General features: G+C 51.9%; 3 protein-coding genes, 2 long non-coding RNA genes and 1 other non-coding gene across 58 annotated transcripts; 1 reads left to right on the top strand and 5 right to left on the bottom strand.

The window, feature by feature from the left end:
• Positions 1–3887: 3887 nt before the first annotated feature.
• Positions 3888–26073, bottom strand: EIF4H (eukaryotic translation initiation factor 4H). Of its 2 annotated transcripts, XM_081557966.1 has the most exons (7): positions 25989–26073; positions 21462–21534; positions 12555–12742; positions 10371–10435; positions 10192–10288; positions 5913–6050; positions 3888–5828 (listed from the first exon to the last, which is right to left on the bottom strand). In XM_081557966.1, the coding sequence occupies exons 2-7, from the start codon at positions 21488–21490 to the stop codon at positions 5689–5691; spliced, it is 657 nt and encodes a 218-aa protein (XP_081414092.1). In that variant the 5' UTR covers positions 21491–21534; positions 25989–26073; the 3' UTR covers positions 3888–5688. The 2 variants fall into 2 exon arrangements, with proteins under 2 accessions (XP_081414092.1, XP_081414091.1); XM_081557965.1 differs by lacking the exon at positions 21462–21534.
• Positions 11571–11693, bottom strand: LOC145533610 (small nucleolar RNA SNORA32). Its single transcript, XR_014074197.1, has one exon. It is a non-coding gene; the product is annotated as a small nucleolar RNA SNORA32 (small nucleolar RNA).
• Positions 26074–44188: 18115 nt separating the features above from the next.
• Positions 44189–70092, bottom strand: LIMK1 (LIM domain kinase 1). Of its 3 annotated transcripts, XR_014073347.1 has the most exons (17): positions 69784–70012; positions 67991–68087; positions 60897–61035; positions 60477–60586; positions 58668–58874; positions 52830–52935; positions 52564–52730; positions 51306–51489; positions 50690–50776; positions 50220–50351; positions 49809–49868; positions 49414–49479; positions 48892–49048; positions 46333–46417; positions 46001–46056; positions 45606–45763; positions 44189–45502 (listed from the first exon to the last, which is right to left on the bottom strand). XR_014073347.1 is itself a non-coding variant. In XM_081557963.1 (16 exons), exons 1-16 carry the CDS (start codon positions 69836–69838, stop codon positions 45340–45342), a joined length of 1944 nt encoding a protein of 647 aa, XP_081414089.1. In that variant the 5' UTR covers positions 69839–70092; the 3' UTR covers positions 44189–45339. The 3 variants fall into 3 exon arrangements, 2 of the variants coding, with proteins under 2 accessions (XP_081414089.1, XP_081414090.1); XM_081557963.1 differs by lacking the exon at positions 46333–46417 and having other exon boundaries at positions 69784–70092; XM_081557964.1 differs by lacking the exons at positions 46333–46417; positions 67991–68087; positions 69784–70012 and adding an exon at positions 64386–64529.
• On the top strand, positions 48869–53772 carry LOC145532570 (uncharacterized). Its single transcript, XR_014073348.1, has 2 exons — positions 48869–51528; positions 52439–53772. It is a non-coding gene; the product is annotated as an uncharacterized LOC145532570 (long non-coding RNA).
• A 13029-nt stretch (positions 70093–83121) lies between the features above and the next one.
• Positions 83122–116110, bottom strand: ELN (elastin). Of its 50 annotated transcripts, none has more exons than XM_081557922.1 (36): positions 115648–116072; positions 109370–109420; positions 108289–108315; positions 107750–107782; positions 104310–104345; positions 103525–103620; positions 103229–103279; positions 103084–103146; positions 102315–102362; positions 101237–101308; positions 100975–101004; positions 100402–100473; positions 99540–99581; positions 99068–99127; positions 98748–98798; positions 97267–97362; positions 97122–97181; positions 96407–96568; positions 95343–95396; positions 94689–94769; positions 94395–94436; positions 93889–93975; positions 93107–93163; positions 91334–91465; positions 91187–91246; positions 90550–90654; positions 89889–89906; positions 88389–88460; positions 88163–88210; positions 87814–87897; positions 86912–86950; positions 86648–86701; positions 86223–86267; positions 85851–85877; positions 85197–85247; positions 83122–84141 (listed from the first exon to the last, which is right to left on the bottom strand). In XM_081557922.1, the coding sequence occupies exons 1-36, from the start codon at positions 115727–115729 to the stop codon at positions 84098–84100; spliced, it is 2232 nt and encodes a 743-aa protein (XP_081414048.1). In that variant the 5' UTR covers positions 115730–116072; the 3' UTR covers positions 83122–84097. The 50 variants fall into 50 exon arrangements, 46 of the variants coding, with proteins under 46 accessions (XP_081414048.1, XP_081414050.1, XP_081414049.1 ...); XM_081557924.1 differs by having other exon boundaries at positions 94395–94433; XR_014073343.1 differs by lacking the exon at positions 89889–89906 and having other exon boundaries at positions 90543–90654.
• A 2450-nt stretch (positions 116111–118560) lies between these two features.
• On the bottom strand, positions 118561–129299 carry LOC145533450 (uncharacterized). Its single transcript, XR_014074068.1, has 4 exons — positions 129085–129299; positions 128749–128814; positions 128353–128439; positions 118561–120160 (listed from the first exon to the last, which is right to left on the bottom strand). It is a non-coding gene; the product is annotated as an uncharacterized LOC145533450 (long non-coding RNA).
• Positions 129300–139615: the final 10316 nt, after the last annotated feature.

Genomic DNA, 139615 nt, shown 5'->3' with positions numbered 1-139615 from the left:
CCAAGTTCTATTTTATTTATAGATCGTTCAGAGGTGAGTTAGAAAATAAGCTTTAAAAAACTAGACATTTCAACCCCTCTCCACCATTAGACATTTTGTGTCCAGTTGTACAAATACTAGTGCTCCCCACTGTTTTTCAATTCAGTGGTTCCTGGTATTTTTTTAAAGTTGCGATGAAATACATGTTAACATAAAACTTACCATTTTTACCACTTCTAAGTGGGCAACTCAGAGGCATTAATTATTCAGTTTCGTACAACCATCACCACTGTCTTGTTTTCAGAGTTTTCATCCCTCGGAACAGGACTGTCTGGCTTTTCAGCTCACAGCTGAGTGTCAGTTGTGTGGACATTTGTTACAGAAGCAAGCTAAGTAGTAATACAGCAGTTCTAAGAACGTAACAGTTCTAAGGCTGAGAATCTTCTGGGGTCATACATCCTTTAAAGGCTGACGGGAAGTGATGGATTTTCTTCAGCTATATGCACACTGAGCAGCATATACAACATTCTAAAAGCCCCTGGAGTCTGTCTATAAAGCTGCCAACCTCAACCTTTACGATACAAACAAGAATTGCTCTTGCCCCCACACGCCCAGGCATTTATGGCATTTATCTTCAGTCATGAGCTCACTACCCAGCAGAATCAAGAATATTCCTTCGTTCTTCTGCCTCCCCACCAACTAAGTGATGTTTTGGTCATCTATTTTTAAGCCTTCAAAGTACTTTTTAAAAATTGGAGTATAGTTGACTTACAGTGTTGTGTAACTTTCTGGTGTACAGCAGTGATTCAGTTATACATACACATTTCTAAAACAAACAAAAAAAATCCTTTTCCATTATGGTTCATCATAGGATGCTCAATATAGTTCCCCGTGCTATATATAGTTAAAAAGACTTTGTTGTTTTCCATTCTGTATATAGGTTATTTGTAAAGTTCTTTTTTGTGTGTACAAAATTATCACAGCTGTGTGGCTGTTATTTCTCTTGGGTGCATCTCTAGGAGAGGAACCGCTGGGCTAGAGTGTGGGACCATTAGATTTTCAGGCTAATGCTCATTTCAAATTAATTCCCACAGTGGCTGTACTGACTCTCCTTTGTAACAAGTCAAGACCGACAAACTTGCCAGCAACTGGTTTGTCAGCCTTCTCCATCTCTGCTGTTTGGATGGGTGTAAAATAGTATTTTCTTTGTAGTCCTGATTTGCAGGTCCTTGACTACTAATGAGGCTGAGCACTTTTTTATTTCCTCTTCTGTGAAATGCCTGTTCATTGTTGCTTAGTTTCCCATTGAGCTCTTTTTCTCTTACCTATTTGCAGGAAATCTTCATATACTTCATGAGTTTTTCGTTTGTAACGTCTTCATTTATATTTTGAAACATTACTTTAAAAAAGCAATCTGGTCAGCATATTCTGTATTTCAAGAGTATAATGCATGTGAGAGAGATTTCTACCAATTCCGAGGAATCTTGGTGCTACTTACAAAACCCTTCAGTGACTTGGAAAGCGTCCCTAATGTCCCTGCCTCCCTATCCCGCTTAGAAAAGATAAGTTTCCAGGCCAGTAATGATTTTATTGCCTTCCATCCCATGGTGAACAGGTACAGGAAACATTTTCTCTAAGTTCCTGAACTGAAAACCAAAGAGCCCACCACTGCAAAGGAGCAAGCTTTTGTTTGTATATTTAATGTTTTACAGTTAAGAGTGTGGTTACAGATGTGGGAAGAGATTAGTAGCAGGTTATAATTAAACAGTCTTCATTATTCTGGCTTATTCTCCATGACAAAAAACTGCAAAAGGAAAACTCTTAGATACTAGATGTGTTTTTAAGCTGTCAGCCTCACTGAAATAAAAAAAGCAACTCAAACATCGCAATGGTGTTAAAGATTAGCCAAGAAAATGCGAAAGACAGAGCAAAGCTCCTCACCAGTAAGGGCAGACGTGGCCAGGCTCGGGGGCCCAGAGTAGCCTGCTGTCCACCCAACCTCCCCTCAGGGGAACCCTTTAGGGTGATTCACTGCCCTACAGGCTGAGCAAACTGTTTGGGGAGGGTGGGGGAGAACCAGGAGAGCCATCAGTGACATCAGAAAGCTCGGGACATGTTCACTCGGCCTCCCTCCCTGACGTCCCTACAAAAGCCCTGGTGAGGAGTCCCGCTTTGCAGACAGCAGCAGCAGCTGAGCAAGAAACAGCTCGCTGACTCCATCCTCCAGGGGACTGAGCAGCCCCGTGAACAGCACTGGGCCCCGTCAGGCCCTAGTGAGGTTGTCATTCCGAACAGTGAACCCTGTCACGGCGCGAGTGACCCTGCATGACTTCAACAGCCATTTGGAATTTGAGGACTGAAGGGAAGCAAAAGTGTACTTGAAGTGCAAGTTGTGAAGAGATAACAGTAGGGTTGTTTAAAAAAAACAGGCACAGTCTCTAGAGGTTGCATTGCACCGTCTCCTGACATGCCAGAGCGGCTTTACAAAACTCAAGTGAATCAGTTCTTCTTCTCGACTTAATTTCTACCAAGAAGTTTCCTTCACAGAGAGAACCAGGCTAATCCTTAGCCATCACACATTGAGAGGGAATATTAGGTAACAACTTCAACACATTCCTTCTACATACAGCCCTCCTGACCACTGCCCTCTTTCTGCTCCCAGCTCACTGTGACCTCCCTGAAGGAACATTAGAGACAGAATGGGAAACTTGGGCTTCTGGAAGCCTGCTGTGGAAACTTGTCCTCTCCTGCGACCTGGAGAAACAATCTGGCCTCTTGACAAAATGGACTCTGAGGTAAGAACATTCTTAGAAACCTGAACCCCTTATTAAAAGGGCCTCACTTGGCACTCTACTAACATCGGTTTCTCTGAAGCCAGTTCAAGAATAGCAGAGAGAAACCAGATGTCAACGATCCGTCTAAACCGACCTGTGGAACATTCACATAGTTAGTACAAATATTTGGAAAATTGACCCTATTTATTCAGGTGCTTATTTGGGGGAAAGACATACCTTCGATGCAGGTACTAAAATGCTTCCTGTCATCTCTAAAAATGGTGCTTGTGAGAGGCGACCACTGCAGTTACAGCCGCATCTAGGGGGCGGGGGCAGAGTCACCCACAGTCTCATTTCAATCACAAGAAACCTCTGAATGACTGGGAGACCTAGAGGACCCTTCCGAGGTCCTGTAGACGGAATCCTTGGGAAGGCTTCTCATCATGAGTTGGTTTTCAAGCCTCTAGCCACCAGTCCCAGAAAACCCCTCCAGGAGACCAAGTCCCACTTCCTTAACTCTGGGCAGAGGGTTTTCAGCCCCAGGCATGCTCCCGCTCCCTTCTGAATGAAAACACCAGTTAACATCAAGTCCTCTTGCTGGGGAGCAGCTGAAGTCAACAGTCGCTAAGGCACTTGCTGGAACACACCCACCCTCCCTGCTCATTTCTCCAGATTAAGTTGCAGTCAGGCTCTGAACGCAAGGTAAGCCCAGCAGTAGGGCCTCTCCCAAACGCAGCTTGTAGCCCTGCACCTTGCCCACTGGGTCACAGAAACCACCAAACTACACGGCGGCGCCTCCTCAACATACAATCCGCTTGCCGTGAAGCCGCACTCGGCACTAACATGAGGGCCACACCGAGGATCACCCAACCAAAACGTATGGCTACACCACCTAAGATCTGTTAGAAAAATAAGATTTTTAGGGGAAAAAAAAAAGAGAGAGAAACTGGCATCCCATTTCTAATCATTACAAGCTTCTAAAATAATCTCACAAATCTTACAACTTTCAAAAGCAAGAGGCTTTGCTCACTGAACAAGACATCTTACTAAATTTGGACATGACTTTGCAAATATAAAATTGTTAATTTTATGAGCAGCTAAAAAACAACTCAAAAAATAAGGACAAGCATTAAATATTACGTAAGGTTTTCTTTTATTTAAAAGATCATTCACAAAATACCATATCCATAGATTTACTTTCTGTCATATAGCTGAATGTGTTAAGTGTTTGGAATTCCATTCTTACATTTAAAAGTCAACTGGATTGCCCAGAAGTTTAGATGAATTTGTTTTGTTCTTAATCTTTTCCACATTGAAGATGTAAGTAGGTCATCTGAAAGCATCAGGTTTGATTACAACCACATAATGCATGTCTTTCTTTAGGTAAGTATTGGTGTTACACAAATGGTTCTTATCTCAGAAGCAAAGATGACAGGTGGAAGGAAGGACAGGAGGCAGAGTTCTGTAAATTGCTGAGACCTGGGGACAAAGAGAAGCCGAGGGTGGCAGCTAACGAGGAGCTGTTTCCTAAGCACGCTGCACAGGCCAGGCTGCCCCCGGCCCTCCAGTCTTGCTGGTGAGAGTCTCTCTTTTCCGGGGCTCTAGCCGAGCCCAATCTGCTGCCAGTGGGATGAACTGGGACTCTGGTGCTGAGAAATTTGTTCACACACAGGTGTCTGAGCTCAAACGCTGCTGCCTAACTGCCCGGCCCTGGGTGAGAGCTGCACACTCTATGTGGGAGTGAACGTCCTGAAGCTGAGATCTGGTGACCTTGGGCCACCTCCCTGTTACCTGACAGCTCTGCATAGTCAAATTCTCAATTCATCAAGTGAGAGAGTAAAGTGCCAGATTCTAGGCCCATTTTCATTCCAAAATTAAGGGACGGTGGGAAGCACAGTATCTCACTGTGACTTAACCCTGGGGGACAGATAAGCACAGAGAGTGAGCCAGGACACACAGTGGGGGTCCGAGAGGAAGCCGTGTCCGCAGAGTTGAGCCCAGCACAGCGCCATCCCCTGCGGTCCCCAAAGCACCTCTGTGCCCAGCGGAAAGGAAGCTAGACGGCAGTTCACTACATCCAGCCAGAGGGGCCTCTAACACGGCTGGTGACCGAGGGAGACCAGCTTGGACACAGTGCTGGAAGAGCGATAAAAGCACGTGAGCGCAGCAGGGTACTCGGTCTGTCTCCTACGTGCGTTCCCCACCGACAGTTCACATCCTTCTCTCAGGTTCTGCTGATTGAAACGTGAGCCTGTTCCGCCTGAACAGCCCATCTGGGAAGCGGGTAGTGGAGTCAGGGCTACCTATAAATAGTTATAGGAAGGAATCTGCAGAGATCAACAGATACTTTATCCTTGTTTTGAAAGCAAGGTGTCCCAAACGCTGTCTGTTGATCACAGCTGACTAAAAACAAGGGGCTATCCAACGTGGGACTTGCTTTCTTCCTTGGAAGCCACAGCAATACAGAACTCGACATGCAGGTCAGAAGAGAAGCACTGAGAAAACGCAAAGGAAAAGGCCGGTGTGGCTGAAGTAAAAGGAGAAAGCAATGGAGAGAAATGAAGCAGCACTTCAACCCAGAGAACTCCCGCACGGCGGCCACCTCTGTCCCTCTAGAGAAACTAACTCGTGTGCTGGAAGGAGACAAGGAGCGAGAAGGAAAAAGGACAGAAGGAAAAGGGGAAAGGAGTGGCAGGGGAAAAAAAAAAAAAAAGCACAAAACAGGCACTAGGTAGATACAGCAAAGCCAAGAATGTACTAAAAACCACTTGTTAACTGCTGACATGCACTCACAAGCTCTGTGTTTCCGTTGTAAGAGAGGAGGACAAAGGTCAGGCGCAGGAATGGTAACTGCAGGACTGCCGGTCCGGGGGGCTAGCCAGGCTGTGGTCTCGCTCGAACGCCCCCCACACCCCATTCCCTCCCCACCGCAAGCTCATTCTTGCTCCTTGTGAACGACTTCCTCTCTGGGCCTGGCTCCCCCGAAGATGGCAGAGTTGGGGTTGGCTACTTGATTGAGGGGTGTTGCGACTGTTCGAGGTTTAAGCTGGAGCCGTGGTCTCTGTGCTCTTTCCTCTGGGGGAAGGAAACACAGCGTGGTTTACAAAGGCGTCGTGAGAAGGCGCCCTCCTGCCTCCTGTTTACACGTTACCATCATACCTTCTGTTGGTTCTCTGAAATCCATATTGGACCCTCGAAGCGGAGGGCCATCTCTGAAACGACTTCCCATTGGGGGGCCTGTTCGCCGGTCACCTGGGCGACTCCCTCCCCGGCCTCCTAAGAAGTCATCCCTGAAACCTGTGGAAGGAAGAGAACCACAAAGGATTTTTGATACTCCCGCCTAAAAGCTGATTATACAGCTGTGTGAACTGTTTGCGCTTCATTTTAAATTCTTTAGTTTGTCCAGCGTCAGAAATTTTTCCGAAATCAAGTGCACTCAAAACGGGTTCAAACGTCAATCTGCTGGGCAATTTCAACACTAACAGACTTTTTGAATCTTAGAAGATTAAAAAAAAGAGAATCTTAGGAGAGAAAAATGAAACAAGCTGTTTAAATTCTTTAGTTTGCAGGAAAAGCCAGGAAGACTATATCCTAACATGGCTTAAAACAAAACTCCTCAAAGCATATTTTATTGTTTTTGATTATAATCTATAGTTGTTAAAAAGATAAACCTGAAATTTAGAAGTTACAATTTAGAATGCAAAATCACACACACACACATACACACACACACACACACACACAAAGCTAGATGTGAAGACAAAATAAAAACATGAAGTCACCTCTGGGTGACCACTCCCCCTTTTCCAGTTTCTGCTGCCATTCAGGTGTGATCATTCTAAAAGGAAAGCACCCCTGATCACAAAGCTGTGATCAGGCCCACTCCCTTCCCAAAGAGGGAGTCAGAGAGCAGGAACCGCATATCCAACCCACACCTCTTCCAGGTGCAAAGGGCTTTCCCCCTCAATTCTTTTGTGCATCCGCTAAAATAATTACCAACACAAGTAAACTGCATCTTATTTAAAATTAGAGTAAGCTGCAATTGCCATCAGTGTGAAAAACATTTTCTCAACCGACTTTCAAGAACCTTAAACCTTACTTAGTTTTGTATTTAACTGACAGTCATTGGGGGGGTAGGGAATTGTTTTAAGATAACCTTTTAACTGTACAACCTTTGGCTTTCAATAAAAATTTAAAACGGTAATTAAACAAATGCGCTTGCCCCCTCTGTTTAAGCTCCTGAAGGTGACTACTTTTATTCACTCCAAGGATGATGTCACTGCTCAAAGCTTTGTAGGAACTTATCCATTAAGAAGGATCCTGAGCTTGAGGAACAGTCTTCTGATACATTAGTCGGTCCCCCTTATTCACAGATTTCATGTTTGCAAATCTGTCTACTCACTAAGACTGATCTGTAATCCCGAAGTCAGTACTTGGGGCCGTCTGCTGTCATTCTGACATGCACAGAGCAGGGAAAGACTTGTCACCTGACACATATATTTTCAATCAAGTTAGGAACAAGCCAACCATACTCTGCCTCGACTTGGCTCAAACAAACGAGTGCCATTTTCACAACCTATTTAATGCTGGGCTTTCTGCTCTTCTGTGCTCTTTGTAAGTGATTCTGCTGTTTAGAACAGCACCTGAACACTGCACTGAAGTGCTGGCTAGTGCTCCGAAGAGCAAGAAGGCTGGGTAGGCCTTGTTAGAGAAACCTTTCTCGGGTAGGAGTTACAGCGCTGTCACCTGTGAGTTCACTGTTAACCAATCAACATATATATTAAACAAGGTGATGTATCAACTGGTTGACAAAAATATGACCAAAGGCTCACAAGAGTGAGCCTCACTATAGGGAGTATTTCCCCTAGGAACAATGGCTCAGGATCTGCTAACTGGGTGTTTGCAAGAACCTAACATTGTGAATACAGAGAATCAAGTACCTTGAATGGTAAGGTTTTTATCTTTTTGGTCTTTAAAAGTAGCAAGGAATCTGTAAGTTGATCAAGTTATCTGAAACTCAGTTCAGAGACTACTTGTTGGAACAATTTCATTTTTAACAAAACAAGTAATGAAAACAATTCTAAAAAGACTTAGACCAGCAGGAGTACTGCTCTGGGGGAAAACCTACTTGGACTCATATAATCAAGTGTAAGGTTCTTTATGAAATCTTTTTTAACAACCAGAGCATTCACCAGTACTCAATTAACCTGACATTTTCCCCAAACTAAACTGTGAAGTGTACCTTTCCTCACTATGTATGAAAGTAAATTCTTTAATGAGATTGATTTTTGCTTCAGGGTTCAGCTCACACGCATACTGACAGGGCACATAAACACACCTGCCATGGATACTTCCTGCAGGATCCTGAAACAAAGCACAGCACAAGGAAAGAAAACAAGGCCGCGGGCGTCAGCCGCAAGCAACGGCCTCGTCTCACCGTCTCCTCTTATGTGAGCGATGGGGATGAAGAGCGTGGTCTGACGCTAACAACCATCCTGTCATCAGGTTTGATGACTTTCTAGGAGGCGCACCATCCATGAGAAACTTCTGAGCTTTCTTTACCACGTTTAGTTTAACACACTGCCTATTTCTGGCTGACAGGGACTTCACTTGCTTTCTTCTTCGTATTTTTTGTATTGCTTGAATTTTTTTTTTCTTTTTAACAAGGAGCGTGTGTCAAAAACAGACATCATTAGTTTAAAGAGTAAGAGAGGGCTACCTATACAAATAACCTACACAGGCTGTACCCCACCACATGGGCACTGCTGGTTTTAGATTGTCACCAAAATACAGTACCGTCTATACTGGTTGGTGGCAAGGTACTTTCTCTGGCTATATTCACTCTATCTCTTGCTTCAGAGCTACAAAAACCCAAGCTAAGCGAGCAGCAGAAAGGTACTAGCTCCTCTGGTAACCTCCAGAGCTGGGAGCCCGCTGCGCTATTTCTTCAGTACCAGGGAATGCGAAACCGGCAGACGGGAGGCCCCCACTCATCCAGTCACTACCTCCCTCACCTGAGGTGGCGCTGAGATGACGTCTGCTGCATTTTTCAATCAGAGACTAGCTTATACATAAAATTACAGGTTTACTGGATTATAACTGTACTTTTATGAATAAGCTCATTTCTGATTGGCTATAGGACTTAGGGTAACTAAATTAATCAAGAGATATAAGTAGCCATTTGTTTAGCTAAAGCAGTACTGGAAATAAATTCTTTTAAAGAAAACTTTAAGAAAATTTCGACTCCCAAGACCAGTTCTTCCCACACTTACCACTTTCTACCAAGTTTTGTTTGGGGGGGATGACAGGGTTGGGGGGAGGCACTGATGCTCTCCTCTTACAAGGTGGCCAGCGCCGAGATAATCTCCAGTTTATAGGAAAGAAAACAGACCTGTTTTTCATTTTCTACCTTATGGTTACAATGGACATTTTGACCACATATAAACTACTTTCATCATTAAAAAAAAAGAGAGAGAGAGAGATGAGAAATGTTTAGGACATCAACTCTTCAAAGCCTGGCATGCAAACTGACCTCCTGAATTGACACAAGGAGGTACTCACTGGTCTGCTTTGGTGAGTTAAGAAAAGCAATGATCAAGTGGACTATGTCCACCTTTAAGAAGCAAAGAGGTCAACAGGACTACTTCTTACTATCTAGGAGGGAGCCACCAGGAACCACTAGTATTGAGGCTTTCTGTAAGCTTCTAGAAACTCCACACTACTTCTAGAAATAACACTACTCCAGTTGTGCCGTACCACTAGACCCCACCAAGGGGAAAGATTCGGCATGAGATACAGGCGTGGATAAAAGCAGTAGGCGAAGAACTGGTAACAAAACAAGCTGGATCAGTTCAACTTGGCCTCGATGTAGAAGCTTTCAAGTCCTACCCCAAAACAGTGAGGCTCTAATAGAGGCTTAATACGTGCCTGGGTACCTTTCAGGAAAGTTTCTTTTTTAAGAGGATCTAAAGCAGTAGTCCGGCCAGGCAGGCTACTCACAAGAACCATAAAACGGCAGCAAGGCCACCAAGAAGGGTAAGTGGTGACACTTTAAATACTGATACTGGAATTGATACCAGGGATCCCATCCACCACGAGATTCTCAAGAGCCGCCCATTCCTGAGAATACACAAGAGAGGTAAAGTTGAGGTTGATCATTACCTTGCTGCACAAACATGGGGCAATTCATTGGGAAGATGTACAACTCATGTGATGGGAAACTCATTGAAATTTTAAACGAGTTTTTGCTGCCAAAAGGTAGAAGAAAAAAACCTAGGCTTGCAGAAACATCATCCATTCTTTATAAGATTTTACACGTTTTTAAAAGCTCACAAACACTAATCAGACTCACGAGATAGGAGGTCTACTATAACCTACAAGATTCACAATCAGTGGGCATATAGCAACTTTTATGTTCAGTTGTAGAAGAACCAATCACCTCTGTCATCTGGTCCACCTTTCCTGAATCCAAAGCCGCCTTTATCTTGTTTTCTGCCTTCTGCAATGTCCACACGAAGTGACCGGTCACCCAAGAGCTAATAAGGGGAAAATAAGGTAAGTACTGGCAAGAAAAAAATCCAGTGACTAACACCACAGAGAAAACCTGAATTTACTTACTGCACCATCATATGTCAAGGCTTCCTTAAGGGAATCCACTTCATCAAATTCTACATAGCAGAATCCTGTAAGAGAAAACAAACCCTGACTTCTTCCAGGAATTCTAGGTTAAAGTGGGATCCTGTCTGTACCATTTCCCTACATCATAACTACCACTTTTGTTGCACCTAGATGGCCACAGACGTGTAGAACCTGAAAGCGCCTATTTTACTTTCTAATAAATAGAATTTGCCTGGAAGTCCTTCCTCTTAATTATATTCTATCAGAAAGTGCTAACCAAATAGGTATTGAAATAGTAGCTATTTTTATAAAGCTTTACCTTTTAACCATAATATTAAAACCTTGCTTGAGTCATTGAAGAGCTGTTAGTTCTGACTTCTGAATGACTTTAATACATCTAACGGGGGCTTTAAGACACAGATTTCAAACTGGATACTAAACACACTTTGAAGGAATACTACACTGAAGGTGTCTATTACTTACCGCTCAGGTAGTTGGTATAAAATCTGTTTTACAAAGCTAAAAAACACACCCTCAGGAACAAGCACATCCTCTTCAGGAGGCTAATTAATTATAAAGACGGCTAGTCTAGGTGCTTTATTGACAACCCGAGTCCTTGATGCTAGATTCTGACACAAGCCTGTAAACAGAGGACACTCCTGGCAGAGGAAACCACACACCCTCTCTCCCTCCTTGAATCACTGAATAAGCTTTTCCTTCTACTCGCCACTCTGGTCCATGCCCTTTCCTTGCCCCCTGGATTAAATCTGGGTTAAGACCCCTCCCCCCACTACCCCTTACGCTCACACTGCATCCTGTATTACCACCCTCCCCTCCCTCTCCTGTATGATTACAATTCACCCTTAAATCCCACTAGGACGGCAAGCGCTTCTAAAGCCTGGGCCCTAACTTCTCCTGTTCACCATCTGCTTACACAAAGAATGGCTGGAGAGTCCCCCATCCCCAACTTGGACCCCACCTCCGTATCCATGCCTTTCCCCCTAAGTGGATTCAATGTTTAGAGGAACTGAGAAAACCACTTCCAAATTCAAACAGGCAACAGCCACTCTAGAGCTCACACTTGCCTCACACTAGAGCTGCCGAAGATGCCCTTGTATGAGACAAACTTTTAAAATCCACTGCTACTGGCTCAGCCCTGAGGCTGGCTTCACCCACACCATTTGTATCCCCCCTCAGGTAAAATGTTCCCAAATAGGCTGAATGCTAACAAAGTAGCAGAAAGAAAACCTAGTGGGAATCATGTTTTATGGTCATGTCCACAGCAAATGAGAAACTGCATTCTAAGTGCCTTGGTAATGACCATTCACCCACATTATCTGTATCTTAAATTTGAATTCTCAATGCTTCCTGGCAGTGTGACTTCCATAAGGTTAACGGATACACTGTTTTTCATTATTTGATCACTTACAATGAAAAGGGTCCATGTTCTTAGGTGAAAGCTTTTAAAATGACAAACATACAGAAGCACTCTGCCGAGCAGCACCGCTACTTCTTGTACAGCCCCCACCCCACCACAGCGTCTCTGTGCTTTTCATGGATGCATTTCTGGGTCAATAAAGCAACCCAAATGCCCCTGTACCCAGCATCATGCACTTAAATACAGGCACACCTCCCTTCATTCGGCTAGACGCCAATGCCATTTGATTCCCTGTTCTCAGTCCTTCTCTGCTCAAGAGCTCTAAAGAGACGAATCCACAGACACTAACTTATCTGAAATCTGACCCCATCATTCCCCCAAACACAGGCACTGGGGTCACAATGTTTAGTGACAAGTGCTAGGTTACTGTTTGGACTTCATAATAAACTAGATCACAGGAAAACTACCCCCCAAATGCATGCGTCAGCCAAGGTGATGTACACCTGAAAAGTCCTGTGTTCTATCTGTTCATTTCGTTCCTGGGAACGCCTCCTCTGGCAGAGACAGAATTGCTACACAGGCTAGGCACACTCCAGATTTACTTCTGCATGTGCCAGATTTTCTACAAACTAGATTATAAATACCTCCCCTCCCTGCCATGTAGAACTGAAGGCCTATGAGTTAAAGGGCTATGTTTATTTCAACTACTGGACTAGGCAAATGTTCCAAACACTTTCATAATTAGAGCCCTCTGGGTTAGACCCTCTCCCCCTTACAATAACACAGTTAAAATCCCCTGAACTCACCTTTAAATTTGTCTGTGTCTTTGTCTCTGACTAGCCGCACACTCCTTATGCTGAGATCCTTAAAGATAGCGTCTATGTCGCCCTGAACCGTATTAAAAGGTAGGTTACCTACATATGCTGTGTAGGGGGGCTCTGTGGGTAGCTCCTTTTGGCTGCGGGAACCATGGCCACCAGCACTGCCACGGGACCTAGGAGGGGGAAAAAAGACAGGATTCAAGTCTGCCCATGCGTTCTCGCCCCAGAGGGCCACGGAAAATGTCTCCCACTCAGCCACACCACCTTGGAGAAATAAACCCATCTACACATAATAACATCATCCTGAAATGACAGAGTATTCCAAAATTTATTTATGGAAAACATGCCTATTTTTGGACGACAAAAATGTCCAGAAATACAGAATCTGTGTAAACATAGATTTCCCTGGAGAATCAAATCCAAACAGAACATCCTCCTACAGAAAAGGGGTTCTCCTTTCCCCAAATAAGAACAGGAGAACAGAACCTAAGCCAATGCCCTCCCTCACACCCAATAATGCTAACACATACAGAAATGAACTGTCGAACTTACTGTCCTGAAGCTGAAGTTTACCTCATTCACAATACAACTGTCTCTTGCTATTGTCTGATGAGGGATAATATGCCCTCATACAGATTTTTGTGCAGCAAGTACTATGTACACACATACTCTCCACTCCCCCATGCACTACCCCACTGGGTCCTCAAATATATGTGCATATGACTAATTCATTCAAGCCTCAGTGCCATTGCCTCAGCTGAGACAAGAGGTGTTTACTTGTCCATGGTGGCTCAGTCGGTAAAGAATCCGCCTGCAATGTGGGAGACCTGGGTTTGATCCCTGGGTTGGGAAGCTTCCCCAGGAGAAGGGAACGGCTACTCACTCTAGTATTCTGGCCGGGGAAATTCCATGGACAGAGGAGCCTGGCAGGCTACAGTCTATGGGATCGCAAAGAGTCGGAGCGACTTTTCCTTTCACAGAGCTTACAAGTAGCAGGACCTGGAACCCATCATATCGTTGCTAATGTGCAGAGGTAGTGGTTTAAATCCTAGCTCTACGGAGAAGGAAATGGCAACCCACTCCAGTACTCTTGCCTGGAAAATCCCATGGACAGAGGAGCGTGATAGGCTACAGTTCATGGGGTCGCAAAGAGTCTAACACGACTGAGTGACTTTACATGGTAAAATGATGGATGCCCCATAAATAAAGAGCAGTATTGATGTAACACCTTTGCAAATTTTACAATCTCATTTACTCTGCCACTTACTGAGAAAATGAAAGAAAGCTTTTCAAAAACATTTGTATATTAGACCTAGTGTAGGAGTCCTTCACTAAAGAGTGAGTGCTGAGCTGTGTCTCAGTTTATCCATGATGCCCATATTCATCAAGGAATTGAGGGGAAAATATCATAAATGATATGTACTAAGAATGAAAGGTTTGTGTTCAGAGTGTCTAAGTTCAAGCCCTGTCTCTACATATTAGAAGTGTAAACTTGAATAGCATATTTAAGTGATATGTTTATTTTCTTAAAATAATCTTGTTACAAAACTGCACCATACACAAGATCATTGTGAGAAAATAAATGCAACTAAGTGTAAAGCATGTAACTGTCTCAATAATAAATATTTTATCTATTAATTACTAAAAAAAAAAAAAAAAAAAAAAAAATCCTATCTCTACCACTACTTACCCCACCATATAACCTGGAGGAGTTACTCAATTTCTCTAAGCTTTATTTGGAAAGCTGTGTTAATACTGAAAAAGACACTGAATTACTGAGAAATTACACATGGTGCTGCATACACTGCTGGACAGTGTACATGTGTAGAGTAACAATGATCATCATCATGGCCATCTACAACCGGAGATTTACCATGTTTTATAGGTAATTTTAAAATAAATGGAGCCATTATACATTGGCTGAAACCCACAGAATGGAACGCACAACATCAGGAGTGAACCCTAATGTAAACTACGGACACTGGATGATGCCAACATTGTCAGTGTAGGCTCACTGACTAGAACAAATATACTACTGTGATGCAGATGTTAACAGTGGGAGACGCTGTGCCTTTGTAAGGGCAGGGGGGATATGCTCAATTTTACTCTGAACCTACACTGGTCTACTAAAATTAATGAAAGGGAGGGGAGCTCTTCTTTACATTAATAATGATGTCAGCTAAAAAATGCAGGAGGAATCATGTAACTAGAAAACCACACAACGCAGCAGTGACTGACTCAGGCAAGGCTCAGCTACCACCGTGAACAGGTAACTGAACTTAGAATCTCCAGTAACAGGACAAATTTAAATGACATGCCCTCTATTGGCGCACAGACTCGTCAAATGCATAAAAGTCATGAAAGACTTTTTTAAGGCAGGGAGACTAATGAAATGACAACCAGTGTTACACATGATCTTTGGATCCTGGAACAAACAGCCATAAATGAAAAAACAGACTGAGAAATTTGAAACTGGTGTGTATAAATATTATTGTCAGCATTAAATCTCTTAGGAGTGGTAATTGGTACTACAGTTAGCAGGATGCCTCTGTTCTCAGGAAGACAAATTACTTAGGAATGAAGTGTTAGGACAGCCGTTTATTTTCAAAGGGTTTTTCACAAATGTCATGTGTGTGCACGTGAATATATAAAGACAAAACAATTGTGAAACTTGTGAATCTACTGCTGTCCATTGTATCTTATTCTTTCAACTTTACTGGAGACCTGAAAGATTTCAAAATGAAATGTTTAGAGGAAAAAAATTTAAAAGAGGGAGGTGTTGCTTTTAAGAGACATTTAAAGCAAATGAGTCTCCTCACATGAGTCAAAGGTCTGCCCAAAGTTAACCTTCCCTTCTTTCTGCAGGGTATATTAATAATACCAGGTCTTGGAAAGTAACTTGACTTTTAAAATTCACACAGTGCTAGAAATATCATGAAAGAAATTCCACAACTTGCCTGACACGAATTCCAGATACCTCAAATGTTTGATAATAAATACCTTTAAGACAACACTTTTTTTTTTTAAGCAGAAGAACCAGGTTATGATACAATTCTTAGATGGTTACATTTTTAAGTTTAATTAACTCAGAACTGCTACCTCCTAATAGAAAACCCTGCATTCTGTCCTAAGAATAAGAGAAAAATAGACTTACAAGTGAATGGGACTTATTTTGCATTTCAATAACCATAAAACCTGGAATATTTTCAGGAAGATACTCCTTGGGATAGGGTACTGAATGTATAAAAACAGTACAAACACTAGGAAAACTGTCAAAACAGAGAACCAACTATAATGTCAAACACTTAAAATAACAACTGGTGGAAAACAGCCCCTTGCCCTCAAGTAGCTTATGTCTGAATAGCAAAAATAAAACAAAAATAACTGTAAATGCATACACACATACTTGTGTATGTATTTACATAGGTCCATAAAAAAGGCAAAAGGCTAAAATGATCTTAAAAAAAAAAAATCAACGAGAAGGTGAGGATGAAGGAATGGTCAACTTGGCAGGTGCACACTTAATGAACCAAGAAAACCGGAGGGAGAAAGGCTTGCTGAAAGGGCATGTGAGAACTTCTGTGGGGTGCTGGACAGAGGGCTGAAAAGCCAGGGTGAACGGACCTCTAAGTGCAGAAAGCCACCTGAGCCTTGAAAAGGATCACTGTCCGGGTGAACGCTAAGATGGTGAGGGGGCACTAGCAAGAATGCAGGGTGATCAGAAGCCAGCTCTGGCTTTGGGAAGTGAAGACTGAAGAACCCCACTTCAGGCAAGCAGTACTTTAAGAGCAGAAGCTGAGGGAAGAGCTAACCCAGAACCATGAACTCTCTCGTTTCACCCTAGCCTCACACAACTGCCAGTGGTTTAACACTGTAGATTTTTTCAAGAAATTACAGAGGCAATCCTAAGTACTGCCCCTTAGTACTGCCCTACCTGATGCCATCAGCTCTACACGACTTGAGTGGTTTTTACACCTGCAATGGGACTGGAGCCGGACAGGCAGATTTCAGTGTATTCACTCTACCAAGAGCCTACAGTGTGCCAGCAACTTGAGAGACAAACCCCAGAGCAAACGCATGCAAGCAATAAAACGATACACGCTGTCATCAACCAATCAAATAAAAAGTCAAATGTCAGAAAGCCTTTGAGCTAAAATTCTTATGAGACACTTTAAGTTTAGAGGGGACTCTTATTCTAAATAAGCTGTGTCACACAAAAGCGCTTTCTATAATAGGTTAAAACACAGAAGACTCATCTGGCACCTTAGCTTGGTGAAGGACCCCTTCCAAATCACCTCTGTACCTCAGTTTTTGCATGTTATTTTATAAATATTCAAATTTTTATGTTATAGAGGAGCTTGAGACTGACCATAAAAATACTTCACAAGACTGACTGCTTTATAAAAGTTTAATAACAATTCTGAAGTGTTATGGGTAGATTAAACACCCCGCAGGATATGCTGCTCATGCAGAAGCAGGTTGACTAGCAGCTGTGGACGTGAAACAGGCAACAGATGAGGCGAAGCTGCGATTCAGAGACAGATAAAGAGAGCTGAAGGTCTGTGCTGCACGCTCCCAGGCCACATCACCCGCCCCCATCAAGCAAGGGTCCTGCCCACTCGTGACTGCTGCAGATAGGGACAGCCTATTGATTAAATATATATATATGTGTGTGTGTGTGTGTGAAAGTTTTAAAGTAATAATTACACCCTCAGTCATTTCAGAAAGTCAACTTTCAACTCCAGGTGTGACCAAAATCCTATAGACAGATCACATTTCGTCACTCAAGTCAAGTCAACAAAGCATCTGAATGTCTATTAAATACAGAGCACCATATTAAGGGCACAAACCTAAGACTCAGTTCCTACTTGCAACGGGGCTGATAATTCAGCCAAGGGGGTCCAAGTATCTGCAAAGAAGAAATCACACCCTAAGTAAAAGATGACAGAAAATTCAGGAGACAGTAATGAGCACCATCTCTGCAGGGTGGAGCAAAAGGCACCTGAACTCTATTTTCCAGACAGCAGACAAAACACTGAACTCAACATGATAATATGAATAAGCGAAGATAAAACAGGAGTGAGAGGAGACTGGAGGAAGGGTGACGATAAGAAAAAAGAAGAGAAGAGATTATTAGGACAGGGATTACGATTAGTAAGTGGATGAAACGAAACTAAGCACTCAAGATTTGCTTCCAAAGTATGTAAGATAATAAATAACGAAGGACACATGCTGTTATTTCTGGGAAAGAACTTACAAAGACTTCTAAGTGAATTAGAAACTATACAGGACTTCCCTGGTGGGGCATGGATAGGAATCTGTGTGTCAATCAATGCAGGGGACACGGGTCTGATCCCTGGTCCGGGAAGATTCCACATGCTGTGGAGCAACTAAGCCCGTATGCCACAACTACCAAGTCCACATGCCCCAGAGCCCGTGGTCTGCAACAAGAGTAGCCACGGCAACGAGAAGCTCACCACTGCAACTAGAGAGTAGCCCCCACTCGCCACAACTAGAGAAAGCCTAGGTGCTGCAGTGAAGACCCAGCACAACCAAAAATAAACAAAAAACAACTATACAGAATTTAGGTATTGTTGCTGTCCTTTTTTTTAAGACCAGTAACAAGGTACCATGGCTTGGCGTATTAAGCTCTTGGGTAACTGGACCATCAGGCATTCTCTGCCTCAACTGAGTTAGCTCCAGTAGGGCTGATCAATAGCTTTGGTCTTTCATGTGCCATCCACAAACTCTTACTAGCATATATCACGTGGCATGAGGCACTCTTCCTAGATCCTATATAAAATCCCAGTAAGACTGCCTTTCTGAGAATAAAATGCAAGGAAGCAACAAAGACAAAATACTCTGAGCACGCAAAGAAAGGTCAAAATGTGTAATTTACTTCATTTCGAGACAATAAGCAAAAAAGGTAAGGCTGTCAAAAGCCAGCCTCTTATTTCATTAACATCTTACCAGCCCCCTTACCTATTAACATCTTACAAGACACACTGGTTACAATCACTGAACCAACATCAATCAATATATTACTAACTAAAGTTCAGTTTATTCAGGTTTCTTAGCTTTCATCTACTGTCATCTTCATGTCCCAGGATCCCATCCAAGATGTCACATTACATTTCAGTTTTAGCTTAGGTTTTAAAAAACAAGCCCATGGACCGATTGAAGACACTGCACTCCCAAGTAGATCTTTCTCTAAGTGTATGGATTTCCCAAGGCCTTCAGTTAGCACTCAAAAGCCTTTATCCTGACAACTGTCATTACTACAGGATGTGGATGAAAGCCTCTCCAAGTTTCCGGTGAACACTGGGGGTGGTGTGGGGGGCAGTGTCTGGGGTGAGTTCTTCTACTACTACTACTACTACTAAGTCGCTTCAGTCGTGTCCGACTCTGTGCGACCCCATAGACGGCAGCCCACCAGGCTCCGCCGTCCCTGGGATTCTCCAGGCAAGAACACTAGAGTGGGTTGCCATTTCCTTCTCCAATGCATGAAAGTGAAAAGTGAAAGTGAAGTCGCTCAGTCGTGTCTGACTCTTTGCGACCCCATGGACTGCAGCCTACCAGGCTCCTCCGTCCGTGGGATTGTCCAGGCAAGAGTACTGGAGTGGGGTGCCATTGAGTTCTTCAATGAGCCCTATTTCAAGGAGCTCTCTTTGCTGTGAATGGGAGCTTCGTAATTCAGTCACATCTGAAAGATACAAAAAGCAGTGCAGGGAACTGCAACCTTCTGAGGCAGGAACTCTTGTTCACTGCTTTTTCTCCAAAACTGCAACAGTATCTGCTACTTATCAGGGTAGAAGGAATGAAGCCACAAGCCCACCAACTACTTTAGGATTGCAAGTAACCTTTCCTCAAGATGGGTACTCATTTAGATTTTCAGATGGCCTCTAAAAGAACATTAAAGCATCCCTTATTTGGTTCTGGCTCTGTCTCCCCAGAGGCAAACCCTTCTTCCATTTAACAGTTCCGTGGGCTAACCAGCTGTAGTAGTCCTGTTAGGTCAAAGAGTGCAGAGACCTCCACTGATCTTGCTGTTGGCCATCACATAAATCAAGAAGGGGCACCAAACTGCACCATTACTCATGCACTTGTAGTATTTAAAAAAAGCAAAGGGTTCATCAAATACCATTTGTCTCGAGTCCATATATATGCATTAATATACTATATCTGTTTTCCTCTTTCTGACATCACTGTGTGTAACAGGCTCTAGGTTCATCCACTTCACTAGAACAGACTCAAATGTGTTCTTTTTTTAATGGCTGAATACTATTCCATTGTTATGTATGTACCACAACCTATTTGCAGGGAAGGAATAGAGACGCAGATGTAGAGAATGGAACTTGTGGACATAGGAAGGGAGAGTATGGGACCAACGGAGAAGCATCAACATATGCACTCTATCAGGTGTAGGACAGATAGGTGGTGAGAGGTTGCTGTGCAGCAGAGGGAGCCCAGTCTGGCGCTCTGTGATGGCAGAGAGAGGGGATGGGGGAGGGGAGAGGGAGGAGGGGTATGTATAAATGTGCTGATTTGCATTGTTGTATGGCGGAAACCAACACAGTATTGTAAAAGTTTTTTAAATATTTAAATTAAAAAATAGGGGGAAAAAAGGGAGGGAGGAATTCCCTGGCAGTCCAGTGGTTGGTTAGGACTCCATGCTTCCACTGCCAAGGGCCTGGGTTCAAACCCTGGTTGGGGAAGTAAGTTAAGATCCCACAAGTGAGTGGTGCAGACAAAAAATAAAAAGCCATCTTTAGCAAAGAATGTTTTTCGACAAAGTGGTCAAAATGATTAACTTTATTAAACACTGACCCACTCTTAAAATATCCTGTTACCAAATGGGAATGAAGCACTCTGCTGCTTACAGAAGTACGTGGTGAGCTTGAGGAAAAGCACTCCTGCGAGTTACAAGCTGAACCAGCTATTCATTTCATGGAACAACACTTGTACCTGAAAAGAACCGACAAACTGTGGTCCAGGTTGTGGGTGTCAGGCAGACACTTTCATGTAAGTGAAGCGACTCTTGTCCCTTTCAGGAAACCGACAGTACTATCTGCTGCCAATGACAAAATGCAGGCTTTCAAGCAAAACCCAGAATTTTAGAAAACTTTTAAAATATAAGACAAATCTATATGGATTTTAATGTAAGAGATGTTTATTGTTACAATTAACCTTTATGGAAATTACCACCTGGCAAGTTTTGGTAGTTAAAAATTAAGAGTACCTACAATTACCTAAAATGGCCAGGGCTTCCCTGGTGGTGCAGTGGCTAAGAATCTGCCTGCCAACGCAGGGGACAAAAGGTTCAATCCCTGGGCCAGGAAGATCCCACATGCCTTGGGGCAGCTAAGCCTGTGTGCCTCAGCTACTGTGCCTGGGCTCTGGAGTCTGGGAGCTGCAACCACTGAAGCCCGTGCTCCACGAGAGAAGCCTACACACTGCAGAGAAGAGCAACCGCTGCTTGCCACAACCAGAGAAAAGCCCATGCAGGCAAAAATAAATAAAATAAAAAATTAAAAAGGCCATTAAAACAGTCCTCCCACTTCCAACTGTTTATCTGTTTAAGGCTGGATTTTCTTCATGAATGTCAAGCAACCTACCTTAAGAGTGAATACAGAAACAGCTATGAAAAACCAGCTGTCTTCTACTAAGCTAGATATTCAAAAGGTTCCAGGGAATTCCCCGGTGGTCCACTGGTTATGACTCTGCGTCTTCACTGCCGAGAGCCCAGGGTCAACTTCTGGCCAGGGAACTACAATCCACAGGCTGTGGGGCTTGACCAAAAAAAATTAAGGGGCTCCCTCCAAAAATGCAACTGATTATTTCAATTATAGAAGAATAGTGTGTGGAGCAAGGGGGATCACCAGCTCCATCTACCTTATCCTGGAGTACAACGGAGGTGCCATGTTTTCAGCAGAGTATCAGTACACTGGAACACATCCAGAGGGTCCTTTCAAGAACATAAAAAAAACTATGATATGGCTGGCAAACTTAAAAAATCCAAGGATGCTCAATGAGTCACAAACACAACTTAGACATTACAGCTATTAAGTGCAATCAAAATCAGCTGGCCACTTGTGCCCTGAGTGTGCAAGTCTAACCACCTATGCAAGTGACGGGAAGGCCAAGAGGCAGGCATGGTCGTCTGTCCAACACTCTTCTATTCCCAGGGGAAGCTGGATCTGACACAGGACTGACTCCCCCATGGCCCGCCCCCCTCAGCCAAACATTCTGTTCGACGTTCCAAGTTTCTGGGAAGATGTCTTGATTCTGTGTGAAGTCTTTCTAGAACACTAAGGGTAATTTCAAATAGAAACATAAATTTTAAAAGTACGTAAGAATTTTTTTTTTAGAAATCTCAGAAGCATTTTAATAGTCCAAGCATGAACTGTTACTAACCAATAATGTACGAGAACGAATTACTTGATACTAATTTATGATACTTATTATATATGCTTATCATAAATGTTTTATGCCTATAAAATGAACAGCATTCCCTTAATTGGCTTTAGAAATATACTCAGGAAGACAATAACTCATTCCAGCTAACTCTCAATAGAAATTTCCCCATTCTTACTAACTCCAAAGGAAATATTTTAAGAATTAAAAAATTATAAATCAACAGCTACTGATTATTAAGCATTTATGTTCCAGATACTGTACTGCAGTTTAACATCTTGTTTAATATTCCAACAGCTCTACAGAGGAGTTTCTATCTTATATGTGGGGAAAATGAGGCTTAGAGAGGTTAAGGAACTTGTCTAGATCACACAGCTAATACACAGCTGAGAGAACACTTAAGTTCTTGTCTGACTCATTCTAATGCCATGGCTTCTGCCCGAACATCTCTGACATCTCAAAGACCTCTTGGTAAAACCAAGTATTTGAAGAGAACAATGATTTGGAATCAAGCATTGGGAGACTAAGGAGGGGAGAGAAGGATGACAATAAACCTAAACAATCTGCCGTTTGATAGGTTTTTACAATATACCTTTTAACACCTTTACAGATCCTGTTGTCAGTGAAACTAGTTAGCTTTCATACACTTTCTTCCGCATTTTAAGACTTAAAATAAACTTAGACATTTAGACACAGATGCCAAGCTTAAGTCCTATAAGACTCAAAGATTAGAATTCTAAGCCCCTCCACTGGAACTTAATAAAGAATATTCAACTTTGTAGTTTAATTCATTTTTAGCAGGTACCATTGCAGCAATATCAATTCTTGCTAATTCTAAGTTCCAATCTAATTCTCAGGATTGATGCTCCTTTTAGGTTCAGCACTCAAAAGGCCTTTTGTAGTTAGAAATGTAAAATTAGTGTCAATGGCACTTTATTGCCAAAGGCAAATGAAAAATCAGAACCTCAGAAACATAAGTTAGCAAAGTGCAAAACAAAAATGCACTCAAGATCTGCTACTGATAATCTGGATAATCTGGAATTTTGTTTTGACTCGATTTCTGAGCAACAATGCAGTCCCTGGTTCTTCCCTCTGCTGCTGGCAACATGCCTTTAGAGGCTGGGGAAATAAAGCAGTTGTCCAACATTGCTTCCTGACAACCGTACTGGTTATTACACACAACTACAAAATAAACTTCCAGGGAATGTATAATAATTATTAAAACCCAAGTTTTTAGATTTTGACAAACCTGCTATCCCTTTCACCTGTGACCCAAGTTGATTATAGAGTTGAGACATCCTATCTAAGGTGTTTTAGATGAGAGAGAAACAAGTGAAAGTCAAACGCTTTGTGACTCCACAGACTATACAGTCCATGGAATTCTCTAGGCCAGAATACTGGAGTGGGTAGCCTTTTCCTTCTCCAAGGGATCTTCCCAACCCAGGGATCGAACCCAGGTCTCCCGCATTGCAAGCAGATTCTTTACCAGCTGAGGGAAGCCCAAGAATACTGGAGTGGGTAGCCTATCTCTTCTCCAGCGGATCTTTCCAACCAAGGAATCGAACCAGGGTCTCCTGCATTGCAAGCAGATTCTTTACCAACTGAGCTATCAGGGAAGCCCAGACTAGAGACAAGGTGCCTTACAAAAGTGCCAAACACAGACTTCCCTGGCAGTCCAGTGGTTAAGACTCTGTGCTCCCACTGCAGGGAGCGTGGGTTTGATACCTGGTAGGGGAACTACCAAGATCCACATGACACAGGGAGAAGCCAAAAAAAAAAAAAAAAGGTGGAGCATTAAAAAAAAAAAAAAAGAAACAAGCATGAAACAACACAAGACCATTCCGTAGGTGGTAATCACCCATAACGGTTAAGCACTGTATCTGAACATAAACAGCACCAAGATATGTATTGTGCATGCATGCTCAGTCGTGTCCGACTCTTTGCGACCCCAAGGACTGTAGCTCCTCTGTCCATGGAATTTTCCAGGCAAGAATATCGGAGTGGGTTGCCATTTCCTTCACCAGGGGATCTACTGAACCTAGGGATGGAACCTGTGGCTCCTGCATTGACAGGCAGATTCTTTACCACTGAGCCACTTGGGAAGCCCTGAGACAAGTACTGATGTGAACATAACTAGATTAACAAAATTATCACTGAAGAAGATCATCTGATCGACTATCCTATCATCTTGTTAAATTTCAAAGATGCCAATAACTGATAACTTCCGACCTGAGGAAGTTGACATTAACCATCTGGAACAAGAAAGTTTTGGCACAGATCACACCACTACCTGGGTGGTCCTCTGTGAAGTTTCTGCACCCACTCCAGACACTGCCTAAAAGAACACACAAATTCACTAACAGGTTTTTTAAAACTACTTTTTAGCCACCTGAGCAGTATCTCCTATGTGTTTTATATGAAGATGAAGTCAAGTGGAAAATTCCAAGGTCATTTGTAGAAGGTGCTTAATGGGAGACTAACACGAACACCTCAAGTCACCAGAACATCTGGTAAAATTGTCAAAAGCAAGAATTAAAAAAAAAAAAAAAAAATCCCCAGGTTTTGTATAATACGACTAACGTTGTAGTCCCAAACCAACTAAAATTCCTTGGATCTGTCTAAATCTGAACTACTGTTTAAGAGTTTTCCTGGGTACTTCCAAATGTTTTTTGAAACTAGGAGAAAAAAAAATACTGGTTATTAAATTTCAAGATGACTTAACTACAAATTTGCTGTCTAGAAACCTACCCCAAAGGCAGTAATTGTACATGTAATCCAACATCTATTTCTTTTTTATTAGCAAATAAAGTATTCTTTGAAATAACAGGTGGCTCCACCTCCTCCAACTTCCCTGTTCTACAGCCATGAATGACACTTCGTGCACTCACGCACCCAAACAAGCTCTCATTTGAGCCATTCCCAAACCGAGGTATTAAAAGGTCATTCTTCACCAAAGATACTTTTGGGATTGAAACTCAGGAGACTGGAAGTCTCAGCAGGTACTACTGTGATGTTTTCCTGGGAAAGTAACCCCTTCTGCAAATCACATAAAGGCAAAGTGTGCCCTTGACAAATAGCAAGATGTTCATAGCCTAGCTTCTAAATTCTACATGAGGTTACTCGTGTATAAAAAAAACTAAAAAATGCAGAGCGGGTCCCTGGAATTAAACACCGTAAGCTTTTAATTCACTAGACAAGGATTTTTCTTTTAAAAAAAAAGGCGCACATATAGTCTGTGTATGACCAGAATCAGAACGAAACTAAATGCGATTTCTTCTCCACGTCTGGAGAAGCCAGGGAGAATAACATTTATCTGCCAGTAAGCACGTAGCACTTGTCAGTAAGGCATTCTGATCTAAGGAAGGATAAAAGGAAAATGCTACGGTGTGTGATTGTTTTGGTTGGTCTTCTTGGGCTCCAGCAGCCAAATCCCAGCCTCACCCGAAAACGGAAGGGAATCACCTCTCTCTCGGCCTTCCGACCCGACCCAGCCCTCTGGTCTCACGGCCAAACCGGCCCAGCACACTTGCAGCGCGGGCTGACAACAGGAAGCCGCGGCCGGGACTGGAGCCGGGCAGGCAGCGGGCCCCCACCCCCGCTCTGCAACAGAGCCCCGCGCCGGCCCTGCCGTCCTGGGGGATGGGGCTGGAAGCGGGAGCCCGTCCTCCCGGGCCCTCAGCGCCGCGGCAGCCCGGCCCTGCGGCCGAGAAGAGGAAAGACACGTCGCAGGCGGCAGAGGAGACACAAGGAAGGCTCTGTCCCGCGAGCAAGCCCCTGGGAGCCTAACCGCCGCCGCACCCTCCCCGAGCGCGCCATTTCCAGGCCCCGGTCCTCCAGGCGCCTCTACGAGGCCTCCGCCGGCCTAGCCGGGCCCCTACGGCTTGCCGCCCCTGGTGTGAGCGCGGGAAGGCAGCCGCCCGGGGGCCACCGCCCCACCGCCCCCCGGCCCCTCCGACTCCCGCCCGCCTCCCGCGCCCGGCCGGGGGCCGCGCACGCCCGCCTCACCCCCTGCCGCCGCCGAAGCTGCTGTAGGCCCGATCGTCGTAGGTATCGAAGTCCGCCATTTGCCGTCTCCGCTCCGAGAGGAACCAGGGTGAGCGAGGAAGGACCCCGCAATATAACTCCCCCCGCCCCGCCGCCGGGGCTGTCCGCCGCGCCGCCTGATCGCAAATCGCACGCACGCACGCGCGCGTGCGCGCACGTACGCCGCGCCGCGCCCGGCCTGGGCCGACGGGCCTCTGGTGGCCCCGGCGCGCTTTGCGGGCCACGTGGTGCGGCGGCGCTTGGCTGCGCGCCCGGCCGTGCGCTCCGGCCCATTGTGTGCTAGCCCCCCGCACCCGGGCTTCACCCGCGGCCGCCTCCGGCCCCCGCCCCGCCCCGCCAGTGGACGTGAGCCTGGCCTGACCTCCCGAACCTCTCCGGTGGTTGCTGCGGCGCGCAGCGAGGGCTCCTCTCCTGGCTGTCCTTGGAATCTGCGCCGGGCCGGCTGTGCTCTCTGTGGTCTAAGCTTTCCGAACTCCAGACCTGGCAGGGACCCCAGAGCTCTCCTCCACTTGGCCCCACTCCGACATCTACCCGGCCAGGGTGTCGCTCGCTAACACCAAAGGGCTGCCTCCCGCAGGATGGAGACCCCCCCCACACACACACACTGACTGAGCATTCCGTTGAGAACGCACAGGGGCAAAGGGCCTGGAAGGTGGAGATTGGGGTCAGGATCAGAGCGTGCGAGGCAATGGGGATGACCTTTTGAGTCCTGCCGCCGAGGGTCTAACTGCCACCTAGGTATCGGTCTTGGGGAAGGGGTGTTGTGATTGGAGTGTAAGTTGTCCTTGAACCAGAGAGTTGTTGCATCTTGCTGTTGGAAAAGAATTCTGTCCTGAGTGAATTCCCTCTAGCAATAGCACAGAATGGAACGGCAATGAAAATTCATTATACTGGTAATTTCTCAGGTTTGTGATTGAGATTGTGGTAATAGCGGATGCTCTTAAACCCTTCCGTGTCTAGGAAAAATTGAAAACCTCATAGAATTTTTGCAACGATGGCTCAGATGGTAAAGAATTTGCCTGCAATGCAGGAGACCTGGGTTGGATCCCTGGGCTGGGAAGATCCCCTGGAGAAGGGAATGGCTACCCACGCCAGTATTTTTGTCTGGAGAATTCCATGCACAGAGGAACCTGGTGGACTACAGTCCCCAGGGGTCGCAAAGAGAGGGGACAAGACTGAGCAATTAACACTTTCACTTTTTTCGCTTTCATGTCCGTTATTGGTATGTTTAAGCGTTTTCTGCTACTTTTCCCCAGTGCTAGCGTTGACAGAGCAGCTTTTAACTCAAGTAACCCGGGCTCTGCCTCTTACTAGCTGTGTGATCTCAAGCAAGTCACTTAGCTTCTTTAAGGTCTCGGTTTTATCATCATTTTTTCCTAAGGTGGAAGATACCAGCCACCTCCTCAGATTGGAAAGATTAAATGAAAAGTTTTTTATACCAAAGTCTCCCAGCCCACAACCACCTCAGGGTGAGATTCTGAAGGCCGGGAGCCTTTGTTGAGAGAGTTGTCATCTCCCACAGGGCCCTGTGTGAGGAAGAGTGTGATATATCATGAATGAAGTAAAAGGAGGGAGGACTTCTAGGAAGGCCTATGGCTGCGGCTCTCCAGGACCATCCATGGGCCACCCACTCCTACCAGGCTTAATCTTCCTTTCCCTTCTTAGCCAACACCCACTGCCAATCTCGGGCCACACTCCTGATCCTCACTATCTTCCAAGACCTTACTGTCTCTAAGCCGTTTCCCCTCCGTTGATCTCCAGCCATACAGCTTCCACCCCACACAGGATCCGGAGGATTGAGACCAACCCTAGAAATTTCCATAAATGCACTGACTGCCTCCATGGTAAAACAAGATGCCGAGCCTCTCCTGAGGTTGTCCTCATGAGCTGGGATCCTCATTTGTTCCCTAACTCCTTCCCCAGAATGGATATCCCAGCCTTTGCCAGTTCTCTTTAATCCTGGGAGTGGGGAGGTGCAAGCTGCTAGAAGGCCCAACTCAGATGCCTCTTTCTGGGAGATGCCTTTAGTGTAGTGGTGAAGTTTATGGGTTGCATTTTACTTATTTATTTTTTGGCTGCACAGCGTGTGTAGGATCTTAGTTTCCCGACCAGGGATTGAACCATGCTCCCTGCATTGGAAGCTCGGAGTCTTAACCACTGGGCCACCAGGGAAGACCCTTGTGGGTTGCATTTTAAACTGCCTGTGTTTAAATCCTGGCCACACCACTTAAACTACTAGCTATGTGATCTCCAGAAGTGGTTTTAATCTGTCAATTCTTTGCCTGTAAAAGAATGATAGTCTTAATATTCAGCTATTTTTAAGTTCTGAAATGTTGGTGTTTGCTTGGTGAAATGCTGTTAACTTATCTAAAATAATCTTAAATGTGAATCATTTTTATGTTTAGACCAAGATCAATGACTTAGCCAATTGATGTGAAAAGACATATTGATACTGTATAAATCTATGCAGATCCGCCCATGTGAATCTCAATAAGCATCTGTATTGAGCTACTTACTGCCAAACTTCTGTTAGAAGCCTGAGTGTTACTCTTAGGTCAAAGACTTTCCAAACAAGTGAATCTGAATGTGAGAAAAAATGATACCACCATCTATTGCTACTGCTGCTACTGCTAAGTCGGTTCAGTCGTGTCCGACTCTGTGCGACCCCATAGACAGCAGCCCACCAGGCTCCGCCGTCCCTGGGATTCTCCAGGCAAGAATACTGGAGTGGGTTGCCATTTCCTTCTCCAGTGCATGAAAGGGAAAAGTGAAAGTGAAGTCGCCCAGTCATGTCCGACTCCTAGCGACCCCATGGGTCTGCAGCTTACCAGGCTCCTCCACCCATGGGATTTTCCAGGCAAGAGTACTGGAGTGGACCACCATCTATACATGATGAAAATAAAAAATACTGAATATGTTTTCTTTTTAACCAAAACCATAGCTTATTGGCACTAAAAGTGTGCAGACTTTGCAAAGAAGCAAAAAACCTGTTCAGAAAGATCTCAAATCTATTGAATAAGAGGTGCTTATTGGAGAAGAAGGATGCTTCAACTCTGGCCCTTTGGTCCATTTTCCACAAAGTGGTCATAGTGTTTCTTCTAAAACCTAAGTCAGGGCGCTCTGGACCCTGCCATCTTCTTGGGAAGGAGCCAGAGGCCCTTCTGTCTGCTCACCCTCCCAACCCCTCCTCCCTGTCTCTCCCATCACTCATCCACCCAACCACCCTGTTCTCTTTCTTGTTCCTCTAACACCCCGATCACCTTCCCACCTCAAGACTTTGCTTTTCCTGTCCCCTGATACCCACACAGCACCCACCACTGCTTCCTTCAGGCCTCTGCTCAAAGGAGCCTTCCTAACTTGTATGCAAAATATTGGTTGGCCAAAATGTTCATTTGAGTTTTTCCATAAGATGGTACAGAAAAGCTTGAACCAACTTTCTGGCCAGCCCAATACCAGTTATCTCTTTACTGGTTCTTTTTCCCAGCTAACCTGACTTCTTACCTGTTTTATCATTTTATTATCTAAAGTCCATCTTCCCTGAGGGTGGGGAGTTTTGTTTTGCTGGCAGATGAAGTCTTGGCACCTGAAAGCAGGGCCTGACTCACAGAGCAAGTTCAATAAATACTGGTTGCTTCTATGAAAACTGGGTGTCAGGTGAAAATATTTGGAGTTTGACTAAGACCCTTTCTTCATCATCCCATTTCCTCCCATCCCTCCACTGGGGTAGCCTTGCAGAGAGCTTCCGCAGTCACTGCTGGTGCTCTGTAGACAAAAAGACCCTGTAATTCAATAGCACCATTCATGTGCTTTATTAGTAGTATTTTTAATAGTTTTATTGAGATATCATTTATATACCATGCGTTCACCCATTTAAAGTGTGTAATTCAGTGGTTTGTAGTATAATCATGGAGTTGTGCAACCATCAACACAATCAATTTCAGAACATTTTCAGCACCCAGAAGAAACTCTGCTCTCCTTACTTAGCCTTAACTCCCCATATCTTACCCCAGAGTCAGAGACCAGCTAATCTACTGTCTATATATTTGTCCATTCTGGATGTTCCATTTATTATTACTGGGTTTTTTTTTATTTGTCTTTTAATTGGAGGAGAATTGCTTTACAGGGTTGTGTTGGTTTCTGCCATACAATAAAGCAATTATTATACACGTATCACCTCCCTCTTCAGCCTCCCTCCCTTGGACGCTCCATTTAAATGGAATCAAATGTGGTCCTTTGTGACTGGCTTCTGTCATTTAGCATAATATTTTCAAGCTTCATCCATGCTATACCATGTCGTACATCCATGTGTCGTACTTCATTCCTTCTTACTGTGAAATAAAATTCCATCGTGTGGGCGTGCTGCATGTTACTTATCCATTCATCAGTCAGTGGACATTTGGGTTGTTTCCATTTGGGGCCATTATGAATAAGGTTGCATGAACATTTGTGTACAAGTTTTGGTGTAGAAGCATGTTTTCCCTTCTCTTGGGTGTGGTTAACTCTGTTCCACGATTTGAGGAGCTTTCTTTGGACTGTTTTCCAAAGTGACTGCACCATTTCACATTCCCACCAGCAGTACTTAAGGGTCCCAGTGTCTGTCTATCCTCCTCAGCACTTGTTATCTGTCTTTTTTTTTTAATTTGTCTTTTTGATTATAGCCATCTCATAGTTGTATGGGTCTTTTTTCACTTTCTTTATAGTGCTGTTTGAAGCACAAAAAATGTTTTAATTTTGGAAATTCGCTGGCGGTCCAGTGGTTAGGACTTGGTGCTTTCATTGCCAGGGCTTAGGCTGAATCCTGGTCGGGGAACTAAGACCCACCTGCTGCACAGGAGGCTAATAAGTAAACAAATGTGGACTTACTGTTTTGAGCAGGAGTAGGGTTTCTGCTTCTTGAATCTTTAACATCGTGTCTTTTGCCAATTCTGAAAAATTAGTGATTGTTCTCTCTTTAAATATTGTCTTTCCCCCATTCTTTGTTTCTCCTTATAGAACTTCTTAGACTTGTGCAAATTTGTTATTCTTTCTTCTATGTCTCCTAACTTCTGTTTCATGTTTTCCACCATTTTACCTTTCTATGCATGCTGAGCACAATCTATTGTCTCCCAGGTCAGTCATTTTCATTTCGGATTCATTTAACTTGTTACATTACTAATTTCCCTTTTAAAATTTTGTATCATTGAGTGCATTTTTATCTTTCAAAGTTCTGTTTGTTTCTTCTTAAAACCTGTCTCCCTGGCCCAATGGTTAGGACTCCACGCTTTCACTGCCAAGGACATGGGTTCAATCCCTTGTTGAGAAGCTAAGGTCCGTAAGTCGCAAGGTGCAGCCAAAAAAACCCACAAAACCACTCTGCCTCTGTTTTTACCCCGATAATGCCTTATTCTTTAGCTTTCTAATTCCTAACATTTTTCCTTTAATCATTTGTTAAACTATTGTACTGAATTACAACATCAGCTCAGTTCAGTCGCTCAGTCGCGTCCGACTCTTGCCGACCCCATGGACTGCAGCACGCCAGGTTTCCCTGTCTGTCACCAACTCCCTGAGCTTGGTCAAACTCATGTCCGTTGAGTTGGTGATGCCATCGAATTATACATCTGAAAAAGTACAGAGATCCTACTTATGCATGTCACTAAATCTTCAAAAATCAAACAAACACAGGTAACTGGCACTTGGACCAGGACCCAGAATATTCCAGTACCCCTAGAAGCCCCCCTCATGTCCACTCCTCACCCCTAAAGGCAGCCACTCTTTTTTTTCCCCCTTTTTTGGGATCTTAGTTCTCTGACCTGGGATCAAACCCGTGCCCCCTGCAGTGGAAGTGCAGAGTCTTAGCCATTGGACCTCCAGGGAAGTCCGGCCACCGCTCTGAAGTCACCTTTAACAGACTTACTTTGTGTTCTCTTTCAGACTGTTGTGTATTCTGGAGACCTGAGGCCTCTGGTCTTCTGTTTATTGTGCCTTCTGAGTTTCCACCCCAGTGAATCATGCCCCCGGGGATTTTGACATTTCCTACTGTGAGCTCATCCTTAGGGTGGCTGATTCTTGTTTTTTCCCTCCAATAGAATCTGTTGCAGCCTGGATCTTAGGAGCATAACTTCCAAGTTTTTTTTTTTTCCTCTTTTCGCTTTTCCCCCAGAAGTATCCTCAGGCTTTGTTCAGTACTTATGTCTTTGTTTCCGAGTTGGGAGTTTTTTGGACCATTCCTGTCCAGTCAGTGCAATGCTGGGTCGGGAGTTCTGATTCTCAGGCTGCAACAGACAAGCTTGCTTGTCATCTCCTTGTAGGTGACCATTTTTAAAAATAATTTTAGTCATTTATTTATTTGGGGGCGTGCTGGGTCTTCGTTGCTGCATGGGCTTTTTCTCAAATTTTTGGCGAGCGGAAGGCAAGTTGTGGTGTGTGGGCTTCTTACTGTGGTGGCGTCTCTCTTGTTGCTGAGCACGGGCTCTGAAGCACAGGCTCAGCAATTGTAGTGCACGAGCTTAGCTGTTCCGTGGCATGTGGGATCTTCCCAGACCAGGGATCGAACCCATGTCTCCTGCATTGGTAGGCAGATTCTTTACCACTGAGCCACCGGGGAAGCCCCCTAGATGGGCATTTTTTTTTTTTCTCAAGTTCACCCTTTCTAAAGGTCCAGCTTTAGACAGAGATCTCAGGACCTGCCCTGAGGTTAGGCATGCCCCCAGGGCTGTCTCCTGTCCCCACATGCAGTTAAGCACAAGCCCCTGCTGTTCCCCCCCCATCCTCACCCTAGAAGCAGGGCAAGCTCATTAGCTGTCCTCTGCAGGGGTCAGTCCCCTCTTGTTTCTGGCATCTGGGATTTCTCTCTTTCCTGGGAACCTCAGCTGATCATGTCAAATAATTTCTGTTCTGTCCACTTTGAGGAGGTACTGAGCGTTTGAAAGGTGGTTAGTGCAACTGTGGAACTCATTTTTAAATTCTGTTTAAATTTTAAGCAAACGACATTGAAACTTAAATAGCACATGTGGCTGGTGGCTCCCTTACTGGACAGTGCAGCCTTTGAAAGGAGGGAGGAGCTTAGGTCAGACTAACCCCAGGGCATGGATAACCCACATTCCAGCCTCTGTGCAGGCCTGTGAGGACCTTGATAAAGGTCACCTGGGAAGTGGGTGGGTTGGCCTGGATTCCATCCTGTGGATTTGGACCCCCGGTGTGCTGGAGGACAGGCCCTAGGCAGTGCCTCAGGAGTTCGTATTAGGCCCCACCTATTTATGTCTATTTGGAGTGTGACAGAGTTGAAGGAACAGGACACCTTCTCAAGGCAGTAAAGAATCCGCCTGTAATGCGGGAGACCTGGGTTCAATCCCTGGGTCGGAAGATCCCCTGGAGAAGGGAAAGACTACCCACTTCAGTATTCTGGCCTGGAGAATTCCATGGACTGTATAGTCCATGGGGTCGCAGAGTTGGACATGACTGAGTGACTTTCACTTTCATGGCAACTTAGGTGACAGTCAAGAGCCTGGATGACCTCTTTTGCCCCTTAAAGCCTCAGCATTCCTTCTCTCTCCCCTCCCACTCCTCTATTCTGTCTTCAGCCCTTTCCTGACCCCAGACTCTCCCTGGAAAGTTCTTCCTCCAGGGGCTCCAGCTTCCCTGGATGCTTCAATAACAGCCTCATACATCTCAGAGTTCCCCAAACTGGTCCCACTTTCCAAAGCCTGCAGGCCTCTGCCCATACTGACCAACTTATGGTTGCCAGCAGGGGTGGGCAGGGGGAGGAATGGATGGGGGAAGGGACAGTTAGGGAGTTTGCGATGGACATGTACACAGTGTTATATTTAAAGTGGCACTAACGGTAAAGAACCCACCTACCAGTGCAGGAGACATAAGAAGCATGTGTTTGATCCCCTCCAGTGTTCTTGCCTGGAGATCCCATGGACAGAGGAGCCAGGTGGGCTACAGTCCATGGGGTTGCAAAGAGTCGGACAGGACTGAAGCGACTTAGCACGCACGTAGCACGAAACCAACAAGAACCTACTGTACAGCCCAGGGAATTCTGTCTAATATTATATGGCAGCCTGGATGGGAGGGGAGTTTGGAAGAGAACGGATACATGTATATGTATGGCTGAGTCCCTTCACTGTTCACCTGAAACTATCACAACATTGTTAATCAGTTATACCCCAATACAAAATAAAGTTTTTTTTTTAAAAAGCCAGTCTCAAATGTCACCTCCCCAAAAAGCCCAACTTCTCTACTCCCCAGATATTCTAATACACATCCGTGTTCTAATACAGTTGTGTACATATACACATGGATAACATTTGTTTTTAAAATTAAGCTTTATAGCATAAAATTCAGAATCCACCCAGGAGTGTAAGGTAAAAAGTTTGTTTCCCCCACGCCCTGGGCTCCAGGCCACCCAATTCCTCTTCCCAAAGACAACTGCTTCCCTGGTGGCTCACATGGTAAAGAATCCGCCCACAATGCGGGAGACCTGGGTTCTGGGTTCGATCCCTGGGTTGGGAAGATCCCCTGGAGGAGGGCATGGCTATCCACTCCAGTATTCTTGCCCGGAGAATCCCCATTAACAGAGGAGCCTGGCAGGCTACAGTCCTTGGGGTTGCAAAGAGTCCCACTGAGGGGTTGCACTGTGCTTAGTTGTACAGCACAAAGACAACCGCTGTGCCTCAAGGCTGTGAACACCCTTCCTTGAGGGCCATGTGGATTTCACACAGCAGTTGCCTGGAAAACAGGATAGTCTTATTCTCTGTAGGCTCTCTGAGAACTAAGGAAGGGCTTGATGCTTGAGCAAGCCACCGCTACCTGAGGACAGGGATAGTAAGAGGGAATATATAGCTGCAATGAGGGGTCTGGACCAAAACTCAAACTCATAGACCCCTGCCACAAGAATGAAAGATAGTGCAACTGGGACATGCACCCACCGGCTTCCCCAGGGCCCCAGCGTGGGAGCTGGATTTGTTCCTGATCCATAAACCACTCTATTAGGTAGAACGAGGAGCTTCCCGGGTGGTGCTAGTGGTAAAGAATCTGCCTGCAGTGTAGGAGATGTAACAGACGCAGGTTCGATCCCTGGGTCAGGAAGATCCCCTGGAGGAGGTAATGACAACCCACTCCAGTACTCTTATCTGGAGAATTCCATGGACAGAGGAGCCTGATGGGCTGTAGTCCAAAGGGTTGCAAAGAAGCAGACAGGACTGTGAGCACACACACATATGGGTATAACAAAACCTTGGAACACACTTGGAAGCCCATCAGTGGTAGAATAGATGAATAAGTAGTCATGGCATTCAGTGGAGTAGCTCACCAGAGTGAGAATGAATCAGCTACAACTACACACAATGTGGATGAATGAAAGAAGCCAGACACAGGGACTCCCCTGGTGGTCCAGCGGTTAAGACTCGGCATGTCCACTGCAGGGGGGCGCGCGTGGTGGGTTCCATCCCTGGTGGGGGAACTAAGATCCCACATGTCTCATGGTGCAGACAAAAAAAAAAAAAAATACCAGACATAAGAAAGAACATACTAAGTCTATTTATATAATAAACGTCCAAAAAACAGGCAAAACTCAACTCCAGTGTTAGAAGTCAGGAGAGCAGTTAACTTTTGGGGTAGCATACGCTGGCATTGGGAGGCTGGAACCTGCCACTTCATCTGGATGCTGGTCACTTGGGTGTGTGAAAATTCATTGAGCTTTTCCTATACATACATATACACTTTTATATATGTATATTATACTACACTTTAAAAAAAGAAGTTATAAAAAAGAAATGAGAATCCTTTCCATATACTGCAATCAGGGATCTCTAAGGCTGAGATGGAAGGAAAAAAAGAGTACACGCCCATTAGAAACAAGTTGTTTTCTGGGAAGAGCATGAATCTCTTATCTGCTGGCAAAGCCACAGTGTAATTGCGTGTGCCTCCTGAACTTCTGCCACGTGAATGTATTTCTTATTGGAGAAAATGAATGTTTCAGATTGGCCTTTAAGAAACATCTTGGGGCCCCTGCCAGGCACTGGCTGGACCGCACTTCCTGCTCCTCACCTGAGCCTGAGAGGACCAGCACCTGCCTGCAGGTACCCGCAGCGTGAGCGGTGGTGCCAGTGACGCCTGGAATGAACCACCCCACTCCTGTGATGGAGAATTTCAGAAGCATATGGATCTCAGGTTCCCCAGCTCTGTGGCTTTCACAGGTGTGCTTTGGTGCCTTAGGAGCCTGGATAAGGGCCCCTGCGGCCGTGACCCCAGCTGTAAGCACTGTGAATCTATTCTGTGTACTCAGTTCTATGAAGCTATTGTTTGAAAAATAACTCCGTTGCTAAAAAGAGTCCAAAAGCCCCTTTTCTAATGAAATGCTTGCCCAGAAGTTCTCAGTAGCCTGTTGGGTACATGGCTCTTTTTATGGGACTGTCTCGCAAGTTGCAAGGATCTCAGCGTTCATCAGGCATCAACAACATTTGCAGTCACCGTGACTACCAAAAGCACCCCTTAAATTATCCAGCGGGCGAGAGGGGGCTGTGGCGCTCTAACCAAAGCAAGAGACTCTTCACCAGTGTACTTGATGGTCCACAAACTTTCTGGGATCCCCCGCCAGTGATGAGGAGCTAACCACCTCCCCAGACAGCCCATGCTGCATTCAGCAGCTCTGTCTCCACATACAGCTTCCTTTCCCCTAGTAATGTCCACCAGTTAGTTCCAGGTATCAGTCAAAACATGGAGAGTAAATCCAACTCCTTTCCCCTATTTACATCACACCACCCATGAGATGGGGACTTTCCTGGTGGCTCAGCGGTAAAGAATCTGCCTGCGATGCAGGAGCCTTAAGAGATCTGGGTTCGATCCCTGAGTCGGTAAGATCCCTTGGAGCAGGGCATGGCAACCCACTCCAGTATCCTTGCCTGGAGAATCCCATGGACAGAGGAGCCTGGTGGGCTGCAGTCCCTGGGGTCGCACAGAGTCAGACACGACTGAGCGACAGAGCACTGCACAGCACCTGTGAGATGTTTTTTTTCTTTTTTCTTTTCTAAGTTTTCAGTTTGTTTGTTTATTTACTTGACTATGCTGGGTCTCAGTTGCGGCATGCAGGACTTCTAGTTGTTGTTTTTTAGTCGTTATGACTGACTCTTTGCAATCCCATGGACTGCAGCATGCCAGGCATCCCGTCCTTCACTATCTCCCGGCGTTTGCTCAGACTCATGTCCATTGTGTTGGTGATGCCATCCAACCATCTCATCCTCTGTCCTCCCCTTCTCCTCCTGCCCTCAGTCTTTCCCAGCATCAGGGAGGATCTCTAGTTGCAGAATGTAAACTCTCAGATGCAACATGTGGGATCTAGTTCCCTGACCAGAGATCGAACCCAGGCCCCCTTACATTGGAAGCACAGAGTCTTAACCCCTGGACCACTAGGGAACTCCAGCCATGAGATGTTTCTGTCAAAACGATTACTTGAGCCCAGTCAAGTCTCTATATTTAACTTGTCTTCCCATTTACAGAAAATAAAGGGGACGGAGGAATGAAGTAAGTGCCACTTTGAGGAAAATGACAGATCCAGAAGATGGAACTTTGTATAAGACGATTGGCCTGGGACAAAAAAAATACCAGGGATGAAAGGATTGGTGGGGGCACAGGAAGAGAGAGGACGACAGGCAAAGGTGCCCTGAGCCTTGACTGGGTCCTGATGTGACCAGCAAAAGTATAACAACTCAGCTATAAAATGCTTAGCTGAGAAAACTGGGGAAACTGGCTTTGGACGAGTTAGTAGTAATATTGGAAATTATTGTTAATTTTCTTTCCTTTTTAAAAATATTTATTTGGCTGTTCTGGGTCTTAGTTGCAGCATGAGGGATCTAATTCCCTGACCAGGGATTGAACCTGGGCCCCCTGCGTTTGGGAGAGCGGAGTCTTAGCCGCTGGACCACCAGAGAAGTCCCTGTTGTTAATTTTCTTGAGTCTGATTATGGTTTTGTGGTTTTGAAGATAATGTATTTTTAGGAGGTGTCTGCATGCCGAAGTATTCGCTATGTTCAGGAAGTGAAATGTCATGATGTTTGCAAAGTGATTTCAAATAGCTCAGCAAAACCAACCAAACAACTAACCTTGTACACACACCGGCAGATGTTAACAATTGTTGGATGTAGGTGGTGGGCGTAAGGGACTCATTAATTTATTATTTCAAGTTTTCTTAACGTTTGAAATTCCTCATAATGAAAAGTTTGCAGAAACATCTTTCCATAAAGACAGCCCATTGGGGGAACTTCCACTGTGGTCCAGTGGCTAAGACTCCAGTGCTCCCAATGCAGGGGGCAGGTTCGATCCCTGGTCGGAAAACTAGATCCCACATGCGAAATTATGAGTTCCCATGCCGCCACTAAGACCCGATGCAGCTAAATAAATAAATAAAATATTTTAAGCAGAACTCTATAATGATGTCTCAAAAAAAAAAGCAGATTGAGATTATGGTTTATACTCAGTGTGCCCACGTTTGTGTCTGTGGTTCTGTACACTCAGCTTATGTAAACTAAGCAGACCAAAAGCTCAACTCTATGGAGACAGATTTGGGAAAGCAGGTGGTATCTGGGAATTGTGAGGCCAGTAAGCTGTGTTTCTCAGGGAAGAAGGTGAAGCTGGAGGGTGGCCTGGGTGGCTTGGGGAAGGGCCTCAAATGCCGGGTTAAAGAGGCTATTTCCTCTGCAGGGACTTGGACCAGCTGCTGGATGGGTCAATTCTGGGCTGTAGTTGGGAGCGGAGAGGGTGATGATGGACAGCGGAAGAGCTTTAATTTGAGGTGCCCTGAAGGACAAGGCTTGTCCTTGGGGGTCTGTGATTATCAAGGTATGGCTACCACTTGGGGACACCTGATAGTTTTTCCAAGGGAAGAACATGCATGTGGGCCCAATAAATTACTCAAGAGCAGCCAGAGTTCTTTCCTTGTATGTGAAATCTCGAGTATAGTGTTAGCTCATTTAAAAGCAAAAGCAGGGACTTCCCTGGTGGTCCCATGGCTGAGACTCTGAGCTCCCAATGCAGGGGTTCCGGATCCCATGCCTGGTCAGGGAACTGGATCCCGCATGCCACAACTAAAGACTTCACATGCCACAACTAAGACTTGGCACAACCAGATAAACAAATATTTTTAAAATTAAGAAAAAATAGAAAGCAAACCACCGTTGGAGGCAGACAGAGTCTGAGGCCCTGAGCAGGGGACCACCAACCCTGGACTAGAGGCTGCAGGTGAATTAGGAGGTGTGATGACCCAGAGGGCCATGCTGGGGGCTGACCTCAGATGCTGGTGCAGTGGGAAGGTGGCATGCAGAGGCCTGATTGCAGAGATGCCCAGAAATAGATTCCGTCCTGGAGACTTTCAGAAAGAGGAGGGTGGAGTCCAGGGTGACTCCCAGGTGTCTGCGCGAGTTGGATGGGTAAGGATGACACTTTGGAGTTGGGATCCCAGAAGGAGGGCAAGATGCTCGGGGGAAAGGGAAGTCTGTGTCTGGGCACTTGGCCTTTGAAGAGTCTTTGGGTCTTCCTGCAACCAGCTGGAGACCTGGGAGAGATGAGTTGGAGGCTCTAGGGTGGACAGCCCTGCTGCAGGTGGAGTTCTCTGCAGAGTCAGGAAAGGGTTGAGGAAAGGATGAGTGGGGAAGGGATAGAGAAGGAAAGCTGAGGCTTTAAGGGGCAAAAGGAGGCCATACAGGGTCCTGACTGTCACCTAAGGTGTCCTTTGTTGTTGTTGTTGTTCAGTCACTAAGTTGTATCTGACCCTTTGCAACCCTATGGACTGCAGCACGCCAGGCTTCCTGGTCCTTCACCATCTCCCAGAGCTTGTTCAAACCAGTGTCCATTGAGTCAGGGATGCCATCCAACTATCTCATCCTCTGTCGCTCCCTTCTCCTGCCGATCCTTCTCCACTCTGTGTCACACCCAGAACGGACAAATAGGTGGGGCCTAATGCAGACCTCTGAGACACCCCTAGGGCCTGTCCTCCAGCCTGACTGGCCCACTCCTCAAGCACACGTGGGTGTAAATCCACAGAATGGAATCCAGGCCAACCTGCATGCTTCCCCCATGACCTCCATCTAAGTCCTCAGAGACCCGGACAGAGGCTGGAATGCAGGTTGTCCACCCCGAGGGTAGTCTGACCTGGGCCTGCCGAGCCCGTGGGGGTGGTGGTAAGCTTCTCCTTCCTGTTTTAGGGGAAGGGAAAATGATCTTTACTGAGCAGTTACTCTCTGGTTTAATCACATTTCAGACCTGCACCGTGGGTATTATGCTGACTACAGGCGTCAGCCAGTCATCTTTCACGCATTCACATACTCATTGTACATTTACCCAGCATCTGCTGTGGGTGCCTTAGGCACAGAAGTCTAAGACACCAGGAACTGAATCAGAACACTGGGGAAGTGAGCTGTGTTTTTTCCCACATTGTGCTTGGGTGCTCAGTCGCTTCAGTTGTGTCCGACTCTTTGCGACTCTAAGGAAGGTAGCCCCCCAGGCTCCTCTGTCCATGGGATTCTCCAGGCAAGAATCTTCGAGTGGGTTGTCACGCCCTCCTCCAGGGGATCTTCTCAACCCAGGGATGGAACCCACATCTTTTATGTCTCCTGCACTGGCAGGCGGGTTCTTTACCACTAGCGCCAGTTCTCAAGCTACAGAGGAACAATCCCCACTGTCGCTCCATTTCTGGCCCCAGATGCACCCAGATTTTGGCAGACACTCTAGGAGGCAGTGTCAGAATTTTGGCAGGGGAAGAAGGCCTAGGAAACATGTTCTGAGAAACCTCCCCATGTGCTTCTGATTTGGCAGCTAGGATAACCAGAAAACTCGAAAAGTAAAACTCTTTGAAATGTTTGATCAAATCAAAGTTATTTTAGATGCACAGCTGAGCTCCCAGGGAAGAAAGAGAAAACCCAGGGGTCCAGAAACAGGGGACTAAACACCACACATGACTGACAATGAGTCGATAATGTGTCTTCCCTTAGGTGTTAGTGAGGGTCTGTACCCAGGGTGACAGATGACATTTACAAGAAAAAAAAAATACAGACTAATTCAGGATGTATTATGTATATATAAAGTTTTGGGCCAAGTATGGCAGTTGGACTCACAATGAAAATTGTACCCATTATTGTACCCATTATTAACAAATGTCGTATACATATAAGAAATATATGTATACTATGGCTGATTCATGTTGAGGTTTGACAAAAAACAAAATTCTGTAAAGCAATTATCCTTCAGTTAAAAAATAAATAAATAAATAAAAAAAAGAAGTGCCGAGGACCTCTATCATGGTGCAGTGTTAAGAATCTGCCTTGCAATGCCAGGGACATTGGTTTGACCTCTGGTCCGGGAAGATCCCAGATGCTGCAGAACAACTAAGCCTGGAAATTTCCATGGACAGAGGAGCCTAGTGGGCTACAGTTCATGGGGTGGCAAAGAGTCAGATATGACTGAGCACACACACACACACACACACACACATCCCATCCACCCTCCCCATAACTAATCTACTTTCTGTCTCTGAATTTGCCTATTCCAGACATTTCATGTACACAGAATCATCAACATGTGACCTTCTATGTTTGGCTTCTTTCAGCATTATGTTTTCTGAGTTCATCCACATTGCCGCAGGTATCACTATTTCATTCCTTTTCCTGGCCGAATAATATTCCATGGTATGGATATACTACTTTTGTTTGTCCATTAGCAGGTGATGGACATTTGGTTGTCCCCACTTTTTGACTATTACAAATAATGTTGCTATGCACCTTCATGTACAAGTTTTTATGTGTACATTTCCACTTCTTCTGTTTGTAAACCTGAGAGTGGAATTGCTGGGTCATAACTCTGTTTAAAAAAAAATTTTTTTTTTATATTTATTTTTGGCCGTTCTGGGTCTTTGTTGCTGCCCACAGGGCTTTCTCTAGTTGCGGTGAGTAGGGACTGCTTTTCATAACGGTGTGGGGGCTTCGCATTGTGGTGGTTTGTCTTCTTGCTGAGCACAGGCTCTAGGGCAGGCCAGCTTCAGTAGTTGCAGCCCTTGGGCTCAACAGTTGTGACTCATGGGTTCCAGAGTATAAGCTCAGTAGTTGTGGCACACAGGCTTAGTTGCCCCATGGCATGTGGGAGCTTCCTGGACCAGGGGTTGAACCCATGTCCCCTGAATTAGCAGGCAATTTCTTAACCACAGGACCACCAGGGAAGCCCCGTAACGCTGTTTAACATATTGAGAATCTGCCAAAGTGTCCTGCACAGCAGTGGCACCATTTTATATTCCCATTAACAGAGAATGAAGTTTCTAATTTATCCACGTCCTTAGCAACATATTTTTCCTTTCTTTTTAAAAATTATGGCCATCCTGTGGGTGCACAGTGGTATCTCACTGTGGTTTTCCACAGATTTACGTTCGAAATACTGAACCACTATTACATTCCTGGGGTAAATCCTACTTGGTCATAGTATATTATTCTTTTTAGATATTTCTAGAATGACAATGGTGCATAATTTTCCTCTTCCTGTACTGTTTCTAATTTTTGGCATTAGAGAATGACACATCTGTGTACAAAAGATATTTGTGTCTTGTTATGTGGGGGCATTAAGTTGTTAAGAGTTGTATGGAAATCAAATATGGTAGAAAGGTATGTGTGGGTGATGAGTAGCCAAAGGGATGGATTGTGCTGGTTGCTTATGGTACCTCAGCCCCAAGCCCACTTCCTATTCTGTGATGCTGTTGCTGGACTGCTGAAAACTACATTTCCCAGATTTCCTTGCAACTGGCTTCCTGTTGAGGTGGGCCTGCTAACAGGGGCCAGCTGAGGGAGGCTGGAACATGGAGCAGGTGAAGAGGCTTTCTTCTGCCCTTGTCCAGCAAGAGCAGATGTTTAGCTCTAGCACTATTTTTGCATCTATCTTTTTTTAAAAAAAACATTATTTTTGGCTGCATCTGGTCTTAGTTGTGGCACGTGGGCTCCAGAGTGTGTAGGCACACAGGTTTAGTTGCCCCACAGCAAGCGGAATCTTAGTTCCCTGATCAGGGATGGAACCTGTGTCCCCTGCATTGGAAGGTGGGTCCTTAACCACTGAACCACTGGGGAAGTCCCGCATCTTTCTTAGAAGTTCCAGCACCAATTGGAATCCAATCCTTCCCCCTAACACACATCAAAAATCTAAGCACTGTTCTGGGGCTCCGCCCTCCACATCTCTAGCCTGCTTCCAAGATGACTCCAGTGATTTCTCCTGGGCTGTATTTGTGGCCTTGTGTAGACAGCTCCCACGTTGGATTGGGGTTGGTGTGTGACCGGTGGAATATGGTGGAAGCGAGCCTGTGTGACTTCTGAGATTAGGTCCTAAAAGGCAGTGGAGCCCCTGCTTTGCTCTCTTGGGATGCTTGCACCCTTGAGGATGCTGTGAGGACACTCAAGGGGCCCTGTGGAGAGGCCTCTGAGAGGGACCGAGGCTTCTAGTCAACAGCCAGCTCAGTTTGCAGCCATGAGCGTGAGCCACGTACAGAAGGTCCTTGGAAATGGACCCTCTGGCCCCAGTGAAGCCCTCAAAGGATTGCAGCCCTGGGCAGTATCTGACCACAAACACAGGAGAGACCCCAGGCCAAAACCACTCACCAAGCTGTTCCCAATTCTTAACAGAGAAGTTCTGAGCCATGAGTGACCACTGGTAATTCAAGCCACCAAATTTAAGGGGTGAATTGTTAACCTTGACACCAGATAACTAAATTAACTTCTTTCCTTAAGTGCCCCAGCCAAGGGGTGGCCACTACTTCCTACAGTTCAACAGAAATGGTTATCGCAATATCCACTTTTTGTCCTTCCACTGGATTAAACGATTCCCTGGATTAAAGGACCTACATTTGAAATAACTAGGGTGGTTTCCAGTTTCCTGATGGGACCCTTTACATTTTAGAAAAAAAAGAAAGCAAGCATGAAATAAGAGCAGCCCATTCCCTAGTCTCTCCTGGCTCTTCCCCTACTCCTCCCCCCACCCTCAAACTCAATTTTGGAAAAGCTGGGCCAACACCTCCATCCCCGCCCTCTTATCTGTCCACACCCACACCTCCATTCCTGTCTTCCCAGACGAGGCTTCCTTAGACCAGGCTTCTAAATCAAAAGGTTCCTCTCTCCTCCTGTTTCTTTGGCGCCCCCAGACACACGTCACAACGCAGGATCTGGGGGGGGGGGTACAGAATTTATTTTATTATTCTGAGTCTGGGTTTTGTTCCTTGGTGTCCCCATTCCTGGATGGAGGTGACTCTTGTCACCTCCCTGAGTCATAGTCCCATGGGCCTGTTTTCGATTGTTTTCCAGGTTCAAAGTGCACTGAGAAGGCTTCACAGTTTTAATACTTCCTAGATGCTCAACTGAGGCAAAGTGACAAAATGGCCCCCCTACCCCCGCCCGCCGGAAAAAAAAATAAAACCCCAAGCCCCCAGCAGCTGCTGTTGCAGCCGTTATGAAAAAATAATACAAACTCTTCTTAAAAAATAGATTACACAGAAAGAACCCAGAGGACAGAGGGGCATGGGGAGGGGCAGGGGCTGCTTCAGCCACTGGCGAGGAGCCTGGGGAGAGGCCCGGAGAGGGTGCTGAGATGAACTTCAGGGGGCTGGGAGGCTGGGGGACTCTGCCCAACCACCCACTGTGGTGCCCCCCAGCAGCTCTGGCCCCCGGACCACGGCTCCCCTCCCCCTCCGGGGACCCTCCCTTCACCCTGAGGCCTGGTACCTGCTTCCCACTAAAGTGGCTTCAATAAAGAAAGGAAAAGACCCAAAGCGAGGGCAGGCTGCTGTCTGGCCCCTGGGACTTCCGCCCCATTGGAGCAGACCTCTCTCCCTTTGGGGGTTTGGATAATTATCTATACCTGCTGCTACCGAGACAATCCCCTGGGGGGCTGACGGGCCCCAGACTCTCTGTCTGCTCCTGGGAACACGCGTGATGGGCCATGGTCTGGGGGCGGCCTGTCCTCCAGCCCAGCCTCGGAGGAGCTGCAAACAGCACAGTGTGCATGAGGGTGGGCCGGGGGGGCAGGTGCGGGACGGGGCGCAGCTCACACGGGCCCTCCAGCTCATGCAAGGAGAGGCGGGAGGGGGCGGCCCCACCAAGACAGAGGTAAGGCAGGGTGAGGTGATGGTGTGTGTGTGGCCAGACCAGCTCTGGGGCTGGGGTGGGGCAGAGACAGGGCAAGGCAGAGCCTGGCGCGGGGGAGGGTCTGGGTGTCCACCGCCTCCATGAGGGCGCCACACCCGGGCCACCTCCTGTAGAGGAATCAGGTGCCGGGCAGATTCTCCAGAGGCGGATGGGGGCAGCCGGGGCTGCTGGGCTCAGTCAGGGACCTCAGGGTGGGCGGTCAGTCCGCTCTCGCCACGCCGGTAGGTCTCCCAGAAGCCCCTGTCCAGCTGCTCCAGCTGTGAGCCCAGTGGCAGGTGGCCGGCCAAGTGCATGCGGAGGGTCTCCAGCCACTGCTCCAGCTTCACGAAGGAGGGCCTGGGGGGGTGAGGGGAGACAGGAGGTGGGGGCATGGTGGGTTCTGGCTCTGCTGGGGAATCCCCCCACCCACACCCTGCCCTAAGCCCTTCATCCCGCTCACCTCTTCTCGGGGTCCAGGTCACAGCAGCGCACGGTAATGGGGAAGAAGCTCGGGGGGCAGTTTGGGGGGCAGTAGCGGTCCAGGAAGCCTCGCACGTTGAGGCCAAAATCCATGGTGCGTGGCAGGTAGTCCGGGTCAGCGTTCACTCGCCCGATGATCTGTCCAGACGAGGCCCAGCAGTTAACAGGGGGGCCCTGGGGCTGGGTGCCACCCAGGGCGGGTTTGAGGGTGGGTCACACCAGGCCTGGCACCCGTCTGACCATGGGAATGCAGGTGGTGGCAGCAGCCCGTCCCCACAGCCTCCCTGGGCTGGGGCCCCGGCAGGCCTCCAGCCTGCAGCTCAGGAGCGCGTGAGGAGGGGACTGCAGCCGGCTGCCGCCTGCCCCTGGGCCTACCTCACACAGGACGATCCCAAAGGAGAACACATCCACCTTCTCGTCGTAGCTGCGGCCTGGATGGAGAGACCACGGTCGGCAGGTGCACAGGCCAGGGGTGCCAGCCTGCAAGGGGGCCGGGCCGGGGACCGCCCGCCTGGGGATGCACTGACCAGCAGGTGGGGACCAGGGGGCAGATGCTTGCAACCTCCGCGGGATCAGGCCCTCGGCTCTGACCCTACCTGAGCCCACCCAGGCTGAGCCAGCCTGCTGAGGGGGGGCGGTGGCTGGTGGCAGGGGAGTCAGGATGAAAGCCTTGGACAAGGGGTTCCAGGCCCAGCTCGGTCACTAACCAACTCTGTGACTCCGGGCATGTCGTGGACCCTGTGGTGACCCCGAAAGATAACTGTGTCAGACCCTCAGAGCCTGTGCGTGCCACTGTTTTTGGAAAGATAAAGAACTGATTTGAAGATACGATTCAAGATCCTGAGATGAGACCACCCTAGATTATCCGGGCAGGTTCTAAATGCCATCCTGCACGTGTACTCACTGAGTCATGTCCAACTTTTGTGACCCTTTGGACTACAGCCCGCCAGGCTCCTCTGTCCATGGGATTTCCCAGGCTAGAATACTGGAGTAGGGTGCCATTTCCTCCTCCAGGGGATCTTCCCGAACCAGGGACTGAACCCGAGTCTTTTGCATTGTCCTGCACTGCAGGCAGATTCTTTACCACTGAGCCATAGCGGAAGCCCCCAAATGCCATCCTAACTGTCCTTATAAGAGACTGAAAAGGAGAAGATACACAGGAGGAGGCAGCCACGTGGAGACAGAGGCTGATGTGGCCACAGACCCGGAATGCCAGGGTCAGAGCTTAGACAGAGCAAGGAATGGACTCTCCCTTGAAACCCCTGGAGGGAGCAAGGCTCTGCTGGATTTCAGACTTCTGGTGTAAGTACTCAGTTTGTGCTTATCTGTTACAGCAGCCTCAGGGACAGATACAGACTCTCTGAGCCTCAGCCTGCCTTAGCTGTAAAATGGGAACGATATCATCTACCTAATGATGTTAACGGAGAAGGCAATGGCACCCCACTCCAGTACTCTTGCCTGGAAAATCCCATGGACGGAGGAGCCTGGTAGGCTACAGTCCATGGGGTCGCTAAGAGTCGGACACGACTGAGCGACTTCACTTTCACTTTTCCCTTTCATGCACTGGAGAAGGAAATGGCAATCCACTCCAGTATTCTTGCCTGGAGAATCCCAGGGACGGCGGAGCCTGATGGGCTGCCGTCTATGGGGTCGCACAGAGTCGGACACGACTGAAGCGACTTAGCAGCAGCAATGATGTTAAAGATAATCAGGACAACCACTCTCACTGAATCCTGACTGGTTTACAAATCTGACCCAATCTTCATACTACTCCTTAAAGATAGGGACTCTTTTTGTTTATTTATTTTATTCTTTCTCTTTTCTTCAAGATAGGGACTATTAACCCCACTTTACAAGGGCTTCCCTGGTGGCTCAGACGGTAAAGAATCCGCCCACAATGCAGAAGACCTGGGTTCGATTCTTGGGTCGGGAAGATAACCTGGAGAAGGAAATGGCTACCCACTCCAGTATTCCTGCCTGGGAAATTCCATAGACAGAGGAGCCTGGTGGGCTACAGTCCATGGGGTTGCAAAGAGTTGGACACGACTGAGCAACTAATGCTAACATTTTCACTTTCTCTCACTTTACCAGTTACGTTATTAGGGGGTGGGTTATATTAACTTTGATCAGAGTTGGCATTAAGATGACCCCGAGTCTGCTTGACCTGACCCCGTGTTTGCATGTCCCCTGCCTGTGGACGGACTTTATCACTCCCAGTCTGGGCACATGTGGGATCACTGTGTGACAGGCCTGAAAAAAAAGAAATGGAGTGGGAGAAGGAGGCTCTGTGGGAGGCGTAATAATGGCCCTAGAGATGGCCTGGACGACTGCTTCTCAGACCCTCAGACCCTGAATGTGCTGCCTTATGTGGGACTTCACAGTGTGACTCAGTTAAGGATCTCGAGATGGGGAGATGATCTTGGGTTAGCTGGCTGAGCACTCTGATCACAAAGGTCCTCATGAGGAAGGGCGGAGGATCAGGGTCAGGGTAGGAGAGGCAACGGTGGACACGGATGTCAGAAGGAAGAGATTGCACGGCTGGCCTTGCCGGAGGAGGAGCCGGGAGCCAAGGGGTGAGGCCACCTCTGGGAACTGGAAAAGGGAAGGAAACAGACCCTTCCCGCTCGAGCCTTGAGAAGGAACGCGGTCCTGCTGACACTGGACTTGAGCTCAGCGAGCCTGATACTGGACTCCTGACCTCCAGAACTATACAATAATTTGCCTGTGCGGTTTTAAATTCTGGGTGCGCTTCACAACATGCAGGGCTTCCCTGGTGGCTTAGATGGTAAAGAATCTGCCTACGGTGTGGGAGACGTGGGTTCGCTTCCTGGGTTGGGAAGATCCCCTGAAGGAGGAAATGGCTACCCTCTCCAATATTCTTGCCTGGAGAATTCCACGGACAGAGGAGAATTCCACAACAGTGGGCTACGCTCAGTCCTTGGGGTCGCAAAGAGTCAGACACGACTGAATGACTACCATTTTCACTTTTCACTTTCAGGACAGGTGGGGTCATACTTCCCTGACCAGGGATCGAACCTGTGGCCCCCTGCATTGGAAGCATGGAGTCCTAACAACTGGACCACCCAGGAAGTCCCTAGAATGATTTGTGTTTTTTAAGCAAAGTTGTGATCATCTATTGCAGCAGCAAAAGGAAACTAATGACAAGATTCGAGGAGGAGGAGAAGGAGGCTGGGACCTCTGCCTCCTGCAGCTCCACCTGGGACCGCGGGGCCCTGGGGATGTGCCCAGCAGGGCCCCCAACTCACCGTTGATCATCTCAGGCGCCATCCAGTAGGGATTGCCCACCACTGTGTACCGCTTTTTCCGGTCTGGCTTCTTGAGGGTCCGCAGGTCCTCGGGCTGCGTCTTCTCGTCCACCATGAGCCGCGCCAGCCCAAAGTCGGCCACCACCACATTCTTGTTCTGGGGTGACGGGAAGCAGGGCCACGCTGAGACATGCTCCCGCCACCATCTGCCCACTCCCTCCTCTGCCTCCTAGGGGCAGACGGTGGTCGCTCCATCACTGCCCCCTAGATCCAGGGCTGCCTGCTCCCATTGCCTCCCACTGAAGTATATCTCCCTGCCCCACATCTCTTCCAGTAAACCTCCCCTGATCGCCCCAGGCCCTCCTCCGGGCCCACAGCCACTGGTGCAGCCTGGTATGGCCCGTGGGCACACTGTGGGCCGTTCTCTGCGAAGGTCACCCTCCCAGCAGACCCCTCTCCCATCCACTAACAGTGTGGTGGGTGGGGGTCCCGTTGACCCCTCCTGCAGCCCTGGCTGCTCACCTCGCGAACCAGGCAGTTGTGGGAGTTGAGGTCCCGGTGGATGATGTTCATGGAGTGGAGGTAGGCCTGAGGGTAGAGGGGCGTGGAGATCAGGGGGCAGCCTCCCTGAGGGACCCCAGCCTCGCCCTTGTCCCCCGCAAGGCTCCCATCTTCCCTGTCCCACTGGATTCCCTCTGTCCTCTCTCGAAGTTTCCTAGGGAATTTAGGAGAATGGTAGAGAATATTTTTGGCGGGGGGCAGGGTGGGGGGAACTGCACAGCAAGGCAGGCGGGATCTTAGTTCCCTGAGCAGGAATCAAACCCACATCCCCTGCAGTGGAAGCATGGGTTCTTAACCACTGGACCGTCAGGGAAGTCCCCCACCGCATGCCGCCCCCGGAATCAGAGCCTACTCACCATCCCAGAAGCGATGTCCTTGGCAAAGCTCACCCTCTGACTCCAGGGGTACTGGCTGTCCTGGGGGTGGCGGTGGGGTGGGGAGAATGTCCAGGATGAGCCAACAGGGCCACAGGACGGGACATTGGGTGAGAGACACAGGAGGGGGCGAGTGTCCTGTGGGGGCTGATGACCACCCCCCCACTCTCTACAACACCCACAACTGTCCCTTCTAAGGGGTGTGGGTGAACAATTCCAAATGATTTCCTGACAGAGTGGCTTTGAGATCAGAGGCTGATCCTCAGTGAAGAGCCTGGGAGACTGGGGCCCAAGAAGGAGGCGCTGAGTCCAGGGTCCCTCGGCGGGAGTGGCTGGGATGGGACGCAGGTGGCGGGGTTGCAGGGGGAGGGTGTGGTTCTGCCCAGCACTCACCATGCTCTTGATGATGCCCCGGAGCGTGCCGCCCTTGATGTACTCGGTGATGAAGTTGAGCCTCTTGTCCTTGTAGAGCACCCCAATGAACTTGAGCACGTTCGGGTGCTCCAGGCATCGCATGACCTTCACCTGGGGGGGGTGCCAACAGGCTGCACCCCCATCTTCTCCCACCGCTGCCCCACCAGAAGCCGCCACGGACAGTTCTGAAGGTGGGGGAGTCTCCATACCCCACCCCTCGCTGGGAGTTCCTGCCATACCTGCCGCCGCCCTGCCCTTTGCTCGGGCTGCCCCCACCCCCAGGGATGTCCTTGCCCCTCTTGCCCTCCTGGCAGAGTCTGTCCTCCTTCGATGAGGGCTTGAGTGTCACTTCCTCCCGGAGCCCTTTGCCACCCACCCCCTCTCAGTGGGCAAAGGAGGGGCAGGCTTGGGGAGGCTGGCGCAGAGGGTGTGGCAGGCCCCCCACCCACCTCCTTGAGGAACGTCCGCTGGGTCTCCTCGTCGAAGCGGATCAGCTCCTTCATCACCATCACCTCGCCCGTCTCTCGGTGCGTCACCTGCGTGGGGACACGCAGGGCACGGGCTCTGCTCCAGGCCGCCCTGCAGGGGGCCCACCCCACCCCAGGAAGATGGACATACAGGGCTGGGGGCTGAGGCCTGGCTGGTGGACATGGCGACCTGGCTGGTGCCTTTTATATAAACCTGAACCTTCTAGGCTGGTCATAGCTGCATGACATCAGAGGCAGGAGAGGGCTGGTCGCGACAGTGTGAAGGGGGTGAGCGGCCCACATTAGGCTGAGTAGGGGGCCCTGGGGGAGGAGGTCTTCAGGGTCAGTCTGGGCTGCCCTCCCATCCCGACTCTGAGAAGCCACTGTCCCACGACGTCTTTCACGTAGTCTACCTATATACAGAAAGGCCCCTCCGCCAGCTAGCTCAACAAGGCCCAGGGGGAGGCGAGCCCTGGCCAGGGAGTCTGGAAGCCAGACACTCTTCCACTGTGGCTTCCTAGGGACACTGGTGGGAAGAGGGTGGAGGGCCAACAGGTCACCCCCAGACGGTCCCCTCCCTCCCTGACATGCCCCGTACCTTGATGGCCTGGCCGAAGCAGCCCTTGCCCAACACCTCCCCGTGGATGAGATCCGAAGGCCGGAAGATGCGGTGCGGCCGGCAGACCACACGGAGGGACTCAGAGCGACCCAGGTCCTTGCGCTGGGAGGCCGGGGAGCCCAGCGAGCCGGCGCCCGGGGACCTGTCGATGCTGCAGCTCCTCCTGGGGAGACACACCAGCGCCTGATGCCACCGGCAGCAGGTGGGCCCCTGGCCGAGGGCCCCTTGGGGGAGGCCAGGCCTTGGCCCTGCCCCTTCCCCCAGCCTGCCATGCCCCACCAATGCCAGTCCATGTAAATCACCCGTACAGTCAGGAAGGGTGGCTCCGGGCAGCTCTCCTGGGGTGATGATGAGACCCCTGCCCTACCCTGATGCCAGCACCCAGTGCCCTGTCTGGCTTGGACTTCCTGTTCAGGAAGGAATGTTTGCCCTTGGCCTTCTCTGCCTGATGACCCTGGATCAGACGCTTTGTCTCCCAGCATTTGAGTCCTGGGCCCCGAGGTGCAGAGGCGGATGACCTGCGCAGGATGCCCCTAGGTGGCCCTGCAGGGTGACCTGAGCTCCAGACAGATGAGGGGGAGGAGGAAACACAGGCCTTCAGGGTCACTGTTTCTTAGCGTAAAGGCTGTCACCCCAGGTGTCCCCCTGACCAGGAGTCCTGAGCAGGCCCCAGAGTGAGTGGCATGAGGACCAGGCTGTCTCTGGGCTTCTTCTTTGCACCCTCACCTCCCTTTAAGAGGTGCCCTGGCCCCTCCGGCCTGGACCACATCACAGCCCTCCGGCTGTCTCTGGTCCTGGGCACCTTCTCAAAAAGGAGACCAGAGTGGCTTCTGTGGGATACATCACTGTGCGATGAGACCCTGGCCACCAGCTGCCGCCTTGGAGCCCACCTCTCAACACACACCAGATGCCACAGCATCCTGAGCGCCAGGCCAGCGGCTCCTTGAAGCCAGGGCTCTGGTCCACCCTGGGAGCCCTGTCACCCACAGCTGGGGGCGCCGCTTCCCCATTTCCTCCTCCTCATTCATTCCCCTTCTTCTTCCTAGCTCCCTGCTCCCCTTGATGGCGTGCTCTTTTTTTTTTCTTTTTTTTTTCTTTTTTTTTTCCGGCAGAGCTGACTCCTCCATCAGACTGTGAGCAACTGGAGGGCAGGGACCGCCCCCTCCCCACCCCCACTGAGGCCAAGCATCAGTGAAAGTAACAAGATACAGAGCATCATGGTGCAGGGCTGACTTACAGCACAGGCTTCTGCCGGCCAGAGCTGCCTGCCTCCCCGCTGGGCGTGTGAGCCGGGGAGCCCAGGGGGCTGGGCTCAGACCCCGGCCCATGGCCCAGGGTGTCATGGGGGTCATGCTCCAGAGTCAGCTGGAGCAGGCGGCTGGTTTCCTGGATCAGCAGATCAATCTGGGGAGAGCAGGCATGTGGACAGGTGAGTCTCAGGTGGTGGGGAGCAGGCACGAAGTCATCACCTCCAACCCCGCTTGCCAGGCCAGGGACCCGTACCTCGTCCAGGGGCACGTTCCGGATGGGCGTGCCATTGATCTCCAGGATCCGGTCCCCGACGTGGATGGAATTCTTCACATCCGGGCTCATGCAGCCTGGGTCCACTCTGTGGGCACAGAGCGATGGTCAGACCCCTGCCTGCCCCAGGAAGCCAAGGCCAATGGGATCAGGTCAGGAGTATGGGGGCAAAGCATGCTATCTTCTGTGACTGCTGGGTGGCAGTTGTCCAGAACACTGAAGTCTGGTTTGGTGGGAAGAGTTCTACGTTAATTGCAATGCCTGCCACGGGTATGAAACTGGAGGAAAGTGCCATGCCCCGAGCTATCTGCCTGGCTATGAGATGCTTGGGCTTCCCTGGTGGCTCAGATGGTAAAGAACCCGCCTGCCAATGCAGGAGATGCAGGTTGGATCCCTGGGTCAGGAAGATCCCTTGGAGAAGGAGATGGCAACCTGCTCCAGTGTTCCTGCCTGGAAAGTCCCAGGGACAGAGGAGCCTGGCAGGCTACAGTCCATGGGATCGCAGAAAAGTTGGACACAACTTAGCGACTGAACAGCAACAGCAGCAACAACGAGATGCTCGGGGGCTCCTTCCTGTTCAATAGAGCATCATCTCTGCTATGGAGGGCAGACCTCTCCTTCCAACTGCCTGGGATGCTTGGGGCAGATGAGTGCCAAGAGGCCTAAGAGAGTCTGGACCCACTGGCTTCCTGCCTGACCCCCAAACGTGCCCTGCAAAACGAACCTAAGGCTCCCACTCCTCTGAGATCGGCAGGAAGGGGTGAGCAGCCTTCCCTGCTGCAGGTGAGGTGGCGCTGGTGGCCTCCTTTAGCTGGCCATGAGCTAAGCCACAGGATGGCCAACTTGCCACACTCCTCTGCTTCTTTTAACTCCTCCTGAGTGTTAACGATCTGATTTCATTTTGTCCTTATTAAAGCTTTTCAAGGAATGTTTGTCTCTGCCTTGAGATGGGGAAGGGCTGGGGCAGGGGGATACGGTTGTGGTGGTGGGCAGGACAGAAAGGAGACAAGAGCTTTAAGAAAAACAGAGTCCTAGCAATTTTTCAATTATTGAGAGTATATTCTCACATGGAGGAGAAGCGCTTCCTTACACAGAGAAGTCGGGTAACAAATGAAGCAGGAAGAACAGAGCTAGAAAAATCATCATTTTGTAGCCATCACAGTAATAACTGCTACAGGGAAGACTTATCGTGAAGGCGAGAACCATTCAGTGAAAGGTTGTTGGGGACAGGATATTTACAGACTCAAATCTCACAGAGGACTCATTGGTTACACTGCAAAGGGGGAAAAAAATCCTTTACAGCAGAGAGAGTAGACTGCACTTTAACCAAATAATCGAAGTTGACATCCCCAGTAAAGGGTGCACTTTATTCACCTCCTGTGTCTACCACTAAGATGCACAGAGAAGGACAGAGCATCAGTTACGTGGTCAAAATTCATGACCTAAGTCTAGGGAAGAGGAACTCAAATGGTGGGGGGACGACATCCTCCTAAATGACTGACTTGTACTCTTCACAGATGTCAAAGGCATAAAGGACAATGGAAAGCTGAGGAACTGGCACAGGTTAAAAGAGACTGAAGAGACATGAGGATAGCATTGTGACAACTGGCAAAATCTGAGTTTGGGGTTGTACACTGGATAAAAGTATTATATTAATATTAAATTTCCTAACTGTCATAGTTGCACTATAGGATACCGTGGGTAATTACATAAAGAGAATGCTTTTATTTTTAGGAGAATGTCTGAAGTATTTGGGGAAAGGATGAGTCAATGGTGCCTACAGCTTACTCTCAAATGATTCAGTAAATAATAGCAATATGTGCACATGTGTGTATAAACATATACAAATAAATATATATATATATATGTTCATACACCCACACCTAGATATACATAGACAAAGAGACACACATATCTCAAACATGACAGAAAGTTAAAAATGATGAACCTAGGTAAAGGGTGTACATGTGGTAAGTCATTTTAGTTGTGTCTGACTCTTTGCGACCCCGTGGACTCTAGACCCCCAGACTCCTCTCTGTCTGTGGGACTGTCCAGGCAAGAATCCTGGAGTGGGTTGCCATGCTCTCCTCCCAGAGATCTTCCCGACCCTGTGATCGAACCCACATTCCTTATGTCTCCTGCATTGGCAGGTGGGTTCTTTACCACTAGCGCCATCTGGGAAGCCCGAAAGGGTGCATAGGTATTCAATACACTTATTATTTCAGCAACTTTTCTGTAAATTTGGTATTTTTCAGGATAAAAAATTAAAAAATAGTGAATATATTTTCACAGATAGAGACTTCTTATGGATCAGTTCAGTTCAGTCGCTCAGTCATGTCTGACTCTTTGGGACACCATAGACTGCAGCATGCCAGGCCTCCCTGTCCATCACCAACTTCCGGAGTTTATTCAAACTCATGTCCATTGAGTCGGTAATGCCATCCAACCATCTTATCCTCTGTCGGCCCCTTCTCCTCCCACCTTCAATCTTTCCCAGCATCAGGGTCTTTTCAAATGAGTCAATTGTTAGCATCAGGGGGCCAAAGTATTGGAGTTTCAGCTTCAGCATCAGTCCTTCCAATGAATTTTCAGGACTGATTTCCTTTAGGATGGACTGGTTGGATCTCCTTGCAGTCCAAGGGACTCCCAAGAGTTTTCTCCAACATCACAGTTCAAAAGAAAAAATTCTTTGGCGCTCAGCTTTCTTTATAGTCCAACTCTTACATCCATACATGACTACTGGAAAAACCATAGCTTTGACTAGACGGACTTTTGTTGGCAAAGTAATGTCTCTGCTTTTTAATATGCTGTCTAGGTTGGTCATAACTTTTCTTCCAAGGATACAGCCTTAAAAAATGTATTTCCTGGACTTCCCTGACAGTCCAGTGGTTAGAACTCTGCACTTCCACTGTGGTGGGCCTGCGTTCAGTCCCTGATGGGGGAACTCAGATCGCGCAAGCCTCATGGCGTGGCCAAAGACTCTCCATCTCCCTTGCCTCAGTCTCCTGCTCAAGTAACAGGGAGGCTGGGGCAAAGATAAATTTAACTTCCCTTTCAATGCTTCTATAAACAAAATACACATAAACAAAATAAAAAGTGGCCAGCTAAGACTCTTCAAACAAACAGTTCAATCTGGCCAGCGGCCTTTGGGCAAGCTGGGCTGCTTTTGAGAAGGGTGTGGCCCCTCGCAGACTGCTGGGAAAGCAGACGCTGGCTGGAAAGAATGCTCGCCCAGTGAGGGATGCAGGGAGGAGGTGTCATTGACTCTCTGTTCCTAAAATTCTGCCTGGCTGTCAGGGTCCAGCTGGTCTGGGAGTTTCCCCGTCTCTCTCACTAGTCTGTCTGCGCACTTATGTGCGGAAGGCAGCTGCTGGCCTGGCTGATGCTCCAGATGGGGCTGGAAAGACAGCATCAAGTCCAGCCTCCTCCTCTCCCCCTGCTACCCTCCCCACTCCCGCCCCAACCATCTTCACTTCTCACCAGGCACTGGCCTGGTACCCAGCAGGTGTGTGAGAACTGTCCACTGACTCCCCAACTAAGGAACGGTTCACTGACTCCAAGGGGGTAGTTGTCCTACACTCAGACAACTATTTCTCAAGGGTCCATGAAGGCCCAGGAGAAATCTTAGAAGGCTCCAAGGTATCTGACTCCTTCATGGTTTAGACAAAGACTACAAAGCTCAGAGAGGGCAAGGGAGCAGCTCAGTGTCACACAGCATATGAGCCACTGGCTTGGCCCCTTAACCTTCATTTCTTCTTGCATCTCAGACCTTTTCTACATCCTTTGGAATTTTCTTTAGGGATGATCTGCTGGTATCAAATCCTGTTTTGTCTGCTTTAACGTGTCTTTATTTCACCTTCATTTCTTTAAAAAAATTTTGATTTATTTATCTGTTTGTTATTTTTTGGAGCTGTGCTAGGTCTTTGTTGCAGTGCTGGATTTTCTGTAGTTGCAGTGAGTGGGGGCTACATGTTGCAGTGCGCGGGTTTCTCATCGTGGAGCCCGGGTTTCAGGCGCCTGGGCTCAGTAGTTGTGGCTCCCAGGCTCCAGAGCACAGTCGCAGTAGTTAAGGTGCATGGACTTAGTTGCTCCACAGCATGTGGGATCTTCCCAGGTCAGGGATTGAACCCACGTCTCCTGCATTGACAGGCAGATTCTTTCCCACTCAGCCACCAGGGAAGCCCTTTACCTTCATTCTTGAAGGATATTTTCATCAAGTATAGAATTCTGTTTTGTCTTTTCAAAATTATTTGGCTGCGCCAGGTCTTAGTTGCGGCACACAGGATTTCTAGTTGCCTGACCAGGGATCGAACCCCAGCCCCCTGCAATGGAAGCTTGGCGTCTCCACCACCAGACGACAGTCTGATCTTTCTTTGAAGGAAATTTGTTTCTTCCATATGGCTACTTTTAAGATCTTTTTCTTTTTTTTTGCCTTTGTGTAGTAGTTTCACTAGGTGGGGTGGTCCATGGGTAGATTTCTTACTTTTCTGTTTGGGATTTACTGGGTTTGAGTTTGTGGACTGACATCTTTTATCCCCTCTGGGAAGTTCTCAGCTGTTAAATACTGCCTCTCTCCCATTTTCTCTTCTTCTGGGATTCTAGATGGATAATTAGATCCACTCACTCTGTCCTCTCTTTCTCTACTTTCTTGGCCTCACTCCTTTCTTAAGCCTCTCTGCTTTCTTAGTATATCTTAGCCTCTCTTTCTCTCCTTTCATCTTGTGTTTCTGCTTCTCGCTTCAGCTGTTTAAAATCCTACTCTACTGCTAAATCGTGTTTCACTTCTAGAGGCTCTATTTGGTTCTTTTCCAAATTCATCTGCTCTTTACTCACTTTTCCCAAGCAGCGCTTACTTGTTAAAACACAGGGAGTGTACTTATTTCACATTGTTTCTGATAATCTTGCTATCTGCGGTTTCTGTAGGTCTGCTTCTGCCACCTGTTGCTGCTGTTGGCTCTTGCTCACAATGCCTTGTTGCAACATGTGCTCTATGGTTTTTGACTGAACGGCTCCTATTCCTTGGGACATTCACCTCGGGAAATTCTCTGAAGCCTGGAGGTGGCTTCCACCTGCATCTGCTTCTGTCTGGGCCTAGGGACATTCCCAGTGGAGAAATACTTGAAACTTTTACAATTTCTCCTGGAGGCTTTCTGAACTGCCTAGGCTTGTCAATTTGGTTGACAAACCCAAGTGTTTGAATTCTCAGGGGAGATTCCCTCTCCCCTTCTGTTCAGGTTCAAATCAGTTTATTTTCCAGTTCTGGGAAGCTGGGGCAGGGGTTGGGGGAATCGCTGGTGGAAGGCATGGTTTATTTCTTGTTATTCTTCACCTTGAGAGCACTTTGTGTGTGGGGGGAGTCACAACTTTATGGCGAAGGGAGAAGTGTTCTCTTATTAGACTCACTTTCCTACAGCTAGTCACTTGGGCTTTGAGAGAGGCTCAGCCATGAGAAGACTTCAAAACTGAAACTTAATTCACTCGATTTAGATTTGTCCTCAAGGTATGGCTGCCTTCCGAGCTCTGCTGACACCCTCGGGCTCCCTCCGTCACTTGTCCCTGACCTGGTTACTTCTCTTTCTTGTTCGGTCATGCAGTAAGTAAAGAGAACTTTTAAATATCTTATCTGGCAATTGCTACAAATTTTTTCTTTTGGAGGAATGATTGGATCAGACATCTGGTATACCAGGTTGTTGGCGCTGGGCTCCATCTGGGCTCACACGCTTACCCGTTCTCAGCCCCGGCCCCCGAGTCGGCCTGCCCACCTAAGCCATCCGTGCCCACAGCCACACCAGCTGCAGCCTTAGCAGGCCAGCCACTCACCCCTGGACGCGGACGGTGTGAGAGTGCTCCGTGCTGCAGCCTGGCAGGCCGTGAGGGGGGTCGATGGAGACCGAGAGGCCACGTTTGCCGTGAGATGAGGCTGGGATGGAGACCAGGGTGACCGTGTGGGGCAGGTGGGAGCCAGGGGAGTCAGGCAGAATCTGCTCGATGACGGGGGTCACCACGGTCTGGTAGTAGCAGTGTCCGCTGCAAGAGCCGCCGGCGGTGGGGACCCAAAGAGTGTGAAGAGAAGTGCGTCAGGGCAGTCACTAGCGTCACCCCCACAATCCCGCAGTCCTGGGCTCTTTTCTCCTTCCACCCTCCCCTTCCCGCTCCCCATGGGAGGAAGAGGGTCTTGGCTGCTTGGTGGGCTGGGAGCAGGAAGTGGGCAGGCCCTCCCCCTCTCTGGGGCTCAGTCATTCTGGGTTGTCTACACTGTCAGCTGGCTAGGATAAGGCCTGGGGATAAATCCGATTTGGGAGGAAGTCATTAAAAGTCCATTTGGGAGCCTCAAAAGCCATGCTGCCCTCAGATCCAGCTTTATCAGTGCTGCCACACTAAAGGATTTCTCTCATCTTTGTCCCTGGTTCCTGGGAAAGAGGCTCTAAATCCTTGCCAACAGAAGTGTGTCTTCATTTTTCATGAGCCCCTCAACCCACACTTGAGCTAATGTTTTTGTGTTTGCTTTTGTCTGTTTGTTTTTCTTTCCTTTTCAAAATTTTTATTTATTTATTTTTTAATTTATTTTAATTGGAGGCTAATTACTTTACAATATTGTGGTGGTTTTTGCCATACATTCACATGAATCAGCCGTGGGTGTACATGTGTTCCCCATCCTGACCCTCCCTCCCATCTCCCTCCCCATCCCATCCCTCAGGGTCATCCCAGTGCACCAGCCCTGAGCACCCTGTCTCATACACCGAACCAAAATTTTTATTTATTTATTTTCTTTTTTTGAGTTAATGTTAATGAGCCAACTCAGGCAGGGGTGGGGGGGGGGGTAGGCTGGTCACCAGAAAGACTGACCACGTGATGAGAGGCTGCCACTCTGATCCAGTCTGACCTCAAGGAGCCCAAGTTCAATCCCATGCCCAGTGATTCGGTCAATTATGCTATGTAACGAAACCCCATTAAAAAGTCTGGTGATGGTGGGGAGGACGGATCAATGTCCTGATTCTATGAGCGGAATGCACAGAAGCTCTGCATTCCAGACTTCTCTGACCTCGCCCTTTGTGTGTCTCCACCTGGCTGGTCCTGATTTATAGCTTTTCAGTCTTGCCTCCTTTGTCATAGATTAATTGACCACAGGTGCATGGGCTTATTTCTGGGTTTTTATCCTGTTCCATTGATCTATATTTCTATTTTTGTGCCAGTACCATACTGTTTTGATGACTGTAGCTTTGTAGTATAGCTTTTAGTAAGAACTGTGATTGTGGTGCTCTCCTGAGCTCTGTGAGTCACTGAGTGAAGTATCAAATCTGAGGGGGCTGTAGGGATCCCTGAGTCTGCAATCGGTTGGTTAGAAGTGCGAGTGGCCTGGGGACCCCTGCACTTGGGTCTGGGGTCTGGGCAGTCTTGCTGGGGATGAGTCCTGAGCTTACAGGGTTAGTGCTCACACTGGTGCCAGAGTTGCACAGCGGTGATGTCAGGAAGAGAGCTGATGTCTCAGGCTTCCTCCGTCTGACTGCTATGTCTTATTTCCCAGTGGTTTCTGCACTGTCACTATGACCGCCCCGGCACAGAAAGGGGAAGGGCCCTGGCGTGGGAGACCTGGGGGCAGGCCAGAATCAGGGAGGGGCTGGCACTCACCAGTACAGCTTGGAGTGCTCCACCAGAGTGTAGGTGTCCCCGTCACCGATGAAGGTTCCGCATGTGAGGCAGATGAAGCATTCGGGGTGGTATTTCAGCTCCCCGGCCACCTGGAAGGAAGAGTGTGTGTGTGGTGCAGGGAGGGGGACCACAACCCAGCTCAGCGGCTCCTTCAGCCCCTGCAGCTTCTCCCCTTTGCCTCCTCTCAGAAGGGCAGTCCCAAACCAACTTGGGGGCAGAGCTGGCTCCACAGATGGGGACTGAGGGATACAGACAGACAGAGAGGCCCAGGAGGCACTGGGCAATCAGAGAACCAGTGAAAAGAAGAACAAGAGAGATGATGGGAAAGCGATCTGGGGCAGGGAGTAACCTGTGAACACACACACGCACCCACCAGGTGAGGCTGGGGGGCGTACTTACCATGACCAGCCCCTTGGTGATGTGCTCTGAGCACCCGTGACAAGACTCGCCATAGCGGGCCCAGTAGTCCTTCTTGCAGAAGAGCTGCCCATCCTTCTCGTAGTACTGGTGCGAAAGGGAGGCACTGCATTCACAACACCTGGGTGGAAAGGGAGCTGGACTCAGAGGGGCCCACCCTTTCCCCCTACACCTGGGCCCTGCCAGTCCACAGGCAGCATTAGAGAAAGGTGTGCCCTCTGGATGGAAGCAGCCTCCGCTGGGGCACAGGGCTTGGCAAGTGCACTCAGGGATGGATTTGGTGACCACCGCACTCCCTCTGCCATGGTCCCTGGACCAGAAGCCTTGCTCCTGCGTGCAACCTCAACCCCCCTCCCCCGCCCAAGGCAGTTCTGCACCCAGGGTCTGGTCCACCTGCTAGCCCTGGGCTGAGAAGTGCTCCTCATCTGAGGCCTCCATCCCTTGTCGTGCACGGAAGAGGGCCAAGTGTGGGCAGAAGACTTACTCTCAGACCCAGGGAAGAACCTGGGAGCCCAGGACTCAGGTTGCGGGGGGCACTGGAACAAACTGTGAGCCCCATTCTTCTAGTCTAGTCTGCTTCTTCTCCCTCTCTCTCCTCCCATTCCCAGCAATGGGGAGGCTGTTGATGTAAATACGGAGGTGACTTTTTGGAGCTGTGAAGACCTATTAAGTGCTCACGTCTTCCCATTTTTTAAAAAATTAATTGGAGTTTAGTTGTTTTACAATGTTCTGTTGGTTTCCGCAGTACAATGTGAATCAGCTGTAAGTATACATACATCCCCTCCTTCTCGAGCCTCCCTCCTACCCCCCTATCCCACCCCTCCAGGTCATCACAGAGCATCGAGCTGAGCTCCCTGTGTTACGCAGCAGCTTCCCGCTAGCTAGTTGTTTTACACATCATAGTGTATATGCGTCAAAGCTACTCTCTCATTTCATCCCACCCTCTCCTTCCCCGGCTGTGTCCACAAGTCCATTCTCTACATCTGTGTCTCTATTCCTGCCCTGCAAGTAGGTTCATCTGTACCATTTTTCTCGATTCCACAGATAAGTGTTAATACATGCTATTTCTTTTTTCTTTCTGACTGACTTCACTCTGTATGACAGGCTCACCTTCCCATTTTCTTGCTTAAATTTACTTAAGGAGGAGGAGGAGGGAGGGGACAGTCCTCGCAGGTCACCATGAGGCAGGCATGACTATCCCCATTTCTAGAGAGGAGGCAGATGAACTTGAGAGGGTCTATCCCACCCAAGGTCATACAGATGGGGAGCGCAGGCGCCACAGAGATGCTCCCAATGGCACTAAGATACAAGGCGGGAGTTCAGCTCAGTGTAGACCAGTCTGTCAGCTAAGACAGGGAAACCTCCTGGCTTCCTAGACTCCAGCCAGCCCCATGGGTGCTGCCGGTCATAGGAACAGGGCTTGGCATGGGGAACAGGGAGGCCTGGCTGGTGGAGCCCCTGAAGGGCGGATGGGGAGAAATGATGCACGGGTTTCCTCCTCGGTGCAACTCCACAGGCCAGGAGCTGGACCTACATGCCAGGCAGAGAACCGCTAGGGAATCTGTCCAGCTCTGCTGTTGTCTGGGTGCTCTGTGTGATGTGCCAAAGTCACACGGGGATAGGAGGACCAGGCTCAGAGCTCCTGGCTCAACCGGGGAACAATCTAGGAGAGAGGAAGGCAGGGAAGACTGGGACTGGGTCAGAGAGCCGGGTGCCCGGGGAGGCCTCCACTCTACTGTAGCCTGCAGGGTGGCGGCGCTCATTGACTGAGCCCCCTGACTGCTCCTGAACTAGGCAACTGGCGAGGAGGAGGAGGGGGGAGGGGGAGGGGAGGAGAGAGGGGGAGGGAGGGGACAGCAACCACAGCGCTGATGGGACGCTGTCCCTTTAAGAGGAGCCAGCGGGTTCCCTGTTGTCTGGGAGCCTGAGGAGAGGCGCTGGGGACCACAGCTCGGGGCTTTGGGTGGGGGCGGGTGGCAGAGGAGCACAAAATGCCCAGGTTTTGAAACCTCAATGGCGGGGGGTGGGCAGGGAGAGCCCCTGGGGGCAGCGCTGGAAGGTGGGAGGCGGCGGCTTCCGCGGAAGCGTCTGGACCAGAGCCATGACGTCATCGGGCGCCCCCGCGGCCCTTCCTGCCCCGACACTCGCTGCCCCTGTCGTGGGTGGACGTCTTACCGCAGGGTGGGCGACGGGCAAGGAAGGCACCGAGCCAGGGGGCGGGAGCCGGGGTGGGGAGGTCCCTAGCCCAGCAGGAACGGAAGGCGCGCGCCGGAGAGCAGGCTCCGCACAGGGGCGGGGCGCGCCCACCGCGCACCCCGATCCAGGAGTCACTGCGCCCTTCCACCGCATCACAGGAGTGTCCCCAGGGAGTCTCCCCCTGACTCCCGGGCGGCTCGAAGCCCCTCTCTCCCGCCCCAGTGGGCGGGGCGGCGGCGGCCGCCTTCCTCCAGGGCAGAGACTGCTCTTCTGCGGGCGAACTCCTACTCCTTCACTCACGCACACACACTCATCGCTGCAGCAGCCCTGGAAGACGCACGCGACTGTTGATTCACTCAAGCGCTGAGAGTGCAGTCAGCTCCCCAATAACCACTTCCTTGCAGCCTGCTCCGATGCCCCACCACGGGCCCCCCACGCTGCCTGCACCCCCCAGCCTCTGCCGTTATAACCTGCCGGCTCCCTGAGGTCCCTGGCCAGGAGCCTACAAACGGTGCTCCCCGAAGTGCTTCCTGTCCGTCTCCCTCAGCCTGGAGCAGTTCTCATCTTCCAGCGTCCTTGGGACTGCTCCTGGGAGCCCGGGGCTCTGCCTCTACCTCAGCCAGGGGACCTCCACCTCAGACAGCGGACACAGCCAGGGTCACACAGCGGCTTGGTGGCTGGCCCCCTGGGGCCTCGGTGGACCTCTGCTGATGGCAGGCACACAGGAGCCCTTGACTCTGGGCATCCCCTCATCCCTCAGGCCCCTATCTGGGCAGGAGCCAGAGGAGGCAAGTGGGGCAGATCATGCCCCTACAAAGGGTATCCAGAGAGGAATACCAAGGATACTGTACCCTCCCTGAGAGCAGGCGAAGGCAGAGCCAACCTTGGGCAGGAGAGAAGGGCACTGGAGGTGGAGTGGGGTCGGGGGCTGAACAGGCCAGGCTGGGAAACAGTGATGACCCCTCAAGGAAAGGGCAATCCCTCCCAGGAGTGCCCTCTACCCAGAGGCATATTCCTGGATACCAAGGGCGCACAAGAGCAGCTGGGGGACCAGCCTGATGGAAGACTATACCAGAAGGGCCAGGGGCTGCAGCCTCGGCCTGCTTCCCCCCTGACAGGCAGCCAACAATGACCAAGGAGTTTCACTTCTGCCCCAGAGCCCGGCCTCAGGTGGGTCTGTCCCACCTCGGCCTCCAGCCCCAGCCCTCACAGGGCCCTCACACCGCAGGCCCTGCCTGAGGCCTGGGACAGGTCGGGAGGGGGCTTTCCACTTACTTGGCCCCTCTGAGGAGGAAGCGCCGTCTTCTCAGGGGAAAGGCCAGCATCCTTCGCCGCTGCCTATCTCTGGGGCCCCCAGAGGCTGCGAGGAGCGCAGGGGTGGGCTGATAGAGCTGCTTCCCCGTCCCACTCCAGGCACTCAGGATTGGAGGCTGCCGAGGGAGGGGCGAGCGTGGCCACGGGGCAGGGGAGGAGGATGCAGCGGTGTGGGTGCTAGCAGACCTGGTCTTAGCTCAGAACAGGAAGCAGCTGAAGGCCCTACTGCCTGGGCTCTGGTGCAGACAGGGAGGCCTGGTCACCACTCCGCCCTCAGCCCTGCACATCCGAGAAAGGCACCCTCCACGCCTCTCAGCCTCTTTTCTTTGCCTCACTGCACAGCATGTGGAATCTTAGTTCCCTGGCCAGGGATGGAACCTGCACCCTCTGCATTGGGAGTGTGTGTGTGTGTGTGTGTGTTCAGTCATATCTGACTTTTTGTGACCTCATGGACTGTTGCCTGCCAGGCTCCTCTGTCCATGGGATTTTCAGGCAAGAATACTGGAATGGGTTGCCTGCCATTTCTTCCTCCAGGGGGATCTTCCCGAACCAGGGATCGAACCCGTGACTCTTGCATCTCCTGCCTTGGCAAGCGGATTCTTTACCACTAGCTCCACCTGAAAATCCCTCATTGGGAGTGTGGCGTCTGAACCACTGGACCGCCAGGGAAGTCCCCCTCGGCCTCTGCTTTGTCAAAGGCTCTGGGGACAGGGAGCAGCTGCTTCTTCCGGAGCTGCCCCCAAGGGAACAGAGGTTGACTTCCACGAACAGTCCATCCTCCTTCCCTGAAAGTCCCCCTGAAGAGGGGGGGCATCCCAGCCCGGGCTCCAGCCCCCAGTGCCAGCTGTGCACTCAGCTCTCGCCCTCTGGGCCCCACCAGCCTCCAGGGAGATGTTACCAGAGTTACAGCAGCCCCGGGGCTCCTGCACCATGATTTTCTGAGAAGGGACCTCCTGGAGGCAGCAGCTGGGCCAAAGGAAGCCTGGACCACCCTGGGCCTGGCCCCGACCTTCCAGGAGGCTGGGACAGAGAAAGGGGCGGGCCCTGTGGTGACAATGACACCTAGTGCTAACGCCAGAGGCACTCTGTGGACCCACAGCAACCTCCCACTGAGAGGCCTTGAAGCCCAGGGGCTGGTGCTTCCAGGGGGCCCAGCAAGTGGTCACTCCTTGATGAGCTGCTTTCCTGTCATGGGCATGAGGACTGGCAGCCTTAACTGGATTTGGGGGCTGTTGGGAGAACCACACAGCGTGGGCCCTGAAATGCTGTGGAAGTCATGGAACCAGGGGGAAGCCACGACTCTTACTGCCTGTGGGCCTCTGCCCCATCGTGGGAGCCTTCCCTGTGGCCCCACCACACCAGGGACAAACCCAATGTGCCCCCTCCCTACTGTCCCCACCTGGGGCCTCACTCCTCTGCTGGTGAACAGGGCAGGGACCCCTCCCAAGTTGGGTTCCATGCATCTGGCCACATTCTGCCCTTCTGTGGCTTCTGCAGGCACACTCTTGCCCCTCCTTCAAGTCTCCCAAGACTGTAACTCCCTCTCCACCCCACACACAGGGACCCCCAAAGTTCGTCCCTTGATTTCTCTCAGCCTCATCTCAGTCCCCTCTGCCAGCCCTCAGTGGGCTGATTCCTCTCATCTTTCCACCTGGGACTGGTCTCGGATCAGCTCGGCCAGCTCTGGGTAGGGAAGGGCCACCCTGGTTAGCCTACTGCATCTCCAACTCAATGAGGACAGGGCATGACTCATGACCAACTTGGCCCCAAGCTCCACCAGAGCCAACGGACCACTGGTCTCCTCTGCCCCCAGGGGTGCAAAACCAAATGGCTTACATTGTGCCCCTGCCACTCACCAGCCCCCAGCTCCTCCCCCACGGTCCCTGACTTCTTCAACTCTGCAGTGACTTGGAATGAGACAGATAGAGGTTCAAGCCCCAGCTCCGGCTGTTCCAACTTTCGGCAAGTTACTTTTCTCCGAGCCTCCATTTCTAACATGGAAATTGGGCAAATGATGTTACCTCCTTTAGTTATGGTGAAGGCTTGAGGACATGACATCACAGGAGTCACTGATAAATAGTGGCTAATATGACTAATCCTTGCCAAATATTGTCCCTTTCAGATCTGAAATCCTCTCTGCTCTGAGTCACTGTCCCAGGTCGGGTCTTATGAGCACAGATCCCTGAACCATTGTGACAGTCCCTTCCCTGTCACGTGACCATCTGCCCACTGGAATGGCACTTCCAGTGGACTAGCCACTGGAATATTCCAGTGGAATAGCCACTGGAATAGCACTTCCACTCACAACACTCCTCTGCTTCCTGACACCCTCTGCTGGCTCCCTACTGCCTTCAGAAGCTCCTTATCTTGGCATTCAGGGCCCTTCGCATATCAGTCCTAACTGTGCCTCCTCATCACATCCCTCGACTCACTCTGCCCAACCAGATGAGCTATTCCCAGTCCCTCAGTTGCTGGCGCTGTCCCCCGTCCCTGTCTCCGTCCAAGTGGCTTTCTCTGCCTGTTCAGAGCCCCCTTCCTCCTCGAAGGCGTCCTTCTGAACACCTGATTGGGAACCCCAGGACACGGCACCCACCTCTCCTCTGGGCTCCCCAGCCAATATCCATTTCACTCCTGTGGCTATGTGTCTTTGGTCAAGAGAATTAACCACTCTGTGTCCCAATTAATGGAGACCACACATATCCAATTATACAGAGTCCTTAAACCAGTGTCTGGCCCTTGCTATATTGTAGAAAATATTAGAAATTATTTTTAAAACAGAGAAAAAAAAATCCTTGTTGTAGGCTCCAAGTGCCCAAATTTAACTCCTTCCTTCAGCTGGTGGTAGTTGCCCTGACCCCAGCTGGGCCTCCCCACCTTTACCTTCCCTCCTTTTCGGTGCTTTTCTGCCTGAACTCTGCTGGTCACTGACTGGGCCAGGCCCTGTCACCCCTCATTCTACGCTCTGCACCTGCTGGGCTCTCTGTCTGGAACTGCTTCCTGCCACACTTTCCCTCCTGGGAAATCTCCCATCCTTTGGACCCCAGCTCTGGCCCCACAGAGCTCCCTAAGGCTCTCCCCTGGCCCTGTTTCTCAGGATGGTGCTACTGGATTGCTGGGCCACCTCTGTGACCCCACGTGCATGGCCAACCTTAATCCTATTCTCCTGTACTTGGGAGTTGGTGTCCTGGAGGGAAGAGACTGGTCTTACTGGTTATACATCTTTGCAGCCAGCCTGGAGCCATGAAAGGGGCCCATCTCCTCCCAAGGACTGCTTGATCTCCCTCTTCTCCCTGGAGCACCAGCATCCAGAAGGTAAGGGTGGACTACCCTCCACTTCCCCGCCTGCCAAGGTGCCATCAGGCCTTGGGATTATCAGCATAAATGCAGGTCTCTCCTTTTCTCTCTTCAGAGGTCTAGAATGACAAAAAAGAGAGGCCTCCAGGGAGCTTCTAAGCCAGATGCCTCATTTTACAGATGGGGAAACTGAGGCCCAGGACCAAAGAGAGATCCCCCTGCCTCTGGCAGGCCTTCTTTCGGGCACCCCAGCCCTCGCCAGCCTGCCCTACCTGAAGCAGTCTGCGTGCCAGTCAGCATTCAGGGCCTGGAGGTACTGGCCATCATAGATCCTCTGGCCGCAGCTCGCACACACAGGCAACTCGCTTCCTGCAGGGGTGGAAAGGGCGTTAGGAACCATACTCAGGAGGGGCCGTTTGCTGTAGGCCTGGCCTGCCTTGCTGGACCCCATGTACACCTCCACAAAGCCCCTTGTACACATGCAGCACCCAAGCTGAGCAGTGTCCGTGCAGAGCAGAAGGAGACAGAATGAGAGTCTTGCTGAGACCATGGCTCAGTCTCCAAGCCCCTCTGGGCCTCAATTTCTCTCTCTGTAAACTGAGGAGGAGGTACCAGAGGTCCACCCCCCAGCAAGAGCATTCTTCAATTCAGGGTCTGGAAGTGTAAATGGGGAGAAAGAAAGCAGCATGATTTAGAAGGAAGGCAGTGGGTGACACTCTCATCAGAGCCCCATCTCCTCTCCTGCCTGTCCAGGAAGAGGAGCTCTTTCAAAGGGCAGGGACTGGACAGCGCTAAGTTGGTGCATCCTGTACTAAAGGCCCCTGGAAGGCTTGGCTATGCCCTGGCCTCACAAGGGGCCAGGGCCTCAGGCCTAGGATCCCAGATACCTGCTCCCAGGGAGGCCTGGCACCTCTTCAAGTTGGGACACTAGGCATGCTTAGTCATCCTTGGGGCCTGGCACCCTCAGAGCAGAATGGGCCCTGGAAGATCTCCCAGCTTGCCCCTCCCCATTGCACAGATGGGGAGACTGAGCCCTGGAGAAGCTAAAGCTTGCAAGGTCACCAACCAGGTTCCAAGGCCACAGCCTGCCCCTTCAAGAGGACTCAGGGACCTAGGAGCAACCATAAGGTGGCTCCAAGTGGGCCTTCATGGACCTGGGGGAAGGGCAGGGCTGGAGAAGCTGGCAGAGTAGCTTTGTTGGACCAGGTGGGCCTATGAGATGGCTCAGAGGAGGAAACCCAGGAAAGGAGACGCTAGGGAGGGAATCTTGGGGATCTTCATACCCTAACTGTCCTGCAAACCCAAACCTTGGGCCGCAGTAGGTGAAAGGGGCAGAAGAAAGACTGATCATCCTCCCAGCCAAGACAGACAGCAGGCACTGGGTTTGGTGCAGGGAGAGGAGGTGAGAGCCGCTGCACACATCAAGCTTTGGCGGACTCATCTCTGCTCTGCCCATCCTGCCCCTTGACTCCCAGGCACTCCAACTATGCGGCGGCCAACTGTACAAACAGGGAAACTGAGGCCCAGAAGGTAGCGCCTGGCTCAAGGTCAGAGAGCCGGCCCAGACACGGGGCTGCGACTCAGACCCGGGGCTGCGGCTTTTCTAGCGACTCTTTCTTCCAAGGGCCGGTTAGAGACGCGATAAAGGGCGGCCCTGGGCGAGCCCAGGATGGACACAGCACGCGCGGATGGAGGCCAAGGCTGGGTGGGCTGTGCCTGGGCTTCCTCCGGGGTGGTCGTCGGTCGGAGGATGGGAGAAGGCGGGGATGAAAGGAAGGAGGGGGCCCTCCGCCAGCGGGGAGTTGGGGGGGAGCATCCCACCGGGGCCGAGGAGGGGGAAACGGGATGGGAGCTTTCCAGGGAGGGGCCTGCGGGCTTCTGAAGGACGAGCTCATCCCGGACGACACAGGGGCGCGGCCTCGCGGCAGACCCGGCCTCCGCAGCGGGCAGGCCCGCCCCACTCCCCGCGCCCAGCCCCCGCTGCTTCTCCGTCTCTCCCCCCAGCGCAGCGTCCCCGCCCGCCCGGCCCCCAGGTCGGCGCCCCCGCGGCCCGCATCCCGCGCACCTTCCTCTCCCATACGTTCTTCCCTCCAGGTACAACAAAGTAGCGTCAACCTCATGCACTCGGCGGGGGGCGGGGCCCGGCGGGGCTGGGGCTGGGGGCGGCCCGGGCCCCGCGCGCTCGCCCGCAGCCGCCGCCGCCGCCGGCCAGGGAGGCGGGGGCGGAGAGCACGGGCTGGGCCGGGGTAGGCTCGGGGCTCGCGGACCGCCGCCGCCGCGTCTCGGATACCGGCTCCGGCAACCGCTCCGCGCCGCGGCGGCCAGGGGAGCGAGCGGAGGGGCGGACCGGGGCGGGGCCTCCGAGCTGCGGCACCGGGGCGGGGCGGGGCGCGGGCGAGTGGCAGAACAGCCCTGCGCGGCCACGCCCCTGCCCGCGGCCCCGCCCCTCCCGGCCCCGCCCCGCCCCGCTCCTCCTTTCATTCATCTTTCCCAGAGCAACAACACTCCTCCGCGTCACTAGGCAAAGACACGGAATCCGAAAACTGCGGCTTAGGTGGCATGTGTGCTCTGATGCGGCAACCTAGAGTGCAGAAGCTGCAGTTGTTCAGTCGCTCAGTCGTGTCCGACTCTTTGCGACCCCGTGGACTGCAGCACAGCCAGCCAGGCTTCCCTTGTCCTCCACCATCTCCAGGAGCTTGCTCGAACTCCTGTCCGTTAAGTCGGTGATGCCATCCAACCACTTCGTCCTCTGTCGTCCCCTTCTCCTCCTGCCTTCAGTCTTTCCCAGCATCAGGGTATTTTCTGATGAGTCGGCTCTTCGCATCAGGTGGCCAAAATATTGGAGCTTCAGCTTCAGTCCTTCCAAAGAATATTCAGGACTGATTTCCTTTAGGATGGACTGGTTTGATCTCGTCGCAGCCCAAGGGATCTCAAGAGTCTTCTCCAACACCACAGTTCAAAAGGATCAATTCTTCAGCGCTCAGCCTTCTTTATGGTCCAACTCTTACATCCATACATGACTACTGAAAAAACCAGAAGCCCGCAGTTAGGAGCCTCAGTTTCCCTGCGCGCAGCCCGTCTGATCCAGGCCTGTTCGGTGGAGGCTGAGAACCGGACCCGACCGGAAAAAGACGTCACAGACCCTGAGGACCATAGTAGTTGCCTGGGGAAGGGGCCTCGGTTAGGTCCTTTCTCCCTCTGAAGCCTGCAGTGAGGGCTGGCCCCACCAGGGGCAGGTGGGGTGCTGGGTGGGGAGGAGAGGTGAGGCCCTCACCAGCTAGGCAGGGCGCCAAAGGTTCAGGCCCTGGGGGAGACGGTGACAACTGAGCCCAGGGATTTGCTCCTCCCGGTGCTAGAGCCCTGGAACTGGTGCCACCCTGCCTAGGGTTCAGGAGGAGGTACTGCTAAACGGAGGGGTTTGAGAGAAGTGGCCCGAGAAATTGAGTGGTCCCCAAAGCACAGGCTTCCTTGGTGGCTCAGACCGTAAAGAATCTGCCTGCATTGTGGGAGATCCAGGTTCGATCCCTGCATCAGGAAGATCCTGTGGAGAAGGCACTGGCTCCCCACTCCAGTATTCTTGCCTGGAGAATTCCACGGACAGAGGAGCCTGGCGGGCTACAGTCCATGGGGTCACCAGGAGTCAGATAGACTGAGGGACTAACACTTTCACTTTCAAAGCACAGGTGCTCCTTCCAGCCCTGGAAGTGTGGAGCACCCTGCCTACAACTGTCTCTCCAAAGCCCACTCTCCCACCTCATCCCACTGCCTGGGAGCCTATATGAGGAGAGGTTGACCCATGTACCCAAGTTCATCCAGTGAACAAGGGGCAGAGCTGTTCATGCTCCAACTCCAGCCATCGTGTGTATAGATTTTCTCTAGCCAGGGCTTTGTCCAGTGGCCTACATGAGGGGCAGTCACCCCTGGGTGCAAAACAACTATTTGGGGGAGGAAACAAAGCATAATTTTTCTTTCTTCCTTCTTTCTTCCCTCCCTATCTTTTTCTTTCTTTCTTTTTCTCCCTTCCTTCCTTCTTCCTTTCCTGCCTCCTTCCCTTCCTCCCTTCTTCCTCCCTCCTTTCTTAACATGCAGGTTGATGCTTGTCCTCACTCTACGCTGGTCAGGTGGCCCTAAAGTACTTATAGTAAAGTGTCCTAAGGAGGTGTGTAGGTCCTCAGGGCTGGACAGCAACATCTTTGCTTGTTGTTGGTTTCCTTCAGGGTATGTATCAGGCAGGGTCCAGGCTGATACAGGAAACAGGAGCAGTCAGCGGGGATTACTGAGGAGTTTAATAAAGGAGATTTAACAATGGACTGGGCAGAGTTAAGGGAAATCCATGAAGACAGGCACAGCCTCAGTGTGGCAGCAGTTAATACTCCTGGGTGAAGGGGCTTGGGAGAGGCCCCCAATGCAGGGGGCTACCAAGTGGGATGTAGAGGGGCCATGGGCCTGTGCCCAGTTAGCTGGAAGACAATCACTCAGTTTTAACACAACTAACCCTTACAGAATAGACTTGTGGCTGTGTAAGATTCTGGAAAAGAAAGCAGAGATTGAAGGTGATGCTGATGCTGTAAGATGAATGAGAAGACGGAGCTGACACTTCCCTCTCTTGTTGGAGCTCCTTATCTGCTGCGTTTTTCTGTGAAACCGAGGACCAGTTCATCAGATCTGACATATTCAGTCACATTGCTCATCCAAGTTAAGTCTCTTCTTAACTGAAAGCAACAAAGCAATTTTTTACTTTTAATAAATAAAAGCATTCACATATTGTTCATCTCATCTTTAGAATCAGGGGCTTCCCTGGTGGCTCAGGTGGTAAAGAATCTGCCTGCAATGCAGGAGACCCAGATTTAATCCCTGGGTTGGGAAGATCCCCTGGAGAAAGGGATGGCTACTCACTCCAATATTCTTGCCTGGAGAATTCCATGGACTAGAGGAGCCTGGCTGGCTCCTCTAGTCCATGGAGTCACAAAGAGTTGGACATGACTGAGCAACTAATACTTCCACTTTTCACTTTCATCTCTAGAACATTCTTCTTAAATTCTGTTTTTGTGTTGTTATGTGATGAACATTTTTAAAATAATTTATACAATCAAGAGGGTATATAATTTATAAGTGAGTATGTCTACGTGTGTGTTGGGGAACAGATATTAATTTTTTTTTTTTTTTGGCTACACCACACAAATTATGGGCTCTTAGTTTCCCTACCAAGGATTAAACCTGGGCCCCCAGCAGTAAAAGTGCTGAGTCCTAAATTTCCTGGACTGCCACAGAATTCCCCAAATATTAATTTGGGTGCAAATTAAGATCTCTGGCTTGGAGGTGTTAAGTTTTAGGTACCCATTTGCCATCCAAGTGGCAAATATATATGTGGTGTTTGCTCAAAAATAGTTTACTGATGGTGTTTGTGATACAAGTTTTGAGATAAGGGGTTCAGAGCCCTTTGGGAAAGACTTATTCCAGGTCTGGTGGCTCAGACGGTAAAGAATTTGCCTGCAATGCAGGAGACCTGGGTTCGATCCCTGAGTGGGGAAGATCCCCTGGAGACGGGAATGGCAACCCGCTCCAGTATTCTTGCCTGGAGGATCCCATGGACAGAGGAGCCTGGTGGGCTACAGTCCATGGGGTCGCAAAGAGTTGGACACAACTGAGCGACTGACCCTGAATATTCACTAGAAGGACTGATGGTGAAGCTGAAGCTCCAAGACTTTGGCCACCTGATGCGAAGACCTGACTCACTGGAAAAGACCCTGATGCTGGCAAAGATTGAAGGAGAAGGGGATGAGATGGCTGGATGGCATCACAGACTCAATGCACATGAGTTTGAGCAAGCTCCAGGAGTGGGTGATGGACAGGGAGGCCTGGTGTGCTGCATTCCATGGGATCACAAAGAGTTGGACACGACTGAGCAACTGAACTGAACTGAGCAATTGAACTGAACTGAGCAACTAACACTTTCACTTTTACTCCAGGTTAATGATTAGGATTTGTCCAAATCACCAAATTGTTGCCTGGCTGAACACAAGCTGGTGCCAAAAGGCTCCATAGGAACACTGACAGGATGAGCCCAAGACTGTGAGCCAGGACAGGGGCCAGAGAGTGAACAGTCCTAGCCTAGGGAGGAACAGAGAGCTGGCATCACGGGATCCCTGCTGTCAGATGCAGCCTGCCTCCTCCTTGCCCACTCTGTGTGACATCACCCAGATATGTGGCTCTGTGACTCCCCTGCCCTCTCCTTGAACTGTAGACACAAAGACCCAAATATCTCTGTGGCGTCTCTTGGATGACAAATGGTCACCTCAAACTTAAAGCATCCAGATTAGAGCTCTTAATTTTGGTGCCCGGATCTGTTCCTCCCTCAGTGTTTCTCATCTCAGTAAATGACCCCCCTGTCCTTTAGTGGCTCAGCCAAAATTCGAAGACATCCTCAGCTTCTCTCTCCCTGTTCCTTTTCTTGCACCCGTGTGTGTGTGTGTGTACACAGTCGTGTCCGACTCTTTGCGACCCCATGGACTGTAGCCCACCAGGCTTCTCTGTCCATGGGATTTTCCAGGCAAGAATACTGGAGCGGGTTGCCACTTCCTCCTCCAGGGGATCTTCCCGACCCAGATGAAACCTGCATCTCTTCCATCTCCTGCATTGGCAGGCGGGTTCTTTACCACTAATGCCAGCTGCACCTGATCCATCAGCAAATCCTACTGGCAGATTCTCCTGGTTCCCTGTAGATCCAAAATTCCACCGCTTCTCCCTGCAACCCCCCTCCTCCCTGGTCTAGCTGGGTGTACAGTACCACTGCCCCCCGACTTATTCCCCCATGATGCTCCAGAGCCTCTGCACACATGGGTCAAAGTGTGACATTTCCTTACTTTCAAATCCAAAACTCTTACTGCAACCATAGGGGACCTAGTCCCTGGTTACTTCTCTGCTCCTGTTTCTTCTCTCCTTTGCTCTTTTTCAATAACCACAGTGCACCTCTCTGCTCTTGTAACTTCCCAAGCAAGGGTTCATCACAGGACTTCTCATCTGAGATCAGGTGTCCCCAACCATCCCAACTGACTTAACATTCTTCATCACTCTCCATCTCCTTCCCTGGCTTTTGATCCCCATAGCACTGATTCGCCTGATGTTAGAATTAATCGTTTGTTCACTGTGTTCGTTTCCTGTGGCTGCTGTCACAAATTACTGTGCTCACAGTGCTGGAGGCCAGAAGTCCCAACTCAGTTGCACTGGCCAATATCAAGGGCTGCATTCCTTCCGGAGTCTCTAGAGGAAGATCTGTTCCTTTCCCCTTCCGGCTTCTTTTCCTTTTAAAATTGTGTTTTAAAAAAACACACATAGTATAAATTAATCATCATGACCATTTTTAAGTGTACATTTCAGTGGCTTAAGTACAGTTGATGCTTGAACAATTCAGGGGGTTAGGGCCACCAACACCCCCTCTTGCCCACTCCAGCTGCCCTCAGAGACACACACACACACACAGTCGTAAAATCTGCACGCTGCTATCTCTTCCTTAAAACCAAAACAGTTGATAGATGATGACTCACCCAGGCCAGGAAGCTGAAACTGGAAAGAATCAGGACTCAAATCCCTGTTCTTTTGATTCTGCAAATTTCGATCTTTAATCGAACACAAACTTTCCCCCACACTTCATTAAAGACCTGTAAAATGAGAATACAGGTATTATATTTATTGAAAAAATCTGCATAAAAATAGACACTCCCAGCTGAAATGGATGTTGTTCCAGGGTAAACTGTACATTCACACTGTTGTGAAACAGATCTCCAAAGCTTTAATTTTCTTTTTTTGGGAGCTATTCCATTTGGTTTGCCAGATTCTAGTTCCCCGACCAGGGATGGAACCTGTGCCTCCTGCAGTGGAAGCATAGAGTGCTAACCACCAGAACACCAGGGAATTCCCCAAAACTTGAAAAAAAAATGCTTTTATTTTTTTATTTATTTGGAATACAGTTGATTTACAATATTGTGTTGGTTTCAGGTGTACAGTAAAGTGAATCAGTGATATATGCACATATATCCAAAATTTTTAAAGAGTATTTTCCCATATAGATCATCACAGAGTGCAAAACTTTTCCATCTTGCAAATCTGAAGCTCTGAACCCATTAAACAGTCCATCTTCTTTCCCCCTCTCCTGCAGTCCCTGTTGACCACTATTCTACATTCTTTTCCCATGAGATTGACTACTTTGGAGGCTTCATCCAAGTGGGATTGCCTTGTGACAGGCTTTTCACTTAGCAAGGTGTCCTCTAGGTTCCTCCATGTGGTAGCAAGTGACAGGATTTCCTTCCTTTATTTATTTTTAGGATTTTCTTCCTTTTAAGGCTGAATAATACTCCACTGTAGATATATGACACATTTTCTTTCTTCACTCGTCTGTTGTTAGAAACATATGTTGTTTCCATATCTTGGCTAATGTGGATAGTGCTGCTATAAACACGGGAGTGCAAACATCTCTTCAAGACAGTGATTTCATTTTCTTCGCTTATATACACATAAGTGAAATTGCTGAGTCATATGAAAGTTCTATTTTTTAAAAAATTTTATTTATTCTTGGTTGCGCTGAGTCTTTGTTGCTGTGCAAGGCCTTTCTCTAGTTGAGGCCGAAAGGGGCTACTCTTCATTACGGTGCACAGGCTTCTCATTGCGGTGACGTCTCTTGCTGCAGAGGGCAGGCTCTAAGCACATGGGCTTCAGTAATTGTGGTTCATGGGCTTTGGAGTACAGGCCCCGAGGCATGTGGAATCTTCCCAGACTAGGGATCAAACCCTTGTCCCCTGCATTGGCAGGAGGATTTTTATCCACTGTGCCACCAGGGAAGTCCTTATTTTTAATTTTTTCCAGGAACCTCCATACTTTTCTCCATTATGGCTGCCCCAACTTACATTCGGAGAAGGCAATGGCACCCCACTCCAGTACTCTTGCCTGGAAAATCCCATGGACGGAGGAGCCTGGTAGGCTGCAGTCCATGGGGTCGCTAGGAGTCGGACACGACTGAGCGACTTCACTTTTACTTTTCACTTTCATGCATTGCAGAAGGAAATGGCAACCCACTCCAGTATCCTTGCCTGGAGAATCCCAGGGACGGGGGAGCCTGGTGGGCTACCGTCTATGGGGTCGCACAGAGTCGGACACGACTGAAGCGACTTAGCAGCAGCACGATTGGGGTCACGATTCTGGGCCACGTGACCCGGAATATGAGTCGCGGTCACGTGTCTGGGCCACGTGACCCCGAATATGAGTCGGGGACACTGACCAGGAATATGAGTCGGGGTCTCGTGTCTGGGCCACTCGACCTTGAATATGAGTCTGTGATACGAGTCTAGACAACTTTTTGGGGTCACGTGTCTGGGCCACGTGACCCGGAATATGAGTCGCGGTCACGTGTCTGGGCCACGTGACCAAGAATATGCGCAGCAGCAACTTACATTCCCACTAGCAGTATTCCCTTTTCTCCACGCCCCCTCCAACACTTGTTATCTTTTGTTTTTTGATAATAAACAATTCTAACAGGAAAGGGGTGACATCTCATTGTGGTTTTGATTTTTATTTGCATCACCTGATGATTAGTGATGCTGAGCACCTTTTCATTTACCGAATGGTCACTTAGATGCATTCTCCTGAGAAATGTCTGCTCAGATTTTTTGCCTATTTTAAAAAATAGGGTTTTTAAAAAAAGGTTTTTGAGTTGCTTAAGTTTCAAATACATTTTGGATATTCACCTATATCAAAGGTATGATCCAAAAATATTTTCTCCCATTTCGTAAGTGGTTTCTTCACTTTGTTGATGGATTCCTCTTGTGTGAGAAAGCTTTTTAGTTTAATACCATCCCACTTGTTCATTTTTGCTTTTGTCAACTGTGCTCCTGGGGTCTTATCCAAAAAAATTGTTGTCCAGACCAGTGTCAGGAAGCTTTCCTCTATGTTTTCTTCTATATGTTTATTTTCTTCTAAAGTTTTATAGTTTCAGGTATTAGAGTTGTCTTTAATCCATTTGGAGTTGATTTTGTGTATGGTGTGAGATGCGGGTTCTTCTGGATATTCAGTTTTTTCCAGCACCATTTATTGAAGAGACTATCCTTACCCCGTTGTGTGTTTTTGGTACCTTTGTTGAGGATTGGTGGTGGTGGTTTAGTCACTAAGTCGTGACCAACTCTTTTGACCTCACGGACAGAGGAGCCTGGCAGGCTACAGTCCATGGGATTCTCCAGGCAAGAATACTGGAGTGCGTTGCCATTTCCTTCTCCAGGGCATCTTCCCAACCGAGGAATCGAACCCAGGTCTCCTGCATTATAGGCAGATTCTTTACCAACTGAGCTACAAGAGAAGCCCTTGAAGATTAGTTGATCGTAAATGCATGGATTTATTTCTGGACTCTATTCTGTTCCATTGGACTCTCTCTTTCTCTCTACGGTAGCTTTGTAATATATTTTGAAGTCAGGAAGAGTGATGTCTCCAACTTTATTCTTCCTGTTCAAGACTGTTTTGACTGTTTGGGGTCTTTTGCGGTTCTCGGTGAATTTCAGGCTCGTTTCTGTGAATGTGCATGGGCCAAAGACCTCTTATTCTGCCACCTAGCTCATGTCATTTCTCTGTAGTTTTCTCTTCTTGTGGTATCTTTGTCTGGCTTTCAGAGTAACGAAATGGTGTCAGGGTAATGCTGGCCTCTTAGAATGAACTTGGATCTGTTTCTCCTCTTCAGTCTTTTGGAAGAGTTTCAGGAGAATTGGTATAAATTCTTCTTTAAATATTTGGAAGAATTCACCAGTGAATCCATCTGGTCCTGGCTTTTCTTTGTTGAGAGGATTGATTACTGATTCATTCTCCTTTCTTGCCATTAGTCTGTTCAGATTTTCAATTTTTTTCACCATTCAGTCTTGGCAGATTGTGTGTTTTTAGGAATTTATTCATTTCTTGGAGGTTATTCAATTTGTCGGCATACAAGTCTCCCAGCTTCTTTCAAGGATACTTGTGATGGCATTTAGGGCCAATCAGGATAATGTCCTCATCTCAAGATTCTTAATTACATCTGCAAAAAACTCTTTTTTCATATAAGGTAGCTGCCATGGGCTTAAAATTCATGCCCCCTTAAAATTCATATGTTGAAGTCCCAACCCCCAACATCTCAGAATGTCACTATGTCTGGAGGTAGAATCTTTACAGAGGCAATTAGGTTAAAATGAGGTCATTGGGGGCTTCCCTGGCAGTCCAGTGGCTAAGACTCCATGCTCCCAATGCAGGGGCTTGGGTTCGATTCCTGGTCAGGGAACTGAGATTCCCCCATGCCACAACTAAGAGCCCTCATGCGGCAACAAAGACCCGGTGCGGCCAAATAAATCAATAAGGGAAAAAATACACAAAAAATGAAAAGAATACAAGAATTAAAATAAAAATGAGTTCGTCAGAATGGGCTCCAATCCACTATGACTGGTGTCCTTATAAGAAGAGGAGGTTAGGAGACATATATGCAGAGGGAAAACCATGCATGGACGGGGTAGAAAATGGCCACCTGCAGGCCAGGAAGAGAGGCCTTAGGAGGAACTAGCCCTGCGGACACCTTGATCTTGGACTTCCAGCCTCCAGAACTGTGAGAAAATAAATTTCTGCCACCCAGCCTGTGGCACTTTGCTATGGCAGCCTAAACAGACTACTAACAGCGATATTCACAAAGTTTCAGGGATTAGGACCCAGGTCTCTTTGAGACTGTTATCAGCCTGGCACAGTATTCTTGCCTGGAGAATCCCATGAACAGAGGAGCCTGGCAGGCTACAGTCCATAGGGGTCGCAAGAGTCAGCTGTGACTTAGCGACTAAATCACCATCTCTTTCCCAGCATGTATAACTAGTGAAAGCAGGGAGTTTAATCTCTTTTGTTCCTACAACAGGGTTTATCCTCAGGGAACTGCATTCTAGTGTGGACAGTCAGACAATAAACAAAGAAGCAAAGTGTACTCTGGGCTTCCCTGATGACTCTGTGGTAAAGAACCAGCTTTCCAATGCAGGAGACGTAGATTCCATCCCTGGATCAGGAAGATCCCCTGCAGAAGGAGATGGCAACCCACTCCAGAATTCTTTCCTGGGAAATCCCGTGGACAGAGGAGCCTGGTGGGCTACAGTCCATGGGGTCGCAAAGAGTCGGACACGACTTAATGACTAAACAAATACAAAGAAGTGTACTGTGTTACATCGTGACATGACAATGGGTGTTGGTCATGGGTGCTTGGAGAAAGAGAAGGCAGGGCCTAGTGTTGGAGCAAGGTATAGTTTGCAATTTTATTTAATTAATTAATAAATGTATTTTGCGCAGCTTGTGAAATCTCAGTTCCCCAATCAGGGACTGAGCCTTTGCCCTCAGCAGTGAAGGTCAAGAGTCCTAACCACCGGCTCAGTCACTTCAGTCACGTGGGCTCATATCTCCTGCTTTGGCAGGTGGGTTCTTTACCACTCGCACCACCTGGGAAGCCCTAACCACTGGAAAAGAAAATAAAAGTTGCTCAGTCGTGTCTGACTCTTTGCAACCCCATGGCCTATACAGTCCATGGAATTCTCCAGGCCAGAATACTAGAGTGGGTAGCCATTCCCTTCTCCAGGGGATCTTCCCAACTCAGGGATCAATCCTAGGTCTCCCACATTGCAGGCGGATTCTTTACCAGCTGAGCCACCAGGGAAGCCCAAGAATACTATCCCTTCTCCAGCAGATTTTCCCGACCCAGAAATCAAACTGGGGTCTCCTGGCTTGCAGGCCAATTCTTTACCAGCCGATTTACCAGGGAAGCCCCTGGACCACCAGGGAATTCCCTAGAGTTTGCAATTCCAGAAACGGGGTCAGGGAAGCACCCTCTGAGAAGGTGACATTTGAGTCAAGACCTGAAGGAGGTGAGGGTGCCAAGCACGTCAATAGCAGAGGGAAGGACGTTCTGGGCAGGGGAGACAGCAGAGCTGGTGGCCGGAGAGGGGGTGGCCTCTGCCCGGGAGGAGTGGGGAGAGGGCAGGGTAATGAGGTGGCCGGCAGGGGGCCAGGTAGCAGGACATGAGATCAGAACAGATGGTCCAACTCAGGTAAGGGGCTCCTCGGCCATGGAAGGGCCTCTGGTTTGAGCAGACCGCAGCGGCTGCAGGATTTTAAGCAGATGCATGACCTGAGCTGACTTTATGTTTTAAAAGGATTGTTTTGGCTGCTGTGTGAAGAGAAGGCTGAAAAGGAGCCAGGTCAGGATGGGGAAGCCCAGTTTGGAAGCTGTGTCAGTCATTTAGGCAAGAGTTGCTGTGGATCAGGGTCTGGACCCTGGAGGTTGGGAGGGGTGGTTGGACCCTGGTCACCTTCTGAAGGTGGTGCCCCGGGGTTAGCTGGTGAATCTGGTGTGTGAAGTGGGAGGAGAGGAGGACTCCTAAGCTGCTGTCTGAACCCCTGGCACTGAGATGGGGAAGGTGCGGAGGGGCAGCAGGGAGCAGATTATGGTGGGGGCAGGAGGGGGGAACCCATGCTACTCAGGGTTATGAGACTTCCAGGTGGGGATGTTAGGAACTGGCTGTGAACGTGCAGGTCCAGAGTTCAGGGGAGAGGTCTGTGCTGGAGGTATCAGTTTGGGAACTGCTAATGCATACATGGTATTTAAAGCCATAAATTATGAGAAACCAAAGCAGGGGGGCCCCAGGGCTGTATGCTGGAGCCGGCCAAATTTTAGAGTCTGGAGAGCTTGTGGAGGAATGAGCAAGGGACCTTTTCAATGAACAAAAATAAGTGATGAATGGATCTCGTTTGCCACTGCTCTTGGGCAGGTTGTCCCTCCTCACTGACGGTCACTGCAGCTCCTTGTGGTCTCTGCGAATGCACCCCCTACCCCCTTCTGACCCATCTTCCATTTTTCCTGGGCTCTGCACGCTCCGGCCAGGCACTGCGGGCCTTCACAGGGCTGCTCTTCCTCCCTGAAAAGGCCTGACCCTCCCTACTCTCCGCGCTATTCTGGACCTGGTAAATTGCTTCCTGTGCTCTGCTGTCCTCGGGGACTGGGTCCCTGAGCATCGCCCCACCCCCGTGTCTTTCCAGCCGGACTCCTGGCAGCGTGAGGCCCTTGTGCTTACATGTGCAGATACTAGCGACTACAAGGGCAGACCCCACCCGCACTCCCAACACAGGTCCTCCTTGCCACCCCTGTGGCTTCCCTGGGTGCCCACTGGCCCTGGGGTTCTCTCTGGGGAGGACAGACACGAGGCCATACAGGCCCTGGAAGTGGACTTGGTGGTTTGGGGAGGGAAGTTTGGAATCTGGTACCCAGAGAGCTCTAGACGGGAGGGGTGGGCTCTGGGGGAGGGGGCGCATCCTCATACTAGATGGATGAGTGGCCCCGAGGGGAGGGGGACGGCCCTGGGGAACGGGTGCAGTCAAGGGTGGTACTCAGTCTCCTGTTGAGCCAGCAGGGTGATACTCGTTATGTTTTGTCAAGAAGCAAAGTGGTGCCTTATGCCGTGTGTGACAGTGAGGGAATGTGGAGAGGGAAACATTCTTCTGTTTTTCTTCAGTTGGACCTTTTCTTCTCTCTTGGCTGTTCACCAAGGTCAAGGCTTGGTCTGGACAGAAGGGTCATTTTTGCTTCCTCCGCTCATCCAGCTGCAGCCACAGCATCCAGAGGCCAAGGACTTGGGCCTGAGGGGTGAGGGCTGGGGAATGTATGTCTGGGTGAGCACATCTCCTCGGAGGGATGAGCGTCGGGCATGTGTCGGACTGGCCGCCCTGATTCCCCTACAAAGGGATTATCATTTTTAAAGGACAGGCTGAACTTGAAGAAGGGTCCTTTCACCAGAAGTCAATGGCAGATGATTTTGGTAAAGTGAAAGTGTGAAAGTGAAAGTGTTAGTCGCATCTGACTCTCTGACTCTTTGAGACCCCATGGACCTGTAGCCCACCAGGCTCCTCTGTCTATGGGATTCTCCAGGCAAGAAAATTGGAGTGGGTTGCCATTCCCTTCTCCAGGGGATCTTCCTGACCCAGGGATCAAATGTGCGTCTCTTGCAGTTCCTGCATTGGCAGGTAGAGTCTTCACTACTAAGCGCCACCTGGGAAGACCCAAGGTTCCCCAAGGCCGAGCTCTGTTCCCTACTGGACCGGGAACTGAAGGCAGATGCGAGCTTACAAAGGAGGCCAAGACACAGTTTCCTTTAAAAGGTTTTCATTTATTAGTCTTTTCTGAAGCAGTTAATTCTCTTTTCTTATTTTTTTTTTTTAAATGTGTGTTTCATCCAGAGTTATACCAAAGTGATTAAAATGAATTTTCTAATGGGGATATAGCTCCCCAGATCAGAAAAAAAAAAAGGTTTTTTGTTTGTTTTTTCCATAAACCAGACAAGAAAATGAAAGGAGAACATCAACAATCAAAAATAATCCCCAAATGTCCAGGACAAAAAATAAAATATTTATTGATCTATCACAGCGAGACACATAGAGATGGGCGGGGCAGGGGAGAAATGCTCTGAAGTACAGTGGCTCGAGGAGGGGATGGGGATACAGTACTGCGTGGGGGGAGACCCAGGTTGGGGGGAGATTCCTGCGGCCCCAGCTGGTACAGCTCCTCACACCCAGAGGCTTGGGGCCCCTTTGTAGGGGTGTGTGCAATGGGGTGGAGGCTGGGCACAGGCTGCCACAACAGGTTAACCAAGTCGATGGTGGGGGCGCCCAGCCAGCTAGGGGTGCTGGGCGGCCAAACTGGGACAAGGATGGACGGACGGATGGACAGACGGGCGGATGAATTCCACAAGAGCAAGAGGGCTGTTCCCAATACGGGGGGGGAGTCTTCGGATATGGGGAACAGCAATGGGTCGGGGAAAGGGGGGGCCAAGGAGGCCAAGAGATGGTGTGACCCAATCCAGCGTGAGGGTTTCGATGCTTGGGTACCAACTGGACCACAGCCAGAGGTGGGTCCTGGTGGGCAGGGGGAGGTGAGACTGCCCAGGAAGTGTCTGCACCATCTTCAGAGGAGCCCCAGGGAGGGGGTTCCCTAAGGGGCTGCCCTTCCCTCCTCCCTCCCCGCAGGAAGTGTAAGAGCACCAGCATGTAGCACCAAGTTCCCCTAGAGATGGAGAGTGTGTGAAGGGGGAGTTCCTGGGTGGGAAGGGGGTGGGAGCAGGGGGCCAAGCCCCCCCGCCCCTTGCCTCTGAAGGAGGGCGGCCTCCCGGGGCCCACTTGGCCACCACTCTCTTGCCTCCTTGCCCTGTGGATTTCCAAGGCCGCTCGGCCTGCCCCGTTCCCACCTGGGGTGGGAACTTAGGAGGGGGCATGGGAAAGGGGGGTGGGGTCACAAAGGGTTTACATTCTCCACCAAGCAGTAGCACCAACGTTGATGAGGTCGTGAGTCAGGGATCCCGGGAAGCTCACTTTCTCTTCCGGCCACAGGATTTCCCCAGGCAGGCCCCACCTGGGCGCAGGGGAGGCACACCCAACAGTCAGTCCTGGCCGCTTGTGCTCAAGCCCTTGCCCACTCTGCCCAACTCCAAGCTCTTCTCACATCCGCATCATCACCATGGGAAACAGAGGCTCCAGGAAGCCAGGGGGAAGCCTGGCCACCACCCCAGGCCAAACTCCGCGCCCTTTCATTGTGCAAACTCCCACTGGGCAAGTGGATGGTAGCAGGACTCCTGCCCTCTCCTGGGGAGGATCTGACTGGTTAACCTTGTTTCAAATCATCAAGCCACCAGGGTCGGGTAGTGGGGGCTGGACTCGCGCCTACCCCTGCAGGAGCGAGGTGTGGCTCGTTACCGCCACCTGGTGGCAGAGAGCTGCCTAGTGGTAGAGACACCATCTCTCTGCAGAGCTCATCCAGGGTGTTTGTTGGGAAAGAAAGAAAGCAGGGTCATGGGCCACAAGCACCAGCTGGTGCCGGACTGAGAGCTGGGCGCCTTGAATGAGGTCAGGCTGCTCTGGCCTCTGCCTCTCCCTGGGCTGCCTCGTCTGGGGGGTTGGAAAGCAGGTGCGGGTGGAAGGAAATCCATAGCCTGAGCAACTGCCAGGGTGGAGCTGGGGCTTCTCTCAGTCCCTTTCGGGCATCCTTGGGAGACCTCTTGAGGGCATGTCTGCCCCTTGGAGAAAGGGCGTGGCTCCAGGACCCCTGTGGGGTCTACCCCTCCAGTTCCCTGACACCAGAGCTCCCGTGTCACCTCCATCCTCTCTCTCCTCCTCTGCCCCTCCCAGTCCCTCCTCCTCCCCTTCCCTTTTCTTTCTCTTGGCTTCTCCCAGCAAGAGTGGGGGTGAGAGTACCAGGGAGGGAGGGCTTGCCAGGCCTGGCCTGGAAGAGCCAGGAGGGTTCCTGGCCCACTCTCAGCTCTGAGGATCTGTTTCGGAGACAGCAGAAGCAGGGGGTAAGGGGTCCAGCTCTCCCACCCCTGGCCTCCCTGCCAGGCCTCGTCTGACATGCCGCCTCCTCCTCCAGGCTGTCCCCCCGCCCGCCCTCTTCCAGGGGCAGAGTCTACTCACCTGGGAATCCCAGGGCTCCCAGGGCCCCTCCGAAGGGCTTGGGAGGTTTGCCTGTGGAGGGAAGGCAGGGGGTTGGGGAGGTGGCCAGGCTTCCCCACCTCTACCAGACCGCCCCTTACCCCACCCATGCGCCTCCAACCCTGCAGCAGCAGGTACCGAAGGCCTCTTTGCCCCCAGCCTGACCCTCCCGTCCAGCCTCGTTCCTTGCAGATGGAGCTCCTTGAACCCTGTGGAGGTCTGAGCAGCTCTGTGGCAGCCCCTCCCACCACAGTCAGACCCCAGGCCACATTTACCTCCTGCTTGAATAGGCCCTGTTCTTACCCAACAGTATCTTTCCTCTTCTATGGGACCTTGTCAACCTCCCTGGTTAGACCATAAGACCTGGGGTGACCCAGATCCCCGTCTCACTCCTGATGCCCAGTCAAGTGCCAGGCTGGGAGCTCTAGGAATTGGGGTCCCCACACCCCAAGGCTGACTTTTTCAGCTTCAGTGATTCTCCTGCGGGCTCCGTCAAGCCTCCCTACCAGAAGGCCAGCCCAGGGCTGTGGCTGCACTACCCATTCCCTCAATAGGATGGACCCCCCCCACACGCTGCGAAGGAGCTCAGGGCCCTGCTTGAAATGGGCCCCCGACTTGTGAGATTGGTAGACTCACCACCAACTCCCAGGCCCCCAGCTCCACCTGCAAGGCAAGCAGAGGGGTTGTGAGGGTGCGCACCTCTAGGGAGCCCGCCAAGCCCTCCCCGGCAGCGTGGGCCTCATCTGAGAGGGGCCCAGTTCTAGGCTGGGGCGTCAGGGGCCCTGCCAGTGACTGTGTGACCCTGTGTGCTCTCTGAACCTCCGTTTGTCTTATCTGAACGTGATGTTTTGTAAAATCTGATGCTCCCTGATGTTGCATGGGAGGAAGAGAAGAAGAGGAGGCCCAGCTCTATGCAATCTAAGGTTGTAGGGCCACCTCCCCCAACTCTGTAGCCTGGATCAGCCTTTCTGGGCAGGGGAAGAAGAGGGCTGGGGCACCTGGCCGTACCTGGGAAAATAGGAGACAGTCCGAAGCCAGGCCTTGCTGCAATTCCTGCAGGAGGGGTTTGGGGTTGGCGTGGGGGCGTGGGGTGGGGTGGGGTGGAGTGGGGTGGGGTGGGACCCTGGGACCCACCCCGGCCTGGCCACCTACTCCTCTCTGCCTAAGATCACCTCCTCCCATTGCCCCTCCCCCATTGGCAAAGCAGCTTTCTCAACAAAGCTGGTCCTCGCCCGACAGCCTGGTATGAGGCCCCCGTGGCTTCAGCTCATCGGCCTGGTGTCTGAGGCCCACGTGTCCCCACAACCCTGAGGCCTTTCCCGGACTGTCCCCTCCACCCTCTTTCTCGGACCCCTGTGCTGATGCAGCCCCGGAGTTCCTGCTGCTAGCCAGCCAGGCTCAGCTGCAGATCTCACAGCAGAGGCGGCCCCTACCTCCAATTGGGAAAGGCTGGCCGGCTCCTAGGACACCTCCAAGGCCAGCGGCACCTGACAAGAGGGCAGGTGGGGGTCAGGACGAGGCACAGTTTAAGGGGCCCTGAGCCTCCCCTCCGGGGTCTGGGGACGGGATTTCCAGAATGGACCTTCACAGGTATTGTGAGCAGGACTGAGGCCTGAACCTGTTTGTGGACAGGGCAGTGGGGGTGGGGTATGAGCAGCCTGCAGGCCTAGGCTTGAGGGGCAGTGGGAGCAACTCACCGAATTTGGCTGCTTTAGCAGCCGCAGCTGGAGACACACCTGGAAAGATGGAGAGCAGAAGGGCTCAGGAATATCTCCTCCCTCCCAGAGTCGTGTCCTCCTCCTGACCACTGCCATCGATCTGCCCCCTGCCCACTGACTCATCCTTCCACCACCCCTCCACCCATCCTCCATCCATCCATCTTTCCAGAAATCTTTATTAAGCTCCTACTGTGTGGCCAGACTTGTGAGCACATGGGGTAAGAAACTTCAGGCTGGGTCAGAGACACAACGATGACCCAAGAGAGAGATGTTAACGCAAGGTCCGCCAAGATGGCAGAGACTTTGGGAAAGGAATTTCCCTCCAGGCTTTGCTTTCCTTCTCTGGAAAATGGGCATAACCATCACTGTCCTAATGAACTCCCACTGGAGGTGGTTGGGCGGATTGAAAGAGAGAGGAGAGGGAGAGACTGGGACACCCAGCTGCAAGGGGCAGCCCTCACTAAGCCTGCTCTGCGCTCAGTCGCTCAGTCGTGTCCAACTCTTTGCGAGCCCGTGGACTGTAGCCCGCCTGGCTCCTCTGTCCGTGGGATTTCCCAGGCAAGGATACTGGAGTGGGTTGCCATTTCCTCCTCCAGGGGATCTTCTCGACCCAGGGATCGAACCCATGTCTTCTGCCTTGCAGGCAGATCCTTTACCCGCTGAGCCATGGGGCCCCTCCAAATGTTGCAGGAGCCCAGAGAAGGGGGCAGGGCTCAGGATAATCTTGAGCTGCTGATGAAGTGTGGGCAGGGCTGCTTGAGCAAGGTGTGGCCAGATGGGAAAGAAAGTCAGTCTCTCTCTCTCATTCATATGTGCACGTGTGTGCAAACACACACACACATCACACACCATTCATTCACTGATTCTAGAACACACTTTACCTCCAAGGCCCACAGCCCCTGGGATAGCTCCAAGCCCACCAACTCCTAGTCCTCCGGGTACAAGCCCACCGACGCCCCCCAGGCCTGTGGAGAGAGCTGTGTATTAGACCCTGCAAGTGAGAGTAGCTGGCTTTGTCTGCAGAGGGTTGGGGCTATCATCCCAGGCCCCACATGGAGCCTGAGCCCCAGGGCCTTGGAGGGCTGATGGGGCCAGGAGGTGGGCCAGACCCCCCGGAGACAATGCCCTTGTCTGGGGAGCAGGCCAGTGAATATATGCTCCATGGCATGTAGTCAGACACTGCCCCACCCCCAACTCCCAGGGCAGCCCCCACCTCACACCCATGCTCACCAAATTGGGCGGCTTTGGCAGCAGCTTTGGCGGCAGCAGGTCCGACTCCTGGGGACACAGAGGGAGCTCAGGGAGGGAGTCTCCATGGGTCAGTCTCCCTCAGCACCCAGCCCATCCTGGGGTTTCAACTAAGGTAGATACCATTAGCCCCATTTCACAGATGAGAAAACTGAGGCACAGCAGAGGTTAAGCAATGTGCTCAAAGCTTCATGGGGTTTCAACTCACCTGCCACACCACCTGGAATGCCAGCTACACCAAGATCTCCAACCCCTCCAAGGGCCCCGATCCCTGCTGGTCCTGTGGAGAGAGGGTGGAAAGTCAGTCCTTCCTCCTTTCGGAAGGACGAGGTCTCCCTGCCACAAGGTCACTTGGCAAGTAGACAGGTGGCAAAGGCCACGTGACCTAGTGGAAGGAGCAGAGGACAGAGGTCCATTCCCAGACACACGAGTCTGAGTCCTGGCTCTGCCCTGACCCACTGGACAAGGGCAGACCCTTCCCCCCCGGATCTTCAACCTGCCCATCTCCTCCCCTTCCTCCCAGGCTGGCACTGGGAGCTGCAGGTGGTCCCAGTGGTGGCTGTGGCCATGAGCTGCCAAGGGTGGAGGACCAGTCTCAGGCCCTGACAGCCCTGGGTTTGAATTCTGGTTTCTCTGCTCAGCATAGCTGTCAACTCTCTGACCCTAAAGGGGATGACGATCCTTTCCCTGTTCACCTACAGGTGTTTGAAGAGCGAGAGGACACATTCTATGTGAAGGTCCTCTGAGTGTGAACCACTGTCCAGTACAGAGCTGCCAGGAATTACAGCTAGCGCTTTAGGGGGACACTCATGGTCAGTGCTTCACGCTTGTTAGCTGGCTTATTGTTCTGGACAGCAAGAAAGATAGGTACTATTAGCCCCATTTTGCAGATGAGAAAACTGAGGCATAGCAGAGGTTAAGCAATGTTCTCAAGGCTTCAAGGGCAGGAAATGACTTTGGAGCCAGAGCCTTTAGCTGCTCTGTTTCCCTGGCAATGGCTGTCGAGCTCAGACCAGCAGAGCCGCCAGCAAGGAACAGAAGAGAGGCCTATGGGTTACCAGGCCCACTGTGGGTGGAAGACTTTCCAAGGTGGAAACTGGCCCCAAGTGGACCAGCCAGACCTGGTTGGCAGTTCCCTGGCGGAGGCCCCGGCCCAGATCCTAGGAGGCCAGAATGCAGGGGGACACAGACAGCATGGGTCTGGCCAGGCTGGGGCTGCCTAGGTGCCAAGTATCGGGGGGTGGGGGCGGGCAGGTCTGCCACGTCCTCATGGCGGGCACAGTCCTGCTGACAGCAAGGCAGGGGCCCAGATGAGGAGTCCTGGCTTTGTTGGGACAGCAGCCCTGGCCCCTCCCTGGCCTTGGGCCCCATGAAACTGTCATGGCCTGAGGGGCCTTAGCGACCATGGTCTTCACCAAGTTTGAACTGCCCCCCCCAAGGGGGGCTGGAAATGTGAGGGGCGGTTTGGGTTGTCCTGGGGCTGTAGGCACGCTAGGCATTTAGTGGGCGGGAGCCGGAGTCTGCTGAGCTGTCATTAATGCGTCCTAGAAACTGCCTTTTTCCACGCTGACCATCCCAACCCTGTGATGTAGGCTCCAGGCACTGGGCCCTGGCCCAGGGGGAGGGGAGACGGGTGACAGGTGCTATCAGGGATGGTGGGCAGCAAGGGAATCAACCACCGGGGGTGGTGTGTTGAGGGGGCTCTTACCAAACTTGGCTGCTTTAGCTGCGGCCAGGGTCCCAGGTACCGGGAAAAGGGCAAAAGAAAGAGTGGGGGAGGTCAGCAGCTGAGCTCTGTGCCTGGGAGTTCTGCTTCCTTCAGGGAGCCCTCCTTGACTTCCTCAGCTTGCTTTGTTTCTCTCAAAGCCCGGAAGCCGTGGCTCCACACCTAGGAGCTCACCAGGCCAGGGACAGAGCTCCGGTATCTAACTGTGTCTCTACCAGTCTGGTCTGGGGGTGCTTGAGGGCTGAACTGTGCCTCCTCTTTCCATTCTATCCTCGGCTGGCTCCTCGAGGCCCAGCACGGTCTGTCTGAGGCTGGCGTAACTAGGAGATGAAGAACTAGAGCTCTCAGTGACCCCTTTGTCCCCCCACACTGCTGAAGAGGAGCTAGGGGGCCCAACCACTCCCACTGACCCCAGGGACCCCCAGCCTCCTTCCTTGGGCAGTGGGCTTCTTTTCAGCTTGGAGCCCTTCACCTGGCCTGCCCCCCATCTCTTATCCCAGTTGTCTCGGACAGCTCAGGAGGACCTAACAGAGCATTTATCGCACGCCTCGCTGCGAGGGTGCTGGAGGATGGGCTGGGGAGAGAGCCCTGCCTCCTTTGGGCTCGGGGGGCATTGCTGTTCAGCTCCCAGAAGGCCCCTTACCTGCCGCTGCCCCAAGTCCAGGAACTCCGACCCCGACTCCAAGGCCAGGAACTCCAACACCCACTCCAAGGCCAGGAACGCCAGCGGGAAGCCCGGCAGCAGCCCCTGCGGGAGATGGGGGAGTGGAGTGAGGGCGGCAGGCAGGAAACAGGCCCTTTTGGGGGTGTCCTGCCCAGGAAGTTGAGTCAGGCCCCAAGAGAAGGGGCCCAGTCTCATGCGGGGGCCCCTGTCTCCTTCATCCACCCTCTACGCTGCCGCCAGGTTTTCCTAAAACTCACACTGACCACCAAGTCCAGCCCCTCCCCAGACGGGCATGCGGGGCCGCACACGCCGGACACCACTGCCCTTTTCGGCCTCACCTTCTGTCCCTCCCTCTTGGATGAACGCATTTGATTCTCCTAACAAGCCTCCCAGGAAGGTGCCCTTGGTACCACACAGGGACATCAGAGGTCACTCGGCTAGTGTGGGGCCCAGGACGCGAATGCGGGTCTCCCTTATGCTAAATCTGTTTCTAATGCCCATGTCTGCCACCTGGAGGGCCTCAGGAGGCTGTAGGGCGGGTCTGAGAGGTTGCGTGTCCAGGGACCCAGCTCAGGCTGGGGTCACACCAGACCGAGAAGGCAGGCAGGACACTCACGGAACTGGGCTTTGGCGGCGGCCTTAGCAGCGGTCTTGGCTGCAGCTGGGGCCCCTGCTCCTGTGGGGGAGAGGATAAGGTTTAAGGATGGCACCCATGGAGGATTCAGAGGACCCTCACTCAGGCCCACTTATTCACACAGCTTACCTATGACACCGCCAGGGCCAAGGCCAATGCCGGGAGCCACGCCGACACCGGGAACCACGCCAACGCCGGGAGCTACGCCGATGCCGGGAGCCACGCCGATGCCAGGAGCCACGCCGACTCCAGGGCCTAATCCTGCAAAAGAGAGCAGAGCCAATCCTTAACCGAGTCCTGAGCGAGGAGGACAGAAGCTGATGGAAAGAGCAGCTGGCTGGGGGGTCAGGAACCCGGGATCCTTGTTCTGGCTGGGCACAGACTTGCTGTGTGACCTTGGGCAAGTTACTTTCTCTTGTTGGGCCTCAGCTTCTTCATCCTTAATAAGAGGTCTGTGGAAGATCAGGAGCTCAACTTTTGGAGTTCCAGGGACCCTTCTGAGACTCTGAGGGTGAAACAGGCAGACTCATGTAGCAACTAAACAACGGCAACAACATGTAGTAAAGGGAGTTTGGCAAGACAGGCAGGCCTGGCTTCAAAGCTCAGCTCAGCCACTATTTAGCTACGTGAGTATGAGCAAGTTACTTAAGCTCTTGGAGACTCAGTTTCCACATCTGTGAAATGGGTGCAACAGAATCACTCTCATAAGGCTGGTGTAAGGATTACCTCAGCAATGGTGAAAGTGAAAGTGTTAGTAGCTCAATTGTGCCTGACTCTTTGTGACCCCATGGACTGTAGCCCACCAGGCTCCTCTGTCCATGGAATTTCCCAGACAAGAAAACTGGAGGGAGATTCCTGACCCAGAGATGGAATCCACGTTGCAGTCAGATTCTTTACTGTGTGAGCCACCAAGGAAGCCCTCAGCAAATGCTAGTTTTACAAAAACGAGTTGTCATGTCTGAGTTTAGGAATCACTGGTGGCTCAAAGGTAAAGAAGCTGCCTGTCAAGGTAGGAGACGTGAGTTCAATCCCTGGGTCGGGAAGATCCCCTGGAGAAGGAAATGGCAACCCACTCCAGTATTCTTGCCTGGGAGATCCCATGGCTAGAGGAACCTGGTGGACTACAGTCCATGGGGTCACAAAGAGTCAGGCACGACTCAGCGATTAAACAGACCTGAAGTTAAGATTTCTCTGGCAGGAAGAAAAAAAAACCCCTGCCCCCACCCCAGCCCCGGGGCTGGCATGCAGCTGGGCTCTAAAGTGAGCCGTGCCATATTTAGGAAGGTGTGGGAGCCTGGGGCTGCCAGGGTGGCCCTCGGATGAAGCAGGAGATGGAGAACCCGGTCAGGAAGTGAGAGCACAGCTGTCGCTCGGGGTGGGTGGGAGCTCAGAGGAGCCCAGCTCTTGTTTCAGAAACGGGGCAAAGGCCCCAGTTGGACCGGAAGACAGCAAGGGCTTTGGGAAGGGTGGGGATGGGTGCAGGAGGGCTCTCGGGCACCTCTTCTCTCTTTGCCTTCGTGCTCAGAGACTTCACCCCCATCCCTCAAAGTGCTCGGATGGCCCAACACCTGGGAGGAAGGCCCAGGCCCAGAAGGTGATAGCTTGGAGAGGGGCTGCTGTCAGACTCCGAAGCAGAGATATGAGACAGCAGTGCTCTGGGATCAGGCTGGGATGCAGAATTGGCAGGGGGCTTCCCAGGTGGCTCAATGGTAAAGAATCCATCTGCTAATGCAGGTGATGCCGGTTCGACCCCTGGGTCGGGAAGGTCCCCTGGAGAAGGAAATGGCAACCCACTCCAGGATTCTTGCCTAGGAAAATCCCATGACAGAGGAGCCTGGCGGGCCACAGGTGTGGGTCCACAAAGAGCTGGACACGACTGAGCGACGAAGCAACAACTCTTACCAAACTGGGCGGCTTTGGCAGCGGCTTTGGCAGCTGCAGCTGCTGGAATCCCGACCCCTGGAAAGGTGAAGATTAAGGATCGGGAGCTGTCCCCAGCACCCCTTCCCTCTCTCTTCCATCCCCCGTGGTGGAAAGACTTTGCAGAGTCCATATCTCGGGAACTGCCCCCTCTCCCAGGCCCGCACTGTGATGGCCCGCCAGCCACTCTGGGCAAGTCCTCTCCCAGAGAAGCAGCTCTGACTCTGCAGCTGTTGGAGGAAACGGCTCATTTCTTGGGGGAGAAAAGCAAAAGGGGAATTTCCCCCCCCCCGCCCCGCCCAGAAAGAAGAAGAAATGCAGAAGAGAAATCTTCTGATGGGAAAAAAAAAACCACAAACCAACAAGGAGGATTGTAAGTTAATCTCATTTCCTCCCTTTGGAGAAAGAATGCTGGGTAAACAAAGACTAACACAGGCCCTCCCACCCGATCAGAAAGCAGAAAGGCCCCATGGGGCGGGGGATGAATGAGGTCTCCCCAAACCCCAGCCAAGCAGAGTTCTGCTGCCTCTTAGGCTGACATCCTGAGCATCCCTGAGGGCAGGGAGGGGACTTTCTGGGTTCACTCAGCGGTCTGGAATCCCGTGGGGATGCTTTCCTCCAAATGATGGGAAATCTCTTTCTCTCTACCCCTGTCTCTGGGCTCAGTCTTGCCATCTGTAAAATGGTACCCTTGATCTACATCAACTCCAGGGCCCCTTCCATGAGATAAACCAAACCCATGTCTGGGCTGGGACACAGCTCACCTGGCACCCCTCCAACACCTGGCACGCCTGGTATTGCTCCTGGGGCACCTGGCACCAGCCCTCCCAGGGCTCCTGCTCCCCCAACACCTGGAGGGATGAAGAGCATCCAGCTTTGCCCTTGAAGCACCACCTTCTTGGGGGAGCCAAGGGTGGAGGTGGGGGTTGCATCATGACTGGGTATCATCTGGGCATCTTTAACTCACTGGTGTGGGATGGGGGATGATAAGTCAGGTACTAAAATGACCCCAGTAGTGGGCAATTCAAAAGGGCAGAAATGTTCACTGTGGCTTTGGAAAATGGGACCAGGGGCTTCTGACCTTAAAAACCCCAGGCCTTTTCAGTCTCACAGGCCAAGAATATGAGGTTGCTCTGATTTTTGAGCCTCGGTCCCTGACAGGAGAGCCTGGCTGTGGAGGGGAGCGGGGAGGGTTTGGCCCTGGGTGGAGGAGGAGGAGGGGGAGGAGGGGAGGCGGAGGGGGCAGGGGACGCAGGGTTGGGGCACTTACCGATCTTGGCTGCCTTGGCGGCGGCGGCTGCCTGAGCTGCTGCTATGAGGAAGAAAGAGATTCAGAAACCTTGTTGGATCTCAGCTGGGCAGTGCACCTGTCCCAAGGGCACGGGAGGCCCACCCTGTGCTCTCCCCCAGGTCCTCCCTGAGTTCCCAGAGCTCAGTCTACCCTCCCCAGCCTCCCATGACTCGACAGAATACGAGCCTCCATCTGTTTCCCTGTCCCCCCGCACGCCCCACAACCCGCCTTCATGGAACTAAGGCTCACGGGAAAGGCCGGCTCCCGGAATACCTGCGTCTCCGAAGCCAGGAAAGCCCCCAGGGACAGCCCCGAATGTGGGAATGCCTCCAACTCCCACTCCGCCTCTGGCCCCTGTGGAGGGAAGAGAATCAAGTGGTAAAGGATCTAGTGGGAGAGGCTGGGGAGGGCTCTGGGGGATGCTGGATGGGGGAGAGGATGTGAGCCTCCCCCCAGGTCTGGTCCATGAAGGACAGGAAACCATGAGATGTCTGAGCCCCACCAGCTTCCTCCCTACTGACACCCCCTAGCGTGTCCCCAGCCCCTCTCTTCTCTGAGCAGTTGGGGAAGGGTCTCTTTGTTGGTGATGGCAGACTGTGCACAGTCTTATCCTCCACCAGGCTGGGGCTCTCCTCTGAGAGGGTCCTGGCCAGGGCAGGGCGGTCAGGGACACTATCTCCACTGGGAATGACATATTGGACTCTACTATTAATCAGTCCCTTGGCCTCATGGTGGGAGACACCTTGGGGACACATCGTCCTGGGGCCCAACAGGTCCAAGTCCCAGCTCTGCCAGTGACTTGCTGTGTGGCCCTGGGCAAGTCACTCCCCTTCTCTGGGCTGTACAATGGGGAGTAGAAGATGAGGGTCCTGGAGTCCAAGTAAAGGCCAGAACGGGGTGGGGCGGAGCTATCCACACAGTACTCACCGAATTTGGCTGCTTTAGCTGCTGCTTTAGCAGCTGCGGCTGGTGACACGGCCCCTGGAGAGACCGAGAGAAACACAAACGCTCAGGGGAGAATGGAGTGGACACTCAGGATATGTATATATAGCCCTCTGTCTTTCAGTCCATCTTCTATCTATTGAGTCAACACAGGGTTGTCCATCCATTTACCCACTCATATCTCCATTTACCCATCTGTCCATCTGTCTACCCAGCCACCCATTCATCCATCTGCTGACCTTCCCAAATGTCTGTCCATTTGTCTATCTTTCTATCTCAATCTACCCACTCAACCACTCACCTCTCCAGCCACCCACACATGCACTTATCCATCCATTTATCCACCCGCCTGCCTATCTATCCTTTCATCTAAATGTCTAACCAACTATCCATTTTGTATTTGCTTTCTACCCACACATTCATCTGCTCATCCTTATCCATCCACCCATCCATTCAGCCATCATTCTAACCACTTATATTGTCCCCACCTGCCTATCCATTTCTCTTTTCATCTACCCATTTATCTTGCCATCCACCATTTTACCCATCTTATTTATCCATCCATGTAAACACCCATCTTTGTATCTGTCCACTCATGTACCCGTCACCCACTCTCTCATCCATCAATTTGCCTACTCATCCACATGGCCATTCACCTACCTCCCCAGCTGTCCATTTGCCCATCCATCCATCCATCCATCCATCTCCCCAGACATCTAGCTATCCATCTACCTACCCACCCATCTATCTACCATTTACTGAACACATATTTTGTGAAGGGCTGGGAACACAGAGATGAAAAAGACCTGGAACATACTGACAACCAGAGGGTAAATTGAAGAAGATAAGAAGCTGGCAGTAGTTAATTATAGCCCAAGAAACAGAAGATGACCAAGGGTATGGAGAGAAGAGGACAGAAGGGTGATGTGTTAAGGAGAATCAGAAAGTCTTGGTGATAATTCCTAATATCTCTCTCTTACACACACAAACACTCGTGTGCACACAGCCAAGCTCAGCTGGTTCACCTATGATGCCCGAGCACCCAATACCTGGAACTCCGACACCAGGGACTCCAACACCTGGGACTCCAACACCCGGAACCCCGACACCAGGGACCCCAACACCTGGAACCCCAACACCAGGGACCCCAACACCAGGTACTGCAGCTCCTGGGACACCGATTACTCCTGGGCCAAAGCCTCCAGGAGCACCTGTGGATGGAAGGATTGCTGTTTTGGCCTGGACCCTGTGGAAACCTCAGGGGGGCCTTCAGGGGCATGACTCTGGGGAGCTTTGGGAGTCCTGTGTGCAGGATGCTAGCTGGGATGGCATTGCCTCTGCGTGGATCCAAGTCACCCAAGAGAAGAGGAGGGAACTGAGGGAACCCCGACAGAGCTCTAGGGGTTTGGATCTCTGGCTGGGAAGAGCACGGTCTAGGTCTAAAGCAGATTCAGAATGCTCCACTGGGCCCAGGCAGTTGGTACAGCAGCTATGAGTGGCCCTGGGGGTAAAGTGGGAGGAGCCAGATACTCCGCAGGGTCCCTGCCCACACCGCTGCACCAATCAGGGGAGAGCAGTGGACAGAGCCTCCTGGACAGAGGCATGGAGGCATGACCATGATGCTTGGGGGGGTTGAGGGGGAACGGTGCCCCAGCTGGACAAAGACAAAGTCCATCCGACCTTACAGGCCTGGAGCCTTCCAAGGTGCATGCTGAGGCCAGGGCTGGCTGGAGCCCTGGCACTGCCCGTTCTGGGGACACTCACCGTATTTGGCTGCCTTAGCGGCGGCGGCAGCAGCAGCAGCAGCATCTGGAGCCCCAACCCCTGGAGAGAAAGCCACAGAGGGTGAGGCCCTTTCCCTGTGACCTTCTCAAGGACACCTCCCACCGCCTGCTGGAGTGGACTCTACCTGCAATGCCTCCGATGCCAGGAATGGCGCCAGGCACACCAGGAATGCCGGCACCGCCGACACCAACACCAGGGAGAACTCCGGCTCCTGCAGCACCTGTTTGGAGTGTGGACGGTGAAGATGTGGCTCCCAGGGGCCCCTCCTGAAGCCAGGCAGGAAGGCTGCTTGGACGCTGGCGTTTTCACCGCTGCAATCTCCTCTGGGAATGAGGCCCAGGCATCTCCGGCCGGGCCCGCTTGGGAAGAGGCCCCCTCCCCACTGTTCCTTGACTCACCCCTAAAGTGTCCATTTCAACACTCTCATTAAGGGACTCGTATGTTTTCAGACAAATCCCATTCTAATCACTGCGACATACTGAGAAACCACAAGCGGCCGCTCCCTGGGCCAGAGGGGCCCCTGCAAGAATGTTCAAGACTTCCTCTCTCTGTGCTCTGAACACGCGGCCAAGTTTGTAATCCAAGCGCCCGGCCGCCTGGCTCTCGCAGCCCCTCGCTGCCCTTCACTGCCCTGCTCTCTTGCTCCCACACTCCAGCCATCCCCTCCAGCCTTGGGGGCCTGGAGTGGGGACCTCTGTGGGGCAGGCCTCCGACTCAGTGCTTCCCTCCACATTCTCTCCCCCTTGGGCTAGAGGGCAGGCATCTTCCATCCCATCGTGGCTGCAAGAAGGGGCTCCCTTGGGACTGGAGCTGAAGGTGAAGACTTCACCCTCATGATCTAACTCTGAACTGGGGAATCGCCAGGGGCCCACTCAGCCCGTGCACAGGCAGAGAGAAGGCCATGCTACATAGACTAGCCAAGGGATCGTGGGCTTGAGGAGCTAGTTACAAGTTTTATAGTACATATTAAATTGATACTCAACTATTAAACTGTTTAAATGCTCATACATGTACCACCTAAAATGATCATTTTAACCACTGCTGTACCCACTCCCTCTGCTTGCTCCTTCCTATTTTAACCGCCTGGCAAACTCTCTACCTATATTTTAAGGCTATGAATCAAATGTCATTTTCTCTGAGAACCCTTCTTGATTATCCCCAGGTAGAAGCAATGTCTCCCTCTTCCTGAGTCCCACAAACAGTGCTGACATTCTTCAGCAGAGCCCTTATCTGTCCCTGGTTTCTGAAACTGAGGGCGGGAAGGACAGAGGAGGGAGGGATGGAGGGATGGATGGGAGGATGGATGGGCAGAGGGAGGGGTGGATTCATGGCTGGATGGAGAGAGGAAGGGACAGAAGGAGGGAGGGATGGGTGAATGGATGGGTGGAGGAATGGAGGGATGGAGAATTGGAGGGTGAAGCGGACGCACAGATGGAAGGAAGAATGAATGGAGGGAGGGAGGGAGGAACTGGTGGAGTTGAAATGGGGGTGTGGCAAGGAGGGGCCACCTGGGTTAGTTATCTGTGAGGCAGGCTCTCAGTGGTAATAAGCATGGTGAGGTTGGAGGGCTGGCAGCTAGCAGGCAGGGGCTCCAGGGGTACTTACCAAGCTTCGCTGCTGCTTTAGCCGCTGCTGCTGCAGCCTGTGTGCCAACCCCTGGGGGAAGAGGAAGGAGAGAGACTGGAAAGTGTGCCCCGGCATCTCCGGAGCCCATCTCTTCCAGGCCCAAGAAAAACAACTGGTTCATATCTGTGTGTGGATGTGGGGCATATAGCAAGCAGAGGCTGGGAGAGCTGCCCCAGCTTCCTGCCTTGCCCCACCAGGGTCCTTCTTTAGAATCAGACCAGGATCTGGATATAGGGTGGGCTGGCTGGCTTTCTGGAGCCTGAGTTATTTGGCTGGCGGAGGGGTGAGGCTCTCCTTACCTGTCCCTGTTGGATACCCAGCCTTGCCCGCAGCACCAGCCACTCCTCCAGGCCCAAAGCCTGCGAGAGGAGAGGCTCAGTGGGCATCCGTGCGATCTCACGGTGGCTGCCCCCTCCCCTGCCCTTCAAGGACCAGGCCACCCAGAGCCTCCACCTGTCACCCCCAGCCAGAGTTAAATACAAACATGTGTGGAATGGTTATTCCCATTTTACAGATGAAAAGACTGAGGCTCCAAGAAGAAAACCTGTTTTCTCAAGGCCTGGTGATAAGTGTGAGGCCAGGATTGAGAACCAGGCTGTCTTGAGTCCCAGTTCCATGTCCCCCTCCTTAGGGGACTCCCATTCTGAGACTCCACACCCACCCTACCCCCCCAGCTGGTGTTCTCCTAGCCCTGGACTGGGGCCATAGCTCCCTTGCCAGAACTCTGCGGCTGGAAGGAGCCAGAAGCCCACCAGTCTAAGAGGGCCTTACCATAGGGCAGTTTCCCAGTGCTGTAGGGCAGTCCATAGCCACCTGAGGAGACGGAGCATGGGCTCAGTGGCTGCCCCGTGGCGGCCCCGTGCCTCACTGGGCCCCTGCTACCTGGGCAGACAGACCTAGTCCCCACAGGTACTGAGGCCTGAGGCCTCCTTCCGTCCACCAGGGTCCTGAGCTGCTTCCAGAGGCTCTTAGGAGAGCCAAGGCCTTGGAGGAGGGGGGAGAGGATGCCCCGCTCCAGGGCACAAAGGGACGGCCATTCTTCTACCTGCCATGGCCCCCAAGTCTGAAGGTCTTCCTTACTCTCTTCCCCATCAAGAAATAGCTTATCGTCGTGTGAGCTTGACAGCTGGGGTGGACTGACATCAGAGGTTTCTTTCCAATGAATGGTGTTTCTTACCATCAGTACACATGGCTTCCCATTGGAGCTATGGGTCTCTGTGCGTGTGTATGTGTGTGCACATGGGTGCGTGTGTGTGTTTGGGAGACCAGCCCTGCAAGATGTTGGTCTCTCCCCGCTTTCTTTCTTTTTTAAAAAATATTTCTTTATGTATTTGGCTGTGCAGCATCTCAGTTGAGGCATGGGGATTTTTAGTTGCAGCGTGCAGGCTCTAGTTCCCTGACCAGGGCTGGAACCCTGGTTTGGGAGTGTGGAGTCTCAGCTGCTGCACCACCAGGGAAGTTCCTCCCCGCTTTCTTTTGCTGGTGACCAGAAGTGGGCAAAATTACCCAGGTTTCCTGACTACTTTCTCCATCCACCCCAAGATACAGGTGGGCAAACAAGTCCCCTCTCAAGCTGACCTCCCAGCAGGGAGGCCCAGTGAGTGGTGTCTCTCGCATCCTCCGTCTGTCTTACCTGGCAGCTTGGGTGCCTTGATGGGGTATCCCAGCGGGACTCCAGGCTGCTGCCCTCCAAAGGGTCCAACTCCTGCAGGAACAAGGAGAGCAAAACAATCAGGCCCCAGCCATGTGGGCCAAGAGCCCTTGCGAAGCCTCCAGCCTCCAGTTCCACTTTCTGCTCAGACTAGAATGAGCTCCCATGGCATCGGAATCTGGAAAGCATTCTGCCTAGAGGGCCTTCCTGCCTGTTTATGTCATCGGTCAGCTGAGCAACCCCCAGCGATGGGCCGCTTCCTCCAGGAAGCTGCAGGATGCTCCCCTTCCTGGGGCTTGGGCTACACTCGGAGACTGCAGCCCTTTCGCCATTTGGCACAGGCTGCTGCATTTTCTGGGCTCCTCTGGGCTACCAGACAGTGGGTTGGGGCAGGGGAAGCAGGCCTGTGACTGATGCTACTTTGTGCCAAAGCCAGTCCAAGGCCTGGAGCAGTGGGAGTGCTCAGCTTCTCCCAGGGCAGGAGTTCCTGCCTGGCTGGCCACCCCATGGGCCTGCCCACCCTCCTTGGCGTGGAGGGACCCAGCCGTGCCTTACCTGGGATTCCAGCAAAAGCTCCGGCCCCAGCTGCAATGACAAGGAGCCATCACTGCGGCTTGGCCACTATGGGCCCAGGGCACCCCAGCACCAGTGAGGGGCGTGTTGGCCCAAGCAGTGGCCAGTTCTGCCCAGACCTCCTAGCGCATCACAAACACATTGGGGATTTCTCACCGCCCATCTGGGCCAGCTGAGCCCAGGTTCCCCGCCCCCCTCAACCCAGGACAGAGGGGACTGAGGGCGATCGGAGAGACCCACATACCTGGGGCCTTGGGCTTGACTCCTGCTCCAGTGGGAACCCCGGGGAGTACCCCTATACCCGGGAACCGAGCTCCTGAGAGGGTAAAGAGGGGGCTGGCGGTGAGGGTGGGGAAAGTCCAACCTGGAAGGTCCAGCCTGGCACCGCACCCACCCTCTGTGACACAGCTGGCCTCCTTCTTCAATGTCAGCTACTAGCGTGGCTCACGGGGTGGGGGGAGGGCCCCTCTGGTGGTGACTTCTCTGCCCCATCTGCCCCAAGGTCAGACGTTTTAATGCTATTTCCTAGCCCCGTGCTTCTGTTGGCCAGTCTCTTAAACTGGAGTTAATTTCCTGTCGCCTTGCCCAGCCTCATCAGAGAAGGCAGCCTGAAGAAGCCTGCCAGAGGACAGAATAAGCTGCAGGTGGGGGAGGCCTGTGCCCTCGGGGGGCTCTTGCTGGATGCGATTCACAAACAAACACAAAGCTGTCATCTACTCTGGCCGGGAGGTCTCCAGCATTCAGTGCTGCTACCTCTCCTTTCTCATCCCCCACCCACGCCCCGCCCGGGGGGCTGGGCCATCATGGCAGGGAGGGGCTGGGGGGGAAGGGTAGGGGGACCCTCTGCCAGCCAATCCCTCCGAGCCGGCCCGGGTCTGGGGTTTTGGGGGAATTCAGGAGGTCACATGTTGGGTGGGGTGGCCAGGCCCTGGCGGGGAAAGGAGGTTGAGAGGGCAACTCCGAGGGTCTCCTGCAGGGTGGATGTGCTGGGCGGGCCCCCCTGGTGACTCATGGTGTTTGGGAAACAGCTGGCCACCCTAGGAACTCGGTCTGTCCCTGGAGATCCACCGCAGGCTGTGACGATGGTCTGGGTCTGGGACTCGGCTTGGGGCTCTGGGGGTACTGGGGGGAGCTCGCTGATCTTTGTAGGGGAAAGACAACCAGAGCTATCTTAGGTTTGTGGCCTGAGCTTTGATGCTTAGGGAGACAGTGCCCGTCAGGACTCCGGTGGCCACAGTTTGGGGGAGCTGTGGGGTCCCCCGGGAGGCTGCCAGGGGATGCTCTACTAGCTCTAGGGTCCCCCTTTTCCTCTTTGCTCTCACCTGCGCCTGGGAGCACTCCGCCTGGGTATACACCTGGGAGTCCCACACCTGTGGCCCAAAGGAAAATATGTGAGCAGCAGCCTTGCCTCCAGGAGCCTCTCCTGGCCCTTCCCTCTGCAGCAGCCCCTCCCGAGCTAGTCCCACAGGTTACACACACACACACACACACACACACACACACACACACACCCCGGGAAGAGCCAGGGACATGTGTGTGGTGGCTGCAGGCCCCCCTCCCACGAGTTCCGGAAGTCATCTCCAAATCCTTCTGTGTGTGGATTTGTCCCGTCTCCTGGAGCCTGTTTACATGGCCGGCCCACCCCACCTCGGGACTAACAGCTTCCAGATGTTCCCTCCCCGCTGTGTGGACTCAGGCTGCCTCTGGTTGAACCTGAAGTCACTTCCTTCAGGGCTCAGTGCAGAGGGATGGGCACCGGATGGGGCTCACCCCAGCCCTGCGGGGACGGGGCGGTCCCTGCTGCACTGACTCCCTGCTCTGCGCCTCAGTGTCCCCATCGGTCACCCGAATGCCTGCCACAGAGCCTGTCTCTCAGGTCTGCTCCAAGGTCCTGGAGGAAGGGCCTGGAAGGATGGCCGGAGTCCCTCGCCCTTGTTTGGGACCTGGCATCACGCTCTGGGCCTGCCTCTGCCCCTTGACCCCTGCCCCGCTGCAGCCAGGCCCTGCCCTTCCTGCCCTGGGGGGGCCTTGGGGACTCTTGCCCCTCCCTGACCTCTGCCCTCCAGCCCCAGGGACTCCATCCACACTGACCTGGCACTTTCCCAGGCTTCACTCCAGCCCCGACTCCAGCTCCGAGCTGAGGCACCACCGCACCTGGAGGTGAAGGGGCCACATCAGAGGGGGTTCCCCTCATCCCACAACTTCCCCCCGGGCCACCCAGGTCTCGCCTCCATACCTGTAGGCACTCCTAAGCCGCCGACCCCGCCAACACCGAGACCAGCAGCACCTGCGGAGGTGGAGGGGGGGGTCACACCAGGAGCCGCGAAAGGCAGGAGGACCCTGGACTGAGGTCTGGCCCTGCCTCGGCCTCACTTTGAGACTCGGACACAGCTGGTTGCCTCCCATTACCCCCAGTAGACTGGAGCTGAGGATCCCGTTCTCCTGCCCCCTCACCCAGGAAAGGTTCTTTGCAAGGTGGAGAGCCCACGGAGGCCAGAAGGCTTATGGCATATCCCAAAGGGTAATACTCACCAGCCTTGGCAGCAGCTTTATAGGCTGCAGCAGCGCCAGCCGGGCCACCGGGCACCAGAGCCCCTGGGAAGGCACCTGCGGGAAAAGCCCCGAGCCCTGCAGAGAGGAGGATGGGTGAGGTCCTGCCCCCAGCCCGGCCCTGGCCCTCCCCATCCAGGAGGTACATCTGAGGCTCTTCTGCTCCGTGCAAAGACGTAACTGCTGCTCCCAGGACTGGGTTCAATGTCAGAGAACAGTATAGCCCAGGCTGCTCCACTCAGCCTGACAAGCTACAGGGATCTTTTGGGGTCAGATGTTCACACCTCCCTCCTCCAGGAAGCCTTCCCGAAGCCCCGATGAGTTGGGTGACTCCTTTGGGCTCCTGGGGCTGCTTCCTTTTAGCTCTTCTTGTATGCTGCCTGCTAAGTTGCTGCAGTCATGTCCTACTCTTTGGGACCCCATGGACTATAGCCCACTGTATCTCCTCTGTCCACGGGGTTCTCCAGGCAAGAATCCTGGAGTGGGTTGCCATGCCCTTCTCCAGGGGAATCTTCCCGACCCGGGAATCGAACCTGCCTCTCATTATGTCTCCTGCATTGGCAGGTGGGCTCTTTACCACTAGTGCTACCTCGTCACTACGTTATAATAGCACCAAGACCCAGCTGTCACTCCCTAGGCCCCAGGCAGGTAGTCTTAGCATCACCCCCTACACCAGTGCCCAGGACAGGCCTGGTCTGCACCCTTGTGCCCCCGACTGCTTGGCTCTGGCCCCCAGAGGGGCATCTTGCCTGGATGTTAACACTAACCTGCCCCAAGGCCAGCGCCTGCGAGCCCTCCGACACCTGTAGGGAGAAGAAGACAGCCAGGTGAGGGGAGGCTGGTGTGGGACATCATTCCTGGGCCCACGATGTTCCCATCCTGGGTCTCGTGGAACCCAGCAATGCGATCTGTGTATGGCCACTCAGGTCTCTAAACTGGACTCAAGTTTTCGGTCCTTGGTGGCCAATCCTGGTAAGACAGTCACCACTGTTTAGTAACCAACTGCTTTGTGCCATGTGGATGCGACTGTGTTGATCCCAACCAGTCCTCAGTTTCCTTGGAAGTCCCGCCAGCTAACGGGGGACCCAGGAGGGCTTTCTCTCAGGGCTGGAGCTGAGCAGAAGCTGCCAGCAAGGCCAGGCCCAGGCCCTGTCCTACTCCCACGTTAACCCCACCCCAGGCCTTTCTTTGGCCTCCTTGCAGGAGTCCCCTGGCTCAGCCCACGCCCTCTCCCTTGTATCTGGAGCCCTTTTTGTCATCCATCTAGCCTGCCCTGCAGTCTGGGAGCCTCCTTGCCTGCAGACAGATGCTAAAATGTTTATAAAAAGCCAAATGGGTCCCTCTGGCTCTCTCCTTCCCACATCTGGGCTTGATCTCTGCTTTTCTCCCTCCAGGAGACATTCCACGGCTTTGGCCAGGACCGATGGGCAATCAGGTTGGAGCTCACAACCGTGCCGGCTTTGTTTCCAATTACGTGAGAATCTCTCCCACAAGCGCCAGTCCTGGCCACCAGGGTCCCAAGCTCAGGGGCGGCCTCTCTGGGGACCGACCCCAAACAAGCAGGACAGCCGAGCCCCGGACAGTCCACCTGCCTTTCTCTGGGTGTGGTCCCCTGGCCTCACTTCCTGCTTATGTGAGCTGGCCCGTCTGAAAGCCAGCCAGGCCCTCTGTGAGATGGGCCTCTGCCTCCGGCCCGTCTCCCTTCCGGGCAGGTGTGGTGTGGTCTGGCCGGGCCCGGGGTGTGCCTGGGTTCACTTCCCAGCGCTGCCGGTCCCGCCCTGCCGTAGCTCTGTCGGGGGTGTTTCTCTCCAGCCTGGCCTATTTCCTGAGGTCCAGCAGGGCAGCAGACACCCTCTGGCCTTTCCTGACTGCAGAGGGGTGGAAGGAGAAGATGGGGACTGGCCAGGAAGAGAGAAGAGGCTGGGTGGGTGGGGTGAGGGCAGGTGGCCCTCTGTAGCCATCTGCCCTCTTCCTGTGCTCCCCCCCAGGGTCGCCCTGCAGCCTGAGCAAAGTCCCACCCCTGCTCCCCTTCTTCCCATGGACTCCTCTGGCCCAAATGCCCCAAGGAGTCCAGCCCCTGGAAAGAAGGAGAGAGGGGTGAGGAGGAGAGAGGGGTGAGAATGGCCAAGGATGGGAGCCTGGAGAGGCCTGGCTTATCCAACCGTCTCTCTCCAGAGTCACTGAGCTCTGGATTTAAATCTTGCTGCCCCACGCTACTCCTCGCATGAAACAGCAAGTCACTTCCCCTGTCCAAGACTCAGTTTCCCAAAGTACAAAAGGGCCAACATGTCCCCAACCTTCCTGGGACCAGAGGGATCGTGAGCAGAGAGCATGTCAGGTCTGCAGCCTGTTGGGGTGACCGCTGGATGTCCCCCCTGCTCCTCCCTGGGCTCTCGGGTGGGTGGCTGGCCCTCAGCTGGTGCTGGGGGGTAGGGGTGGTGCTGGCTCCCAGCTGCCTGGTCCCCCACTGAGAGCCAAGGCGGGGCCAGCCCGCCGAGGCCCACGAGGAGCAGTGCCAGGCCACCCACCCTCTACTCGCCAAGGGATTAGTTGTTCCCAGGCATGACACTCACTGCCCGTGCCCAGTTCCATCTCTCCTGGGCATGCCCGGATGTGGGGAGCTGCCCTGTGTAGGGGGGCACTTTGGCCCTGTCCAGGCCTTTGGAGTCCAGAGTCCTAAGGCTGAAAGATAAGCTCTGGGAGGTCATGGAGTCCAGTCTCTTTTCATCAGTCGAGGTCCTGACTTTCCTCTCGGTCTACGTCTCTACCCCAAGCTGGAAGTCCTTGAGGAAGTCTTGCTAAGTCTTTCATCACTAAAAGCTTCACTTTGTCAACTGCAACTGTGTGCAGTTTTCTCAGTCTTCTCTCTGGTGTCTCATCGCAGCCTACCGTGTGTCCCCAGCTGCCAACGGGATCGACTAGTCCCTCCTCTAGTTCTGCAGTCACAACTTCCTCCATTTGGGTCTTCCCAGATAAGTGCGATCCCAATTCCACACCCTGGCTTATTTAGCCTTTCCTCTGTTCTCTCGCCACCATCAAAGACCCTTTTAAGATCACTCACTCCTCTGAGAAGATAGGAAACAGGTTCTGGTGGGATAAGCAGTGAATCCCAAGGGCTCCCAGCCCTGCAGACTCCTACAGACCCCAGTAAACCCCTTGCCCAGGACTCCTGCCCTTCTATGTCTCTCTCTCTCTCTTGCCTGGCCCCAGCCCTAGAGTTTCACAACCCAGATGGGCTTGCAGGGAAGGGGAATCTGGGTCTTGTAGATTCATTTGCACTTGAATCATCGAACATTGTGGGGGGGGGGGTTGGATTTCGTAAGAGCTGTTGGACATGCAAACTGTCCTGGAGTCTCAGGCTTCAGAGCCAGGGAGACACGGAGCAGGGGAAAGGCTACATCTCATGTTGATCAGATCATAAATCCAGACGGAGACACCACTTCCTCCACCTGCTCCTTATCCACCAGGACTTCCCAGAGGAACCCGCCCTCCCTCTTTCCTGGGGGGTGTGTTCTCTGGAGCTTAGTGGACCTAGCAGTGGATTGGAGCCCTGTGGGCCAGGACAGAGCCAACCACATCTTACTGGAAAACTCCATGGTTGGAGCACAGTTGAAAGGGGCCTGGGATCAGGAAGGAAGCTCATCTGGGGTCAGGGTCAGTGTGCAGCCTAGGGTTAGGTGCAGGGCTTTGATCTGGGATCAGGGCTCAGCCTGGGGTCAGGATAAGGGCTCAGAATGGGTCATCAGCATCAGGGATAGCTGAGATCTTGGCCTGGAGTAAGAGAGGGCTTGGTTTGGGAGTCAGGGATCATTCAGGCAGAGGCCAGGGTCCAATTATCGGTGTTTGAGCCCAGAGTGACATTCACAGGCTTGGTGGCCACTGGAGCATCAATTCTGACCTTTGACCCCAGCACCAGGGCTATTTCTGGGATCCGGTGCAGAGGGGACTCTCGGGGGGCACAGAGGCCTGGGCAGAGTCGATGCTGGACACCCCACCCACAGAGCGGACTGTAAGCTGCCTCTAGCCTCCTGACCCTGGAAGCCCCGGAGCTCAGTCCTAGCCTGGTCCTGGAAGGCATTGACTAGGGGAAGGTCCGTCCACCACCTCACTCCCTTCTCCCATCCACAGGTCCGGTTCACAGCTCCGTGGCTCCTTCCCTTCCCTGCCCCGTGGCCCTGGCTCAGTGCTCAGAGGCTGCAGGGCTTACCTGGCTTGGCTGGTTTGGCTCCAGGGCCCAGTGCTACGGAGGGAAGAGATGGTGGTTAATGGGGAGTTGCAGCCCACCTGTCCCACCACAATCCCCACAGGGCACTGTGGGGTCTCACTGTGGGGTCAGGAATGGTCCTCTCTGTGTACAAGGAGCTGCTGGGAGCCCAGCGCCCAGATGCCTGGGTGGGGGGCCCATCTCCCGTCCTGACCTGGGGTTTCCCTCTCTCGTACTGTTTATCAGGTCTCTGAAGGGGGTGATGGTTCCCACTCAGCTGGATTTGAATGGATATTACTAAGGATCAAAAGAAATATGAAAGAAGGCAGGGGCCCCCAGGGAAAAGAGGATGGTGGCAGGGGTTTACGGGGCCCATGGGATCTAGTTTTTAGAAATCTCCCTCCGCACTAGACGCTTAGTCTGGGAAATGAGGTACCCCTTAATGCCTGGGTTTTCTGAGGTCTGAGGTCTAAGGATGTGTGTGGATTAGGCTGAGACCCAGACCCCATCAGTGAGGAGCCAAGTTTGGTGTTTGAACTCACCTCCTCCCAGGCCTCCGAGACCAGCCCCTGTGTTGGCAGGATGGGGAGGGGGGGAATACCATCAAGAAGCCATCCACTGACCCATGGTCAATTTCATCTCTGCCTAGCCACATGATCTTGGGCAAGCCTTGAGCTCTGTGAGGCTCTGTTTCCTCATCTGTCTTATCTGGCAAAAGTCTCCTGCCTCTGTGTGTGCCCGGGAATGTGCTGGTGGCTTCTCTCACTTCCACATCAGTTCTGAACGCTCAAACCCTTTTATTCTTTGGTTTTTTTTGGCCGTACTGTGTGGTATGAGAGTCTCAGTCCCCTGGACCTGGAACCCATGCCCCCTGTAGTGAAAGCGTGGTTTCTTAACTACTGGACCACCAGGGAAATCCCTTAAACACTTTTTAAGTATTGAAAATATTACTTCTGACTTTTCAATCTACATGAAAAACATGATGTTAAAACATGATGCTTTTTTTCTAAATTAAAGGAAGAGATTGCCTCCTTCCCCCCTACCCCCTGCCATGCCATTGAGCTAACATTCTGCCCCCTCCTTTTTTTTTTTTGAGGTGGGGCTAATCTTCATCTGCACCTCGTTCTTGCTTTTATATTGTTTTTACTTGAAAATCACTTGACCGTCAGAGAGCATATTCATACTTTTTAGTAGTTGCATAACCTTAGTTTACTTAATCACACCCTCCTGTCAAGAGGGTTTCTTGTTTTGCATTTTTGCTAGTAACATTCCTATGAACCTTGGGGCAGATGGCTTTTTTTTCCCTCTTCTTTTCAATGATTTCCTTTGAATGGATTTCCAAGAGTGGGGTTAATGGTTCTAAGACTGTAAACAGCAGAGGATCGGTGAGGCGGCCACTTTCCTATGGTTTTGCAAGCACTGAGTTTCATCTTCTAGAAAATTTATGCTCAGTAGTTGTAGAACAGTATCATGTAAACTGCTTTTTAATATAGGGGCGACTGATGAGTCCTCTGCGGTGGGCGTGCCAATGTTTTTTCCTTCTGCAGTGTCCAAATGTGTGTCTCTTGCAAATTTAATCATCATCTGTCTTACCTGGGCACGTGCAAATTTCATGTACATTACCTGGGAAGAAGACGCCTCCAGGAACTCCACCAGGAATAGCTCCCGGGACCCCTGGAAGGAAGGAGGCAGAGTCCCCCATGAGCCAGAATGAATAAAAGTGCACTAATGATAAAAGATAGGGATGATGGCAACAATACCCTGTGTCTACAAAGTAATCAATGTTGCTTGCCCAAGCACGTTATGTTTCCAAAGCATCTTCTCTTTCCTGCTCCTCAAAAATGGCCCAGTGAGGTTGGAAGGGCAAGGATTATTAACTTCAGTTTAACAGATGTGAATTCAGGCTCAGAGACGTTAAGACACGGGCCAGGGGTCACACAGCTGCAAATAGATGGAGGCTGGATTCAAAGCCAGGCCACTCCTCTGAGCATAACGGCTTGTGCTGTGTTTCCTGGGGAGGGCCTGGCCGGGAACTGGGTCTGAGCACCTTTAGCTGGGCAGCCACGTCTCTCCAGCCCTGAGCGGCGTGGGCAGGACCCAGCATCGTGGGAGAGCAGGCCAGGCTTGTGACAGCAAGCAGTAAGGAAACGCGGCAGCTGCCAGCCCAGGCCCAGCCATTCCCACACTGATAGGAAAGCGTGAGGTCAGCGTCCTTAGCCGCTGGGCAGCAGAGCTTGGGTGGGGCTCTGGCTGTCTGACACAGAGCTGTCTAAGGAGGCGCCGGGGCCCAGAGGGGGACACCATGAATGAGCAAAGTGAATAGTTTCCTAAGGAAAAGCTAATTCACTGGCTGGGCCAAAGGGGCCGTCTGCCCAGCCCAGATCACGAGTTCAGTCCCCACAGACCCGTGAAGCTCTCACAGGGGAACACTGGGAGGCCGGGCCCCAGACCCAGCCTGTGTGTAGTCATGGCAACAGACAATCCTGGTGCAGATCAGGCCCTGACTCCACCACCACTGAATGGCCCCTTGACAAGCCGCCTTGCCGGTGCCCCAGCCTGAGCCCCGGCGCCACCCAGCTGAACAGGGCTCAACGGACAGGGTTGGGGGAGCATGTCAGGCAGCTCTCCAGCGTGCCCAGCAGACATCTGGCCTCTGTGGCCCGGCTGTGCGCACAGCTGGGCCTGCTGGCCCCAGGGCCCGGTCAGCCTCAGCCACGGCCCAGCAGGGTGGAGGATGCCAAGCTGTCATGGTCACCCTGTGCCAAAGCCCCGGTGCCACCCGCCCCTCCACCCCAGGCCTGAGCCCCTGAGCCGCCCCCCTTCCCCGCTACCCGCACACCCTCCCCCCCCTCCACCCCAGGCACTGTGATCCAGGCCTGGAGTGTCTAAGTAATCTGCTCAGAGCCTCGAGGGGCTCAGAGCGGTGGTCCAGGAGGCTGGGCCTGCTGGGAATGGGCGCTCAGGCCCTGTCATCGACTGCCAAAAGCACACATGGTCCTTTGATGCCTTCTCTGGCTCAGGCTTCCAGCTCTGAGCACTGTCTCCTGTGTGCCTTTCCCTGTCGTGGCTCCAGGCCTTTCTCTGCCTCAGCCTCTCTCCCTCCTCCCCTTCCTTCCCCTCCCCCTCCTCTCTCCTCTCCTCTCTGCTCTCTGCCTCCAGAGTGGGTGGAGGGGCTGCAAGAACAATGTGGTGGGCGGAGGGAGCAAAGGGTTCAGGACAGACCCATCTGGTCTCTCATCCCGGCAGTGCCAACTTCTTACCATCTGTGTGACCTCAGGCAAGTCACTTAACCTCTCTGAACTTCAGTTTCCTTTGTAGCAATGTGGGGCTAATAACTTCTGCCTTGCCAGGTTGCTGCAGAGTTGTCCAAGAGTTCCAGAGACCTGCCCTGGGCCTGGCACTCAGTTATTGCTCCAAAATAAATTAATTAATTAATGACGGACACTTTGTTTCTACTTCACAGTACATGGCCTGGGGCCAGGTAGACAGTAGGTGCTCAATAACGGATGGGTGAATTAGGTGGAGGGGAGGCAAGGAGGTGGCCTGGAGGTCTGGTCTGACCTCTTCCATCCCCAACCGGCTTACAGGTCTCCCTACATCAGGCTGGTCTGGTTGAACCCCCAGTTCCTCTCCTGGAGTTCTGTTTTCCCCCCAGCGCAGGGGCCAGGCCTGTCCTGGGATCGGTCAGCTCCTCTTCCGCTTTCACTCTCCCCAGGGCCTACCCATCTCTCCCCAGCTCTCTCTTCTCCCCACTCTCCACCTCCATGATTCAGAGCCCAACAGTGTCTGCCAAACTCCATGCCTGAACCATGACGGCCCGCGGAGCCAAAGGTTTTGATCCCCGTTTTGCACTGAAGAAACAGAGAAGGCTTAGTGGTAAAGGATCCCCGCCCAGCCCCTCTTTGAGTGCAGGAGAGGTGAGAACAGAATAAGACTGGTGGTGATCAAAGGCCTTTGAAAAGGCAGTGGTCTCCTCTCCTGCCCCTCATGTGAAGGGTCATCCTGCTTCCCACCTCCCCTCCTTGGACTGAGCTGTTCCTCCTGCCAGGAATGCCCTTTCCTCTCTCCAAGTCCTACCCTTCCACCAAGACTGGGCTCAGCTTCTCCCCCCTGCCGTCTCTGAGCCTGTGGTTCCCACTGCTCGGCTGGCCCAAAGCAGTTGGCCTGGAGCGTACTTGTCTTGTTTTATGTGGGTTTGGCTTGTTACACCGGCTAGCTCAGGGTGGAACTTGTCTCTTGCATCTTAGAATCATGGTCCTAGACTCTCAGGGATCATAACAGTCTTTTCGCCTGGGTTGAAATTCCTCTGCGAACATCTTGTGTTTCTGCTTGCACGCCTCCAGTGACAGGCAAATCACCACCTCCTGATGCTATCAGTTCTACTGGCAGAGAGATCTCCTTCCTATTGAGAGAGAATCTGCTCCTCTGTCTCTCCAGTTCTGCCTCCCAGAGCCCCAGAGACTGAGGCTCACCTCCCATCCACAGAAGCTCCTCAAGCATTTAATTTTCTTTCAAGATTTAACTCAAATGTCACCTCTGCTATGAAGCCTTCCTGGATTTCCTCTACGCCACCCTCTCTCCATCTTGTCAGCTTCCTCCATTACTGCATCTCTATTTACACATGGGCTGCCTCCCCATTAGACAAAATGGGGCATGAGTAGCAACAGAAAAAATTAAACCTTATAAATGTGTATGAATTACAAGGGTTGATATTAGCTCATGCTAGTAAATTCCCAATAAGAGAATATATGGTTTTTAAAATTCACATTCCCATAGTCCTCTTACTTGATGCATTATTTGCAATGTAACATTGCTGGAGCCACCCACCAGCCCTAGGAGGTATGCTGGGCAAGGATGTTTCTCCCCATTTTACAGCCAGGGAAACCATCCATGAGCCAGAGAGATAAAGTGTTTGGCCTGGTACCCACAGCTGACCCCAATCACACTCAGGGCCTTCTGCCTGGGCCCTGGGCTCCAGGTTCAAAGAGCTGGGAGAAGGCTGTTTGGGAGCAAGCAGAGGGCCAGCGGGCCTTGGCAGGGGACTTCGCCAATTCCAAGTCCCTGGGGACCAGCCTGGGGAGCAGATAAGACCACACGAAGCTGTTTGTTGTTTGCATGGAGAAAGGCTGCCAAGGGCTTTTCAAAAACAATCCGCCATCCCTCCCCTCGGGCACGCCTGCCTTCCTGCCTCAGCCCCAGCAGACTCAGAGAGCAGCATCAACTCCTAAACTGGGGGGTCCGAGGCCCTCGAGTCACCTGGGCAGCGGCTTTAACAAGAACTACATGTCTAGGTCCCTCCTCAGGCCGAGTAAAGCAAGAATTTCCGGGTGAGACCCCATGTCAGAATGGTTTCAAGTTCCCTGTGTAATTCCAATAGGCAGCCAGGGCTGAAAAATCCCTGTTTCAAAACCATCTTCAGTTCCGAAAACAGAAAAACAAAAACAAAAACGAAAAACCACCCAAAGCTAAAATGATAACATTTCTGGGGGTTTGGGGCAGCTGGTCCCAATTATAACTGATTTAATTTCTCTCTCTCTTTAAATGGCAGGGGAGTCTGGGGCAAATGATCTTCAAAGCTAATTTTGACCCATCTTAAATGGGTCCAGACAACCCTTCCATCGCGGAGCCTTCCTGGGTTGTCCCTTTTTTGTCTCCACTGGCAACATGGTCCTTTGGGACTGGGGGACCCATGAGAGTGACATCCCTCAGGATAGCCAGGCAGGTGTGAGTGTGTGTGTGCTTGTGTGAGCCTGTGCGTGTGTGTGGAGGGGCCTCCTTTGGGAGGCTCTGGACACAAACCCCAGAAGACCTCATCAGTTCACACACCCCTTATTTGGACCCGGCTACTCTACCACCCTGGACAGAGCTGAGATTTATGTTTGCAAAAAAAGAACAGGGCCTGCGGAGCATTTAGCCTGGTTATTGAGGGTGCATTCTTCTTAGGGCAGGCCCACCCAGGAGTACTCAGCCCCAGGCCTGCCCCTTCCCAAATGCCGCTTGGAACCCGGCCCCCGCCTCCCTCATCCTTTAGTCCAGTGACGCGCTGGCTGGTACTCACCCCCTGGTGCTGCCTTAGCCTGTCTCAGCCTCCACCTCCCTGTTTGTGGAGCGTCGATAAAAATTCTCTACTCTCAGGGTTCCTGCGGGGGCTATATGTCGTGCTCTAGCGGGGAGCCGTCTCTGGGAAGGCAGGTGTTCAGGGGCCAGACTCCAGGGAGGAGGTTCAGATGGGACCCGAGCTGCCATCTCAGACCCGGGGATGGCTGCTCCCCTGGGATGGTCTCTCTGCCCTCCGCAGGGCCCCATCTGACACTGCGCCAGCATCCCTTGGCTTTGTCCAGACTTGGGAGCTGACCTCTGTGCAGGAAGCCCCTGCTCCCAGCGTCCTGCCCCGCCGGTCAATCTCACGGAAACAGCTGCTGCCTCTGCCCACCTCCTGCTCCTGCCCTCCGGCCTGGCCCTGTGGCACCCGGTGGCCCCCCCATCCTGACACTGGCCCCTACTGGTTCTCACGGCAAAGAGGACTCTCCTGGAAACCAGACCCCACCCAGGCTATCCCACCAAAGTTTCATGAGCCTGCCTGTACCTCTCTCTCCCCACGGCTAGGAGCACCGTTGGGGGATGCTGGGGGACCACTCCCAGCGTCCCCCCAAAGTGCGTAGCAGCCCTGAGAGGGGTGTCCTCTGGGACCATGGCAGGGAACATGCCAGGTGGCCTGGGAGTGCCCCCTGGTTCATGCAAGGCCCCGGCACTCAGGGCTCTCCCTCTGCCAGGAGACGGATACCTTCCCCAGCTTCCTTGTCCTCGCTGGTGTTCCATACCACACACACTCGCACGCACAGACATACACACGCACATGCTCAATGACAAACCACACCCAGTGACACACCTGGACACCAGATTGCCTCTGTGTACACGCCTGTTGGGTAGCAGACTTTTGCACATGCTAATAGGCACTTTCACATATCCTATGAATATATCCTATAAGATGCCTTCCAACACACACACACACACACACACACTCTCACACACACGCATATGCACAGTGACAAACCACACCTGGACACCAGATCACCTCTGTGTCCAGACTTTTGCACATGCTAATGGGCACTTTCATATATCCTATAACACCCCTCCTTCCAACACACACACACACTCACACACACACACCTGTCCAAGGATGAACCTGTGAACATTCATCCCCTCGCAGAAACCTCCTCCTCTATCTGATGACACGATTGGACATATACAGAACATGCACACCTGTGCAAGAGCATGTAACACACTCACGCACACACACACACTCACACACACGCTCAGAAGTCCCAGCCTTTCTCACCAGGGACAGACCACAGCGGCAGCTTTCCAACCTGCAACCCTGTAATCAACTTAACCCTGACATCACCCAGAGCGGGTCCCGACTTCCCAGGGGACAAGGAACCTGCCGAGGTCAGAGAGCTCACTGCCGCAGAGCTGGCCTCCAGCCCAGGTCCCCTGTCCCCAGGGCACATGGGCACAGCCACTGGGTCCACAGGTGTGCAAACCGCCGGTGCTCACAGACCCGACGGGACCTCACCGGCCCTTCCCCAGCGTGCTCGGGACCCCCATCCTGGGAGAGCCCCCCAGGACAGAGCAAGGTTCATCCACCCTCTCAGAGCAGCAGAACCCGGCGCTGGTCTGGGACCATTCTGAGTCTCGGGGCGAACATATGACAGGTTTCTGCTCCGCACAGCTGGCTCCCGGGAGGGGCGGTTCCAAGGATCCAGTGGCTGAGGGGCTCCCGCCTGGGACCCCCTCGGTGGGTCCTGGGAGTGCAGGGCGCCCTCTTGTCGGTTGGTCCAGCCACCTGAGCGGGCGGCCCAAGGGCTGCGGACCCTTTGGGGGAACAGGGTGAGGCCTACCTCCGGGCTGCGAGGGGTGGAGGACGCACAGCAGGAGCAGGAGGACTCCGGGCCGCAGAGCCGCAGCTGTCAGACCCGCCATCTCGGGGAGAAATGCCCCAGCCCGCTCTCTGCACCTCGTTTTATCCCCAAAGCGTAATTGCTGCCTCGTCGGCGGCTAGGGAAGGAGGGAGGGAGAGAGGGCGGGCGGGAGGGCGGGAGAAGGGGGAGGCCTCGGGGAGGGGGCCACGGGGAGGGGGCAATTACGAAAGGCCGGCTCACAAGCCTCCCAGGCTGGGTCTGACTGGACTGGACTGTGGGCTCTTTTTTTTTTTTTCCCTTAAAACACACGCGCGCACATACACACGCGTGCGCGCACACACACACACACACACACACACACACAGAGTTTCCCCCCATCTCTCTCCCGCTTTCCCTCTGTGGCTGTTCTTTCGCTGCTGGCCCTGTTCCCGCCAGAAAGTGTGAGGGGGGCCTCTGCCAGGACAGCCCTCGGGAGAGGAAGCAGGAGGGAGGGCCCTGCAGCCCGGCCAAAAATCCGGCCCCAGCCAAGGCCTGAGTGGCCAGGCCCCCGCCCCTCCGCTGGGCCCGGGGCCCAGTGTGGGGACACAGGCCAGCTGTCCTGCGCCTCTGCTCCCCCACCCCGGCCCTCCAGACTCCCTCAACACTCCCAGACCTGGCCAGAGACAGGGCAAAGCTGGGGAGGGGGCTGTTGGTCAGACCTGGGGTCCAGGGTCCATCCAGGCCAGGGCCTGGAGAGGTCGAGGGGCTGTGGGCAGAATGGTTGGGAAGGTGGGACCGTGTTGCTGCTGCTCCCATGGGGCATCTGGGGGCAGGGAAGAGGACCCTGATGCCTTTGCAGGGCTCCATTCTCTGTGGGTTAAGGTCGCAGCCTCCTGCCTGAGGCTGGGAAGGGGGTGATGGGTTGGTCTAGGATCCAGGTCTGCAGAGGCCAGGTGGCTGCGGGCAGAATGGCTTGGGGGTTGAGACCCTGTTGGTGTCATTCCCTGGGGGCATCAGAGAGTTCACAGGGGCTCCGTCTGTCATGGATGAAGGTATAGCCCCCTGCAGTTTATGCAGGCCATGGTATCTGGTTAAGGTCAGGCTGGATCCCCAGGTGCCCTGCAGAGAACCAGGGGGTGGGGGAACCCACTCAGACTGTTAAGTGGCCCAACATCCCCCACCTTTATCACTTGGCCCCCACCTGTCCCAACGCCAAGCATCCCTAGAACCCAAACCAGACCTGGGAGCCCTCAGACCGCTCAGACTACCAGCTCTCTCCTTGCCCCAGGAGAATGCCTGGGACTGATGTTCCTCTGGTAGCCAGGAGGGGGAGGCCCTGCGCTAAAACAACTGGGACCAGCATTTCCAGAAGGACTTGGGTTGTCCTCGCCTGACTGCGGGATGGGGACCCTGGGGATTGAGGGGGTGAGACAGGGTGGGAAATGAGGGGGTCATGCCTCCCCACCTAAGCGGGGAAGAAATTTGGGAGCCAGAGGATAGGAGAGGTAAACTGATACCTAACCTTATCACAGCTTACGATGGGGAAAAGTCAAGGCCGTGAGTTCTGAGAGTTTTTCCCTGCACCCAGATGGAGGCTAAGAGGAGGCTAAGAACACAGCCACAAGTCCGAGGACAGGAGTTAAAGGACCCCTCCTCCAGCCAGGAGCACCGAGGCAGTCAGCAAGGCCAGCGGGGGAGGCTGGGACTGCAGGTGCCAGAGGCCAGGCACTGGGCTTGGTGGGACCTAGGACTAACATTCTGGCTCTAGAACTTTCTAGCAGGGTAACCTCTTCAAAGGACTTCGGTTTCCTCATCTGTCATATGGTGATAAATATTTCTGCCTGGGAGGTTATTGCAAAGATGAGTGAGATGAGGTCATATATTTCTGTACCGTGTCTGCAGTTACGAAATGCTCTGTCCCCTAGTCTTAGCTCCAGAGCTGCTGTTGTTAACATTAGTTCTGCAAGCCCCACTCCTTGTAACTATTAGACTTGGCTCTCTGCTGGGTCACCCTGGGACCCTGGGCTATCTCTTCTTCTCTCTGGTCTCAGGCGGTGGCTGCTCCAGGAGTTTGGAAAGGGGTAGGCGTGCATGCTAGCAGAATTGTCTTGAAGCTGTGTGTGCACAGTGAGTGTACAGCTCTTACTTCCTGTGCATGTTATTTGGGGGTCCTTTGGGGGGGTTGCTGATGGAGATGATGAGCCCAAGCCAGCCCTTGTTGTTGAGGGTAGGGGGTGCTCAGGGTTAGGGGCTGAGGCTCAGGGCCTGAGATGTGCCTGCTGGGGGAAGGGAGGGGAGGCCAGGGGATAGGGTAGATCCGAGTGTCTGCCCCCTCCCGGGGAGGGGGACGGACGAGGGTGCTGGGGAGAAACTGGGCCCCACTCCTCTCAGGGCAGTGACGTGGGCAGGAACCAGCTTTCAGACTTACAAACCGCAGTCTGCTCAGAGCCTTTATTAATTCCAGGACTGGGAGGGAGGCTGAAGCCAGCGGGAGAGGGCTTGCTGCCGGGGGTGGGGGGTGGGGGTGGGGTCCAGGAGAGGTGTGGGGGCGCCGCCAGGGTATGACTTGAGGCTGCTGGGCCCAGCCTCTCCCCTGTGTCCTGTCCCCCACCTGCATCCCTGAGTCCCCCCTTTTCCTTAGCATCCTGTATCACAGCAGCTCCGTGAACTCACATCCCACAGGGTTGCTGTACACCTCCAAAGAATCAAACCCAGTAGACTGATTATCCAGGGCCACTTAGTCCAGTGCATTCAAGGCATAATATAAGAACTGGGGGTTACAGTGATAGACCAACATTCATTCATTCAAGAAACACAACAGTCCTGAACTGCTCTCCGCCCAACTGCCTGCATAGTGGTACAGATTAAGCAATGTAAAAAAAAAGAAAATGTCAAGCTGCCTGGGGCACCAAATGTTGCAGGGGCTTGGCTTTATTATTACCACAGACAAGCGTTACCCACCCACTTGGTCCAGAGCATCCAGGTGAATTATTGATGGGCCACCAGCATCTCCAGGTACAGACCTTTAGGAAGGACAGAGCCCCAGCCTCCATTTGGCTCTCAGTCATGGCTGTGCTCAGTCACCTCTCAGATAAAGCCCAGATTTCTGAGCACGTCCTTCAAGGCTTTGCCTGACCTGGCTCCACCGCTCTGCCTCTCTCCTCCCCTGAGGCTGACTGGGCGGCTCCCTGGCACCTGGACTCGTCCTGGAGGGCTGGTTGCTGGACCTTTGCTGCTGGAGTACGTTGGTCTCAGCTTCCTCTAGCTCTGTGTCTCTCGACATCCCTGGCCCCAGAAGCTCTCTGAGGGTTCTTGACTTGAACGTGGTACTTCATTCTTATCCTCCACTGGCCTGGCCATCACTGAAGGCAGTGTGAGGACGGACTTATTTCTGCTTCCCTCGTGGTTGCAGAGTATGAGATGACAAACACAGATGTGCATTCCAGGAGATGGGGGCAGAGTTCTGGTGATAGGAACAGTCCTCCAGAAACCCGGGAGGTGTGGTTTCTGTTTTCTTCCTTATCTACACGTGGTCCTTTTGTCCGTTGAGTGCAGGATGCGCTATCTATCTGCACGGGACCTCGAACTGGAGAGAGTAAGCATGAGCTGCCAGCTAGCCGGGGAAGAGCTTGGTGTCATCCGAGACCTGGGACCCCCTACTGGGGTTCCCTCCCAATGAGGGGGTCTCGGTTGTCAGTCATTTACACCTCCATGTGAGCGAGCGTCCCTCAGGTTGTCCCATAGGAAATAAGGTCCAGGTTACACTAGTAGTGGGAACAAGAATTTGTCAACCTAAGTGAGGTTTGGGAAGGACTTGCATGCTGGTTGGGTAGTGTGGGTTCCAGTGCAGACCTTCTAAGAGAGAATCAGCAGGAAGGCAGAGTGAAGGACGTACATATACACGTTGCCCTGGCCCATCCCTTCTCACCCGTGAGACCCAGCTGCCAATGACATTAAGGTCTGAGCTTTCCCCTCTTCCGATTTTAAATTTTCTAGTAGCCTTGGAAAGGAAGCTATGACAAACCTAGACAGCGTATTAAAAAGCAGAGAGATCACTTTGCCAACAAAGGTCCGTGTAGTCAAAGCTATGGTTCTTCCAGTAGTCATGTATGAATGTGACAGTTGAACGATAAAGAAGGTTGAGCACCGAAGAATTGATGCTTTTGAACTGTGGTGCTGGACCAGACTGTTGAGAGTCCCTTGGACAGCAAGGAGATCAAAACAGTCCATCCTAAAGGAAATCAACCCTGAATATTTGTTGGAGGGACTGATGCTGAAGCTGAAATTTCAATACTTGGGCCACCTGATGCGAAGAGCCAACTCATTGAAAAAGATCCTGCTGCTGGGAAAGATTGAGGGCAGGAGGAGGAGGGAGCGACAGGACAAGATGGTTGGATGGCATCCCCGATTCAATGGACATGAGTTTGAGTAGGCTCAGGGAGATGGTGAAGGACAGGGAACCCTGGTGTGCTGCAGTCCACGGGCTCACAAAGAGTTGGACATGACTTAGCAACTGAACAGTAACAAGTAGCCACATGAAATGAAAGAAAACACAAGTAAAATTAATTTGCATCATAAGCTATATTTAACCCAATATACCTAAACAATTGTATTTGGAGCAAGTAATGGATACAAAAAATTATTCGTGAGATATTTTGCATTCTTTTTTGTATTAAGTCGTCAAACCGGAGTGTAGGATACACTTTGAATATCACTTTGATTTGGGTCAGTCACATTTCAAGTGCTCCGCAGCCTCCTGTGGCTGCAGGGTGGACGGTCCAGGGCGAGACCACGAGGGGTCTGGGTCTGGTGGGGATGACCCTGACTTGGGACCAGTGAGGAGGGAACACTGAGGGTGATTCCTGCTGCTGAAAGGTTACTAGTGGGACAGGGCACGAGGAGGAGGGACAGAGGGAAGAGGGAAGTCCTTGGGGGCCCGCAGTGGGAGGCCCGAGGCGCACACACCACAGGGCAGAGGCCATCGCGTTGGTGACCGAGCCAGGGAGGGCGGCCTCCTACCGAGTGGTACCAGGCAGCATTTCAGCCGGGAGAGGAGAGCAGCCTTCTGCAACTCGGCCTCCCCAGAGGCAGCTGGGACCCCCGCAGTGGACTTTCCTGGGGGTAAAGCATCTGCAGCTGAAAAAAGACTGAATGCTGCCGATCTGGGCCACTCGTGGAATCTCACTTCATCACATGGGATCAGCCCGAACCCGGGTGAACCCAAGGGAAGTACAGCCTGTGCTCAGAGCGGGGTTTGGGAGTCGGGGAGGCGGGCTAGCATTTCTACAACCCCCCAGGCTGGGGTGCTGGGAGCAGGCTGGGAGGGCAGAGGGGCCAGTGGTCATCCCTATGACAGGGATTAACGCTGATCAGTGTGTGAGCTGTGACAGATCACCTTGTAATACCTGATGAAGGTGACATCAAGAGTAATTAACCCTCAGATGCACTCATTTCCTTTTATGGAGACGAGACAGGGGTCTCCACAAGCCCTTAAGAGGGAAAACTTGTGGCTTTAAGAGTCTAGTTACTGGTGGCTCAAACGTTTAAGAATCTGCCTGCAATGCAGGAGACCCAGGTTCAATCCCTGGGTTGGGTACATCCCCTGGAGAAGGGAATGGCAACCCACTCCAATATTCTTTCCTGGGAGAATTCCATAGACAGAGGAGCCTGGAGGGCTACAGTCCATGGGGTCTCAAAGAGATGGACATGACTGAGTGACTGACACACACACACACACACACACAGCAAGGACTCAAGAGCGGGACAGGGTCCACTGAAGCAGACGTTTGAGGCTGGGGGAGGAGAAGGCCCAGGAGGACCGTCCCCCCCGCCCCACGCCCCAGCTCCACATGCTGCCCCAGGGTGTCCCAGCTCCCGAGGCCCATGTCTCCGATCCAGCAACCTCTGCCCAGGCCCGGGTGTTTGTGTGTCTGAGTCATTTGTCAGTCTGGGTCCTTGGCCCGTGCGAGCCAGGGGGTGGGTGTCCCGGACGGGCCGTTCTGCCCCGTGCTGTTCTCGCTTTGCCTCGCAGGCTGTCTGCTGCTGTCTGGGGGGAACATCGTGAGCTGGGTGCTCTGAGCACCCCTCCCCAGGGGACCCGGGGTGGAGGAGTCCAGAACGTGCCTCTCACAGCCTTCACACTTGACAGTTTACAAAAGCACATCTCCATTTTCGATCGGAGATATTATTAACCGAGTTTATAAACACAGGGGTTAGGAGCCCTGTCTACAAACTCGGGCCGCCAGAAAGCACTGCTATCTCCTGCAGATCTATTTAATTTTAACTCTGAGCCCCTGTCACATGGGCGGGGGCAGCGAATTCCATCCCAGTTACTGGGCCTCTCTCCCTCCTCCCTCCACCCCCAACCAAAATCCAGGCGTCTCCGCTAAGCCCTGGAGACTAGAATCGACTCTGGCTCAATGATCGCCTTGTGGGAGCCTCTGTGCTTTTGTGTACCCCGCATTGTGCTGAGGCTGGGGAGCCGGGGCCTGGGGAGGCTTTCATGGGGCGATCCCCTCATGAGAGTCACAGGGGACTCTCCCTGTCCCCGAGAAGGACCTCTTCCCTCTGGGTCTCCTGTCTCTCTGGGATTCTGACTCAAAGCGATGATGACTTCATTCCATGTTGACAAGTAGCCTGCTAAGCTGCTGGGAGGGAGGGATTCAGGACTGACATTTACAGGTATTCACGACTGAATAAACTATTCCTCTTCACAGATGGGGAAACTGAGTCTTGAGAAAGCACACACCCGGCCCAAGGTCACCTCAAGGCGTTGTGGCCTGGAGTTGAGGCCTTGGTGGTATTTAACCCCCTCGGCCACCCTGTCCTCTGATCAAGTGATGCTGACACTCAGCAGTTGGAGAGCAGGGCCTTCTCTTCCCTGGGTGGGGCACATAGTAGGGCTTGGGGCTGAGCTGCCTGCCCTCAGGGGTTCCCACAGGGCTCTGGTGGGCAGAGCAGGCTGCACCCCACCCTCCTCCGGCTCTCAGCAATACTCTCTCCTGCACACCCTTATCACCTCGCCTCCCCCAGCCCGCCGTGCCCAGGAGCCCTTCCAAGAGCCTGACCCACGAACACGGCCGGGCAGGGAGCTCTCTTCGCCTGGATCCTGCCAGTCTCCATCTCTACACCATGTTTGGGGCCACTCGCTGCCCTGAGCAGACCCCTCCACCCATGCCCGGAACCCTTAGCTGGCCTGATCCCTGTGGCGCCAGGCGGGTCCCATGGGGTGGGCAGGGCAGCTGCCAGGATGAAGGGTGGGAGGAAGCGAGGCCGGGCCAGGGGTCCTGCTGGGCCGGGGTTATCTACTCCGTCAGTTCTTTCTGTCCTTCACATTCCTGAGCTGCCTGCTTTGGCTGAGCATGGAGCCTTGGGAGTGGGGGACTCACAGAACACTAGCACCAGCAATCCTGGAATGAGGAGCAATCAGGAAGACTTCCTGGAGGAGATGACGCCAGAGCTGTATCCTGGTCCCTTCTCTCAAAGGGAGATGCACTATGGGTGGCATCTGCAGAAGCAGGAAGGCTGAAAGCCCTGACCGAGACCTGTACCCTTCAGCTCACCCACAGGCTGCCTGCCTGCGGGGGAGGGGTAGCTTCCGAAAGCATAGATCCCAGCTGTCCCTGCCCTGCTTCGGGCCACCAGTAACTGACCCTGGGAGGATGCTGGCCCTTCCTGCTCAGCCTTTCACGCTCTACCAGCACTTTTCACATTGCAGGCTGTGACCCATTGATGGGATATAAAATTGATTTAGTGGGTCAGGGACAGCATTTTAGAAGGAAAGAAGAGAAGAGATACAAGTGTAAAATACATGTGACCAAACTAGCCTTGTATCTTAAATCTTTTGTCTGGTTTTCATGTGTTTGCCTGGGAGGCCTAGATGAAGATGAATTTTTTTCCTGCATGTCACAGTCAGAAAGTCTGAAAGACACCATGACCATGAGTGTTTACAAACGGTTCTCAAGCTCTGCACAGGGAGGCTGTGGGAAAAAGGCACCTGTGATGTGACTGAGTGACGTCCAGATGGACAGCTGAGTGGGAAGGGGAGGGAGACCCTCCCCCAATCCTACAGGCCTTCCTGATACCCCTTGCCTGGCCACAGGTTGGGCTCCCACCAAGCTGCTAAGAACTGAGGTCTTGGCCCCCAGGCTTGGGTCACCATTGTTCTCGGGGGTCGCTATGCCTGCCATCTGGCCCCAAAGCCCCCAAGACTCCCTCAAGGGCCCTCTTGATGCTCTGATTCCTTTCCTGACCCTCAACGTACTCACTGCTCCCTTTCCTGAGAGCAGTCCCTCTGGTGCTGATTCTTGCCTGGGTTTGAGGGGTGGGTTTCAGGAGGTGTATGGACCTCCTGACATGATATTTCAAAATGTCCTCTAGAGGACAGAAGGTCCCTCCCCACTCTGGCTTCTCCAAGGGGTCTTTCCTGGTCACGTGGTGTTACCAGATGGGCCGACTATCCAGACAGGTGTAGGACTGTTCTCATCCACTCCTTTCAGAACGCGCTTTGAGGTCTTATAGGGCTGGAGACTGGGAGCTTCAACGAGGGTAACCTGTTTCATCTCCAAATGAATGAGGAGCTGGTGTTATTTTCCTGACTCAATCACATCTTTTTTTTTTCTTTTTTTATTTATTTATTTTTCAATCACATCTTTTTATCTGGTATTTTTGATGCTTTGGCATCTTGGGAGTTTGCTGACTCCGGAGGGGCCATCCTTCCCAGGGCAAGTTAATTCCTATAGATAGTAAATAACTTGCCTGGGAGAGGGATTTTCACATATAAACCAACCAATCCAGAATTCACACCTCAACCACCTCCTCTACGGCGCTCTCATCCTCAGGACCACCACTCACCTGCCCAAATCAACCCCAGGCCAGGGATCAGTTGATTCAACTCCACAAGGACATTTTAAAGTGAGAGCTGGTAAAGAATCTGCCTGCAATGCGGGAGACCTGGGTTTGATCCCTGGATTGGGAAGATCCTCTGGAGAAGGGAAAGGCTACCTACTCCAGTATTCTGGCCTGGAGAATTCCATGAACTATATATACAGTCTATGGGGTCACAAAGAGTCGAACATGACTGAGCAACTTTCACACAACACATACAGAGTCAAGGGCACAGAGATGGGTAGCTTGAGGGTTTTTAAATGCTTACACGCCCATGTCACTACCCTTCACGTCAACATACAGAGCACTTCCGGGTCAGTCCCCACTGGAGACAACCACTCAGCCAATGTCTCTCACCACAGAGCAGCTCTGCCTGTTCTTGAACTTGGCAGTGAGCCTAATTGCGTCCCCCCAAAATATGGTCAAGCCCTAATGGCTGGCACCTGTGACCTTGTTTGATACTAGAGTTTTTGTAGATGTAATAAAATTCAGATGAGGTCCTATTGGATTAGGGTGAGTCCTACCTCCCATGGCTGGTGTCTTCATAAGAAGGCCATGTGGGGACTTCCCTGGTAGTCCAGTGGCTAAGGCTCCCAATGCAGGGAGCCTGGGTTCAATCCTTGATCAGGGGACTGGATCCCACATGCCATAACTAAGGGTTTGCATGCCCCAATTAAAGATCCCGTTTTTGGGAAAGGCTGTATATTGTCACCCTGCTTATTTAACTTATATGCAGAGTACATCGGGCAAAATGCCGGGCTGGATGATGCACAAGCTGGAATCAAGATTTCCAGGAAAAATATCAATAACCTCAGCTATGCAGATGACACCACCCTTATGGCAGAAAGTGAAGAGGAGAGTGAAAAAGCTGACTTAAAATTCAACATTCAAAAAACGAAGATCACGGCATCTGGTCCCATTACTTCATGGCAAATAGATGGGGAAACAATAGAAATAGTGAGATACTTCATTTTCTTGGGCTCCAAAAATCACTGCAGATGGTGAATGCAGCCATGAAATTAAAAGATGCTTTCTCCTTGACAGAAAAGCTATGACCAACCTACACAGCATATTGAAAAGCAGAGACATTACTTTGCCGACAAAGGTCTGTCTAGTCAAAGCTATGGTTTTTCCAGTGGTCATGTATGGATGTGAGAGTTGGACTATAAAGAAAGCTGAGCACCGAACAACAGATGGTTTTGAATTGCGGTATTGGAGAAGACTCTTGAGAGTCCCTTGGACTGCAAGAAGATCCAATCAGTTCATCCTAAAGGAAATCAGTCCTGAATATTCATTGGAAGAACTGATGCTGAAGCTGAAACTCCAATACTTTGGCCACCTGATGCAAAGAACTGACTCACTGGTAAAGACCCTGATGCTGGGAAAGATTGAAGGCAGGAGGAGAAGGGGTCGAGATGGTTGGATGACATCACTGACTAGATGGACATGAGTTTGAGTGAGCTCCAGGAATTGGTGATGGACAGGGAAGCCTGGCATGCTGCAGTTCATGGGGTCTCAAAGAGTTGGACACAACTGAGTGATTGAACTGAACTGATGCCTTAGCTAAGACCCAGAGCAGCCAAATAAATAAAATTTTAAAAGGCCATGTGAAGATGTGGGGGTGCAGACACACAGGGAGAAGATGGCCATGTGAAGATGGAGGTAGAGATTGGAATGAATCACCTACAAGCCAAGGAACACCAAGGATGGCTGTCAACCATCAGAAACTAGAAAGAGGCATGGAAGGGTTCTTCCTTAGAGCCTTTGGAAGGAGCATGGCCCTTTCAACACTTTGAGTCTGGACTTCTAGTCTTCAGAATTGTGACAGGATACATTTCTCTTGTTTGCACACCAGGTATGTGGTAATTTGTTACGGCAGTCTCAGGAAGCTAACACCAACTCATAGGAATGAAATCCCGCAGTGTGTACTTCTTTGTATTTGGTTTCTTTTGCTCATATTGTGACTATCAGATTTACCCATACTTTCGTATATAGCTAGAACTCATTCTTTTTCAATGTTGTGTAATATTCCATCTGATAAATATACCACAGTGTATTTATCTATTGTAATTTTAATGTACTTTTGGGTCAAATTTTTTTGGGGGGGAGGTATTGTGAATAATGCTGCTGGGAACATCCCTGTCTTTGGTAGAAATATGTACTCATTTCTCATGGGTATAGAACTAGAAGTGGAATTGCTGGGTTCTATGGTAAATATATGTTTAATTATTCGAAGAATTTCTGGACAGTGTTTTTAAAGAAGTACCATTTTACATTCCTATCAGCAGTCTAGGAGAATTTAAGTTATTCCTCATCCTGTCAACATTTAGAATTGTCAGTGTTTAAATTTTAGCCATTCTGGTGCATATACGGGGGTATCTCATTATGGTTTTAACTTTCATCTCTCTGATGAGTAATGATGGTGAACTCTTTATCATATGACCTTTGGGCCTTTGAATATCTGTGTTTGTGACGTACTTATTTAAGACTTCTATTCATTTTTGAAAATTGAGTTGTTTGATATTTTTCTATTGATTTGTAAGAGCTCTTTATGTATGCTGATACAATTCTGTGGTTAGTTGTATGTATTGTAAAGATGTCCTACTCTGTAGCTTGCCTGTCTTGCCTTTCTGTCTTTTGATGAACAGAAATCATTGATTTTAATGAAGGCATGGTTATCAGTATTTCTTTAGTGGTTAGTGCTTTTTCTGTTCCATTTAAGAAATCTTTGCCTACTCAAAAGTCTTAAAGATATTCTCCCATTTTCTTTTAGAAGCTTTATAGTTTTGCTTCTCACTTTTAGGTCTCTGATCTACTTTGACACAAAAGTAATTTAAAAAACATTTATTTATTTGACTGCACTGGATGCCATGTTGCGGCACATGGGATCTTTAGATGTGGCATGTGAACTTTTAGTTGTGGCATGTGGGATCTAGTTCCTTGACCAGGAATCGAACTGGGCCCCCTGCATTGGGAGCAGAGAGTGTTAACAATTGGGCCACACAGGAAGTCCCAATACAAGAGTATTTTAAATCTCAGCAGAGCCAGGCCTCAGTCTGCCCACCTAACCACTCTCCAAACTTGGTGGCTCCAGCCTTTGGGAGAAGTCCTTCTCTCCTGTGTTGCTGGCTGTATCGCCTCTTTCACTAGCCCCTGCCCTTCCCTCAAGACCTGGATTTAATAAAAGCTCTGAGCTGCCTGTGGTGTTCAGACTGAATGTTGACTCCAACCTCTGTCAGGATTCAGGGAGCAGGTGGGGTCCCCCATCCTCTCTCCATATGCGTGTCTATTCCTACTTGGGGTGGGACAAGCGCATCAGTTTCTACAACTCTGAGGGTCCCCAGACTGGGATAAGGAATCTGCAGGAGTGGAGCCTCCTTACTGATTCTTTCTTACTCTTCCCTAAACCCACCCTACAGTCTGGACCTTCCCCGTAGCTTCTCTCCATTTGTTCATAGATTTATGGACCAGAGGAGCTTGTCCTGACCAGGATGACAAATAGGCTCCATCACCAACTGCATTTGACTGGCACTGGCTGCCTGAAATGGTATTAAAAAGGATTCTGGGGATATCCAGTTTCAGCAGGTGAGAATCGCACAGTTGCTTGGTAACGTCTGTCTGGAAACAAGAGATGGGCGCTGTGCCCTGCACGTTGTGTCTTTAATGCCTCTGATCCAGTCTAAGACTCTCACTAGGATTAGTCAAAAGTAGAGTTTCAATGACTCATTCAAGGGCATTCAGCTCTTAATTAAGAGAGAGATAGTTTAGAAGCTCAGGTGTTATCCATTCAGCCAAAAAGGGGCTCATTCATTCACTCACCAAATATCGATGGAACACCTACGATATTTCAGGCCCTGCACTGGGCGTTGGCACCACCGATTCAATGGACATGAGTTTGAGCAAACTCTGGAAGACAGTGAAGGACAGGGAAGCCTGGTTTGCTGCAGTCCATGGGGTCGCAAAGAGCCGGATATAACTTGACTGAATGATAACAACTGGGCATTGAGGATATAATGGTGAATAAGCCCTAGTCTGGCATATCCCTCGTTCCATGATTTCCTTGATGCCAATATTCAACATACAGAATCAATGAATTGAGGGGTCTCACATGATGTTCTTCTGCCATCCTGCCATTGCTCATTTCTTCATCCTCCAGTTCCAGTCCCCGGGTTGAAATTATAGTACAATTAAAAAAAAATGGAACTTGGTATGTACCTGAAGTTCCATGATTGAAGTGCTTCTCCCCAGATAACTTTCACGAAACTCATCCACAAACGAGACCTGTAACAAAAGGATGTGAAAATCGCTAACGAAATGGCCCAGGGGGACCCCAGGGTTTCTGAAATGACTCTCGGGGAATGTCTGGGCACCATCCGATGACAACCCCCCTGGTCCTGCCCCCTGGTCTGGACACCCTTCTTCCTCTGAGCCAGCCTCAGGGCTCTCCACCCTTCCTCAGATGCACACACACGTAGACATGTACGCACACACACATACGCACACACAGAGGGGCGCATACGGGGCCACAGACAAACGCATGCTTAGACACACCTTCTCTGCCTCACAAGGGTCTGTGCTCATAGATCTCACGTTCAAGCTCCCACTGTTCCACGTAGGACTCAACCTTGGGTGAGTCAGCCTCCCCGAGCCTCAGCGTCCCCGTCTCTTAAGAGAGGGTGGGGGGTGAGACACCAATGAGTTCATGGCACACATATTGGGCGTGGGGTTCAGCAACCGTTACTGGAGCAACCCCCAAAGCTCCGCTCAGATCCCTGGCTCAGAGCTGTTCCGAGAAACTGGACCAGGGCACAGGGCGTGGCCCGACGCTCGGGGCTCCATAGAGCATTCATCACTGTGCCCCCTACGCAGACTTTGGCACTGAGCTGGGAACACAGTAGACATGTAATCAAGGCCTGTTACAGGAGGGAGGGAGGGGGGGAGGGAGGAAAGATCAGGGTTTTGCTCTCCATCTTCTGGTTCCTTTCCTCTAGGGAAGCCCTAATTGGTTTCAGAGGCCTGAAGGAACAGGGTCTATCTGTTTTCTGTCCCAGGTAAGCTGGGAAAAAGGCCACTGCTGCCTCGGCTGGATGAGAGGGGCCCTGGGAGGTGAGCCCCAACTCCGTTGCAGAGCTGCCGATCGGAGCCCAGCTGGGCCCCTGCCTCCCGCCCGGGCCCCATGTTCTCTGCTTTCATCATGTCCACCTCCCTGGCTGGGCCCCCGCCAAACCCTCACTCGCTGGTGAGGGCCAAGCCGGGGCCGTGCCAGGCTCAGCGGAGGCCCTTGGCCAAGAACAGCAGAGCCGTTCTCAGGAAAGCTGGGGGATTAAGCCGCGGGCCAGCGGGGACTCAGGTATCCGCCTCTTGTCCCCGGCCTGGAGAGGAGAGGCAGGACGACTTCAGAGCTGCCACCCTCTTGGGGACACAACACCCCCTGAGCCAGCTTGCCCAGGAACCACCTTCAAAGAGGAGCCAGGGCCACCTGACTCCGGTCCCTGTTGCCCCCTCAGTCAACCCGGCCTCACGGCCTGGAGCCCCTCTCCTCCAGCCCCGGCCGAGCCCTGACCCCAGGCTGGACCCTGCCCCGGACTTGGGATCTCCGCTCCTCTGAGTCTCCTGGGGTTGGGATCCGCCTGGAGGAAGGGGTCAGAGGATGTGGGGGCCTCAGGGCAGATGGTCCCTTCTGCTGGGACCACTTCTGTGCTGAGGTGGGAGACAGCATGGGATGGAGATCCTGGCCATGGCTGCTGGGTCATGGTGTGGAGCAGATTCTGGCTAGAGACCCGGGGCAGGAGCTGTCCTGGGTTGCCCACATGCGCCCCCCGAGGGGTGGGGGTACCCCACTTGCTCTGGGGTGGGCCCCCGGGTGCCTGGGGCTTCTGTTCATCTTGCAGCCCTGACTACCATGTGTCCCTTCTTCCTGTCCTGTCCGTACCCAACCCATCCTTCAGGACTTCCTGGCCTCCGGGTGTCTTCTCTGACCCTAGGCAGGGTTGAGGGCTCCCTTCTCTTTCCCCAGCCCCCTACTTCTCTCCTTCCTGGGACCTCGACCACCCTGGGCTGCCCGCATCTGCAGACTCTTCTCAGACGGGAGTTGCAGGGCAGGGCGCCCTCTTCTTCCACTCCCCAGCCTCCCCCTCTTGACTCTAACAGTCCTGCCACCCTCTAGCCTGTGACCGTCACTGGCTGGGTCCCCACTGGAGCAGGTGGCCACTTGCTGCGGCCCAGTCCCCGGTCTGGGCCGCCTCTAGGCCCCTCCTTGCGGACCCGGACGGGTGGGGGTGTCTGCAGGGACGCTGACTCAGATGTTATTTTGGGCTCCCCTTGGGCCCGACGGGCCCTGGGGCCTCAGGCCTGTTTAGACGGCTGGGCCGGATATGACCACATCCAGGCACTTGGGCCTCCCCAAGGCTGGTGAGAAGCAGGCCAAGGCAAACGCCAGCTGGGCAGGGGGCGGGCAGGGAGGCCAGGCCGGGCCGGTCAAGGGATCCAAAGGCTGACCCAGGCCTGGGTCTCAGTTCCTGGGGGTCCCAAAGGAGGCCCTGAGCTGTGAAGCTGGCGCATTAGGCCCCCGAAAGGTCATTCTCTGATAAATCCCCCAGATTGAAATGCCAATCAGATAGGGTTGGACTTCCCAGGGCATAGCCTTGATACCTCTCACATGGACATATACATATACCCCATGTAAGAGCCTGAGGCCCAGAGACGGAGGGACAGGCCCAGTTCAGATAGAGAAGCCCATCTCAACCTGAGTCTTTGGGTCCCAGAAGACACCCCTCTCTAGAGCTGCCTCAGGCTAGAAGCTGCTCAGCCAAAGGTTGAGGGCTGGATGCCCTGGGCTCCCATCTGGGCTCCGTGCCCGGGTCCTGCGGGCCTCAGCTTCCTCGTCCATGTGAGGCACCCTGTGAGCCTGTGGCTCACAACAACCCCACGTCTCGGTATAGACCTGGCCTCACAGGAGGGCGCAGGTGGTGCCTCCCACTCCTCCCTGAAGTCTCTTGTCTTCGGCCCCTGCCCCGGGCCCCAGCCCAGCAATGTTTAAGGAAACATGGAAATCCTTAAGCTCTGTCCACCACGTCCAGTTGAAAACAGAAGGGGCTGGAGTGATGCTGTTAACTCCGGGAGAGCCAGTGACGGGCCCGGGGCTGGGGGTTGGGGTCCAGGTGCACACCTCTGCCCCAGACTCCATCGCTGGCAGGTTCAGGACCAGCTGGCAGGTGGGTGCTCCATGCCAGCCAACCTCATACTCTGGGCCCAGGGACACCCAGACTTGCTGCCTCGGTGGGAGGCCTTTCTGGGGGAAGGGAGGGGGCGAAGGAGGGAAAGGCTGAGATGTTTCAGAGCCACCTGAGGGCTAGGCCTGTGTTCCCCATTTGAGAGAGGAGTAAGGCAGACAGCATACCCCACCGCTCCCACTTTGCTTTGTCACACGCGGCCCAAGGACAGGGGTCAGTGTGAGACTACAGGCCACTGTGGCAGGCTGGCCGCTGTGCTCAAAGCAGGAAGAGGGGCAGTTTTTCAGGTAGGATGCCCACAGGCACAAAGGCTGGCGTGTCCCTGATGTCTCGGGGTGGGGATGGGGTGGTTCTAGTGAGCCCTTTGGGCATGAGATACTCAGATTCCAAGACCAAGGTTCTCTCTTCAGACCTCTTAGAGCTGAGAGGACCTTGAGGGAGCCCATTGTCTGGAGGGTAAGACTGAGGCTCAGAGAGGGGTGTGGCTTGACCCATGTCACATGGTTGTGGCCAGAAAGGGAACTGGCCTCCATGTCTGTCTCCCAGACTCAAAGACAGTGTTTGGCCAGCAGGGCCCTGGGCCTGGGTGGGAGACCTCCGTCCCCAGCACCCTCCCCTTCCTCCTCCCAATCCAGATCCCATCCCTGGGATATTCCCACCTGTTCTCCAGAGAGGTGGGGGAGTGGGGGTGGCCTCCCGGGGGCCAGTCCTCGGGACGGACACCACGGCTGGCCCGGGGCAGTCCAGCTTTCTGGCAGCTGCCCAAGTATGTGGACGGCCGTGTGGACAGCCGTTCTTGCCACATTCCCAGAGCACGCACCAAGGAAAACACGGAATGTTTCTTGGATGACACAGTCTCCATCCAAAGTCACGCATTCCTGTGGGAGGGCTGTGAGGAGGGGTCTCGGCTGTCTGCAGAAGTGGGGCTCTGCTGAGACACCCAGTCCTGTCTGCGGACGTGGGTCCTTGGGCTGTGTCCACAGCCAAGGACAGTCTGTGCCGGGTGGCAGCGCCGTGGGCAGGCAGCTGCCATCCTGTCCATGCAGGCAGCCGGTGGACACCAGCCTTGTCATGGAGCCGACGCCCTGGTTCTGTGTCCTGTCCCCGGCACTCAGCTGGTCATCTCCCTGCCCCCATGGGGACAACTGGTGTGACCCTGCCCACGAGTGTCCTCAGCCCTGAGCAAGCAGCTGGTACAGCCTCTGCCCTTGCACTCACTGACCGTTCCCCATCCGCGTGTCCTGCTGGGGTACCAGCTGGCTGTCCTCTGCCCTGTACCTGCAGTGGGTTCTCTGGATATAGGGCCATTTCAGTCAACCGGCCTAGGCTGGTTGGAGTATGGTTTGGATAAGTATGTGCCCCTCAACCCCTAGCCTCAGTTTCCTCCTCTTTAAGGGGTTCTTGTCATTCACATGACCACTGTGATCGGGATAAAGTGTGATGGCCAGGACACTCTTGGTCTCTGGCCCAGGACTGGGTTACGGGGAACGACAGAGAGAGTGTGGGTGTGTATAGGAGGTGGATTATGCTGGAGGTCTGATCCTTCTGGACTCTTTATAAAAGGAGGGAGCCTCTAGTCTTGAATTTGGAGATTCTGAGTCCTCATTAGCCTAAGATGGAGGTCAGGGACACAGAGAAGGCATGCATGAGGCCTCTGCCTTAGTTCAATTCAGTTCAGTCGCTCAGTCATGTCTGACTCTTTGCGACCCCATGAACTGCAGCACGCCAGGCCTCTCTGTCCATCACCAAATCCCGGAGTCTACCCAAACCCATGTCCATCGAGTCGGTGATGCCATCCAACCATCTCATCCTCTGTCGTCCCCTTCTCCTCCTGCCCCCAATCCTACCCAGCATTAGGGTCTTTCCCAATGAGTCAGCCCTTCGCATGAGGTGGCCAAAGTATTGGAGTTTCAGCTTCAACATCAGACCTTCCAATGAACACCCAGGATTGATCTCTTTTAGGATGGATTGATTGGATCTCCTTGCAGTCCAAGGGACTCTCAAGAGTCTTCTCCAACACCACAGTTCAAAAGCATCAATTCTTCGGCGCTCAGCTTTCTTCACCGTCCAACTCTCACATCCATACATGACCACTGGAAAAACCATAGCCTTGACTAGATGGACTTTTGTCAGCAAAGTAATGTCTCTGCTTTTAAATATGCCATCTAGGTTGGCCATAACCTTCCTTCCAAGGAGTAAGCGTCTTTTAATTTCATGGCTGCAATCACCATCAGCAGTGATTCTGGAGCCCAAAAAATAAAGTCTGACACTGTTTCCACTGTTTCCCCATCTATTTCCCATGAAGTGATGGGACCAGATGCCATGATCTTAGTTTTCTGAACGTTGAGCTTTAAGCCAACTTTTTCACTCTCCTCTTTCACCTTCATCAAGAGGTTCTTTAGTTCTTCTTCACTTTCTGCCATAAGGGTGGTGTCATCCGCATATCTGAGGTTATTGATATTTCTCCTGGCAATCTTGATTCCAGCTTGTGTTTCTTCCAGCCCAGAGTTTCTCATGATGTACTCTGCATATAAGTTGAACAAGCAGGGTGACAATATACAGCCTTGACGTACTCCTTTTCCTATTTGGAACCAATCTGTTGTTCCATGTCCAGTTCTAACTGTTGCTTCCTGACCTGCATACAGGTTTCTCAAGAGACAGGTCAGATGGTCTGGTATTCCCATCTCTTTCAGAATTTTCCACAGTTTATTGTGATCCACACAGTCAAAGGCTTTGGCGTAGTCAATAAAGCAGAAATAGATGTTTTTCTGGAACTCTCTTGCTTTTTCGATGATCCAGCAGATATTGGCAATTTGATCTCTGGTTCCTCTGCCTTTTCTAAAACCAGCTTGAACATCTGGAAGTTCACGGTTCACATATTGCTGAAGCCTGGCTTGGAGAATTTTGAGCATTACTTTACTAGCATGTGAGATGAGTGCAATTGTGCGGTAGTTTGAGCATTCTTTGGCATTGCCTTTCTTTGGGATTGGAATGAAGACTGACCTCTTCCAGTCCTGTGGCCACTGCTGAGTTTTCCAGATTTGCTGGCATATCGAGTGCAGCACTTTCACAGCATCACCTTTGAGGATTTGAAATAGCTCAACTGGAATTCCATCACCTCCACTAGCTTTGTTCGTAGTGATGCTTTCTAAGGCCCACTTGACTTCACATTCCAGGATGTCTGGCTCTAGGTGAGTGATCACACCATCGTGATTATCTGGGTTGTGAAGATCTTTTTTGTACAGTTCTTCTGTGTATTCTTGCCACCTCTTCTTAATATCTTCTGCTTCTGTTAGGTCCATACCATTTCTGTCCTTTATCAAGCCTATCTTTGCATGAAATGTTCCTTTGGTATCTCTAATTTTCTTGAAGAGATCTCTAGTCTTTCCCAATCTGTTGTTTTCCTCTATTTCTTTGCACTGATCGCTGAGGAAGGCTTTCTTATCTCTCCTTGCTATTCTTTGGAACTCTGCATTCAGATGGGAATATCTTTCCTTTTCTCCTTTGCTTTTCGCTTCTCTTCTCTTCCCAGCTATCTGTAAGGCCTCCTCAGACAGCCATTTTGCTTTTTTGCATTTCTTTTCCATGGGGATTTTCTTGATCCCTGTCTCCTGTACAATGTCACGAACCTCTGTCCATAGTTCATCAGGCACTCTGTCTATCAGAGTCTATCTGCCTTAGAGAGTCCATCAAAGAAAGAGGAGGTGGGCAAGAGTGTTGGGTACTGTGACCAAGAGGACCGGGATTGGGTTGGGGGTTTCAGGAGCTGAAGGCAACCCCTCTCCTACCTTAGGGAGGCAGAAATGACTCTCAAGAAGGGGACTTATCGGATGGGTTTTGATGGTTGAGTAGGAGTTTGCCAGCAGATAGTGCAGAGAAGGAATTTAGAGACAGGGTATCAAGCATCATGTGTGCAAAGGCCCCTGAGGTGGTATGAAGTGTGAGGCACACTTAGAAAGGCTGTGCTTTTTTTTTTAAGATTTGTATTTACTTATTTATTTATTCTTGGCTGTGCTGGATTTTTGCTGCTGCACGGGCTTTCTCTAGTTGCAGTGAGAGGGGGCTACTCCCCAGTCGTGGTGTGCAGGCTTCTCATAGCAGTGGTTTCTCTTGTTACAGAGCATGGGCTCTAGGTGTGCAAGCTCCATAGTGGTAGCGAAAGGGCTTAGTTGCTCCGAGGCACGTGGGATCTTCTCAGATCGGAGATTGAACCCATGCCCCCTGCATTGGCAGGCAGATTCTTAACCATTGGACCCCAGGGAAGCCCCAAGGCTGAGATCGAGAAGGGCTATGATGAGCCAGGAAGAGGAGAGACTGACTTGAGCAAAGGCAGTGATGAAAGAAAGGAGTAGGTTTGCTTTGAGAGGATGAAGTGATGTGTGGAGGTGGCCATTCCCCACGAAGAAGGAGAGGTTCAGGCCAGCTCGTGGGGAAAAGTGGGCCTGGTCCTGGAAGGTCCTGACCCCTTCCATCCTTGACCTGCCCCAGTCCCGGTATCTCCGGCTGGTACGGGGCGGTGGGGGTTGTGGTGGGGGCAGCCACGGTGTCCGCCCCCTGCTATTTACATCACTCACATACTTCTGGGCTCTTATCTCCAAGGGTCTGTCGTGCGTGCCCACCTTGCCAAGTGGTCCCATCACTGCTTGCCTCATAAATCAGGCCTGCCTCTCCCCAACACCTCTCATCTCTGGCCACAGTCTCCCCTTGCTGCTCAACCCACCCTGAGTCCCACCCAGCCGGGGAGGGAGAGGGGGGCCCACAGGTGAGCCTAGGGCCTGTCTGGAGCTTACAGCTCTGCAGAACAGATGTCCTGGTGACCTGGTTCTCAGGAAGCAGCCCCGAAGTTCTCCAAAGACTGCTCGAGGGGACCCTGATTTTCCTGGCTCCTGGAGGGGTGGTCAAGCCTACTGTTCCCTGCAGGGGATGATCTGGGGTCAGGTGCAGAGGGGAAGACCCTAGAGGCTAGCAACCGGCCCACACCCTCTGAAAAACTCCGGGGCCTGTGTCTGTATCCCACAACAGAGCAGAGGCCCTGTCACTGTTCTTCTGGGCCTCACGTCCCTTGTCTGTGAAATGGGTGCATTTACTCCTTCATCGGACAAACATTCACTGCATGCCAGGCCTCAGGCACAGCGCGGCACCAAGCAGCATCTATAGTCTACAGGGGACGATAGACAAACACAGAGGAGTTCCCCCAGCATCTCAAGGTACAGGGGGTACCGGGGGACAAGACAGAGCAGTCGTTCCTCTCTGGAAAGAACAGCATCCATTTGTACAGTACCTGGGGCCAGACCTGGGGATGGAGAGAGAGCTTTGGGCAGAGCAGTGTGGTGGGCAAAGGCTCAGGGGGCAGAGTTCGGGGAACTGCCCATGGTCTAGCTGTTGGAGCGAAGTGCTGGGGATGAGGCGTGGGTATTGGGATGCGAGGCTGGGGAGGTCAGTAGACCACGGGAATCACACCAAGATGTGGGCCCAAAGCACTGGGGAGCCATGGAGGGTTTGAGACAGGGAGCATCATGATCAGATCTGGGTATGAGCAGCTACCCTTGGGTCGCAACAGGGCAAATGGAGGGCCCTCTTAGAGGGCTATGGGATCCTGGTTGGGGGAAACTGGAGGAGTCACAGGAGACCCCGATCAGAGGTGCTGTTCAAGACTGGCTTCTGACCCAAAAGGGTCACACCGCCTTCTCTGCTGCCAAGCCAGCTTGGAGGAGAAGCTGGCTCACCCCTGCGGAGATGGTTCTCCTTTGGGGTGCCTGGCCAGGACCCCTTGACATCTTTCCCAAGCCAGATGCATCCAGGTCATGTGAACTGATGCTACGAAATGGAGGAGTGGGGGTACTTTGAGGGGAGCAGGAGGCTGTGGGAGCCTGGAGGAGGTGCTGATCCTGCCATAGCAGTCAGAGAAGGCTTTCTGGAGGAGGGTGTATTTCAGCCAAGTCTTCAAAGACAAGAAGATGTTTGCTAGTTTAAAGGGAGACAGGGACATAGCAATTAGGGTAACCACAATTCAGAAAACACACAAGCCAGAAATCGAAGGCCGGGCTTTGAGTAGGGTGCCTGAGAGTGGCGAGTGGAAAGAAAAAGGAAATGAGGCCAGCGGGGCCGGATCCCTCTAGGCGTGGCTTTTATAGAGGTGAGTGGGCGCCATGGGAGGTTCAAAGCAGAGGGGCCACACAACCAGACTTGCATCTTTGGATGGCCTTCAGGGCATCACATCCTATGAGCAGACCACCACTCACTGGTACCCAGGAAGGGGCTGCAGGGTTCAGGAGGGGCCCCAACACTGTTTCGGGGTACCTTCAGAGATCTAAGGAGTGGACTCCTGAGAGCTCAGGTGGTGAAGGGGAGGCACAGGCTGTTGCCTGCATCAAATAAACACGTAAGCATGACACTGGCAGCTACACACGATAGCTTTGATGAGCCTCAGACATAAAAGAGGACATATTCTAGGATTCCAGTTACATCCAGTTCAGAAACAGGCAAAATTTGTCTATGGTGAGAGAGACCGGCAGAGTGGTTATCCTGGGGTTGTTGGGGGAGCAGTCATCAAGACGGAAAGGGGGTGTAGGGCGGCTTTGGGGGGACCCAGAAAAGGTCTCTATATTGATTTGGGTGCTGTCAACACAAATGTGTTCAGTTCATGAAAATTCACATTGGATTTGATGAGAGTTCTCATATGATTTTTCTGCTTTTCTAGATAAACAATGGGTTGGCCAAAAAGTTCATTCAGATTTTTCCATCAGATGGTATGAAAAACCCAAATGAACTTTCTGGCCAACCCAATAATATAATACTGTGATTAAAAAGTTCAAAAATTAGTCACAGTATTTGAATATATATGTATGTACATATGTGTGTGTATGTACAAATCTGGGCTTCCTTGCTGGCTCAGCGGTTGAGTCCACCTGCAATGCAGGAGATGTGGGTTCCATCTCTGGGTCAGAAAGATCCCCTGGAGAAGGCTATGGCTACCCACTCCAGTATTCTTGCCTAGAGAATTCCACAGACAGAAGAGCCTGGTGGACTACAGTCCATGGGCTCGCAAAAGAATTGGATACAACTTAGCGACTAAGCAACAACATATAAATCAAATGTTTGTTTATTTATCTATCTGCCTGTCTGGGCTTCCCAAGTGGCTCAGTGGGTAAAGAATTGGCCTGTGATGCAGGAGACACAGGTTTGATCCCTGGGTCAAGAAGATGCCCTGGAGGAGGGCATGGCAACCTATTCCAGTATGCCTGCCTGGAGAATCCCATGGACAGAGGAGCCTGGTCGGCTACTGTTCATGGGGTCACAAAGAGTCAGACATGGCTGAAGCGACGGAGCACGCACACACATCTATTTATCATCATTTAGCTATGTGTATTTGAGAAAACTTCGATAACACTTGGATGTTGGGTTCCCTGCAGGGAGGTGGGTGAAGGGAGGTAAGGACCAGGTCCCCTCTCTGCGACTAACCCGGAACAAAGACCCTCAGATCTGATGCCCCTCCCTCGGAAGGGGAAGGCCTTGGGGTTGGGGGTGGTCTTTGAGCTGCAGAGACAAATAACAGTGCTGGCCAGAGCGGACAACTACATCTATATCCTCCTCCTGGTCCTGGCAGGCTGGCAGACCAGGCTGTAAGCCCCTCGAGGCCGACCTATACAGCCCTGAATAAATATTTGCTGATCCACTGACTGCCCAGCTTGCAGACTGCTGCCCAGCGCTGGCCAGAATGCCCAGAGGCAGGTAGAGGACACACCATCTTGTCCCACTCATCAGGGACCTTCTGGGAAGAGAGGTCAACACAGGCGGCACAGACTCAGGGACAGACAAGGGGCAGGACAGCTGGAGAAAGCTGCACACAC

The sequence above is a fragment of the Giraffa tippelskirchi genome, chromosome 13, assembly GCF_054371585.1.
Source record: "Giraffa tippelskirchi isolate mGirTip1 chromosome 13, T2T-mGirTip1v1.2.pri, whole genome shotgun sequence".
NCBI lineage: Eukaryota > Metazoa > Chordata > Mammalia > Artiodactyla > Giraffidae > Giraffa > Giraffa tippelskirchi.
This window is presented reverse-complemented; position numbering and strand designations above follow the sequence as displayed.

Bases quoted from the DNA above. Each gene is read 5' to 3' on its own strand.
- ELN (XM_081557913.1), bottom strand. From the start codon at position 115,729: ATGGCGGGTCTGACAGCTGCGGCTCTGCGGCCCGGAGTCCTCCTGCTC. The intron at 99,582-100,401 runs GTAAGACAGACG...CCGTCTCCTCAG, and splicing joins CAAGGCACCCAAGCTGCCAG to GTGGCTATGGACTGCCCTAC. The intron at 91,466-93,106 runs GTAAGAGTTGTT...TCTCTTTTGCAG, and splicing joins TGCCAAAGCCGCCCAGTTTG to GATTAGGCCCTGGAGTCGGC.
- LIMK1 (XM_081557963.1), bottom strand. From the start codon at position 69,838: ATGAGGTTGACGCTACTTTGTTGTACCTGGAGGGAAGAACGTATGGGA. The intron at 60,587-60,896 runs GTAAGTACGCCC...TCTTCCTTCCAG, and splicing joins TCACCAAGGGGCTGGTCATG to GTGGCCGGGGAGCTGAAATA. The intron at 52,936-58,667 runs GTGAGTGGCTGG...CTGTGCCCACAG, and splicing joins CACACCGTCCGCGTCCAGGG to AGTGGACCCAGGCTGCATGA.
- EIF4H (XM_081557965.1), bottom strand. From the start codon at position 26,047: ATGGCGGACTTCGATACCTACGACGATCGGGCCTACAGCAGCTTCGGC. The intron at 10,436-12,554 runs GTGAGTTCAGGG...TTTCTCTTACAG, and splicing joins AGACACAGACAAATTTAAAG to GATTCTGCTATGTAGAATTT. The intron at 10,289-10,370 runs GTAAGTAAATTC...TCCCCTTATTAG, and splicing joins CCTTGACATATGATGGTGCA to CTCTTGGGTGACCGGTCACT.